Genomic DNA, 143,455 nt, shown 5'->3' with positions numbered 1-143,455 from the left:
AGTAGGCTGTCCTTACATTTACATTTAAGTCATTTATCAGACGCTCTTATCCACAAGAATTTGTTGTTAACTGATTCCATGTGTGTTATTTCATAGTTGTGATGTCTTCACTATTATTCTGCAATGTAGAAAATAGAAAAAATAAAGAAAAACCCTGGAATGAGTAGGTGTGTCCAAATTTTTGACTGGTTCTTGCTTAAAACCTCTTAGTGCGGAAATCCCGTTAACGGGATCAAATTCGACAACATCCGGTGAAATCGGAGTGGGCCAAATTCAAAATACAAAATCGTAATATTAAATATTTATGAAAATATAATTGTCTTACATCGTTTAAAATCTTAACGTCTTGTCAATCCAGCCGCTTTGTCAGATTTCAAAAAGACTTTACGGCGAAAGCATACCATGCAATTATCTGAGGACAGCGCCCCGCGTACAAAAGCATTACAAACATTTAGCAAACAAGTAGAGGCGTCACGAATGTCAGAAATAGCGCTAAAATAAATCACTTACCATTGAAGATCTCCCTCTGTTTGAAATCCCAAGGGTCCCAGCTACACATCAAATGGTCGTTTTGTTCGATAAAGTCCTTTATATCCCAAAAAGTCAGTTTAGGTGGCGCGCTTGATTCAGAAATCCACCTGTTTTCCTCGTTCAAAATGCATACAAAGGAATCCCAAAGGTTACCAATAAACTTTGCTAAACAAGTCAAACAACGTTTCTAATCAATCCTCAGGTACCCTAATATGTAAATAATGTTCAAATTTAAGACGGAGAATAGTATGTTCATTACCGGAGATAAATAACGACGTGTGCACCCTCATCTTAGCGCGCCACAATACTACAGTCAAAATGGGAGCCACCGAGAAAAACTACAAATTCTAGCTCATTTTTCAAAAAACAAGCCTGAAACTCTTTCTAAAGACTTTTGACATCTAGTGGAAGCCCTAGGAACTGCAATCGGGGAGGTATTCCTTTGATTTTCCCAAAAAGGATTTGAATGTGCAGACACCTCAAAAAAAATTATCCTCTGGTTTTCGCCTGCCATATCAGTTATGTTATACTCACATACATTATTTTAACAGTTTTATAAACTTCAGAGTGTTTTCAATCCAATACTACCAGTTGTATGCATATCCTAGCTTCTGGGCCTGAGTAACAGGAAGTCTACTTTGGGCACGTCAGTCATCCAAATTTCCAAATACTGCCCTCAAGAAGTTGCTTAATTTGTATATGGTGTTTCTATTCCAAGAAAAATGAAAACCCCTCTGGGTTTCACGCTGTACAACATGACAGTCGGGAGTACAGTACTGGCCTATTTAGCTAAAGAATCCCTATTTCATGTGCGCACACAGGAGGGGGAGGAAGGAGTAGGCTGTCCTTGTAAATAAGAATTTGTTCTTAACTGACTTGCCTAGTTAAATGGAGGAAAACTCGCCTCCCTGCGGACCTGGCATCCTTTCACTCCCTCCTCTCTACATTTTCCTCCTCTGTCTCTGCTGCTAAAGCCACTTTCTACCACTCTAAATTCCAAGCATCTGCCTCTAACCCTAGGAAGCTCTTTGCCACCTTCTCCTCCCTCCTGAATCCTCCCCCCCCCCCCCCCTCCTCCCTCTCTGCAAATGACTTCGTCAACCATTTTGAAAAGAAGGTCGACGACATCCGATCCTCGTTTGCTAAGTCAAACGACACCGCTGGTTCTGCTCACACTGCCCTACCCTGTGCTCTGACCTCTTTCTCCCCTCTCTCTCCAGATGAAATCTCGCTTCTTGTGACGGCCGGCCGCCCAACAACCTGCCCGCTTGACCCTATCCCCTCCTCTCTTCTCCAGACCATTTCCGGAGACCTTCTCCCTTACCTCACCTCGCTCATCAACTCATCCCTGACCGCTGGCTACGTCCCTTCCGTCTTCAAGAGAGCGAGAGTTGCACCCCTTCTGAAAAAACCTACACTCGATCCCTCCGATGTCAACAACTACAGACCAGTATCCCTTCTTTCTTTTCTCTCCAAATCTCTTGAACGTGCCGTCCTTGGCCAGCTCTCCCGCTATCTCTCTCAGAATGACCTTCTTGATCCAAATCAGTCAGGTTTCAAGACTAGTCATTCAACTGAGACTGCTCTTCTCTGTATCACGGAGGCGCTCCGCACTGCTAAAGCTAACTCTCTCTCCTCTGCTCTCATCCTTCTAGACCTATCGGCTGCCTTCGATACTGTGAACCATCAGATCCTCCTCTCCACCCTCTCCGAGTTGGGCATCTCCGGCGCGGTCCACGCTTGGATTGCGTCCTACCTGACAGGTCGCTCCTACCAGGTGGCGTGGCGAGAATCTGTCTCCTCGCCACGCGCTCTCACCACTGGTGTCCCCCAGGGCTCTGTTCTAGGCCCTCTCCTATTCTCGCTATACACCAAGTCACTTGGCTCTGTCATAACCTCACATGGTCTCTCCTATCATTGCTATGCAGACGACACACAATTAATCTTCTCCTTTCCCCCTTCTGATGACCAGGTGGCGAATCGCATCTCTGCATGTCTGGCAGACATATCAGTGTGGATGACGGATCACCACCTCAAGCTGAACCTCGGCAAGACGGAGCTGCTCTTCCTCCCGGGGAAGGACTGCCCGTTCCATGATCTCGCCATCACGGTTGACAACTCCATTGTGTCCTCCTCCCAGAGCGCTAAGAACCTTGGCGTGATCCTGGACAACACCCTGTCGTTCTCAACCAACATCATGGCGGTGGCCCGTTCCTGTAGGTTCATGCTCTACAACATCCGCAGAGTACGACCCTGCCTCACACAGGAAGCGGCGCAGGTCCTAATCCAGGCACTTGTCATCTCCCGTCTGGATTACTGCAACTCGCTGTTGGCTGGGCTCCCTGCCTGTGCCATTAAACCCCTACAACTCATCCAGAACGCCGCAGCCCGTCTGGTGTTCAACCTTCCCAAGTTCTCTCACGTCACCCCGCTCCTCCGCTCTCTCCACTGGCTTCCAGTTGAAGCTCGCATCCGCTACAAGACCATGGTGCTTGCCTACGGAGCTGTGAGGGGAACGGCACCGCAGTACCTCCAGGCTCTGATCAGGCCCTACACCCAAGCAAGGGCACTGCGTTCATCCACCTCTGGCCTGCTCGCCTCCCTACCATTGAGGAAGTACAGTTCCCGCTCAGCCCAGTCAAAACTGTTCACTGCTCTGGCCCCCCAATGGTGGAACAAACTCCCTCACGACGCCAGGACAGCGGAGTCAATCACCACCTTCCGGAGACACCTGAAACCCCACCTCTTCAAGGAATACCTAGGATAGGATAAGTAATCCTTCTCACCACCCCCCTTAATGATTTAGATGCACTATTGTAAAGTGGCTGTTCCACTGGATGTCAGAAGGTGAATTCACCAATTTGTAAGTCGCTCTGGATAAGAGCGTCTGCTAAATGACTTAAATGTAAATGTAATGTAAATGTAAATAAATAAGACCTACACCATTTTTAACAGCATATTACTCAACACTAGTGAGAGTCATGTCTCCTACAGTAGGCCTAGAGTATATAGAAAAATATGACATGACTCTCCACCAATAATTATATATAGAGGAGTAGAAGATGTTTCTGAAATTCAGTGATATTTATTCCCATGGTAATTCGTTATGGATCCATAACTAAATAAACATCGGCATTTTGAAAGAGTATTTTTAATCATTATTTTATTAATGCAAGCATAAAGATGCCATTATTAGTTACATTGTTTTAGTCTGAACGTGCAGACTGGCACTAAGAATAGAACAGTGGGAACGTTTCCCTAGTCAGCGCCATTATTAGTGCAATGCCCCTTAAAGTGTTGCCAGTGTGGCAGCGTGGGGATACACCCCCTTCCTCCTTCACCATTCCCCCTCCTCCCTTCCCCATGAACTAGGTCAGTTTTCTGTGCACGGCTCTGCGACTCACATTCTGCCCCCTGCCCTCCCTTAAACCTCGTACGCTTTCAGTGGATACAGCTGGAGAACTGCAAGGCAATCCCATTGTGCGCCACTTGCGAGCCATGAACAATATGACCAATATATATTGTCCTGCTAATAACAGGGTTAATAATATCTGTGAAAATATCGAATGGGCTTTTATATAATTCTACATTAATCATAATAATAATTGCTTTGTTTAAAAATATATATATTTTGGAGATTTCGTTTTCAAATTAAGTAAAATTTGTGAGAAAAAGGCCATTCTTGAACATGCGGTGAGACATTGTTACTAACTTGTAAATAAAGCCAGTTTGTTATTTAGAATGATTTATTTATGTTTTTAGAGGGAGAGAAACCAAAAACCTACAATCATCTCATGGGTCTCCCAGTGGCACGGGTATTAAACCAGCATCTGTAGCAATACAGCTTGCACTGTACAACGTGACCGGTCGGGAGTGGCCTACAGTACTACAGTAAAACCAAAATAATACTAACAAAATCAAATAATAAAAACCTTAATGTAACAACAGTTTTAGTAAGTAATACTGAAGTCGTGCACAATTTTCTACTTAGGTTTATGTTGCCCATTCATTGTCAGTTAGAGACACAGTAGGACCCAAAAGCATAATCAGTGCTCTCACTCCCCCTTGCGCTGGTCTGAAGCAATGAAGTGGTGACGCAGGGTATCGTATCAAACCCCCAATTACCTCTATGTCCCGCAGCATAATCGCAAAACTTTTAGTGGAGCAACCACTGTATTGTAGTATTAGATGGAATATAGATTTACCACATAGAGCCTATGGATTTAAACATGGGAAAGCAAGAGCAAACATTTCAAAAAGAGAAAAAAAAGCTATCTCCAATCCACCTATGGTGCGTATTTGCCACAGTAATAATTCATTTTAAACAAATTCCAAATGCAAGTTTCATACAGGGGTTCTTCCTTTAAAAGTTGCAGCATATTACAGCACAGCTTGTGGGGTGCAGCAGAATTCTATGGCACTTCATTAAAGTGTCAGCCATTGTTGCCAGAATGACGCTATTTCCCACAATCTGCCACCATCCACCACAAACGGTCGAGGCATAAGCTCAAAACATTTAAAGGAAGAACCACTGTAAGTAAATAATACAAGCTATTGTTACAAACCAAAATACCAATAGGCCTATGCTAGAGGTAGATTTAGGCTGTTTATTATCATATCTAATCATATGTCATGCATTTCACACAGGATGGTCCTCCCTGTCAGTTCATCTTGTATTGTAGCAGTTTTATCTAGTGACAGGTCTTTTATATCATATGATATTGTATTGTATTCTATAGCAATCACTTCATTCTAGTCATCATGTATTACTACTGGTATTAATGAATTTCCCATTTATTTTGTTATTTTACATACTGTTATTTTACATACTAGCTATATTATGTGTTGACTCACAGCCGTGCGAGTGGTTAATACCATCAAAGTTAATAACAATTGTTTCATGGCCAAGGTGAGAGAAAGAAATGGAGGGAAAAGTAGTGAAAAAATATCAAAGGTTAGGGCAACAGTAGGGTAGTACTGGAGCCTACAGCACCTGCTGCATTTGGAGGGAATGCTGTGATGCAAGCGTTTGCATTTTTGACAAAAGAACAGCAGAAAATACTCTTGTAAGCAGCAGGGTAGGAAACTTTCACTTAAGCGTTGTATGGCCTCGTTTCGATCAATAGTGGTTCACAGAGATGACAGTTTCCATGTGGAGGGAGACGTAGGAGTAAGGTGACCAGATTTCTGAAATAAAAATTGGGGACATTTCCAGTTTGGAGGACAAAATATAATTAAAATATCCAATGTTATTGTTTATGAAATAAGAAAGGGGGACAATTCCGGTTTCATGTATTTCGTCAGGCACAGGCACACTGTGACAGACACAAAACAACTATATTACATAAACACTACAGACGAGAGAACTGTCCAATCTGAACAGCCACTCGGTGATCCTGGTAGTCTGGGTAGATTACGAGCTGAAGAGAATATGAGCAAAATTGAAAAAACAGAGACCATAGTATATGTAAAATACTTAACAACATAATAAAGAAATAAGATGATGAGATTGGTAACTACATAATATACATATACCAACATATTCTGTATATTTCTCAGAAGAATGTAATTTTCTCCTGGCAGGGGAGGTTGAAGTTTGTCTTCACAATAAGCATGGCCTTGATGGTAGGAACAGTCAACCTATTTCTTGCTGCTGTCCATAAGTCATTCATTTGGGAGAACACTCTCTGACGGTGAAAATATCCAAATATCTTTGTGAGCAGGTACTCAACATCAAGGGGAATCATATCCAAAGCCGTTCTGGCCATGTTATGAATGATGTGGGCAGGACAACCTAAGCCAATCGCCTCCCGCTGCAGAGCATTTTTGACTTTGGTATGAACATTGACCCTCCCCAGCCTATTCAGTTCTCCGAAGTTGGTATTTGTGTTGTCGGCAGAGAATTCCACGGCTGTTTTCCAGGTAAGATTTTGGGATGACAACCAGGACCTCCGCTGCAATTTCTCTGCTGTTTCTCCGTTCAATTAAACAAAATCAAGCAGTTTTGTTTCCACAGATGTGCTACCATCATATATCTTACAATATCTGACTACTATTGGCAGCAGCTTTACATGTCCATGATTGGACGCATCAATGGACAGGGACACAAATTCAACCTGGTCTAGGTCCTATGTTACCAACGTAGTAGCCCATGGTGCTAACACGTTACTCACTATGGCGTCACATTTTGTCCTAGCACATGTAAACTTTGGCTCATAAGCTTCCGTGTCAGTTGTGCTACCACTGTTGTGTCATCAGAAACCTTAATGATGGTGTTGGAGTCGTGCCTGGCCGTGCAGTCACGAGTGAACAGGGAGTACAGGAGGGGACTGAGCACGCAACCCTGAGGGGCCCCTGTGTTTAGGGTCAGCGTGGCGGATGTGTTGTTACCTACCCTTACCACCTGGGGTCATCCCGTCAGGAAGTACAGGATCCAGTTGCAGAGGGAGGTGTTTAGTCCCAGGGTCCTTAGCTTATTGATGAGCTTTAGTGTTGAATGCTGAGCTGTAGTCAATGATGAGCATTCTCACATAGGTGTTACTTTTGTCCAGGTGTGAAAGGGTTAGTGTGGAGTGCAATAGAGATTGCATCATCTGTGGATCTGTTGGGGTGGTATGCAAATTGGATTGGGTCCAGGGTTTCTAGGATAATGGTGTTGATGTGAACCATGACCAGCCTTTCAAAGCACTTTATGGCTGCAGATGTGAGTGCTACGGGTCGGTAGTCATTTATGCAGGTTACCTTAGTGTTCTTGGGCACAGGCACTATGGTGGTCTGCTTAAAACATGTTGGTATTACAGACTCGGACAGGGAGAGGATGAAAATGTCAGTAAGACACTTGCCAATTGGTCAGTGCATGCTCGCAGTACACATCCTGGTAATCCATCTGGCCCTGCAGGCTTGTGAATATTGACCTGTTTAAAGGTCTTACTCACATCGGCTGCAGAGAGAGTGATCACACAGTCTTCCGGAACAGCTGGTGCTCTCATGCATGTTTCAGTGTTATTTGCCTCGAAGCGAGCATAGAAGTAGTTTAGCTTGTCTGGTAGGCTCGTGTCACTGGGCAGCTCTTGACTGTGCTTCCCTTTGTAGTCTGTAATGGTTTGCAAGCCCTGCCACATACGACGAGCATCAGAGCCGGTGTAGTACGATTCGATCTTAGTCCTGTATTTATGCTTTGCCTGTTTGATGGTTCGTCGGAGGTCATAGCCGGATTTCTTATAAGCTTCCGGGTTAGAGTCCCGCTTCTTGAAAGCGGCAGCTCTAGCCTTTAGCTCAGTGCGGATGTTGCCTGTAATCTATGGCTTCTGTTTGGCGTATGTACGTACGGACACTGTGAGGACGACTTCATCAATGCACTTATTTATGAAGCCAATGACTAATGTGGTGTAATCCTCTTGCCATCGGAGGAATCCCAGAACATATTCCAGTCTGTGATAGCAAAACAGTCCTGTAGCTTAGCATCTGCGTCATCTGACCACTTTTTTTATAGATCTAGTCACTGATGCTTCCTGCTTTAATTTTTGCCTGTAAGCAGGAATCAGGAGGATAGAATTATGGTCAGATTTACCAAATGGAGGGCGAGGGAGAGCTTTGTATGCGTCTCTGTGTGTGGAGTTTTTTTCCTCTGCTTGCACGTTTAACATGCTGATAGAAATTTGGTAAAACGGATGCACTATTGTAAAGTGGCTGTTCCACTGGATGTCAGAAGGTGAATTCACCAATTTGTAAGTCGCTCTGGATAAGAGCGTCTGCTAAATGACTTAAATGTAAATGTAAATTTAAGTTTCCCTGCATTGAAGTCCCCGGCTACTAGGAGCGCCACCTCTGGGTGAGTGTTTTCTTGTTAAATTATGGAGGAATGCAGCTCATTCAATGCTCTCTTAGTGCCAGCCTCTGACTGTGGTGGTATGTAAACAACTACGAAAAATACAAATGACAACTCTCTAGGTAGATAGTGATGTCTACAGCTTATCATGAGATACTCTACCTCAGGCAAGCAATAGCTCAAGACTTCCTTAGATATCGTGCACCAGCTGTTATAATACAAATGCTTTTAATTTTACACACGGCGAACATAAGCAACCCCACGAAACACAGGGCGCTCACACAACAAATGCCCGAAACACGGGGACTCAAACAGTCCGGAGAAAAACCCACGAACGAAAACACGTCAACCTCAAACGTGCACAGTAGCAACACAAAACAATCCCACACAAAGAGCAGGCGAGCCTACTGGCTAACATAGCCTGACTAATCAGCCTACACACAAAACAGGTGAAACCAATAAACAGAAAGGGGAAAAGGGATCAGTGGCAGCTAGTAGGCCGGTGACGCCGAGCGCCACCCGAACAGGAAGGGGAGCCACCTTCGGTAGGAGTCAAGACATAGAAAGAATGGAATGAAGTCTGTGTTTATTCGATCGGCTACGAATTCTCAGAAGGCAGCCCGCCCTCTGGACCCTTTGTCTCCGCCTCCTCTTCACACAAATCACAGGGATCTGGCCTGTTCCCAAGAAAGATGTATAGCATTCGCATGAGGCTCGTCAGTCTAATTAAAGGAAAAAGGGATTCTGCTAGTCCTTGGTGAATAATGGGAGTCCTGGTGTCCAGAAGTTATTAACGGTTATCGGAGATGGTAGCGGCAACAATATATACAAAATATGTTTAAAAAAGAATTTACAAACAACGCAAATAAACAAACAAAGAAACATAATCGGTTTGGGGCACGTAAAACGTCAGCCTTCTTCTCCGGCTGCATTTTACAATTTTAATTGTTAATAGAAGTATTTGTCAGTTAGTAGTAGAATTCTTAGTAGAGTTTTGAAAAAGCTATTCTGTCGAGCGACAGAATTGGGGTAACCGAACTAAAAATTACCTTTTAACATTTTTGTTCATGAACAGGAAGGGCATGGTAGGACAGTGGTCTTATCATTATCATGTTTTGTTTGTAATTAAAACATTTGTGTTGCTGATTAAGATTAGAATAGTGAATACTAACGAAATGTATACTTTCTCGTCCAGGAAAGGATGCGGTGTCATTATCTATCTCTTTGAAATGTTTACAGAGACTGTTGTCTTGGGAGAGAAGTTAGTGAAATTCTGCAGTTTTATAAAGGGATCCGGATCCGGACGTGAAGGGAGCTCCCAGATAAGTAAGGGCTGGCCACTTGTGTGTTTTTGCAGCACGTTTTTTCACACATACCAGCGCTCACACACACACACACACACACACAACCCAAAGGTTGAATACTTGTTAGTGGTGTTAATACCGTGTTTGATTTATTATGTGGGGTCATTTGAATTTCGTTGTAAACCGGGTAAGCAGAATGATGGAAATGTTTGAAATGCTTTGAAATGGTTTCTGAAGTACAGGTAAAGAAAAGAAAATACTTATTGGGTTGAATGACCTTTGTCCTGACTTTCTGGTGAGGCCTGGTCAACCTCACTAGAAAGGATAGAGACATTGGGTGAGATTTAAGTATAATATGAAGAAGTGTATAGCTGTTATTGTTTTGGTTCTTGTTTTTGTCTTTGTTCCAATAAAAATCTTGCCAGATTGGGTCTGCTGTATATTCGGGATTTCTCCCAAAGGGTTAGTTCTCGATCTCCCTTACCCGGTAACTCTGCGATGAGGTCGGCAGTATGATAAGGGAATTTTAACCAATTTGGAAAATGGTTTCAACAGTGTGTTGGTATGCTCTTTGACATTTGTCTTAGGAATTGTGTATTAAGAAAATTGGGAAGGTAATACTATGTCATACGGTAAATAGTTTGGATTTTCTGAATTAGACATTCCTTTAACTGTTGTTTTGGTCTGTCCTCTCTCAAAGTTATGGCGATAGTGACTTCAGATGGTATTTTGATACATGGAAGGAATAAATCATTGTTAACAGTGTGAGCTTCACCCACTAACTGGCTGAAGAAATGGCGAAAATGGTGTTCATTACGGCCCTCTCCTGCACCACTTCAACTGAGACCTGAGTCCGAGCCAGCAACCTGTACACAGCATCCAGTCTAAGCTACCAACTGCCTCTTCTCTCATGCCTTTTTGTCTCAGAGGTGCGACATGAGTCCACGTGGAGTGAGCATGGAGAGAGATCCCAAACTTCTTTCATGCAGCTGGTGTACTGGTAGGAAAATGGCCAAGACATAATGGACTGTGAAGGACGGTGGCGGCTCAGGTGAGAGACATTATCAAGGGCCAGCCACTTTCAACGTGCCATTGGGAGGACAAACTGAAACACTATCAAAAGCAGAACATGAAGAAACGCCAGAAGAAGAGCGCCGGGAAGGAGGTAGTCAACTGTGCAGGTAAATTGATGTAGGTTTGCCCTAAACTGTTCATTTGGGGTATCATGTTGATTTTGGAGGTCTACACACTGGGAAGCTTATTGTAATTTAGATTAAAATGCTTTGAGATACCGATATGTCATCAACATGCCACTTGCGACAGTAAAGCAGGAACAAACAGGGGCTGTAATGAGAAAAGATAATACTTTTTTTTTTACAATCTGCAGTATTAAAGCTGATCTACCCCCTAAAAAATGTTTTTTTAAATTGTCTGTGGACTCTCTTCTGAAACACATGAAAGTGTTGGCAACTGATGAATGGATTAAAACCGGGGAAAGGCTGGCCGTGTTCTCAAATGGGAGAGGAGAGGTCGCTTTGATTAAGGATTAAACATCAGCAGCAGGCTAACTGCATCCCCTTACCTTCTATAATCCTTTCGAATGGGCAATCCTTGAGGAATAAAACAGACCAGTTGTAGACAAAGTTTAATCATCTCCATGAGTACAGAGGTACCTGTTTTATGGCTTTTACTGAGACTTTGCAGACTGACTCAGACATGGACTCGTCTTTGGAGATAAACGGATTTGGGTGTCCATTCTGACTGTACCAGGGACAGTGATTCAGGGGGGTGGGGTCTACTTGCAGGGGGTCGGAGTCTACTTGCACATCAATCGCCAATGGTGCAACAATGTCTGTGAGGATAACACAGTACCACGGACACAGCCCACTCCCAAGGACTGTGGGCTCTCTTTCTTTGTGGCTGACATGCGTAAGACATTTAAGTGCGTAAACCCTCACAAGGCTGCCGGCCCACACTGTATTTTTGCTTACCGCCCCAATAGATCCACAGATGATGCCATCACACAGCCCTATCCCATCAGGATAAAAGGAATACATATGTAAGAATGCTGTTCATTGACTATAGCTCAGCCTTCAACACCATAGTACCCTCCAAGCTCATCATGAAGCCTGGGGCCCTGGGTCTGAACCCCGCCCTGTGCAACTGGGTCCTGGACTTCCTATGGGCCGCCCCCAAGTGGTGAAGGTAGGATACAACACCTCCATTTCACTGATCCTCAACACAGTGGCCCCACAAGGGTGCGTGCTCAGCCCACTCCTGTACTTCTTGTTCATTCATGACTGCATGGTCAAGCACGCCTCCAACTCAATGATCAAATTTGCAGACAACACAACAGTAATAGGCCTGATTACCAACAATTACAAGACAGCCTAGAGGGAGGAGGTGAGGAACCTGGCGGAGTGGTGCCAGGAAAATAACCTCTCCCTCAACGTCATCAAAACTAAGGAGCTGATTGTGAACTTCAGGAAACAGCATAGGGAGCATCCCCCCTATCCACATTGATGGGACCGCAGCGGAGAAGCTGAAAAGCTTCACTGACAATCTGAAATAGTCAGACAGTGTGGTGAAGAAGGTGCAACAGCGTCTCTTCAACCTCAGGAGTCTGAAGAAATTGGTCTTGGCCCCTAAGACCCTCACAAACCTTTACAGATGCACAACTGAGAGCATCCTATCAGGCTGTATCACCGCCTGGTACAGCAACTGCATCACCTGCAACCGCAGGGCTCTCCAGAGTGTAGTGCGGTCAGCCCAACGCATCACCTGGGGCACACTGCCTGCCCTCCAGGACATGTACAGCACCCAATGTCACAGGAAGGCCAAAAATAATCAAGGACATCAACCACCCGAGCCACGGTCTGTTCACCCCGCTATCATCGAGAAGGTGAGGTCAGTACAGGTGCATCAATGCTGGGACAGAGAGACTGAAAAACAGCTTCCATCTCAAGGCCATCGGACTGTTAAATAGTCATCACTAGCAGGCTAACACCCGGTTACTCACCTTAGAGGCTGCTGCTCTATACACATAGACATGGAATCACTGGCCACTTTAATAAAGGAACACTAGTCACTTTAATCATGTTTACATACTGCTTTACTCATCTCACATGTATATACTGTATTCTATATTCACTGTATTCACTCCAACATTGCTCGTCCTAATATTTATATATTTCTTTATTCCTGTCAGGACCCGGTTACGAACCTGGGTCTCCGGAGTGAGAAACAGTCACTTAACTAACTGAGCCACGAATAGTCAGCAGAACCCAGAAGATGAGGCAGACACAGCAGTACTTAAGACGGTGTATTTAATAAAGTAAAAAGGAGAAGTCCTTCAATACAAAAATGGCAAATCCAAAAGGTGGTAGGAATAGCACAAAAAAGCCTCAAGAGATACTCAAAAACAAAAACAGAATTCCACAAGAGCATCCACCGGAATCGACAAGAATACACAGAACACTAGGGCTGGGTGCTAACATACAAACACAGAGCACAGAACTGAGGGAAACTAAGAGTTTAAATACAATCAGGGAAACGAGGCCCAGGTGCAAATAATAATGGGGAACAAGGGAAAAAACATAAGGTCAAAAAGCACAATGGGGGCATCTAGTGACCAAAACCCGGAACAACCCTGGCCAAATCCTGACAGAATCCCCCCCCCTAGGAACGGCTCCTGACGTTCCTACCAGCTCTCTCAGGGTGGAGGGCCCTGAACTGACGAATGAGGTCAGGGTCCAGGATGTCTTTGGCAGGAACCCAGGAGCGCTCCTCGGGACCGTAGCCTTCCCAGTCCACCAGATACTGCCAGGACCGCTGCACCCGGCGGGAATCCAGTATCCGATGGACGGTATAAGCCGGCTGACCTCCAATGACACGAGGCGGAGGGGGAGGTCTGTCTGCCGGGACAAGGGGAGAAAAAACAACAGGTTTTAACAATGAAATGTGAAATGTGGGATTAATCTTAAGGGATCTGGGTAAGTGTAGGCGATAAGAAACTGGGTTAACTCTCCTGGCAACCTTGAAGGGACCGATGTATTTTTGGGAAAGCTTGCGAGACTCCACCCGTAGAGGTAAGTCTCTAGTGGTGAGCCAGACTCTCTGGCCGGGGCGCAGGGTAGGCCCGGGACGGCGACGTCTGTTGGCTTGTTGTTGGTACCTCTGTGAGGAACGCGTAAGATTAAGACTGGTCTTCCTCCACATAAGCCGACAGCGTCTGACGAACTTCAAGGCTGAAGGCACTCTGACTTCTGCCTCCTGGTCCGGGAACAATGGAGGAGCATAGCCAAACTGACACTCGTGCGGGGACATACCAGTGGAGGAGGAGCGCAAGGTGTTGTGCGCGTATTCGGCCCAAACAATAAAGGATGACCATGTGGACGGGTTGTCACGAGTCATACATCGGAGGGTGGTTTCCAGCTCTTGATTCATCCTCTCTGTTTGGCCGTTGGACTCCGGATGGTACCCTGAAGATAGACTGGCAGAAGCCCCCATGAGTTGGCAGAAGGCCTTCCAAAACCTTGAGGCGAACTGGGGACCTCTGTCAAAAACCACATCTTGAGGAATGCCGAAGACTCGGAACACATGATTAATTACCAACTCAGCCGTTTCCTTGGCAGAAGGTAACTTAGTCAGAGGGACGAACCTGGCCGCCTTTGAAAACCTGTCGATTATGACTAGGATAGTAGTATTGCCATGGGATGGAGGAATTCCAGTAATAAAGTCCAATGAGATATGGGACCAGGGTCTGTGGGGAACAGGTAAAGGGTGAAGGAGTCCATGAGGGCGGAGGTGAGAAGATTTGCCCTGGCAGCACACGGGACAGGCATTGACGAAAGTGGCAACGTCTTCTCTTATGGTAGGCCACCAGAACTTACGCTGGATGAACTCCAAGGTGCAACCTACGCCCGGATGACAGGTGAGGCGAGAGGAATGCCCCCACAGAAGGACCTGAGTCCTCACTGCCTTGGGGACAAACAACCGATTGGCAGGACCTCCTTTCGGGTCCGGTTCGCTAGCTTGAGCACGTCTCATGGTATCCTCAACTTGCCACGAGATAGGAGCCACAATCTTAGCAGCAGGAAGGACAGGCATGTCCGTGTCATCTCGAATGGCAGGAGCGTAGACTCGGGACAGGGCATCCGGTTTGAGATTCTTCGACCCGGGCCGATAGGTGAGGATAAACTGGAATCGATTGAAGAAAAGAGACCATCTAGCTTGTCTAGAGTTCAACCGCTTCGCCTGCTGGATATACTCCAGATTTTTGTGGTCCGTAAGCACTTGAAACGGGTGAGAAGCCCCCTCGAGCCAGTGTCTCCATTCCTTCAATGCCATCTTAACCGCTAGGAGTTCACGATCCCCCACATCGTAGTTCCTCTCAGTCAGGGTAAGCCGGTGTGAGAAGAAAGCGCACGGATGAAGCTTCTTGTCTTCACCCCTCTGAGACAGGACAGCTCCAACACCAACCTCTGATGCGTCTACCTCCACCACAAATGGTTCATCCGTAGTCGGTAGTATCAGGATGGGAGCAGAGAGAACGCGCTGCTTGAGTCCTTGGAAGGCCATCTCAGCTTGTCTTCCCCACAAAAACCTTGCATTGCCACCCTTGGTTAAAGCTGAGATAGGGGCTGCCACCAAGCTGAAGTTCTTGATGAACTTGCGGTAAAAGTTTGTGAAGCCCAGGAAACGCTGAACTTCCTTAACGGATTTGGGGGTGGGCCAATCCGCTACCGCCCCTACCTTCCTGGGGTCCATTCGGACTCGACCGGGTTCCACTACAAATCCCAGGAATTGTACTCGGGATGAATGGAATTCACATTTTTCCGGCTTAACGTACAGATGGCTGTCCAGGAGGCGTTTGAGTACTTGTCTGACATGCTTAGTGTGTTCTTGAAGGGAGCTCGAAAAGATGAGGATGTCATCCAAGTAAACGAACACAAATATGTTAAGCATATCCCTAAGCACATCGTTTATGAGCGTTTGGAACACCGCTGGGGCGTTGGTCAGGCCGAAGGGCATCACCAAGTATTCATAGTGACCAGTAGGCGTGTTGAAAGCGGTCTTCCACTCGTCACCAGGTCTGATCCGCACAAGATGGTATGCGTTCCGCAGGTCAAGCTTAGTGAAAACAACTGCTTCCTGGAGCAGCTCGAAGGCTGTGGCCATAAGGGGTAGCGGGTAACGGTTACGGACGGTTATGGCATTGAGTCCCCGGTAGTCGATGCAAGGACGTAATCCACCGTCTTTCTTGGCCACAAAGAAAAACCCTGCTCCCGCCGTGGAGGTGGATGGACGCATGAGGCCTGCTTCCAGAGCGTCCTTGATGTAGGTATCCATAGCAGCTCGTTCGGGTGGAGATAGGGAAAAGATCCGACCCCTGGGGGGGCAAGTGCCCGGAAACAGGTCGTTGGGGCAATCGTAAGGTCTATGGGGTGGTAGCATGGTGGCCCTCTGTTTGCTAAACACCAGTTTGAGGTCATGGTAACACTCGGGAACTCGGGTCAGGTCGATGGATTCTAAAGACTCGGGAGTAGAACTCGGGGAATTCTGGAAAATACAAGTAGCTTGGCACGTAGGACCCCACTGCTTGATAGTGCCCACAGACCAGTCGATGTGAGGGTTATGGCTGTGAAGCCAGGGGTATCCAAAGACGAGAGGGAACTCGGAACAGGAGATCAAATGAAAGTTCATCAATTCCTGGTGTTGTGAAACTGAAAGTCGCAAGGAGGTAGTGACATGAGTGACAAGTCCAGATCCCAAAGGGCTTCCATCCAATGTAGTGACCCTCATGGGTTCACTTAGAGGTTCAGAGGGAACGCCATTCTCCTTCGCCCAGACACCATCCATGAAGTTACCTGCGGCTCCAGAGTCTACCAAGGCTTGAAGGTGAAGCTTGTGGTTGTCCCAGGAGAGGGTGACTGGAATGAGCAGACGGGAGTTGGACGGATGGGAGGAGGTTATGTTTCCCGTTACAGTTCCCCCCGGTCTGTACGGGACAGAGTGTTTCCCTGGAGCCCGGGACACGTGGAACGGAAATGGCCCGGTTTGCCGCAATATAGACAGCGTCGCTCCCTCATCCGGCGATCTCTCTCAGCCTGGGAGATGCGTCCAATCTGCATGGGTTCCGATGGAGCCAGCGAGGATAAAGGTGGGGACTCGGAGCTGGGACTGATAGGGGCTAGAGGTCTACGGTTGAGTTCTCTCTCTCTCAGACGCTGGTCAATGCGTGAGGCCAACTTGATCAGGGACTCGAGATTGTCCGGTGGTTCCCGAGTGGCCAGTTCATCTTGGATAGTGTCGGAAAGGCCTTTCAGAAAGCACACAGTGAGCGCCTCGTTGTTCCAGCCACTTGCTGCTGCCACCGTGCGGAACTGGATGGCATAGTCCGTCACGCTGCGCCAACCTTGGTGGAGAGTCAGGAGCTGTTTGGCTGAGTCAGAACCACTGCTTGGGCCTTGAAACACTCGTTTGAATTCCTCAGCAAAGGCAGAGTAGCTGGCACAGCAGGAACTATGGGCATCCCACACAGCAGTAGCCCAGGCCAGGGCTTTTTCCGACAGCAGGGTGATGATATAAGCGATCTTAGACCGGTCGGTGGGAAACGACGAGGGTTGTAGCTCAAAGGCGAGAGAACATTGGGTGAGAAACCCTTTACAAGCACTTGGATCACCTGAGAACCGTTGGGGAGGTGGAAGACGAGGTTCAGCCAGGGGGTTAACTGCCATGGGTACGTGAATCTGAGGTACTGGGACGGGAACTGTTGCCGGGGTAAGACGATCAGATATTTGCTTAATGGAAGTCAGCATCTCCGACAGAAGATGAGAATGTCTAGCCATTAAGGCCTCTTGCTGAACCAGGGCGGCTTCGTGGCGTTGGACAGTCTCCTGGTGGTGGGACAGCATGGCAAAAAGGTCCTGGGAACTGGCTGCCTCTGGGTTCATTTTTGGCTCTGTGTTTCTGTCAGGACCCGGTTACGAACCTGGGTCTCCGGAGTGAGAAACAGTCATTTAACCATCTGAGCCACGAATAGTCAGCAGAACCCAGAAGATGAGGCAGACACAGCAGTACTTAAGACGGTGTATTTAATAAAGTAAAAAGGAGAAGTCCTTCAATACAAAAATGGCAAATCCAAAAGGTGGTAGGAATAGCACAAAAAAGCCTCAAGAGATACTCAAAAACAAAAACAGAATTCCACAAGAGCATCCACCGGAATCGACAAGAATACACAGAACACTAGGGCTGGGTGCTAACATACAAACACAGAGCACAGAACTGAGGGAAACTAAGGGTTTAAATACAATCAGGGGAAACGAGGCACAGGTGCAAATAATAATGGGGAACAAGGGAAAAAACATAAGGTCAAAAAGCACAATGGGGGCATCTAGTGACCAAAACCCGGAACAACCCTGGCCAAATCCTGACAATTCCATTATTTTACTTTTAGATGTGTGTGTATTGTTGTGACTTGTTAGATACTACTGCACTGTTGTAGCTGGGGACACAAGCATTTCTCTATACCCGCAATAACATCTGCTAAATGTGTATCTGTGACCAATACAATTTGAGAGACTATGTCTACCTGATATTGAACTTCTGTCAGTGTCGGTAAGACCTATTTCCCAAGAGAGTCCCCCCAAATATTTATCCTGGTAGTTTACATTCAGGCCAATGCGAAGAAGGCTGCTGATCTTATTTATTCTTTGACACAGAAACTGCAATCTGTGTCTCCTGATACCCCCAATATTATTTTAGGAGATTTTAATCACTGTAACACAAAGAAAACTCTGAATAACATATTTCAGTATGTCACCTGCCCAACACGCTTCAACAAGGCCCTGGACTATGTTATGGCTCCATCAAAGGGGGCTACAAGTCTATAGCGAGAGTCCTGCTCGGCTTATCTGACCCCAACACAGAACATCTTCTACCTCCCTACAGGACTGTGATGAAGAGTGAGAAAGCGCAAAAGCGGGAAGTGAAGGTTTGGACCAGTTAAAGCAATCCGGTGTTACAGGGCTGTTTTGACTGCACAGATTGGGCTGTGTTTCAAGACTCTCCCGACAACATCGATCAACTCACTGATGTGGTGTGCAGTTATATCTCCTTCTGTGAAAGTACAGTGATCCCTAGCAAAAATGTAACTATTTATCACAACAAGCCTTGGGTTACCAAGTCATTGAAGGGCTTATTGTATAACAAAAGAATACTGCTTTCTATGAGGACAATGTGACTGCTTAAAGGGAATCTAGAATTAAGGTGAGATCAGAAATCAAGAAGGCCAAACTGAAATATAAGGAGAAGATTTAGGGTGAATTCAGTAGCAATAATCTTAGGTCTGCCTGGAATGGAATGAGAACTATGGTTGGGCTACAAGACAAGGGATACAAGATAATACACGATGGTTTTAACTCAAGGAAAGGACTGGCTGATGAGCTAAATGGTTTTTATCTCTAATTTGACAATCAGAACAGTCAGAAATTACTGAGATGCGTATAAGGACAATTGCTACTCCCAAGATGGAATTTAGCACCCAATGTCACCAGCCTATTCAGACACACCAAAGTTAAAAAGCCCAGGACCAGACAACATTGGAGGACAGGTACTTAAGTAATGTGCAGAAAAACTCATTGGCATTTTTCATCACATTTTCATGCTGTCATTACTTTAGGCTAGTGGCACTGACATCCTTGGTGATGAAATCATGAGAAACTAATCAAGAAGGATGTACTGATGCTGAGAATTCCATGGACCCCTGCCGTTTGCTTACAGGGCCGAGCGGTGGGTGGAGCACGCCACTCTAACCCTTCTCAACTTCCTCCTTAAGCACCTGGACAGCCCAAAATCCCATGCGAGGCTTCTGTTCATCATCTGCCTTTAATACTATCCAGCCTCACATACTAGCAGAGAAGCTCCTCTCCCACTTCAAGTTGAATATGAGTGTTGTGGGCTGGATAGTGACTTCCTTACCGACCGGTCCCAGCCAGTTCAAGTAAATGGTGTCATGTCAAAGCAGCTATGCTCCTCCACCAGATCCCCACAAGGGTGTGTGCTCTCTCCTGTTCATACTATACATTAATGACTGGCGTAGCGAATATGAAAACATGCACATCATCACGTTTTCTGATGACTCTGTCATCGTCAGTCTACTACAACTACAGGATGGAGAGTCTGAGCATGGGCCTCTGGTAGATGACTTTGTGTCATGGTGTGAGAACTGCTTCCTCCACTGAATGTCTCCAAAACTAAAGATCTGTCCGTTGACTTCAGAAGGCAGCCACTGAACCCCACACCCACTGTGGTCATGGGAAATGACATTGAGCTGGTCAGTACCTACAAGTACCTGGGAAGAGTGACGGACAACAAGTTGACATTTGAGCAGAACACAGTTAAAAGGGACAGCAGCTGCTTTTAATTTCAGCAAGACAATGATGACACTGTTTTATGGGAGTTTTATTGAATACGTATTGATGTTCTCAATGGTGGCGTGGTTTGGCAATCTTAATGTTTGCAACAAAAATCGTTCGGACAGGTTGGTTAAGGTGGCCAGCAAGGTCATCGGAGTGCAACAGGCACAGCTCTCAGTAACATTCCGAAAGCAAGTGGTGAGGAGAGCTAACACTATCCTAGACTCTGGATCACCCCCTCTTCAACGATTTTGCTCTTCTCCCCTCAGGTTGTCATAGACTTCCCAAACTCAATGGCAACAGATACAAGAACTCTTTTATACAAATGAAATGTCTATTTATTGCTGCACTTTCGCACAATAATTACTCCCTTTTATCGATCTCATTGTTTCATGTTATGTGTATATCGGTTGTATGGTTGTCACTGTTTTTAATGTTGTTATTTTATATTGTTGAACCCTGACTGCACAACAAATTTCCCAATTGGGACAATAAAGATAACTTGAACTAATGGCTTCCCACAACAAGTCAAAAACTTCTGGTGAAGAAAATGGGATTAATAGATAAAACAGCTAGAACTTTACAGACGTTTAGTAAAGGCTGGTCAGGTGCAGCCAACAAACATCTCCAAGTGTCCCCTCAACCTCTTCAAATTGTCCTGAGTATGTAGATGAGGTAATTCCACTGCTATTACACATTGAATAAACCTAAAGTTATGGGTCATGATAACACAATTTCTACAATATCAACCACTCTCAAACATTGTGGTGGTGTCAGGGGACATCCAGGGGACATCCAAGTGTCCCTTCAACCTCTCCAAAGTGTCCGAATTTGGCAATTCCACTGCTATTACACATTGGATAAGCCTAAAAGTTATTGGTCCCATATTAATAAGAACTATTTGCAAGACATTTACAAACAGATATATATTAGCAATGTAACCCAGACTCTTGCGAGACGTGGAAGCCATCGTACCCTGCAGTCTCTTTCTTGTCATTCTCCTCATCCTTTTGTGGGTCATGTCGCAACCCCCCCCCCCTGCTTTTTCTAAGCCCGAGTCATCTTGGCTCAGGTCGCTCCCAGCATCTGTGTCTGACTCACTAAGAATTTCCTCCAAAGCCTCTTTCTCAGTATATCTGGATTTTGTCATCTTTTTACCCCCCTGTTGGTTAGTTTGCTTGGTTTTTCGATATCTTTCAACATCCCTGTTAAGCCATTTTTATCCCAAAGCGATGAAAGAATGGTAAAAATACTATGATGCGTTCTGTGTGTCCTTTCACAATGCAGGTAGCAATGGACCGCATTATGCAAAAGAGCTACTCAAGTCCTAGTTAGTCCCACTTGGGTCATTTGAGGTGACTGTACATCTTATCTTATTGACACTTAAGTAAATGTAATATTTGAAGGGTAAACATACATTATTTTCTAAGGGCGAACATTACATTTTTTCCAAGTCAGAATCCCAGTTACACATTCCAGTCACAAATATCTCCTCTTATCATTACCATTTCATAATAGATTTCAAAGCCAATTAGAAGCCAATGCACAGAATCCCCACAAATAGTTTGCCAATGTTTAACAAAATGCAGTAACAAAATACTGTCAGAAAAGAGAAAGGAAGAAAGAAAAGCATTTATCCATCCTATTTGCATGAAGCCTAATTGATGTAATAAGCGTTTATGAATGGAATTCATGCCCAACAAAACACACAAAATGTCCTGTTTATTTGATTTCATGAGTGTTGGAGGAAAACAAACATGGTTAAATAGATTCCTAATATCTTTCCCCAGAGCCTTTGTTTGCCTGTTTACTGCTATTTGTTTGTGTGTACAAACAAACACGCACGCGCAACACAGAGACACGTGCGCACACGCGTGCACACACAGAGACACGTGCACACACGCGTGCTCACATGCAGACACACACTTTTCAAAACAGTAGTGTAAGCTGGGTTCGCTCCTGGAAGCGTACCATGGTTTAGACAGCCTTGGGAGGATAAAGGAGGAAATTATTTTGCCAAATGCGAGTGTTTAGAGAATGTATGAACATAAGTCTGTTTAGCGAATGAATGCCTGTATCTATATAGATAGATCAATTCATGAACCAACCAATGGACAGAAAAAGTGAAAAATAAAAAGGTCAGTTACACCTCACATGATTAGGGCACCCAACAATGAACCAATCACCATCCAGCATAGCAGGATGTGTCTCAGTGTGTGAGCCCAATGAACATCTAAATAACCTCTTTCTTATCCCTTCATTCCAGCTAATTTAGCTTATCACCCTCTGACCTTGTCCCTTTATTATATATAGTGCACACTCCCCCCTCCATAGGGTCATGTTTATCCCTGCACCCTAAATAATGATTAAATGACCTCAGACCACATATCTCTGTTTTGATCATGTTTAACCACCCGTATTCCCCTCTTACACAGCTATAATGCAATCTCTTTTAAAAAGACAGCACTTAACCCCACCTTGTAACTATCCTATCATGACTGTCATACCGTCAGTACAACTGTACTCTGTGTCCCATGCATAGGATGGGACTGGAAATATTCTTGCATCACTAATACTAATTATGGAATAAATAAAGGAAATGAGAATATTTCTGCACCACTAATGCTAATTATGGAATAAATAAAGGGAATGGGAATATTTCTGCATCACTAATGCTAATTATGGAATAAATAAATGGAATGGGAATATTTCTGCATCCCTGATGCTAATGCCAATCTTCGGGCATTTTGTTTGCATAGTTCTGTAAGAAATGGCACTGTATTTTTCTCAGTACATCTGTAAGGGCGGCAGGGTAGCCTAGTGGTTAGAGCGTTGGACTAGTAACCGAAAGGTTGCAAGTTCGAATCCCTGAGCTGACAAGGTACAAATCTGTCGTGAACAGGCAGTTAACCCACTGTTCCTAGGCCGTCATTGAAAATAAGAATTTGTTCTTAACTGACTTGCCTAGTAAAATTAAAAAAAAGAAGTTGCATCATCTTTCGGTAATGATACACTAAGGTCATGAAAGGTGTGTGGTCTGACGGGAATGGGGTAAAAAAAGGAAAGTACATGCCTTACAAGATCTTTTAATGAAAGCCGGTGTCACAGCAACATGGTTTTGACCATGACAACTGACCATCATTTTAATCATCTTTAAATCATTTCATTTCAGTCTTAATGACCCATGTTCACCTCTTCATTGGTCACCAGCCCACCAGATCAAGAAGGGGTGTCGTAGCTCTGCCTGTGTAATCTGTTACTGCTTCTTTATCATGGGGGTGGGTGGGATGAAGAGATGGGAATTATTTTGTACCTCACTCCAGTCTCATTGTTATTATCACAGTGTAGGAACCACTGCTTTCTGATTAAACTGTAATTAATGGAGATGACATCAAAAAATATATATTGTGTATCATACTTTTAGAGGCAGAATTACTGTACAAGTAAATGCTTAGCAGGGGCTGGTTTTTGGCTCGACTTGCAGAGATGCCCTTACTTGCCAGCGGCTTGAACTTTGCAACACGCACCACATTAAATGTTCTATTTCTAGGCTAACGTGTGAATAAGTGGAGATTGCGAATGCACGACATGAAGCATGTTTGCAAACTACTGTGAACAAAATCTGATCTACTAGTCAATTATAATTGACAACCAGAAGAGAAAGCCAGAGTGAGCTGTCACTGTTTACTACCATAGCTTCTCACATTGTCAGTTTCCCCCAGCAGTCAAACAAACAATGTATAGATACAGATGTCTGAGGTAACAGTATACCACCAGTACACCAGGATTAGGGTTACAAAGCTACCAGTAATTTAACAAAGTTACCAGAATCTTTGGTCATTTTCGTAGTTAACAGTTAATCAATGTTATCTTGGGTAATAAATATTTCAATAACTTTTTGAAATACATTGCATTCGAATGGTATTCAGACCCCTTGACTTTTTCCACATTTTGTTATTTTACAGACCTATTCTAAAATGGATTACAATGTTTTTTTCCTCATCATTCTACACACAATGCCCCATAATGACAAAGCAAAAAACTGTTTTTTAGATATTTTTGCAAATTTATAAAAAAAAAAAAAAAAACATTTACATAAGTATTCAGACCCTTTACTCAGTAATTTGTTGAAGCACCTTTGGCAGTGACTACAGCCTCTAGTCTTCTTGGGTATGACGCTATAAGCTTGGCACACCTGTATTTGGGGAGTTTCTCCAATTCTTCTCTGCAGATCATCTCTGCACAGCTATTTAAAGATCTTTCCGGAGATGTTAGATCGGGTTTAAATCAAATTGTATTTGTCACATGCGCCGAATACAACAGGTGTAGACCTTACAGTGAAATGCTTACTTACAAGCCCTTAAAGCCTCTTCAGGATTTGACCCTTTTTTTCCATTTTCGCCTAAAATTACATACCCAAATCTAACTGCCTGTAGCTCAGGCCCTGAAGCAAGGATATGCATATTCTTGATATCATTTGAAAGGAAGCACTTTGAAGTTTGTGGAAATGTTAAATTAATGTAGGAGGATATGTCAATAGATCTGGTAAAAGATAATACAAAGAAAAAACTTGTGGGTTTTTTTTGTACCATCATCTTTGAAATGCAAGAGAAAGGCCATAATGTGTAATGCCAGCCCACGCGTAATTTAGACTTTGGCCACTAGATGGCAACGTTTTAGACTGATCCAATGAACCATTGCACGTCTGTTCAAAATGTTCTATCAAGACTGCCCAAATGTGCCTAATTAGTTTATTAATACATTTTCAAGTTCATAACTGTGCACTCTCCTCAAACAATAGCATGGTATTATTTCACTGTAATAGCTACTGTAAATTGGACAGTGCCGTTAGATTAACAAGAATTTAAGCTTTCTGCCAATATCGGATATGTCTATGTCCTGGGAAATGTTAGCTCCTGTAGAGGTTTTAAAATCTGTCACTGTTTTAAAGTCACCATTGTCCTTGTGAAATCCCTGAGCGGTTTCCTTCCTCTTTGGCAACTGAGTTGCCTGTATCTTTGTAGTGAATGGGTGTATTGATACACCATCCAAAGTGTAATTAATAATGTCGCCATACTCAAAGAGAAATTCAATGTCTGCTTTCACATTTTTACCCATCTACCAATAGGTGCCCTTCGTTGCAAGACATTGAAAAACCTTGCTGATCTTTGTGGTTGAATCTATGTTTACAATTCACTGCATGACTGATAGACCTTACAGATAATTGTATTTGTGGGCTACAGAGATGAGGTAGTCATTCAAACATCATGTTACTGTAGCATAAAGTAATGAAAATACTATTGTGTTATTTGAAAGAATACATTTTAGGGATTCTAATTATACCCTAGACCTTCATAAACATAAAGGATCATTTTTTCAATAGCATATATTATATATTATATATTTATTAGACTGTTAAAATGTTGGAGTCCAATGTTTGGGTCCAATGCGGCCAGGCCATCCTAGTGTTAAGGGGGAAATGCAAAACTAACCTTAGATCAGTCCATTAGGAGCAGCTCCATCCTAGAGTATGATGCAAATAGCTGTACAAACTGCCTCCCGCCTCCCTGTGAGGGGAATAGAATTAGCAGTGGTGTTAATGTGATTGATGTATCCCTGCGAACAGACTGTTCCCCCAGGGTGGACTGTTAAAGTGATTACCTAATACACCTGCTGACCAGGAAGAACATCACCAAGGAGACAGAACCCCGCATGACTCGGGATATAGGGATGGAGAGAGGGAGGGAGCGATGAGAAGAGAGAGGAGAGAGAGATAGTTGACAAGGAGGAATATGAGGTAGATGGTAAGAGAAAGAAAACTAAAGTAAATGAAGTGATAGTGGAAAACAGATTAAGAGGAACATGTTATTTGTATGATGAACTTCACAAAGTACAGAAGGAATATTTCCAACCCACTGCAGAGCAAATTCATACACACAGAGTACAGTAGAGAAGGATGAAGGCATTTAAACCAACAGCTCACCCACTGTTCAGCAGCCACTGCTCGCCGCTATTGAAAGAATCGCCTTCATTCCATCTCCAATTGCATTCATTCCATCTCCATATGTAAGCATTTGAAAAATATAAAATATACATGCTGTACTTGTATTGCTTCACAATGTGGAGCACTTTGAAGCCGGACCTTGTTTGAAGCCTGACCTTGCTCAGTCCTTATCCTCCTCTCCTCCTTCCCAAGCTAAAAGTTCAGTCATTAAATGTCAGTTGGTTATTTCAACGCATGGCAGAAACTACTCATTACCCATTGTGGAGTGATTATGCAAAAATAATCTCACAACTTCTGTTTGTAGAGCTCCCATTATAGGCCCCGACTTGTTTTCGGACTCACAATAGTTTTAAAGTGTTTAAACTTTTCAAAGCCAGCAGCAGCAAATAATAAATAAAAAAAGTCACTATCTCCCATTGATTTGCTGCCCGAAGCAAAGTGTTCACACGATGTGAGAGGTTGAGTCCTTGTTCAGAAATCCATAGTCTAATCGTCCACTGGAAAGAGATGAATGGTCACCTTAATCATCCAGGCAAATATAACACTTTATGTGACAGTGATTGAAAGTTGCCATTGAAAGTTGACAGGCATAATGATTAGATCTAGTCAACTTCACATTAGTTCCACATACTGTGCATCCAGGCTCAGACCAACAGACTCCTAAACAGCTTCTATCCGCTGGCCATAAGACTGTTAAATGGCTAACAACTACAGCTCTCCCTCTCCCACAGTCTATTCACACTGACATACCCATCCACAGGTCTCTACCCACTCTGACACACACACACACACACACAAACCTCCACTGTCACTCTTACTCACAGACACACACATACTCACATACACACTCATTACTGATGCCACACACTTACACCCACAAACACACACCCTAATGATTATTGATTAGATGTATTACTACCATTATGCTGCTGTTCACTGACTATTGATTGCCATCACCATTACTGTCTATTACTGCTACTGGTCACCATTACTCCTGTTTACATGTATATATTACATTAGTATATTACCATAAGTATTTATATATTCCTGCTACCAGTCATGATCAGCCCTGTTTACATGCATATCCTACTACCTGCACATTGAATAAGGTAATGGCTCTGACCTGTATTGTAGCGTATACGCTTGGAGTCAGAAAGCAGGTGCAGAAGGTACGTTTAATGATAAGAAAAGGCAGATAAACAAAACAGGAGAAGTGTACTGAACGTGAACAAAATCAATGCTGCCTGATGACTGACACCACTGAGGGCTAAATAAAGGGAGAGTAATCAAGGTGATAATGAGGTCCAATGATTCGGGAGGGCGGAATAATGGCGCACTCAGGACAGGATCCTCTCCCGAATTGTGAAGACGGGACAGGGCATCGGCTGTGATATCCTTTGAACCTGGGCGATTTGATTCGGTGAAGTTGAATCTGGTAAAGGAATGGGCCCTGTCCGTATGTACTCCAGTTTCCGATGGTCAGTGAAGATGAGAAATGGATCCTTGGCACCCTCCAGCCAGTGTCTCCACTCCTCTAATGCCAAATTCACCGCCAGGAGCTCCCAGTCACCAACGTCATAGTTCCTCTCTGCAGGATACAGTTTCTTAGAGTAGTATGCACATGGATATCATTTATGTGGGTTACCTTGGTGTTGGGACAGGACTGCCCCCATGCCCACTTCTGAGGCGTCCACCTCCACCATGAAGTGCAGCGTAGGATCTTGGTGTTTCAGCATCAAGGCGGAGGTGAAATGTCCCTTCAGTAGGCGGAAGGAGCAAAGTACAGAGAAATCCTTGATGAAAACCTGCTCCAGAGCACTCGGGACCTCAGACTGGGACGAAAGTTAATCTTCCAACAGGACAACAACCCTGAGCACACCGCCAAGACAACACAGGAGCCAAAACCCAGACTTGAACCCGATCTAACATCTCTGGAGAGACCTGAAAATAGCTGTGCAGCGACGCTCCCCATCCAACCTGACAGAGCTTCAGAGGATCGGCAGAGAAGAATGGGAGAAACTCTCCCAAATAAAGATGTGCCAAGCTTGTAGCGTCATACCCAAGACGACTCAATGCTGTAATCGTCGCAAAAGGTGCTTCAACAAAGTACTGAGTAAAGGGTCTGAATAATCTCAGCAAAAAAGAAACATTCTCTCACTGTCAACTTCATTTACTTTCAGAAAATGTAACGTGTGAATATTTCTATGAACAACACAAGACTCAACCACTGAGATGTAAACTGAACAAGTTCCACAGACATGTGACTAACAGAAATGGAATAATGTGTACCTGAACAAAGAGGAGGTGTCAAAATCAAAAGTAACCGTGTGGCCACCAGCTGCATTAAGTACTGCAGTGCATCTCCTCCTTATGGACTGCACCAGATTTGCCAGTTCTTGCTGTAAGATGTTACCTCACTCACCCACCAAGGTACCTGTAAGTTCCTGGACTTTTCTGGGGGGAATGGCCCTAGCCCTCACCCTCCAATCCAACAGGTTCCAGACGTGCTCAATGGGATTGAGATCCGGGCTCTTCGCTGGCAATGGCAGAACACTGACATTCCTGTCTTGCAGGAAATCACCCACAGAACAAGCAGTATGGCTGGTGGCATGGTCATGCTGGAGGGTCATGTCAGGATGAGTCTGCAGGAAGGGTACCACATGAGGGAGGGGGATGTCTTCCCTATAACACACAGCGTTGAGGTTGCCTGTAATGACAAAAAGCTCAGTCTGATGATGCTGTGATACACTGCCCCAGAACATGACGGACCCTCCACCTCCAAATTGATCCCGCTCTAGAGTACAGGCCTCGGTGTGATGCTCATTACTTCGACGAGAAACGCGAATCCGACCATCCCCCCTGGTGAGACAGATCTGCAACTCGTCAGTGAAGAGCACTTTTTGCCAGTCCTGTCTGGTCCAGCGAGGATTGGTTTGTGCACATAGGTGACGTTGTTACCAGTGATGTCTGGTGAGGACCTACCTTACAACAGGCCTACAAGCCCTCAGTCCAGCCTCTCTCAGCCTATTGCGGACAGTCTGAGCACTGATGGAGGGAATGTGCGATCCTGGTGTAACTCGGGCAGCTGTTGTTGCTATCCTGTACCTGTCCCGCAGGTGTTATGTTCAGATGTACCGATCCTGTGCAGGTGTTGTTAGACGTGTTCTGCCACTGCGAGGATGATCAGCTGTCCGTTCTGTCTCCCTGTAGTGCTGTCTTAGGCGTCTCACAGTACGGACATTGCAATTTATTTCCCTGGCCACATCTGCAGTCCTCATGCCTCCTTGCAGCATGCCTAAGGCATGTTCACGCAGATGAGCAGGGACCCTGGGCATCTTTGTTTTGGTGTTTTTCAGAGTCAGTAGAAAGGCCTCTTTAGTGTCCTACATTTTCATAACTGTGACCTTAATTGCCTACTGTCTGTAAGCTGTTAGTGTCTTAACGACCGTTTCACAGGTGCATGTTCATTAATTGTTTATGGTTCATTGAACAAGCATGGGAAACAGTGTTTCAACCCTTTACAATGAAGATCTGTGAAGTTTTTGGGATTTTTACGAATTATCTTTGAAAGACAGGGTCCTGAAAAAGGAACATTTATTTTTTTGCTGAGTTTACTTATGTAAATGTAATATTGTAATAGATTTGCAAAATTTTCGAAAAATCAGTTTTTGCTTTGTCATTATGCGGTATTGTGTGCAGATTGATGAAGGAAAAAACGATTGAACCAATTTTAGAATAAGGTTGTAATGTAACAAAATGTGGGAAAAGTGAAGGGGTCTGAATACTTTCTGAATGCTCTGATTAGTTGATAGGACAGCGATCAATGTCACAGACATCTATTACGCTCTACCGAATCTGCACAAAACAGAAGAGAAAAAAAGAAAGGGGTTAAAAGGTGAGTTAGCGTGTGAACGTGGGTCAAAGAGATGGAGAGAATGGAACGGAACAAGACTCTAGAGAGAGGGAGTGTGGGTGTGGATTAGAGAGAGGGAGAAAAAGTGTGTGATCAATCTGGTCCACAAGACTGTAAAACAACAGTTTCAAATACCACCTCATGGTCCGATCTCATATACCTTATCAAAGTGTATCAAATTAGACATCTCAGTCTTAATTCTTAATCCCCCCCCCCCCAACTTCCTTATTATGTAAACATTTACTTACTACGACTGTGATATGTGGTTGTCTCACCTAGCTACTGTATCTTAAGATGGATTAACTGACTGTAAGTCGCTCTTGGATAAGAGTGTCTGCTAAATGACACATTTGTAAATGTATAGCTGATTGATGTCCAATTTCAAATAATCCGCTCCTTTCCCAACTTGGCTCGGAAAAATTAACCATGGCAAATCAATACGCTCAATATTGGATTGGAGAGAAACCCATTTCTTTGAGATATACTGTATGGAATATTAATGACACATGCATAACCTTCACAATTTTCACTACCTTCACTATTTTCCTGTTTGGATAAGGGGTCTCCCAAGGCTGGGTTCCCAGTGTAGCTGTTCTCCATGGTACAAGAACGGAGAAGGAAACCCAGAAATAAATATTAGTGGAGGTATGAGAAAGAGGAAGATGGAGAGAGAGAAAGAGTTTTGTCTTGTCTTCCATCACACCTGGTTCCAATTCCATCAATGACATGTTGTGTATTTAACCCTGTGTTCCCCCCATGTCCTTGTCTGTAATTGTTTCTTGTAGTGCTTGTGCAATGGTATGCTGGTATTACCGGGTTTTGTTTGACCCATTTATTTGTATTGTTCTGTTTACGGTGGTTTATGGATATTAAACAACACCGTTGTAAATCAGATTTCGCTCTCCAGCGCCTGACTGCTCTGCCACCAGTACACACCACACTACAAAGACATTACAAATGTCTTATTATGTATATATACAGTGTTGTAATGATGTACAAATGGTTAAAGTACAAAAGAGAAAATAAATCAACATAAATATGGGTTGTATTTACAATGGTGTTTGTTCTTCACTGGTTGCCCTTTTCTTGAGGCAAGAGGTCACGAATCTTGCTGCTGTGATGGCACCAGTGGTATCTCTCTCTCTCGAACGCCAAAATGTAATTCCTTCATGCGGACAGGATAGAAGAGAGAAGGTCTTCAGGTCCTCTTCAGCTAAGCCCACTGGGCTACACTATATTGTATGAATCAGAAGGGAGAAGAACGCACTTCATGCACTTGCATTTTTTTCTCTCGAAATGTCGCCTTGAAGAATAATGAAATAAATCTATAAACTGTCAGGAACAGGAGATCTTGCATGTGTATGCGTGTACAAAAACAGTGTGTGTGAAAACTATGTGGAGTATGATAAAACGTACAGCAAGCACATCTACTCTCCTCCTTACTTTCCTTCTCGCCTGAGTTCCCAAAACAGCCCTAAGCTATGTCATTGTGCTGTCCTTACATCACCCCTACTATCGGCCTTTCATGTATATCAGGGCTACTCAATTGCAGTACTGCGGTTGTCAGTCTCTGGGTTTGTACAACTCTGATTTTTCTACACCCCTAAGTAGTGGTTCCCAAACTCTTTATAGTCCCGTACCCCTTCAATCAACCTCCAGCTGCGTACCCCTTCTAGCACCAGGGTCAGCTCACTCTCAAATGTTTGTTTTTTTGCCATTGTAAGCCTGCCACACACACACTATACGATACATTTATTAAACATAAGAATGAGTGTGAGATTTTGTCACATCCCGGCTCATGAGAAGTGACAAAGAGCTCTAATAGGACCAGGGCACAAATAATAATATAATAATAATCTATCATTTTGCTCTTTATTTAACCATCTTACATATGAGACCTTGTTTGTTCATCGAAAATGGTGAATAACTCACCATAGTTTAATGAGAAAGGTGTGCTTGAAAGGATGCACATAACTCTGCAACACATCTTGACCACCAAAGGCTATTTGATGTCACAAAGCTGTCCAGCACTTTAAAAATATCCTCTCCTATTGTCCTGGTTTCCAGTGGTTTGCAGAAGAGGATGTCTTCCTTAATTGACCCCCATAAATGTAACGTACATATACCAGGAACTGTGCCAGGCCCGCCACGTCTGTTGACTCATCCAGCTGTAAAGGATAGAATTCACTGGCCTGTAGGCGAAGCAGTAATTGTTTCAAAACATATCCTGCCATATCACTGATGCGTCATGAAACAGTGTTGTTTAATGAAGGAATTGTATGTAGAGTTTTTTGGCCTTTTCCCCCAACATTGTGCCAGCCATATCCACGGCAGCAGGAAGTTCTCCACAATAGTATGAGGCTTGCCTGTCCCAGCCACTCGGTAGCTCACCATATAAGACGCTTCTAGCCCCTTCTTAGTAATGGTATCTGTTGCTTTTATACATGTCTTACTACTCAAAAGTCGTCTTAATTCTCGCTCAAAAAACTCCCGTGGCCTATTTCTCAAATTGGCATGTTTTGTTTTCTAAATGTCTCCACAAGGTTTCATTCAGTTATGAGACAGTACTTTTTCACATGCATGTATAACACACTGTGGCTGAGGAAAGGCACTACTCACAATATAGGTGAACCCCAAATGTACTTCACTGAACCCAAAAGTATAGCCCTGTAGGAAAATATAAATGGACTGTTTGAAAATGTGAAGATTTTTTATTATTATTTTTAAACATGACTCACATTTTCTTCTACCTGCTTTAGAATAAAACCATTCTGAATGTTCTTTTCAATCTCTGCAAAAAGCTCCCTAGGTTGAAGAGCTGTTATTTCAAAGGTCATGATTTTCAGTAAGAAGTTTAGATTTTTAAAGGCAGGTGAGAAACTTCCTGGAAAGCCTCAGGTGAGAGACCATGACATGTCCTCCAGCACAGTACAACTAACAGAGTTAAGAATGTACCATAAGCTCTCTCCACCGCTAGTTTGTAATATCGCAGTTGGAGCTTTCAAACTGGTACATTTTTTGTATAGCTCAATCGGTTTGCACGTTGTCAAAGAGGGCAGTCACGTGTGTTGTGAAGCAGAGGATCACTAGTTTGAGCCAGGTATGGGGACAGGGACAGTGGAGGAGGTTAAACTGTTAGCAGCACACTAACATCGGTTGCACAAGCACCTGACATTCAGATTGTAAAAGGCAGGAAGGCAGCCATGCCAGGCCTCTGCCTGTCTGCGTGTTGTGCTCCTGTAACTGGCTAAGCCTGCCTGCTCTCTGGTTACTGCTAATGATCTACACAAAGGGTTTCCAACAGGTCGATGGAGATGCTCTCAGCCCACCTAAGAGTAGCTTGCCAAACAGTCCTGAAAGTGCATGTATTTTTCACGTGTTCCTCCACAAACTGACATAAACCAATCTCGCAGGTATCAGACAACTCAAGGTCCCGTCTACTATCCATTCAAATCCACATTGACATTATCCCACCACTAGTTGGGCACAATTGGCTTCAAACGGCAAACGTACCACAATATCTGCCATTTCATTTCCAGCAAAATGGGCACTGTATCTCTGTGTGGTACCGGCGTTTGTCTATCATTCACTTTGTGTAGCCAGTTAGCTACACACATTTATGTATTTGCATTTCAAAATGTTAACTTCAAAGTAGGCTTTGCTGGCAGAATTCTATCATGATTATTTATCAATTAAGGTAGGCTTTGTTTAGCAAACTCTGTCATGATTATTTATCAATTAAGGTAGGCTTTGTTTAGCAAACTCTATCATGATTATTTATCAATTAAGGTAGGCTTTGTTTAGCAAACTCTATCATGATTATTTATCAATTAAGGTAGGCTTTGTTTAGCAAACTCTATCATGATTATTTATCAATTAAGGTAGGCTTTGTTTAGCAAACTCTATCATGATTATTTATCAATTAAGGTAGGCTTTGTTTAGCAAACTCTATCATGATTATTTATCAATTAAGGTAGGCTTTGTTTAGCAAACTCTATCATGATTATTTATCAATTAAGGTAGGCTTTGTTTAGCAAACTCTATCATGATTATTTATCAATTAAGGTAGGCTTTGTTTAGCAAACTCTATCATGATTATTTATCAATTAAGGTAGGCTTTGTTTAGCAAACTCTATCATGATTATTTATCAATTAAGGTAGGCTTTGTTTAGCAAACTCTATCATGATTATTTATCAATTAAGGTAGGCTTTGTTTAGCAAACTCTATCATGATTATTTATCAATTAAGGTAGGCTTTGTTTAGCAAACTCTATCATGATTATTTATCAATTAAGGTAGGCTTTGTTTAGCAAACTCTATCATGATTATTTATCAATTAAGGTAGGCTTTGTTTAGCAAACTCTATCATGATTATTTATCAATTAAGGTAGGCTTTGTTTAGCAAACTCTGTCATGACGGCAGCAAAAACATTGCTCGCACAAAAGAGATATTACACAAAAAAAGATAAATGTTATAGATATTTTTCTTCCAGCCCTCAAAAATTGTCTTCTGATGTCATTTAAGCATTGACACGGATTCAGAACATCCAAATTCATTGTTTCTCTATGAATAATTGTAATTTAGTAAATACATTCCATAAATAAATCTGGGAAAATAAAACTGAGAACCAGATTTCGGGAAAATACAAAGAGTGCCTATTTGAAAGCTAGGGGAGGGGGGGAGTATGAGAATTTAAAAGTAGCTCTCATGCTAGAAAAGGTTGGAGACCTCTGATCTACACCATGGCTACCTGGTGATTCTGAAAAGGCATTTGTACTTAATAAAAGCTAGAAGGTTAGATATGAGACATTTCAGTGAATTTTAAAACTCACGCACAGGTACGCGTTCCCACACATGCACACGCACACACTCACACATTCTAGGGCTCCCGAGTGGCGCAGCGGTCTAAGGCACTGCATCTCAGTGCTATAGGCATCCCTACTACTACCCTGGTTTGATCCTGGGCTGTATCCCAACCGGCCGTGATTGGGAGTCACAGGGCGGTGCACAATTGGCCCAGCATCGTTAGGATTTGGCAGGTAGGCCGTCATAAATAAGATTTTGTTCTTAACTGACTTGCCTAGTTAAATAAAGGTAAAATAAAAAACACAGAACATTTATTCTGAGACTGTTATCATTAAGCTGATTTCATCTTCATCTCCCCTCTCTCCCTCCCTATCCTTTTTTCTTACCACTTTAGTAGCGAGAAACCGTGAGGACTGTGCAAATTTAAATGTAATTATCTCTAATTATGAAGATCAGTAAGGTCGCTTAGTCATTTTCCATATTGCATATTAATGGAGGCAGATGTAACAGTGCATTTTGGAAAAAAAATGGCATACAACCATCGGAAAAGCATAGCGTTAAAATGTAAAAACAAATCAATTAGGTAAATGTTCATTCCAGTCTGACCGCTGCATGTGGTTGATATCAGATCTCCATAACATCCCCAGGCTTCATATATTGTAGGTATCACGTACCTGATATACAAAAGTATGTGGACACCCCTTCAAATTAGTGGAGGCTGTTATAGCAGCAAAGGGAGACCAACTCCAAAATAATGCCCATGACTTTGGAATGAGATGTTTGATGAGTAGGTATTCACTTCATATAGTAAGCCTTTTAGCTAAAGTCAAAAACAACACTCAGGTAACCTTGACTCTCTGTCTGACTCATCTCATTTCAACATCGAGATGAATAAATACAAAACAATGCCCACAAACCATGTGTAAGCCAAATACATCTGACAACTCTAGGGGCATAGGAAGATGAAAAGAAAATGCTCGATATGCACCAATAACAACACGTGCGGACACGTGCGTAAACTAGATGAGAACACAGAGGGGGAGTGCAAAGCATGCTCTGTACAAGTCACTGCTCCTCAATATTCCTGAACAGCCAGCTACATGCAGAACTGATAGAGAATCAGAAAATGACAGATCATATACACTGAGTGTAAAAAAAAAAACATTAGGAGCTCCTTCCTAATATTGAGTTGCACCCTCTTTTGCCCTCAGTACCGCCTCAACTTGTCGGGGCACGGGAAACTGTTGAGCGTGAAAAACCTAGCAACGTTGGAGTTCTTGACACACTCAAACCTTACCCAATTGAAGGGCACTAAAATATTTTGTCTTGCCCATTCACTCTCTGAAAGGCACACATACACAATCCATGTCTCTCTCAATTGTCTCAAGGCTTACACATTGTTCGTTAACTGGTCTCTTCCCCTTCATCTACACTGATTGAAGTGGATTTAACAAATGACATCAAGAAAGGATCATAGACTTACCAGGTGAAAGCTATGTCATGGAAGGTTTTGTACACTCAGTGTATAATAGGTATATCACGACTGAGGATATGACCCAGTCAGACACAAGAGGCAGATAGTATGATTCTCCGAATATTTATTATAACAAAGGGGCCGGCAAAGGGCAGGTCGAGGGCAGGCAGAGGTTCGTAATCCAAGGGAGAGTCAATCAGGGACAGAACGGAAGGCGAGCTCAGGGTCAGGACAGGCAGAAAGAGCAAAACCGGGAAGACTAGAAAATAAAACTTGAGAACATGGAAACACACTGGTAAGACCTGACATAACTAGACGAACTGTCAACAGACAAACAGAAAACACAGGTATAAATACACAGGGGATAATGGGGACAAATAGGAGACACCTGGTGGGGGGTGGAGACAAGCACAAGACAGGTGAAACAGATCAGGGTGAGACACATAGACCTTTAATGTCATTTAACTGTTTTACAGAACATTTAATTGCTTTTTGCTTTTAACCTGATGTGTTAGTATTATGTTCTGTTTCTATTCATTTAAACTCAATAATTGATCTTGGGGGGGATTTGTTTTCATGAATATGGGTTTCATATGTTCAAGGCAAACTTGCTCCCAGAGGGGAGAGGCTTTTTCAATTCAACTTTCTGTCTTTCTCAAAGAGTGTAACTTTAATGATGCATTTCATGGCCTTTTATTCCATTTCGTATCCATCGGATTCATACTTGGTAAACGTTGAGGATACCATTGATCAGACCAGCCAATCTGACTAACAAAAGTCAAACAGTGACTAGTAACTCTTGACTATAATAATGTTTCATCAAGTGTTGAGAACTGATCTTCCTGCCGTTAACAAATAATAATGTTTTGTTGAGCTTGGTTGAAGGAATGTGTACCTAACGACATTTGCATGTCAAAAGCACATTGTCAACGTTCCCCGGAAGACACTCCTGATGTCATGGGACTGAGAACTAGAAGTTGGGTTCCATTAGTTGGACTGAAGAATCAAGAAGGAACTCTCTTATGCTACGGGATGTTTCTTCCTATATTGGACACAGGCTGTCCATGTACAGCTTCTGTCCAGGGGGGATTTGTAGGCTCAGCCCTAATTTATGTGCTCTCTGACACCTGGAGCTGCATGGCAAATGGTCCAGGAACAAAGGACAATGCCCATTGATTAGTCAGCCCTTCCTCCTCTGAGGGGCCGAAATGTATCTCTGTTACAGTATGCAGACGACTGACTATTGTGGAATAATGCCTTGTGAACTGGCATTGTAGTGTCATGACAACAATCGCTCCCTCAACATGAGCAAAACAAAGGGGTTGATTGTTGACTTCAGGACTCCACATCAACGGGACTGTAGTAGAGAATGTCACACATCTCTGAGGACTTGTCATGGACCAACAACACCACCACTCTTGTCAAGAGGGCACAATAGTGTCTCTACTTCCTAAGGCAGCTGATGAAATGTGCCATACCGCCCTGAGTCCTCTCCAAATACTACTGCTGCATCATCAAGAACATCCTGACCGTTTGATTCACAGCCTGGCACGGGAATTGCTCCATAAACAAACGCAAGGCCCTCCAGCGGATGGTGAAAATGTACTGGGACCATGCACCCACCCATCTGGGACATCGCCTCGAAACGGTGCCTGAGGAAGGCACACAGCATCATCAAGGACCCCACACACCCCAGCCTCTGGCTGTTCTCTCCCTTACTGTCGGGCAGACGGTATCGGAGCATGAGGTCTGATACCAACAGGGTCAGAGAATGTTTCTATCTACAAGCTATCAGACTGCTGAACACTTGAACTGGACTGACCACCTGCTCTGATTCTCCACAACTTAGCACACATGCACTCACTCATGCACACCCCCACAGAGACACACACACATACATACAGTGCCTTGCGAAAGTATTCGGCCCCCTTGAACTTTGCAACCTTTTGCCACATTTCAGGCTTCAAACATAAAGATACAAAACTGTATTTTTTTGTGAAGAATCAACAACAAGTGGGATGCAATCATGAAGTGGAACAACATTTATTGGATATTTCAAACTTTTTTAACAAATCCAAAACTGAAAAATTGGGCGTGCAAAATTATTTATATCTTTATGTTTGAAGCCTGAAATGTGGCAAAAGGTCGCAAATTTCTAGGGGGCCGAATACTTTCGCAAGGCACTGCATACACTCATGCTACACGCACATCACTGCTGCTACCAAACTCTTATTATACTGCTCAGTTTATACACTGTCCCCACCCCCCCACCCCCTTCCCCAATACATGTGTAAATATTGGCCTATAAATTGTGCTTTCCTGTATTATACATACAGTACATTCGGAAAGTATTCAGACCCTTTGGTTTTTTCCACATTTTGTTACGTTACAGCCTTATTCTAAAATGGATTGAATAGTTTTTTTCCCTCATCAAACTACACACAATTCCCATAATGACAAAGCAAAAACAAGTTTTAGACATTTTTGCAAATGTATTTAAATAATATGGAAATATTATATTTACAAATGTATTCAGACTCTTTACTCAGTACTTTGTTGAAGTACCTTTGGCAGCAATCACAGCCTCAAGTCTTCTTGGGTATGACGCTACCAGCTAGACACACTTGTATTTGGGGAGTTTCTCCTATTCTTCTCTGCAGATCCTCTTAAGCTCTGTCAGGTTGGATGAGGAGCGTTGCAGCACAGCTATTTTCAGGTCCTCTTCAGAGATGTTAGATCGAGTTCAAGTCCAGGCTCTGGCTGGGCCACTCAAGGACATTTAGAGACTTCCGAAGTCACTCCTGCGTTGTCTTGTCTGTGTGCTTAGGGTCGTTGTCCTGTTGGAAGGTAAACCTTCGCCCCAGTCTGAGGTCCTGAGCACTCTGGATCAGGTATTCATCAAGGATCTCTCTGTACTTTGCTTCGTTCATCTTTGCCTTGATCCTGACTAGTCTCCCAATCCTTGCCACTGAAAAACATCCCCACAATATGATACTGCCCCTTCCATGCTTCACCGTAATGATGGTGCCAGGTTTCCTCCAGACATGAAGCTTGGCATTCAGGCCAAAGAGTTCAAACTTGGTTTCATCAGACCACAGAATCCTGTTTCTCATGGTCTGAGAGTCCTTTAGGTTTCTTTTGGCAAACTCCAAGCGGGCTGTCATGTGCCTTTTACTGAGAAGTGGCTTCCGTCTGGCCACTACCATAAAGGCCTGATTAGTGGAGTGCATCAGAGATGTGGGGCGGCAGTGTAACCTGGTGGTTAGAGCATTGGACTAGTAACCAAAAGGTTGCAAGTTGAAATCCCCGAGCTGACAAGGTACAAAATCTGTCGTTCTGCCCCTGAACAGGCAGTTAACCCACTGTTCCTAGGCCGTCATTGAAAATAAGAATTTGTTCTTAACTGACTTGCCTAGTAAAATAAAGGTAAAAAAAAAAGTTTGTCCTTCTGGAAGGTTCACGAATCTCCACAGAACTCTAGAGCTCTGTCAGACTGTCATTCAGGTTCTTGGTCACCTCCCTGACCAAGGTCCTAATCCCTCGATTGTTCAAGACTAGGAAGAGTCTTGGTGGTTCCAAACTTATTTTGGTACCCTTTCCCAGATCTGTGCCTTGACACAGCTCGACAGACAATTCCTATGAACTCATGGCTTGGTATATGATCCGACATACACTGTCATGTCAGAGAATTGGATGTGGAACTGGAGACAAGTGGGAGTGGAGTTGCTAGGCGGGGGATAAATGACGGTCAAAGATAAAAGTACAAAATAAATTCAAAATAAACACAAAATAAGTTAGTTTGAATGACACTGTTGTTTCAGCTAATGCCTGCTTGCCTGAGGCTGATGCCGTCGAGGTGTTTGTGCCCGTGTACACATGCATATACACACACTCTCATTCAAATGCAGACACGTGCTCATACACGGACACACACACAGAGAGAGAGACGGAGAGAGAGAGAGAGAGAGAGAGAGAGAGAGAGAGAGAGACGGAAAACTTGAGTGTGCATAACTATTCACTTCCCTGGGCTTTGACTAGGCCATTCCAAGACATGTAAATGTTTCCCTTTAAACCAGGTGAACCTCCGTCATAGGGGGTGAATACATATGCACTCACTACCTTAAAAAATTTCAGTAATTTTCTTTCATTTCACTTCACCAATTTTGTGTATGTGCATTACATGAAATCCAATTAAAAATCTATTTAAATTACAGGTTGTAATGCAACACAATAGGAAAAACGCAAAGGGAATGAATACTTTTGCAAGGCACTGTATGCTTCCTCTATTCTGTTCCCCTCCCATCTTGCAGACATATTTTATCTCACATAACACAGTCTCTCTTGTGTGTTTTCTCTTAACACACACATACATACACACACACCTCCTGTGCACTTGTTATTGCACTGTCTATCCCGGAAAACAGCATGGCCCCCTCTCATCAGAAGAATTACCCATACAGACACCTGGCCTGTCTGCCCTTTCCTGAAGGAGCTTTTAAAAGAGGGCACTACTTGGAAATGTAATAATAACAATTTATCAATTTATCATATCTATACTTTGGGACTGGAATAAAGACGTTACACCTGTGTTTCTCCAATGGGGCTGTATCTGCACACACTTTTTCCGTAAATTGCTCACTTCATCTATTTCTCAAACCTCAACAACTTATTTGTGCACAAAATCGAGAGAGTGGTATATTATTATATGCCCTGTGTAGCGTCATTAGTCTAAACGTTTTTGAGGAAATGGAAAATATATTTTCACCTCTTAGATTATACAAGGGAATTAAATCGAACGTTTATTTTGTGCCAGAAGCAGGGACGTTTGATTTTTCCTAATACCTACGCTTGTGTAGGTCCAGGTGAGAAAGATGAATATCACAATACCCTTTTTATGCGTAAAAGTGTCCCGCTCTCTTTCCTTGAAATAACGGGAATACTACCATTTTTAAATTAACATATTAATCTGAAGGAAATCCATACTCAATCTTTGTTCATTTTTTTGCAGGCAAAGTAAATTATTTATGTAAGAAACGCACCTTCTTATTTCTCTCAGTCCCTCTTGTTTGGCATGTGACTTATTTTGTCACAGCTCAAAATGAATGAGTTCATGAATAAATTCAAAATTAATTAAATATAGTGTACTATATATAGTGTTATGTTTGTATATGTTATGCAAGATCCATGAGAGTGTGACTGGGGAATAGTTCAGTGACTGACGTCAGGAGAAGCGGAGAGGAGCAGCGGCAGCGCGCGCAGACAGATATCGCTAAAGTCAACACACAACCTGCACTGGTGCGCTTCACTGACCAGTGACCAACTAAACCTAGCTGCATCTTTTAGAACTTCTTCACCATAAACAATACATCGGAACAAAAACGGAACGACACCAGAGAGGCTCCACACAGACAGTGCGATGAACCACAACAAGACTGTTAACCATAATGTCAGTCCGCCAGCTCCAAACAGCGGCTCCGGGAGCAGCGTGGACGAGCTGGTTATCACCTCCACTTTTGGGACCTTGTTGTCGGTCGTCTACATAGTCGGCGTGTCGGGGAATGTGTACACTCTAGTAGTGATGTGTCATTCTATCCGCTTCGCCACCTCCATGTACATCTCCATCATTAACCTAGCGCTAGCGGACCTCTTGTACCTCTCCACAATCCCGTTCGTGGTGTGCACCTACTTCCTCAAGGACTGGTACTTCGGAGATGTGGGTTGCCGCATCCTCCTCAGCCTGGACCTGCTCACCATGCACGCCAGCATATTTACCCTCACTGTGATGTGCACGGAGCGCTACCTGGCCGTCACCAAGCCCCTTGACACGGTACGGCGCTCCAAGAGCTACCGAAAAGCCCTGGCCTGGGGGGTATGGCTGCTTTCTCTGGTCCTCACCTTACCCATGATGGTCATGGTCACAGAGACCACTAAGAGCGCGCCCAACGGGGGGGTGAAGAGGATGTGCGCGCCCACCTGGGCGCCCCGGGCGTATAAGATCTACCTGACCGTTTTGTTTGGCACGAGCATCATGGCACCTGGGTTGATAATCGGTTATTTGTATACGAAGTTAGCCCGGACTTATTTAGAGTCCCAGAAGAACTCGGTCATCAACAAAAGGAACAAGCGCTCCCCGAAGCAGAAAGTCTTGGTAATGATTTTCACTATAGTTCTGGTGTTCTGGGCGTGTTTCCTTCCGTTCTGGATATGGCAACTGTTCCCGTTGTACCAGCACAAACCGTTAGGCCTGGCATCTCACACACACACCTGTATTAACTACCTGGTGGCCTGTCTCACCTACAGCAACAGCTGCATTAACCCCTTCCTCTACACCCTCCTCACCAAGAACTACAGGGAATACCTGAAGAACAGACACAAGAGCTTCTACCGCTACACCTCGTCTTTTAAGCAGCGCGCTCCCAGCTTGTATTCCTGCGGGAAGTCGGCCTCCTCCTCGAATCAGTTTGAGTTGAACTCGGAGACGCTGGTGATGGGGACTCTGCAGGGACAGTGAGCCCGTGCAAAGAGAGAGTGATTTTGGAACTGCAACAGGTAATGATTATCCCTTTTACGCATCTGTCAAATGCACAGAAGTAGTTTGCTAAGATATGCATTTGTCACATGGCTGGGTATATTATTCTTGTATTATCCTTCCTTCCTTCTTGCTATCCCTCAAATTAGATATGACTTGACAGTGTACAGGTCAATCAGGGCTAGTTTCAATTCATGGCAGAGCAATAAAGTGTGTGGAGGAGAAACTGGTTTTACTTCTGTTTGACTCCGAGTCTCCTGTGCTATATTCTACTACACTTGTATAATCTATCTGACTCCCACCTGCTGTCTTTCAGTGTTTAGCATCCGTGGCTACAGTGAATGGCAGGTAGACTCTAATAACGACGTCCACTGAATACCACAGCAGGTGGGAGGAAGATTCGCCATGGAGGTGGAAAATATAGCAGACAGGTGTGAAAGTTACACAGTAAAAGCATCTCTTCCCTCTGCCCTGGTTTGTCACCGTCTGGATGAGAAGAATGGGTTATCTCAATAGTCCAAAATATACTTTCCTCTCTTTCCTCTCCTTCATTTGCACTGCGGTGAGGAAACGTGGTCGGCCTTCCTTTCTTTATCCTCCGAGTGCAGAGTTACCTCATTCAGTATAAACACCTGAGTGATGGTCGCTATCTACTGTCATGTGGTGCTGACGGTCGGAACTTTGGAACACTCGTATGCCCGCTGGCCATGGTGCTGAAATCTCTGCTATAAGCTTGGCTTGTTTACATCGGGCCTTCTACAAGTGACAAAGTCACCACAATTCTCATCAATCCTATATCAGTGTTTCATTGATCATTAATGGGACGGCAGGGTAGCCTAGTGGTTAGAGCGGTGGACTAGTAACCCCCGAGCTGACAAGGTACAAATCTGCCGTTCTGCCCCTGAACAGGCAGTTAACCCACTGTTCCTAGGCCGTCATTGTAAATAAGAATTTGTTCTTAACTGACTTGCCTAGTTAAATAAAGGTCAAAAATGGAAACCTATAATGATCGCTAAATCAGCCCTCATGTTTTATGTAGAGTCTATAACGGTGATTAAGATGGCCTCCTGTGCCGGGCAGAAGCTTGTTTAGTCTAATCTGCTCCAACGGGAACCGTATCAGTGTCACGTCAGACCACCATCTGCCTTCACATCTCCACCTCCTCAAACTCACCTCTCACCCACGCAGATAAAACACAGCCAAATGGCAGGAAATTGGTTTTATACACTTCCTTTCACACACACCAAGTCCCAGGTGGCCTGCGCATATCCGTAACATTGCCATTTGCCGGTGAAAAAGCTTAGACTGTGTACCTCGCTCTCTCTCCTAATTAGTCCCAGATAATAATAAATGACTCCAGCAGATAACACCGGAGCCTAGTTAAATATTTCACATTCTCTCTGATGTTCATCATACTCTCAGATTGCATTCTGGGTCTAAAATGGCACACTTCTCCCGATATAGTGTACTACTTTTGACCAGGGCCTATAGGATGCCATTTGGAATGCACAGCTTGTGTGGAGCTGAGCAGAGCCGAGCGGATTCCTATCCCCATCTGTTTTATTCAAGGCGGAGGATGGTAAATAGGCAAGTTTAAGGAAATTATAACGCTACGCAGCCTCTTCAAGTGTAAGCACTGGGCTGCGGCTTATCAGCCAATGAAGGCCTGTATTACTCAGAGCGCTCCAACCGTCGCTGGGCTATGCCCGTTACGTACTTGGAGCAGGAATGAGAGACAATTGGAGGTTTAACCGTTTGAAGTTTGTTTTAACGAGGGAGGACTTGTTAGGAAAATTAAGTAAATGGCACTGGACCTTGGCTTTCCATTTGCATCAAGTAACCGCAAGAAAGTCTTCATGTGCCGTTTTTAACTACGGAACATCTTTAATAGTGAGGAAGCAGAAGACAGTGTTCAGCTAAATCTACCAATTCATTTGATATTTTACAATGGAAAAATGATGTGATCAGAAGAGATCAGCAATGTGGACAACTGATATAGAAGGGTGATCGTGCTAGTAGGTGAGTGTCGCTTTGGAGTTGAGACTTGGTCCTACAAGGTCCTCTTTGAATGGTCAGAACTTGTTCAAGGCACTCTTATCTAAAGGAGGTGAAAAAAAAAGTTAGTTTATCAAGCCTGTATTTTCTTGGTATTGATCGGAGTCCCTGTGACGCATTGAACTATTTCTGAAGAAATCTCAAATTATTTTCAATACACACAAACAAGAGTGCCTCGAATCCCACAGGTTTCCTGCGTTTCAACGGTTTTTGTTACCCAAAAGATCGGTCCAACAGCTTTGAATTAAACACTTCCCCTAGTGTGAACCAGAACTCTTATGCACAGCACTCCACCAACACGTGTAACAGACTTTCCACCGTTTCTTGCACGGTTTATTTTACATGTGTGCTCCATCGTGTGTGTTCCATTCTGTTGTTTCTACCTCCCCTCTCCTAATTTCACACTCTTCCATCCTCCCACCCACTCCTCATCTCATCCCTTTCTTCTCCTCCTCCTCCTCCTCATCCTTCTCTCCTCAAAGATGAAAGCTGTCTAACAGGCCCCATATGAAGTGCCTGAGGAGGAGATCTAGGCAACACACTTGTACTCACATGCACTTCTGAAAAGTTCATTTCTATCCTCACTAAAGATAAGCTATTGGGCTCACTCACAACTAATATTCCCCCTCCAGACCGAACTGAAGGGGGGGGGGGGATTTAGTTCTGTGTGTAACAGATACTGAAGCTAAAACAAATGAACGGAACATACACAGACTCTAACAAGACTTGTCATGTATTACAATAGCTCAAGGCATGCTGTTCTTGTCAATCATCACTTTATTGATGTTTTCAACATGGCTTCCTGACAACAGACTCGGTTATTAATATGCATCCGATGTCCAAAAAAAGACTGATCTGATTGAGGGTGAAATAAACTGACCGACATGGAGCTGACTGAGGCTTTAAAGATCAGGTAAAGACATAATAGGATTTCAACTCTGCCAACTCACTGGCATGGATTACAGGGCACACTGGTCCTGTGTGCCAGCCGTCTGATACAGATAACAGTCCCTAGGGCTACCTCTCCTCATGTCCTTTCCTTCGCCAGCACTGGAAAAAATAGCACAGGTGAAAGCAATATGGCGATGCCTTATTTTGAATTGGTGTGTACAAAGGAGAAGCCACTTTTGACTATTGTGATGCAACCCCTGCTCCAATATGTAATGTGGTTCCCTCCCACAACCACAGAATCTAACCAACTCAATTGTCATTCTGTGACAAAAGTCAGTTGATAATCAATGCATTGGCAATTGAAATATACACGGAGTGTACAAAACATTATGAACACCTCTTTCCATGAGACTGACCAGGTGAAAGCTATGATCCCTTAGTGATTTCACCTGTTAAATCCACCATCAGTGTAGATGAAGGGGAGGAGACAGCTAAAAGAAGGATTCTGAAGCCTTGAGACAATTGAGACATAGATTGTGTATGTGTGACATTCAGAGGGTGAATGGGCAAGACAAAATATTGCAGTGCCTTTGAACAGGATATGGTAGTAGGTGACAGGTGCACTGGTTTGTGTCAAGATGTGCAACGCTGCTGGGTGTTTCACACACAACAGTTTCCTGTGTGTCAAGTTGGCTGGATGTCCTTTGGGTGGTGGACCATTCTCGATACACATGGGGAAACTGTTGAACGTGAAAAACCCAGGAGCGCTGCAGTTCTTGACACACTCAAACCGGTGAGCCTGGCTCATACTACCATACCCCGGTCAAAGGTACTTACTGTCAATCTTGTCTTGCCCCTTCACCCTCTAAATGGCACACATACACAATCCATGTCTCAATTGTCTCGGGGTTTAAAAATCCTTCTTTAACCCGTCTCCTCCCCTTCATCTAAACTTTCGTTTCGCCCATTCACCCTTTAAATGTGGTAAGCATTGGAGTCAACATGGGCCAGCATCCCTGTGAAACACTTTCAACACCTTGTAGAGTCCATGCCCCGACAAATTGAGGCTGCGCTGAGGGCAACAGGGTGCAATTCAATATTAGGAAGGTGTTCTTAATGTTTTGTACAAAATAAACACTGTACTTGCTGCATGGGGGAACACGCTCATTCATTTTCTACCAATAACATTTTATTTAAAATGGTTTGGGAGTAAGTGGGTAGAGAGGTTAAGAATAAAAATGCATTTGTCATAGTATGGATGCCATGAGCATCCTCCCGATTTGTTTAGGGAAGCAGGCTTCATAAGCAGACGCATGGACCATGTCCTTAGCTAGAAATTGCAAACACCTTGCCTTATCCTGAGTATCAGGGCGTAAAATGGCTGAAGGCTCGTACAATGACTTCCTGAGGGGCTTAGTGTGTTTCAGACAGCCAGAGGTGGTGAGGTGATGCTACAACTTTCTAAGTCGTAAGCCCAATTCTGCACTCGCCCCCCCCTCAATGATTTTGTTGTCCAAAGCTAGGTTACTTCGGGTTCTTTTATTTCTTCCAAATCCCACAGACAATCTTCAAATAATATCCCATTTGATCAAATGATAAAGCTTGACACATAAAAATACTAATTACTTTTCAACTGTGGGGTTTCTTCTCAGAAGAAAACACATTGTCACATTCCCTATGTAAGTGAGAGTGAATGGCATGGAAGTGCCCTTTGGTGCTTCGACAGGTTGATACTTTCACATGAGGGAATAGGAAAGTTGTCAAGAGGTGTACAAATACCACTCTACTCCACCTCTCCAAAACCCATTTCTCTGAGACTCGTCTGTGCTTTGAGCCATTCAGTTTCTAGTGGGGCAGAAACCATTGGCGCACAAATATTGAAAGAGAAACAAACAGAGGAATAAACCAGGCAAAGTTAAAATGAGATAGAAATAGAGGGCACAGGCATTTGACCTAGCCTAAGTACCGGTCTCTTTCGCTAACATTCCACACCTTGACACTCTTTGTCATTGCCAAGGAGGAGTGGCGAGGAGTGGAATGGTAGCTGAAGAGACTGGTACGCGGACTACATTTGACCCCTTTTGCAACACAATCAGTATAGAGAAAACCATGGAATGGAAATGTGACAAAGAAAAGAAAAAAGGCAAAACATTGTATCAAAACAAATTACTTTTAAATCACTTAATTTATATTGTGAAGAACACACTGTGTAGTAAGTGGAATCCTATTGTCAGAAAGCAGTACACCCTGTTTACTTTGGCACTGATAAAACTGATCTTAGACCAGTGTGTATTATCCTTTGTCCTTCTCCTTGCCTCTACCATCAGTGATGTGATCAGCACCACATAGAAAAGTAAAAAGCACTCATTTCTGTTTAAGTATAAGATGCTGATATAGAAAATATTATTTCAGGTGTTGCTGAATTATCAGGGAAAATCACGTATCTGCCTCCTCTTTTCTCTCCTTCCCTTTCCTCTCCCGTCTCTGGGTTGCAGGAGTCCTCCGGGCGACACTGTCACACAGAGGTAATGGGCATGGCGGGGTCTGAAATGGCGTGGGCGGGGTCACAGGTGAAGGAGACTGTGATGGCATAGCGCGTTCCCCACGAGACCTGCTCTACGCGGTGAAGGTTTTCCGACCCTGAGGAAAAGAACGACACTCGCCCTGGAAGAGAAGAGAAAGAGGGGTCAGAAGATGGGTTGACGTCTCTCTGACCCTGGAGGGGAAGAGAGGTTAGGAATGAGGGGATCGATATAGGGTGGTGATCAGACTTTGGAGGGACCTTGGAGGAAGAGAAGATTGGGGATTAAAAAGAAAGAGGGAGAGCACAGAGAATGTACAAGTGTTCAAATCTCAGTGTTGAGGTAAAAAGTGTTGAGTGTTATATCTGAGTGTTGATTCTAGTGGGGTTAACACCAGTGGGATTGAAATGGAAGCTATCTGCAGTGTTATTTGAATCACAGTGGAATCAACACGGCATGGTGTTGTTATTCAACTGTGTGGAGTTAATTTCCGTTAACTCTGAGTGCTTTGTTTGTTGCTGGTGGATTTTCAGAATAGATTGTTTTAACATCTATGTTTCTGCATGAACATTGATTGATGAATTGATCTTATGCTATACAAAGATAAATTACTGAAATTGTTCTAAACTTATCCAATATGTAAGTCTATTCTCAGTCTATTACTGAGATGGTTTAGGTAGTCTTATTTATCAAGTTCTTTACCATAGCAGTCATTTTGAACGCAGGTTGTAGGTGATAAAATTGTTGAATATCCTCCCTTTGGCTGGATTCCAATAGGAATCACAAATCACTTTGGGGCGGCATGTAGCCTAGTGGTTGGAGCGTTGGGCCAGTAACCAGAAAGGTTGCTAGATCGAATCCCTGAGCCGACAAGGCAAAAAAATATATATATATATATATTTATTTTTTAAAATTGGTCGTTCTGCCCCTGAACAAGGCAGTTAACCCACTGTTCCTAGGCAGTCATTGTAAATAAGAATTTGTTCTTAACTGACTTGCCTAGTTAAATAAAATAAAATAAAACATTTGAAAGCCAGCATATTGTGACTTGCAGGTCTGATGTGGCCCATGAGCCTGGACTTTAAGACCTTATCATTAAGGAATACTAGGCCATAACTATTAATTCAAACACATTCACTTAGGCAGTCACTTGGTGAAGGTGTCAGCACTAAAAGTTAATTAATGCACAACCATGTCACTGTCACTAACAAACACAGTCATGGGTGGATAACTAACATCCAGTCAAAAGGCACTCTGTGAAATATGCAAATATGGCTTTACACCCTATAGTGTTAAAACACCCAAACAAATTACTGTGACACTACATGGTTATTCACTGAGAAAGTGTAACAAAGTCTAATAAAATGTTACTTTAAGTCAGAATTTGAAACAACCACTGTTTTAGGGACCCAACACTCTGGGGGTGTTAGTTTAACACTTTTTTCAGTGGGTCACATATACACACTAAGAAAGTGTTACATTTAACACTGTGGTTGTTAAAAATCTGATTTCAAAATTTCTGTGAGGAAAGAAGAATGGAAGAAGTAGTGAGTTATAAGGGAAGGGAGAGAAATCGAGATAAGGGTTGAGAGGACAAGGAGACATGGGCTAGGTAAAAGATGGTATAAGGAAAAAAAGAGTTAGAGAAAGACGCAGCGGAGCCAGATATATACAAAAGAACCGACAAGGTGAGAGCAAGAGAGAGAATGAGAGAGAGAGACGTGAGGGGAAGATGTCAGAAGGTGAATTCACCAATTTGTAAGTCGCTCTGGATAAGAGCGTCTGCTAAATGACTTAAATGTAATGTAAATGTGGGAAGAGACGAGGTGACACGGAGTAACAGAGAGGAGAGAAAACAATCAAGGGACAGTAACACAGTGGCAGTATGGAGACAGAAGAGCTGGTGCAGAAGTGAGCTCTAAAGCCAACAGACAGATGTTATTGAGATATTGGAACAAAACAAATATTAATAGGCAGTCACACAAACTGGTTTAAACCAATGGAGTATACAAACCCTGGATTTTTGATGCTATGCATTGGCCAATAAGAGGCTTTGAAGCCACCGGGCAGCCATGTTGGCACTCCCCAGAAGGAGCAGTCCTCCATAGGAATGAATGGAGTGCAGTGGGGACAGTAACAATAGAACTTTAAATGTTGACATTAATAAATGCATTTCTATAGCTACCAAAATATTTGTTACAACAGTGGGGGTGCCAATATGGAGGTGCGGTGGCTTCAAAGCACCGCCACAAAGTGTATATATGAATCATTGGTTGTAACCCCAAGTTCTTTGCCTGACGACTCACCCTGAATTAAATTCCGTTGCTGCTATCGATCGCTACATCCATTCGGTCTGAAACTGCCATCCTAGAAGTCGTTTGTGTGACTTCAAAATGAGGGGCGTTGTGCAAATCAAAACTCTTCAGCGATTCGATCGATAAGGATGGGTAGGCAACCAGGTTCTAGCGTCTCAGGCCAACTTTTTTACTTCGACATGACTGTTGAGATTGGCTAGGTCAGCTAAGAAAAAGTCGCTGCAGGATAAAGTAAAAGGATTCAAAAGCTCCTTAAAAAAAGTATATCCACTTCTACACCATTTCTGCTACACACTGCTGTTCCAATAAGCCTTCAGTATTACGCTGAACTGCAATAGCAACGTGTCTTTCTAGGGCAGATCCCCCCCCCCCCTTTTTTTTTGTGAGTGTTTTTGTCATACCATTTAAATATAAAGCCGGAGTTGTTGTCTGTTTTTTTATAGAGCATTATCTGGGAGGAAAAGTTGTGTGATTTATATAAGTCCCCCTAGCTGTCTGCTAGCAGAGGATGGCAGGGGAAATCAGCGTGAGGCGGTAATAGAATTTACACTTTGAAAAACTAGACAATGGGGGGGGGGAGGAGAAACAGTAGGGTGACAGCTAAACAAAAGACAGAGAGCGCGCTAGTGGAAATGACGAGAGCTATAATAGACAAACGGTTGCTTTTCCCTTCACTGAAAAGGAGGGTATTTCAGGTATTAATAAATTAATGGTATTAGTCATAGGTAACGGTAAAGAACACTTCATTGGAGAATAATCCTTCGAGCCTGGGAAATGTTAAATATTTGAAACGTTTGTGAAAAGGCACTATTGTTGACAATGTGAATGTCAGCTACTACAGTCAAGTTCAAATTTATTGACACCCTTGATAAAGATGAGCAAAAAAGACACACAAAAAATAATACAAATACTGAGCTATATTGTATGCAACAAAAAAAGCAAATTATATTATTTTATACTAATAGAATTGCCCAGAGAAAGAGATTTAATATTTTCTACTCAAAAAGATAGGGGTCAAAATTATTGCCCGTGTTTTCAATACCTCACAAGTATAAGGACACAGCCTTTTTCTCAAATGTTTTATGAGACTGAAGAACACTTTGGGAGGGATTTTAGGCCATTCCTCCAAAATTAATCTTTCCAGATTCTTTGTTTCCTTTGTCTGACCTTAAGGACTTCCCTCTTCAATTTAAACCATGTATTCAATGGGGTTCAAGTTCAGAGACAGGTGGCCATTGCAAAATAATGATTTTGTGTTTAACTAACCATTTTTTTGTGGATTTTGGGCCTCAGGACCAGCGTGAGCAAAATAACCACATAAAGATCCACCACCATATTTTACAGTGGATATGGGGTTCTCTATCTTTCTCATCTTTCTTCTACGACCGTTCAGTAACTAGGCTTCTCCAAGCTCTAATGCTGTTGATGGTAATTAGTAGCCTACCAAACTTGCTAACTGCCTGGTACTCCGCTCTCTCTTGTCCCTCTAATCACTCAGACATTAATGCAAATATAATCGAAAATCAAATCAAACACTGAGTGCCCATGAGCTCATGTTGCGCAACATTTCAATAGGCTATGCAATTGCGTGAGAAAGTTGAGATTGCCTGTATTACAAAGGGGATCCCATCCACTTTCTATAGGCTCGGTCTACAATATTTATTTCTCACCTTTTCTAATAGACCATTCGTTCGCTTCACACAATGCTTTACACATTGCTTCGCTTTACAACAGGAGTTTTGCCTACCTGGCTAGAATGAAAATGAACCTTGGCAAAAGCATCCTCCATTCGCTATTTAACATGAACTCACCCCATTCCGTACAAATGTGCGCAACCGCAACATTCAAACGAGGCTGTAAAGAAAACTAATGGGACTGTAGCGACTGTGTTGACTTTAAAATCTGGGGTGTGAACTACGTTTCTATTCAAGCGCTGATCGACATGGTAATGGCTCTATAGTATAGGAGAAAAAAAAACAGACCCTCCGTTACATTGTGACGTGTCATTCCGTAATGTACAGCACGCATAAAGCAACCATTTCTGTCTTACAATCTCTCTCCACCAGGTGTAGCACTTCTATCAACGTTTAAAAACAAGAAATGGACAGTGCCGGGGGTAAGGGGGGGTGGGTGCCTAGTCATTTTTTGCATCATCACTTCAAGCGATGATCATTCTCAAAGCCGCTGTTTACTTCTGAAGATCACTTCAGCACCGCTCTAAAAACCCGATTCAAATTCGACACAAACCTTCAAATAGGTATGTAATGACACATTATATAAACTCTTTATAGTGTTTTATTTACATTTTAGAGGCGATAAGGTGATAAATTGGACAGATCGAGTGGGAAAAAAAGCCGTTTTCCCAAACATCATCTCTCCTTCTCACTATCACGCATTAGTTTCACTTCCCCACCCGCCATTTATAAAAAGACCCGACGGAGCTCAATGCCTTGTTGAATTATGCAGAAACGGGCAGCGTGGAGATCTCGGCATGGTATTCGGTGGAAAGCGGAGAAAATGTGCTTTACATTGGTAATGACATTACAGTTGATCTGGAAGTATTACGTTTTTTGGGCGCTAAAATAAGGTCAATTGTACAGACCAAGGTGATGTGCAAAAGTGAGTGAGTTTACGTTAAGTGCATAGATGACATGTATTTTTTCCCCTGCCCCGGTTCTGAGACAGATGCATGATAATGGTCCATTCTAAATCAAACCAATTTCACACATTTAATATATGTAAAGACAACATTAAATTAAGAATAGTCTGATTGGTGGCAATATTAGCTTATCACTTGTGAATGATGCCCGATGTGTGCAGTAAGGCAAGAAACAGCACATGCCTTTTCTTTGCGCCTTTTTTAAATGATAGTGGCACACCTCACATAGCCTAGCCCATAGGCCTATATATTTTGATAAGGCTTGTATCACAACTAAATTGGCCAAATCTACTCCTGTTGACCAGAAGGGGGGTTTGAGGAGGCCCAAGCGAACAGGGGTGCAAGTCCACCATTTTGAGCACAGTTACTCCGGCCCGCCATTGCTGACATTCAATAAAAGTGTATTGTTGCTTGCAAAGGACTCCTTGTCCTCCAAGTATCCGATGCTACGAAATCTCTACTGAGCCAACAACAGCTCTCCCTGACCCAGCACAATCTCAAACACTGCAGGATCTGATCACCGCCACCAACCAGACATCAGATGGGGTGGCTTCCATACCCACCTCCCTCACTGCAGAGACACCCCTCCTGTAGTATGCCCAAGCAGTCAGCTTCCCTGAGGAGCTAAAACCTCTGAAAGCCGGTAAGGAAGTGGCTAAGGATAGCTGTCTTCTCTCTCTTGCCCTAGAGTACGACCAAATACCCGGAATGATCAGAGTTGGAGGGAGGCTGCGCCAAGCATAAGTCTTGATGCTATCCATCCAATTATCCGAGACTCCAGACACCCTCTCACCAGCCTCCTCATAAAGAGTTACGAGAAGCTTCTCCACCGGGCCAGAGAGAGTATATGGGGAGATGAGGTGGAAGTACAAGATTCTTGGAGGATGAGGAGTCCTCGCAAGCACCAATACGGCTGCACGTAATGTCCGAAATGGTGGCCGGAGCAACTGTGCCCAAAATTGGGGACTTGGCCCATGCTCGCTTGGCCTCTTAGCTGACCATTTCTAGGCCCAATTCATTTGGGATTACTTACCAATCCTACAGCACAGAGGGAAATGGCCAGCCTGGACACTGGCTAAGTAGTAATGATAATGGACCCTCTACTCCCTTGAGCCTCCTGGGTGGTGGGCCATATCACCAAGACCATGCCTGAGACCGATGGGCGTGTTCGATCAGGGGAGATCCAGGTAAAGAACCTGACGTATATCTGGCCATTTGCCCAGATAATTCCTCTCCCTGAGATGACAGAGGACGTGGAGGGGTGAGCTTTATGAGGAGTGTGGAATTCAACAAGATCCCGAGGTGGCTGTGGAAAAGGCCAATGGAGTTGGTGGAATCGCCCTTTAATTCATGGCCGCTTGCGCAGCTGGGCAAGAGTTCTTTAATTCGGTCGGGTGGAAATGTCAGACAGATCTCAACTCATTAAAAGGAGGAAACGGCCACTGCCCCGACCTCGCTGCTTTCTCTCCCCCAACTCCTTCTAATCCAGACATCATGTGTGTTGACAAATCAACATAACAGATTTGGTGGATTTATCTTTCATCTGAACTATCTGTTGCGCTCGGGAGAGAGGGCTAGCAGATATTTTTTATAGTTATTGCGGAGCGCCGATTGCCGAGCACTCTTCAAACCTACTGTGTTATACCAATGGACAATGATCATGGCCGTACAGATCATCACGGCACAATTAAACCATTGATATATGATCAAATGTAACAAAGTGATATGTACATAAGACACATCTGGAAGTATGAAATGTAATTATTATTTGCAAAATTGATCATCCTGAGATCAAATTGATTAAGATTATAGATTGAGTAATTGATCGATTTGCATTATGATTATGATGAACGGTTACGATCCTAAATGACTCAATCATGCTTCATATTGAACTGATTTGCTGAACTAATTCATTGTTAATAATGAGAATGATTGTTATTATGATTTGACTTTGATACATGTTGTTCCGTTTCCTTTGTTATGCAGCAAACAAAAAAACTAACCATTAAATATACCACTTTGTGGTGAAAGTAATTTCTGCTTCAGTCTCCTCAATTCCTCTCAGTCATCTGACCCGTGACCACCTGTTCACCTTCACTATTGGCAGCCATCCTACCTGTCGGCTACACACAGATTCCAATCATCTTTCAAACTTCTTCAATTTAAGCACATTAATCCACTTTACAACCGGTGTATAGCCTAACTGGCATACATACAGTGCTGTGAAAAACTTCCTCATTTCTTATTTTTTTGCACATTTGTCACACTTAAATGTTTCAGATCATTAAACAAATTTAAATATTACACAAAGATAACCCAAGTAAACAAAAAAATGCAGTTTTTAAGTGATGATTTTATTTATTAAAGGAAAAAAAAAAAAGCTATCCGAACCTTCATGGCCCTAAAAAATAAGAAATCAGGAAGGGGGCAAATACTTTTTCACAGCACTGTAGGTGGCGCGTGAGCTTCCAGTTTGGCAAAGATCATTTGCACCATAAAAGCACCTTTATAATAAAAGCATTATATGCATAACATTCGTGTGAAGAAATATCCTAATAGTTTATCAACATTTTAAGATAAACATTCTGATCGGTTGCATCAGCCTAATTGCTTTTAAATGTTGTTTTTATGCGAGTGGTTGTATTAATTTGGGATCTATCGCATCCCACAACTGTCCCAGAGTATGTTTGGAATATTTATTTATTGCACAGAAGGACAAGTTGACCAATAAAATGTCAACTTTTGTACTATGGGGGATAGTAGATTGACAGAGGCTAGTGCTTTTGCTGTTCGTTAGTCCTATTCATCTTGTTGGCTGACAAAAAGTAGGCTAAATGTGGAGAGTTCTTCTAACAGCTTTAATATGAAACTCGGAATTCGATGAGGGACGCACGCAGCTGCTTCCCGGATGCATTTGTCTTCACTTGTAGCCTACTTCGGAACTGAGATTCCTGTGCGAGAGACCCAATCACCTGACAGGCATTTGCTAATAACAATTGAGATATCTGAGAGAGCCATGTGAGTGAGAGGCGCTTCGGAACACAGCAGCCGGGAGAAGTGAATTCTAATTATTATATTCAGCCCAAGGGCCCAGCGGCCACTTTGGTCACAAAAGGCTCCGAATTCTAAGCAAATCTTGTCTGCTAAATTAACTAGTGTAGCCCACAGCCATATGGCATAGCCATATCAGGGCCTAACATAAGATAATGCTATTCTGTCCTTCTGAAAAATACTACATTTTCTTCATATCATGTTTATTTAGACCAGTCTTAAATAATGGGTTTATTGTGATAGTGTAGGCTATAGTAAATGGATTTATTACACTTTTTAAATCGAATTTCGAAAGGTCTGCATCAATGGCTTGTGGAAGCCAAGAGATACCAAATGTGTTTATATTAAATAGCAGTTATTTGCTTGACAATCACTGGCTGACAAAAAAAAAAAGACATGAAAATCGTTATTTGGCCAAGCACACCAGTGGTGGGTTTGGCTTAGAAATCAAGGATCTGGAAATATTCTGTATGAAGGAATGGTCAAAGGTCTCTCCCAGTGTGTTCTCCAATCTCATTAAATATTTTAGAAAAGGCTCAGTGGTATTGGTATTGAAAACAGGGGAGACAATAATTTTGTCCCCTATCTTTCTGAGAGAAAATAATTGTATAAGTACACATTTTTATTAAAATCTTACTCTGAGCAATTGTATTAGTATAAAATACAATATAGCTCAGTATTCGTATTATCGATTGTGTAGTTTTCTTTGCTCATCTTTATCAAATGGTGCCAATAATTTTGGACCTGACTATATATCAAGCCAATGGATTAGTGATACAATAAGAGACGGTAGAAAAATTATCTAATCTGAGAAAGCTTTAATCAAATCAATTATAGCATGGATAGTTCCAGTCTTGCCTCACAATTGGTCAATGAGTATTCCAACCATTCATATTCTTCAAGACACAGTCACAGTTGAATGAACAGAATTCACATGCCCCTGCTCTTCCTCCAGCTTAGCGGTTTACAGATTGTTGGAGCAGTGCCAACATTCAGGAGGATATACAGCAAGTTATCTTTGCATGCATAATCACGTCAGTGAAGCTCAAGCGTGGCCATGCACATTTCTCCATGAGACCAGATACAAAGCTAAGACGCTGCTACTGAGCAAATCCAATCAGGCTCCTATCAGCCAGACTCCAAACCAACCAACTGATATTGCTGTGCCCATGGCCCCACAGGCTATTGTATTTTATGAGGCTATTTAAACCTCGGCTGAGTTTCAGTTGATAGAGGGGAAGGGAGGGAGAGAGTTAGGGTTAGTAGCTTTTGCTAGTCTGCCCTGGCTACAAAGGCAGGCCAATTGTGATCTTTTGCCAAATATTTGTCAAAGATCTGATCTGATTTGTCAAAAGACCAATAACTGGGCAAAATATCAGAATTGGGCTGCCTGTGAATATTTAGCTATTGAACATAGAGATAAGTGTTCTGTCTCCACGTTAAAGTACATCTCAATAATGTTTGCAGCTCAATAGTGGCTGTAGTGGCATCCACTCCTTCGTTTCCTCTCCTTTATCTACACTCATATGAAAAAACAGGATAGGAGAAAGCAGTGTGGTAGAAAAATAATGGATGAAGCTTAATCAATTCTTTGAAACAGACGTGCAGGGCTAGAACAAAAGCCTGCACACACAGTAGCTCTCCAGGATGTGAGTTGGAGACCATTGATGTAGAGAGACGAGGCAAGAAGGGAAGGAGGAAAGGAGGCTACCTCAGACTATTAATAGATGCAGGTGTATGACTCATCCAACCCTGTAGACAGTAGAAGCTGCTTAGCCTACAAACTTTACACCACCCACACTCTCATCAGCAGAAAAGCATCCCTATCCTCCAGACAATTAATCTACTCCTCCCACACCACCAACACCACCATACTTAATAATCCACACTGTCACTTTCTTTCTCCCCGAACTGCCAGGTGTGTTATGCATGAATTAGTAATCTGATTTTAAACTGTATATCTCGGAGTCTCATAAATATATTAAAGTGCCTGGGTTGATTTATGTGCAAACCCCTAGTGTTAAAGTAACGAACTCCTGCGTTGTGGATGTAAAGAACCCCTTGTGTCTGTAAATATTCCGTTTGTACATATTGATATATCCTTGTATGATCTGCTAATAGGAGAACAATGGGGATCGTCTACAGTAGGGGTAGGCTGAATCACATCCGATAGGGCGGCACATAATTGGCCCAGCATCGTCCGGGTTTGGCCGGGGTAGGCCGCCATTGTAAATAATAATTTGTTCTCAACTAACTTGCCAAGTTAAAAAAAGGTTTAAAAAAAATGTTTTTAAGATATTCACCTGGTGACCTGGGGGTCGCAGCCCGCTTAGGGGTCCACATAGGTACATTTACATTTAAGTCATTTAGCAGACGCTCTTATCCAGAGCGACTTAGGTACTGCAGTCATGTTTTTAGGAATATCGCTAGAAACAACATAAAATATTTTTTTATTTCATAAACTACCTACTGTAGAAAATATGAGAATATCTTGCAGCAAGTGCTGCTTGTAACCTTTCTTGACTTTGACATAGATTTTTGCCAACACATGGCTAACCTTTGTTAAGCCAGCTTAACAGCTGCTCTGAGCAAAAATGTGTTTGGAGTTACCTTCTAGCTAACAGTCTTTTAAAAATTACACTTCCTCTTCCTACTATAATGTAGGGAGGTCAAAATAATGAAAAAATATCTACCAAATCTATTAATTAATAAAAGTACAAAAAAGATTACTTCTCCTTGCCATTATCATTCACACGAGGTTGGCTAATATATGATGGTCACGGTTTGCCTGGGAGGGGGTCCCTGGGCAAGAAACAGTTGAAGACCCCCAGACATGCAACCACAGAGCGACGACTGGGATTCGTGGTCTTAAAAGCACCAATCAGATGAGTCACCTGTATAGAATCCCTCTGGTCCTACAGGCCCATTCATTCCTGTGACTTTACAGACATGCCCTTTTCGCCACTTCCTCCGATCCCTAGATCTGCATCTCTCCTCCTATGCCTCTGCCTCAATCTCTCCTTTCCTTCCTGATCGGTTTCTCCCCTTTCAACCTCCCTCCCTCCCTCCCTCCCTCCCTCCTCCTTCAAAATATTTGTCTCTCTCACTCTCCCCACTGCTATCTCAAACAGCCCTAATTATCTCAGTGTGGGGTTCACTGCATCATTAGACCACAGGAGGGGGGTGATCTTCATTCAATGATACAGTGCACACGTCTCTCCCACGTCTCCCACTTGGCTGCAACCTGGAAATAACTTCTCCTGAATAATATCATGAATTATGCCGGAGTTTCTTTCACTCAATCTTCATAAGCAACGGCACACTGATACTCCAAACCCCAGCGGATCAGTTTTAAGCTCTGCTCCGGCTTCTCTCTCATATAATAATGTAATGTGGCTCTGCGGAGGACTCCGAGGGCTCTGAAAATGGACACATGTTATTCCCCGTTTTAAACCATTCAGGCTCACCCTATCCTTTCTTTTTTCACCTGCCTCCCTGTCATATATACAGTACCAGTCAAATGTTAGGACACACCTACTCATTCAAGGGTCATTCTTTACTATTTTCTACATAGAAGAAATAACACATATGGAATCATGCAGTAACCAAAAAAATGCGCTAAACAAATCAAAATATATTTTATATTTTAAATTCTTCAAAGTAGCTACCCTTTGCCTCGATGACAGCTTTGCACACTCTTGACATTCTCTCAACCAGCTTCATGAGGTAGTCACCTGGAATGCATTACAATTAACTGGTGTGCCATGTTAATTTGTGGAATTTCTTTCCTCCTCCCAGTTGCCCACTGCACTGAGGATAGAAAACACTCACCACCGATAAATCTACAATTATCGAGAATTTCAATAAGCATTTTTTCTACGGATGGCCTTGCTTTCCACCTGGCTACCCCTACCCCGGTCAACAGCTCTGCACCCCCCACAGCAGCTTGCTCAAGCCTCTCCATTTCTCCTTCACCCAAATCCAGATGGCTGATGCTCTTAAAGAGCTGCAAAATCTGGACCCCTACAAATCAGCTACCCTGTCCACCCTACCCTGCCTTTCTAAGGTCTTAGAAAGCCAATTTAACAAACATTTCGAATCCCACCGTACCTTCTCCGCTATGCAATCTGGTTTCCGAGCTGGTCATGGGTGCACCTCAGCCATGCTCAATGCCCTAAACGATATCATAATCGCAATCGACCTGGCCAAGGCTTTCGACTCAGTCAATCACTGCATTCTTATCGGCAGACTCAACATCCTTGATGTCTCAAATGACTGCCTCGCCTGGTTCACCAACTACTTTTCAGATAGAGTTTAGTGTGTCAAATCGAAGGGCCTGTTGTCCGGACCTCTGGCAGTCTTTATGGGGGTGCCACAGTATTCAATTCTCGGGATGACTCTTTTCTCTGTAGACATCAATGATGTCGCTCTTGCGGCTGGTGATTCTCTGATCCACCTCTACGCAGACGACACCATTCTGTATACTTCTGGCCCTTCTTTGAACATTGTGTTAACTAACCTCCAGATGTGCTTCAATGCCATACAATTCTTCCTTGGCCTCCAACTGCTCTTAAATCCAAGTAAAACTAAATGCATGCTCTTCAACCGATCGCTGCCGGCACTTGCCCGCCTGCCTGCCTAGCAACACTACTCTGGACAGTTCTGACTTAGAATATGTGGACAACTACAAATGCCTAGGTGTCTGGTTAGACTGTAAACTCTCCTGGGTGATCAAGCTGCTGTGTCATCGGCAAACTTAATGATGGTGTCGTGCCTGGCCGTGCAGTCATGAGTGAACAGGGAGTACAGGAGGGGGCTGAGCACGCACCCCTGAGGGGCCCATGTGTTGAGGATCAGCGTGGCAGATGTGTTGTTACCTATCCTTTCCACCTGGGGGCAGCGCGTCAGGAAGTCCAGGATCCAGTCTGGTTAGACTGTAAACTCTCCTTCCAGACTCACATTAAGCATCTCCAATCCAAATTTTGTATCTAGAATCGGCTTCCTATTTCACAACAAAGCATCCTTCACTCACTCATGCTGCCAAACAGACCCTTGTAAAACTGACTATCCTACCGATCCTTGACTTCAGCGATGTCATTTACAAAATAGCATCCAAAACTCTACTCAGCAAATTGGATGCAGTCTATCACAGTGCCATCCATTTTGTCACCAAAGCCCCATACACTACCCACCACTGCGACCTGTATGCTCTCGTTGGCTGGCCCTCGCTTCATATTCGTCGCCAAACCCACTGGCTCCAGGTCATCTATAAGTCCTTGCTAGGTAAAGCCCCGCCTTAGCTCACTGGTCTCCATAGCAGCAGCCACCCGTAGCACGCGCTCCAGAAGGTACAGTATATTTCACTGGTCATCCCCAAAGCCAATTTCCCCTTTGGCCGCCTTTCCTTACAGTTCTCTGCTGCCAATGACTGGAATGAATTGAAAAAAAAAAAAAAAAAAAAAAAAATCACTGAAGCTGGAGACTAATATCTCCCCCTTAAGCATCAGCTATAAGAGCCACTTATAAATCATTGTATCTGTAAATAGCCCATCCAACTACCGCATCCCCATATTGCTATTTATTTATATATATATTTTTTTTATATACAAACACATAATTTATTTGTATTTGTTTTGCTCCTTTGCCCCCCAGTATCTCTACTTGCACATCATCTTCTGCACATCTATCACTCGTGTTAATTTGCGAAATTGTAATTATTTTGCCACTACGGCCCAATTATTGCCTTACCTCCCTAATCTTACCTCATTTGCACACACTGTATATAGTCTTTTCTATTGTGTTATTGACTATGTTTGTTTATTTCTTGTGATTGTTTATTCCATGTGTAGCTGTGTTGTTGTTTGTGTCACACTGCTTTGCTTTATCTTGGCCTGGTGGCAGTTGTAAATGAGAACTTGTTCTCAACTGGCTTACATGGTTAAATAAAGGTGAAATAAAATAAAAATGTATTAATTAATGCATTTGAGACAATCAGTTGTGTGACAAGGTAGGGGTGGTATACAGAAGATGGTCTTTTACCAAATAGGGCTGTGTCCATATTATGGCAAGAACAGCTCAAATAGGCAAAGAGAAATTACAGTCCATCATTACTTTGAGACATGAAGGTCAGTCAATCCGGAACATTTCAAGAACTTTGAAAGTTTCAAGTGCAGTCGCAAAAAACATCAAGCACTATGATGAAACTGGCTCTCAGGAGGACCGTCACAGGAAAGGAAGACCCAGACTTACCTCTGCTGCAGAGGATAAGTTCATTAGAGTTCCAGTCCTCAGAAATTGCAGCCTAAATAAAAGTAACATACACATCAACTGCTCAGAGGTGACTGTGTGAAATCAGACCTTCATGGTTGAATTGCTTCCAATGAACCACTACTAAAGGACACCAACAATATAGACTTTCTTGGGTCAAGACACATGAGCAATGGACATTAGACCATTGGAAATCTGTCCTTTGGTCTGATAAGTCCATGTCTTCGAGAGACGCAGAGTAGGTGAAAGGATGATCTACGCATGTGTGGTTCCCACCGTGAAGCATGGAGGAGGAGGTGTGATGGTGTGGGGGTGCTTTGCTGGTGACACCGTCAGTGATGTATTTAGAATTCAAGGTACACTTAACCAGCATGGCTACCACAGCATTCCGCAATGATACGCCATCCCATCTGGTTTGCACTTAGTGGGACTATCATTTTTCAACAGGACAATGACCCAACACACCTCCCGGCTGTGTAAGGGCTATTTGACCAAAAGGAGAGTGATGGAGTGCTACATCAGATGACCTGGCCTCCACAATCACCCAACATCAACTCAATTGAGATGGTTTGGGAAGAGTTGGACTGCAGAATGAAGGAAAAGCAGCCAACAAGTGCTCAGCATGTGGGAACTCCTTCAAGAGTGTTGGAGAAGCTGGTTGAGAGAATGCCAACAGTGTGCAAAGCGGTCGTCAAGGCTACTTTGAAGAATCTAAAATATATTTAAATTTGTTTAACACTTTTTTGGTTACTACGTGATTCCATATGTGTTATTTCATAGTTTTGATGTCTTCACTATTATTCTATAATGTAGAAATTGTAAAAAGAAAGAAAAACCATTGAATGAGTAGGCATGTCCAAACATTTGACAGGTACTGTATATTCCCTATTTTAAAAATAAAGCGCTTCGGTCGTGTGCCGAGAAGATTCACAGCAGTCCCTCTTCAAAAGCCTTCACGGTCTTTCCTTCTTTTTTTCTTCCCCATTCTTTCTCTCAGCAGTCACATACAGTCATACGTGTCATTTGCATATCTTTGGTCATGTGTATTCTGAAGGTCTGTCAGATGAAACACTGAACTCACTGTCATGAGACCACAGAACTCAATTCCATGAGACGAGAAAGAAAAATACAAAGAGAGAAGGCCACAAAATAGATAGTTTCTGAAACTACAAGAGGCGGATAAATCCATAGCCAGAGAGCCAGAACAGAGTAAAAGTGAGAAAGGGTGAGAGCCCAGAGTCTCATGTGGAGAGGACTGAATATGGACGTCATACACTTCCACTCAACCAGTGGTGTCAAACACAAGGCAGAGAGAGATAATATGTAATCCCATCAGTTTCTCTTGAAACTAAACAGTTTACACATAATCACCATACTTTACAATCATCTATAAATAAATGCAGACTATTAATTACCAAGAGGATAAGAGTGAGAGTTAACATGATCAACAGTGTTACCTAATACAGCGACTGACAACAGCATTAGCCGAGGCCCCCCAAGGACGATCACGGCTAATCCTGCAGCATTTACCGCCTTACTTACACACAGTCACCCATTTACAGGGGATTAGGGCTCATTTAGACTACACATAAACACTACTTTAACCAGAAAGAGAGTGGACACTTAAAAAGCACTGCTAACACTGCTAAACGCTGATTACAATGTACAGCCAAAAGCGATAGTAATAATGTTATAAATAATAATAATAATAAAGGGATAGTTAAAATGAATAGCATTTACAAAGAGTTTTCCACTAGATTTTGAACTGTTTTACATTGTATGGAGACATACCTGCTCGCGGTTCCACAGTGCGGTTGCCATTGGAGTCCATGAAGATGAACCGGCCTCCGGTGAAGTCTGTTCCGTAGTCAGAAAGGTAGAGCAGAGAGGTGTAGTCAAAGGATCCGTAGGTTACCTGTGATGTTGGTAAACACACAACAGGTTTTTAAATCTCTGCTAGGTAAGTCAGTTAAGAACAAATTCTTACTTACAATGACGGCCTACCAGGGAACAGTGGGTTAACTGCCTTGTTCAGGGGCAGAATGACTGATTTTTACCTTGCCAGCTCGGGGATTCGATCCAGCAACCTTTTGGTTACTGTCCCAACGCTCTAACCACTAGGCTAACTGCCGCCCTGTTAAGGGAATTTTTTATCTATAATGACTAATTATAGATACATTTCAAATCAGGATGTACTAATCAGAATACTATTATGTTACTGTGTATGTATGAATTTTCTTTCTTGATCCCAGTACTGAATATAATGTGTGTGAATGTGGTCAAGAGTTAGAACAATGACTGTCTGTTCCTTGGTACAAATGAATGAACAATATATTCAGACAGGCTAGAATGATTATCTACACAAGAAAACCTTGACTCGTAAATTATATTACATTGGTAGGGAGACGGATGTGGGAAGGCTTGAGATTGGGGTTGGAACTAATGACGTCATTTTCAGTTTATAACCTGTGGTAAACTGTATCGTATTCAGTACTCTCGTGAATAAACTCTGCTGTTTGACTTTAAGACTGGGCTCTGTCTATTATTATAGAATAAGCGTCTTACAGGGTCTTACAAATCCTTATGAATTGACAGAGTTTAATTTTAATTGGGTATTAAAACATAGAGCAAATTAAATTCCTTTAACACGCACCGAAACACAAATAAAACATCTAAAAACCATCTAAATCAAACCAAATTACATCAGGGACATAACAAAAATGTTCTTCTTCAATTTGGGAACATACTCCCATAATAGTGTTTCAGTCCTCACTGGGTGAGCATGGCCATGGCAAGGTTATTTTGCACTGTTTTACATGGCAGTTTTTTCCCTTATATGCATTTAACAGTGGCACACTAGCGCTGCAAAATAATATATAAAAAATATAAAACGTTATTTGGATAGTTCATCTGTAGATGGTCATACTATCAACAAACCAGCTGTTGATAAGCAACTGCTTGCTAAGGTTAAGGTTAGGTTTAGAACATGGGTTAGGGTTAAGTTTAGGGTTAGGCTAAGGGTTAGGGTTAAGTTAAGGGTTAGGATAAGGCTAGCAGAAATGTTACTGGTAGTCTGTAGAGCATCTACAGATGGACTACCCAAATAAAGTTACCAAAGAATCCTAGGGGAAACTGCATACCGCCCTAGTTTCCCACGTCTTCATGCCAGACATTATGCCGATTCGTCCTGGGCGGTACAGAGAACAGACACGTTGCAGCAGAGACCAATTGTGTATGAAACCATCTCAGCAGTATGATTGATGGGGTGGAAACCAACCCCAGACACTTAAAACAATTTACATTTAAATGAGGGCCTGGTTGGGCCAATTAATCCTGGTGTAGGGGGAAGGGGCAGGGTGGAGAGGACAGATGGGGGAGAGAGCTGGTGTTTTTGGATTTCATTTTCCCAGCTGTCGAGGAACCGAGAGACAGAGGATAAGGTGACATTAATTTATATTGCGGAAGACTCAGAGGAGATATGATGAGCTTTTGGGGCACTGTAAAATAAATCATGATCAGAGATACCCAGAATATCTAATACGCGCACAGGCACAGGCAGAAGGCGAACACACACACACACACACACACACACACACACACACACACGATGGAGCATCAGCAAATGAACAATGCTCAAAGATACAAGAACACACACACCTTAGCAAACAGATAAGATTCCGACATATCCTTTGGGACCTTTGTCTGTAGCGTTCAATGTGTACAAACATCTCTTACAGTCCTATCAATTGAAGAACCCAATGAATTCCAAAAAGTTTGCTTTGCCGAGGTCCACAGTTGAGACATCACAGGAAGATGGAATGGGAGGAATCATAGTCTGGTATGAAATAATCACTTCATTCTATTGCCCTGCTGGCTAAACAATAATGAGATATATTCATGTGTGATCAAAGCTGCATTCAATCTCACAGAAAATACGCAACTTTCAATTAACCATGAACTTACCCTCAAGACTATTTCAAATCACTTTTTGGAGAGAAAAAAATAAAGTTTTACTTGCCCCAAAATACATTCAATAGGTTTTCCTGTTCCATACTGTACTTTTTATGGAGTCATTGATGTATAACTACTGTACAAAAGTTTCATACTTGAATATGAAATCTGTTTCATAAATATTAAAGGGGATATTTAAACACAGATGGGAGGAAGTGTATGCTTTACACGAGTCTGACTACAGTCAGAGGGTCTGCTGTACTCTGAAACAGGAGAAGGGGATATTCATTGCATTTGGTAAGCTAGGAGGCTTCAAAACATCTTGACAACACAACTAAAGTGAGGTGAGTAAGACCTTTAAAAACAGGTAAACATTCACAAGGCCACATGGCCAGACGGATTAGCAGGACGTGTACTCCGAGCATGACCAACTGGCAAGTGTCTTCACTGACATGTTCTACCTCTCCCTGTCTGAGTCTTACCAACATGTTTCATGCAGACCACCATAGTCCCTGTGCCCAAGATCACTAAGGTAACCTGTCTAAATGACTACCATGAAATGCTTTGAAAGGATGGTCATGGCTCACATCAACGTCATTATCCCAGAAACCCTAGACCCACTCCAACTTGCATACCGCCCTAACAGATCCACAAATGATGCACTCTATTGCACTCCACACTGCCCTTTCCCACCCGGACAAAAGGAACACCTATGTGAGAATGCTATTCTTTGACTACAGCTCAGCATTCAACACCATAGTACCCTCAAAGCTCATCACTAAGCTAAGGACCCTGGGACTAAACACCTCCCTCTTCAACGCTGATCCTCAACACAGGGGCCCCTCGGGGGTGCGTGCTCAGCCCCCTCCTGTACTCCCTGTTCACTCATGACTGCACGGCCAGGCACGACACCATCATTAAGTTTGCCGATGACAACAGTGGTAGGCCTGATCACCGACAATGACAAGATAGCCGATAGGGAGGAGGTCAGAAACCTGGCCGTGTGGTGCAAGGACAAGGGTAGTGGGAGGGTAGTGCGTATAGCCCAGTAAATCACTGGGGCTAAGCTTCCTTCCATCCAGGACCTCTATACCAGGCGGTGTAAGAGGAAGGCCCTAAAAATTGTCAAAGACTCCAGCCACCCTAGTCATAGACTTTTCTCTCTGCTACCCCATGGCAAGCGATACCGGAGTCAGTCTAGGTCCAAGAGGTTTCTAAACAGCTTCTAACCCCAAGCCATAAGACTCCTGAAGATCTAATCAAATGGCTACCCAGACTATTTGCATTGCCACCCCCCTCCTAACCGGTGCCCCAGCACATTGATTATGTCCCTGTACCCCCTGTATATGGTCTCGCTATTGTCATTTTACTGTTACTCTTTAATTACTTGTTACTTATTTCTTGTTTTTAAATGCATTATTGGTAAAGGGCTTGTAAAGTAAGCATTTCACTGGAAGGTGTACCTGTTGTATTTGGCGCATGTGACATAACATTTGATTTAATTTAAAGGTAATCTCGGTGCCCCTGTCAAATGTATCACAGGATAATGCAGAAAGAGGCCAAGTTTAAACGTTTGTGTGTGTATACTCTGTGTATATGTGTATATGTAAGGGATAATCAACGAGAGGCTATGCATTCTATAGAAAAAAGTTAAAGGTGGAAGGTATGTTCCGCGACGCGCTAGTGCAGTGGAACTGACCTTCCACCTAGTTGCATTATTTTCCAGAGAACGAATAGAGCCCCGAGTTGATTATCCCTTTTATGCTATGGCTATAATTTAACAGATTTGCCACTAGAAATGTGTTAATTGGGTGGTTTGAGCCCTGAATGCTGACTGGCCGAAAGCCGTGGTATATCAGACCATATACCACGGGCATGACAAAACATGTATTTTTATTTTTACTGCTCTAATTACATTGGTAACCAGTTTATAATTGCAATAAGGCAGCTTGGGGTGAGGGGGGGTTGTGGTATATTGCTAATATACCACGGGTAAGGACTGTTTCCAGGCACTCCACGTTGTGTCGTGCATGAGGGGCCTTTTTGCTTAATTATATTATGGCACCTTATCTTTTATAAAAGAATCTTACCTTGTCTATGTGAGGGTGCCAGTACTCATCATGCTGTGTCTTGGCCAGTGTGCTGTTGATGCGTGAGAAGAAGGTGGGCTTGGTGAGGTACAGAAGAGATGGGTCCAGGTCAAATGTCTCCGCGATCACTGCCTGAATACGACCACGCACGTCCCTGGAGGGTGGAAGTAATCAATCAACCAATTCATCAATCACTCCATTATTAATGAATGAAAATTGAGTCATACAGGGCGGAGAATCTTACAATTGTGCTTAACAGTAACTTGGGCCTGTAAATATAATTCACACAGAGAGAGGCATACACACACACGATTAATACAAAATATTAAATAGCAATTTTTTTGGGGGGGGGCCAGATATTGCGATTACGAAGTGAAAACTTGGTAATTCCATCAGGCATGGTTAAAAATTCTGTCAGGGTAGAGAACATCACTTCTAACATGAGTTTGTATGAATTAATACTTGCTGTGCCTACTGAATACAAAACCAAGTGAAAATATTTTCAACATTTTATATATATATATATATATATATGATAAGAATATTACACCTACATATTAACAAGATCTTCAAATTATAGTGTGGTATAAACGCAACACCAATTAATTAACATTATTAGATCCTATTTCCTATGTTACCATTATGAGTTGTTAAATAACCTAAGTTAATTATGTATTCAGGCAGCCATGGACTGCAAATGGAATCGGAAGCTTATGATTGTGCAATTATGTATCGGTAGGTTCAACCCTTATTATAATTGAAATTAAAGTCTCCTGATAACAGAGGCAGGCTCAGTCTGTGGCCTTGTACGTGGAACAAAGCTCATCCCTGCTGCCTGCTCCAAAGGGGGCTGGTAGTGGGTCGGAGCCCTTTTTGTCTTCTCTGATGAGCACTGGACACGTGAGCCAGAGATATGAGAGTCTGACATTACGCGCCTGAAAAGGGCCGATACACCTCTGGACAGAGAGCAACCTGAGAGATCATATGTTTGTCATGGAAAAGGGTCTCCTTTGTGGAATAGGGCCTCCTCCAACAGGAGCGTGGGGAATCGAGGTAAAACTGCACAGAGTCTGTTCCCCTATCTGCTCCCCCGCGTTGTGTCAAACACGGCGTCGCATCTGGGTCAGCTGGCGGCGCAGGGGTAGCTGGGACAGCAGGAGTGTTGGTTGGAGCCTGGTGCCGGGCTCGGTAATGGACTGTAGACCCTGGTCTCAGATGAGGATGACAAGATGGCCGTCAATGCTGTAAGGCCACAGGTGCCGCTGAGCCACAGGTGCCGCTGAGCCACAGGTGCCGCTGAGCCACAGGTGCCGCTGAGCCACAGGTGCCGCTGAGCCACAGGTGCCGCCCAGCACATATTGCAGAGACTTGAGTCAAATGAAGGACAGCGCCAGAAATCCAAGCCACTTAATCCACCTTCCCCGTGAGAGCATCCTTCCCCGTGAGAGCATCCTTCCCCGTGAGAGCATCCTTCCCCGTGAGAGCATCCTTCCCCGTGAGAGCATCCTTCCCCGTGAGAGCATCCTTCCCCGTGAGAGCATCCTTCCCCGTGAGAGCATCCTTCCCCGTCAATGACTTGGACAGCAACGCTGCAAGGAGTGCCACATTGCCGGCCCTTTGGACTCAGTAGTGTGGGTTTTTATTATAGGGTCAGGAGCCCAGAACAAGATGAACATGGTGTCATTGAGCTTAGGAATCTCCATTGAGAGTGTCTGTTGGAGAGCGGACACTCTTGTGAATGGCAGGAACAATTACACTGGCGCCATCAGCGGGCTTTCCCAGGCGCCCTCCATGTACTTGAGAGCTGGCATGGATGGAGCCATTGGTTCATCTGCATTCTTCAGGCATTTGTAGGGTCCGCCTACCCACAGAGCTGCTTCCGTCACAGAAGGAAGAGGGGAATCCCGAGTTGGATTGCAGGCTCCTCAAAGAGTCAAAAACAACAGTCTTACATGCTGACCACACTGCCGGTTTTGCATGCGTGAGCATTGCAAAATAAAAATGTTATTCAATCCAAACTGCTCGAAAGCGTAGCCAGGCGCTAAAATAGGAATTATATTTTAGACACTTGATGCTCTGCAGGTCCCACCTCTCCCATCTCATTGTTTTCATGAGCATATGCGCACGTGGGTGATTGAAAGATGAATGGGGGCCACACTCCAACCCCATTTGGTGGTGGTAATGCACCTTAAAGGTGGTTGCTAACTACCATATAACATCCACAGAAGAAGAAGAATGAACAAAGTGAAAAACAAACTAGGTTTCCTTTTTTTCCCCGTGGATTAATTGCCGGAGTAGAGAACATACCATTTTGTATGACTCAACATGGGTAAAAATTCTACAAATATCCAAACAAACAAAAAAGGACCATATGCATTTCAGGAAAAACAACAAACCAATGTGTATTTTCCAGGACAAATGAGCTAGCACCAACAAGCTAGCTAAATGTTTCATATGTGTTTCAACCAGTCCCTAAAATAATAGTTGATTCGCAGTTGGTTTTGGTGTTTTAACATGGGTGTCATGAATGTGTCTGGTGGGGATAGACAAAATCAACATGAACACGATGGTGCACGCACGGACTCGGTATGGTCAACATGTTAGAGAGGGAGACAGTGGCCTCCTCCAAGTAGTCTTCATCGCAAGGACCATCCAAATAAAATATTGAAATATTGATCCGAGTGAGCGCCTCTGTGTCTCAGTATGTGAAGACCATGTCTCTGATCCTGTCTGGACCAAAAGAGTATGACATGTCATACTATTTCTGGCCAGACCACATCAGATACATGGGCTATATATAGTAAGACAGAGGGGCGCTGTTTCGCTCACTTGGATTCTTTATCCGGTGAGAGAGTTTCTCCCAAGCAAGTGGGCTCACTCTCCCCCAAATCTGTCCAGAAAAAGCCCAATACGTATCTATGGGCATAATATGCAGACCTAAGGTTGTCGTCTGCCTTCCCACCTTGGTCACAACGACTCCCATTGTTAGGGTGGAGACATGAGCGTCTCGTCATTATATACAGCTCTCTGGTTTCAGCCTCTTGCGAATTGGAAAGGAAAGTTTGCGGTTGCACAGTGAGGATGCAGGCTTCCCTTGAAGTAAGTTGATATTTTGCCAAAATGTATTAAATGACCCCTGTGTAAATAAAATATTTCACCAAAGAGCAAGACTTAGCCAGAGAGGATCATTAGCTTATTTCATTTTTTTTCTTCTGTGGATTGTTTCAAATCACAAGTGTGTAGGCCTTTGCCTATTTGGGAATCCAGCAATTTGGGAAGCCTGCGTGGCAATATGTTGAGCTGATTGAGTTGTGGCTGTCAGACAAAAGCATCTAAAATAAGTGTGAAGATAACGTGTCTTGAGTTTAATTTAAACTGTTGCAACAAGACAAAAGGGCGTGTGGCGAAGCTATGAAGTGTCCCTCTCCATAAAACATACCTCAGCTCTTCAGAATGCACTCAGCCGTCTCCCGGCAATTCTTGCCCATTCCTTTTTACATTGTGTGAATTGTTTGCCCTTTGATGGTTTCTTTTGTATAAATTCCACATGACATAGATCCCCAGTAGGCCTAGTAAATATACCGTTAATCCCTCGTCATTTGGTTACATAGCTTTCTGTTAATACATTATTAATTACAGTCATTTTACCATTCTCGGAGTGGAAGAGTTGTTTGCCGAGTTCACTACCAGCTACAATTGTGAGAAACAAGTTCTGGTTTGTTTCGTAACCATTACGAGTTGTCAATTCTTTTCATTGTATTTTCTTTGGAGTGCTCCGCGAGCAATGAGCATGTGTCTGGTTTCTCGGTCTTGAAAACGTTGAGGGAGGGCGTAGGCCTGAGCATGCATGGAAGTAGGCCTACCTACTGTGGCCCAAGTCCACAACTAATACGCTGAGCTTCTGAGTCATTATTTCTTCCACTCACACATTGTAAACGAAGTCTGTTTTTTTAACATCCATCGCAAACGATAGTTCCTCAGTATTTGAAAAATCTTTCCAACACTCCCAGCCTCGATAATCACCAAGCCTCTGTGTGAAATAACAAAATATCATGATCCCATATATCCGGTGGAACGGTCATAAAAAAAGCTGTCTGACACGGAACCCTGACACGGAACCCTGACACGGAACCCTGACACGGAACCCTGAGGGCCCGAACTCCCATCGTACTCATGACGACGTAGGGGGACTTGATGTCCTACGACAGTTTCATCAACTTCTTTTCTTCTATGGCTCTACAGCATCAAGTCGCGCTAAAAATAACTGGGAGGCTGACTGAAGGGAAGTAGCCTCAATATACACAGAGTATATAAAACATTAAGAACACCTGCTCTTTCATGACAGACTGTCCAGGTGAATCCAGGGGAAAGCTATGGTCCTTTATTGGCGTCACTTGTTAAATTCACTTCAAATCAGTGTAGATGAGAGGTTAAAGAAGGATTTTTAAGCCTTGAGGCAATTGAGGCATGGATTGTGTACATTTGCCATTCAGAGGGTGAATGGTCAAGACAAAATATTTGATTGTCTTTGAATGGGGTATGGTAGTAGGTGACAGGCTCACTGGTTTGTGTCATGAACTGCAACGCTGCTGGGCTATTCACACAACAATTTCCTGTGTGTATAAAGAATGATCTACCACCCAAAGGACATCCAACTCGCTTGAAAACTGTGGGAAGAATTGGAGTCAACGTGGGCCAGCATCCCTGTGGAGCGCTTTCGACACCTTTCAGAATCGATTGGGAATGCAACTCAGTATTAGGAAGGTGTTCCTAATGTTTGCTATACTCAGTGTATATGGGCACATGTACTCTCATAGTCTGAAGGTGTGTGCATAATTACATTTTCTCAGGCGATGCTGCCTTGGCAGCACGGTAAACCAATAGGGGCGGAGCTCTACAATATAGAACTGCGCGCTCTGAGCAGGGACAGTTGTGATTGGCCAAGCTGCCAGTATGTGCATGCCATGCAGAGTGTGGTTGGTCAGCTTCCTCTGTGCATGTAGAGAATGACTGAACGGCGTCTAGCACATCTCATTGGAAGAGGTACCATAGTGTAGTTTTTGTTGTATTAATGGGGTGTTAATGAAAGGAGAATATGGATATTGCACATGTCAATTCAGATCTGAAATTGACGAATCATGCAGCCCTAAAAACACGCACACAAGCACACACCTACCTGTAGAGCCGGAAGTCCTCTTCAGAGAATACATCTGTTATCTGCTCCCCAAAGTACCTGTCATCAGCCGCGCAGGCATAGAGAGCAGAACAGAACCGGGCCATTAGCATACATTACGGTCCAGCAACACACAGACAGCACAGTACACTGCACAATTACCCAAGAGGCCATGACAGAGCAGCTTTCCAAAGAGGGCAGGATAAAGAAGCAGGCGGATTGCATGAGATGCCACAGTTTCAGAAGACTGATGGAGCGAGTGAGTGAGATTAATGGTTCAGTTAGTAGTGAATGGGCTTTCTCTGTTCGGTTGGTTTTACACTCAACCAAACTAGGACAAAACTGACAGTGAAGTAATTACATTTGTAGAACTTCACATTTATTTAGCATTGTATAAAAATACCTTTATAGACAGAACATGGATCTGGTAAAGAGCTCAATGGAACTCAACCCAAAAATATAAATGCCATGAAAACAGGTGGGAGAATGATACTGAATCTCCTCATTGCCCCCCAGCAAAACTGTGCCTATACATTTGAGCTACTGTTTGTGTATTTCACACTATGTTGAGGTAAAACGGATGTCAACCCCAACACATGTTCATGTCATCGTCACCAATCAGCTGCATTGCAGTTAAAAAACGACTTTGACTACCTCCACCGATTTCTGTACTCTAGCTATGCTACCAGCTTATACGAAACGGGAGTTAGCATTTATCAGTCACTTCTTCTAAACCTGAAATGTAACCACTTCTAAATGTTACGGAGCGAAAACAGCCAAATACTGTATATCCAAATTGGACTTTAGTGACCACATTGTGGGCCTGTTATAATATATCAATCACTACGGATTTTTACAAATATCCACTTTGTTCAATTAGATGTGTTGAATGTACGCCAATCCGGCGTCCTCCTATTCCATTGACCTCTTTGCCGCATATATACCAGTATGTGGATCCATACCGGTATACCCAGGTGTTCTGTGGTTGCCATGGCGCCATGAGGTCGCCTGGGCAGAGAGCTCTGTAAATATTTCTGGAAAGATATGGACTGTGGTTTGAAGGAATGGCAGAGGCTCGCCACATACGGGACTGTTGCAGACTACTGTCGAGGTGTGGTGGTCTTTTCTGGCACTTTTACAGCCACCAAAGTATCAGCCAGGTGGGTGATGCACTTTGATAGTGGATAATCCAGCGTGTCTACGGAGGAGGAGACGGCATGCCTGATGAAGAGCTCTGGGCTTGTCTACTATCTGACTGACATTTCTCCCTGCCTGTCTGTATCATCAATAATCCCTCCGCTCAAGCTGCTGACTGCCTTTCCGAACTGCCTCAAGACATCTGAAGCTGTGGAAGACGACCAACCATGAACTGCCAGATCTATACATTTGTTTCTGTTTTCAAAGTGACTTTGAAATTCTTGTTTGTAATGAAAAGTGCTATTTAATTAGGATCATTATTATGAATTTAAAAGGGAAAAAGACACTGGATCAGAGAGAGAGCGAGATAGCGAGAGGAGAGAGAGAACTGTTCACTCCTCCTCACCTGTAGATGTTGACAAACTGCTTCCCCATCGACAGAGCCCCAGAGTGCAGGTCCAGGATGGAAGCCTGGAGATGCCAAAAAAAATGAGAATAAGCGAATTATTAGAACTTATTTCAGTCTACTTCTCTGCCCTTCATTTGTTATTGTTGTTTATTGGTTTATTCGGATCCCCGTTAGCTTTTGCAGAAGCAGCAGCTATTCTTCCTGAGGACCCCAACCAGCCCGCGCACTTCCCCCAGTTCTCTTACTCCGTCAGCATAAGAGAGTGAGTCTCCACCATACACACACTGGAGAGACACATACCGCATCAGCTCACACACTCGCGTATAAAAAAAACACAAAACATGACAAGCAACACACTGATAGACAAGGACAGTCAGACAAGGACAGTCACACTACATTAAAATACAATGATATATATATATATATAAAACAACAAACAACATTTCATGGACCTGGCAGGAACTGTGAGGGGCCTCTGTATAATACTGTGAGTTGCAGTAAATTCGTTTTTGGACTTGGGGAGTGTGAAGAGACCCCTGGTGGCATGTCATGAGGGGTATGTCTGGGTGTCTGAGCTGAATGTTATTTGATTATGCACACAATCTGGAACTTTCATTACAGTAAAATTCATCATAAAAACTAGGAGAAGAAGTTCATTTCTCATCAACCTTCAACCAGGAAAGACTGGCATGCATGTTGCTGATGTTAGTTCTGCATGTGCAGTTAAAGGCAAGGTGTGCTACTCTGTTTTGAGCCAGCTGCAGCTTTGCTAGGTCTTTCTTTGCTGCACTTGACCATGTTACTGGACAGTAATAAAGATGGAACAAGACCAGATCCTGAACAACTAGTACAGTAGATGTGTCAAAAAAAAGCAGAACATATTTTTATAATATACATACCGCTCCCCATCCTTAAAACAGCTTTGTCAATATGACTTTGCCCGTGATAATTGACCGTCCACTGTTATACCTAGGAGTTCAGCTTCCTCAACTTGCTCAATGCTCACACCCTTTATGTACAACTCCAGTTGACATTTAGGTATTTAGAGAAAGTTTGAACCAAATACAATGCTATTAGTAGATGTGTTTAAGACCAGTTTATTATTAATCACCCATTCTGATTGAACTGTAACTCCCCATTTAGAATTTCATTGAGCTCACTGACTTTGGGTGGTGACAGGTAGTGTGGAATTATCTGCATACGTAGTCGCTCTAATTTTGTGTAAGACCAATGGCAAAGCATTTGTAAAAATAGAGAAGAGTAACGGCCCAAGGAAACTGCCCTGGAGGACACCGCACTGTACACATCGGATGTTAAAGAAGCTTCCACTGAATAACACTCTCTGGGTTCTATTGGATAAATAACTCTCCAACCATGTGATGGCAGATGATGTAAAGCCATAGCAAGGGAGTTTCTTCAATAACAATTTATGATTAATAACATCAAAGGCTGTACTGAAATCTAACAATACAACTCCAACTGTCATCTTATTATCCATTTATTTTAACCAATCATCTGTCTTCGGAATCAGTGCAGTACAAGTTGAGTGCCCTTCACTATATGCATGCTGAAAGTCAGTAGTTTTTTTATACTGTTATTTTACCAGGTAAGTTGACTAAGAACACATTCTCATTTACAGCAACGACCTGGGGAATAGTTAGCGGAAGAGGAGGGGGATGAATGAGCCAATTGTAAGCTGGGGATGATTAGGTGGCCATGATAGTTTGAGGGCCAGATTGGGAATTTAGCCAGGACACCGGGGTTAACAACCCTACTCTTACGATAAGTGCCATGGGATCTTTAATGACCTCAGAGAGTCAGGACACCCGTTTAATGTCCCATCCGAAAGACGGCACCCTACACAGAGTAGTGTCCCCAATCACTGCCCTGGGGAATTGGAAAAAAAATTTAGACCAGAGGAAAGAGTGCCTCCTACTGGCCCTCCAACACCACTTCAAACAGCATCTGGTCTCGCATCCAGGGACCAACCCTGCATAGCTTCAGCAGCAAGCCAGCCGTGGGATACAGCAGCATACCATCCTGGCATTGTATTTGGTCAAACACAATTCTCCCAGCAAACTGATTGGGTGGCTGTTAGAGACAGCTACGGGTGCTTTACTATTTTTAGGCAGTGGAATTACCTTAGCTTCCTTCCACGCCTGTGGACACCCACATTCCTTTAGGCGTTGGTTAAAGATTTAGCAAATAGGGGTGGCAACAGTCTGCTACCATTCTTAATACTTTCCCAATCAAGGCTGTCTATACCTGCTGGCCTATCATTATTGATGGATTACAATAGTTATTCTACCTCTCCCGCACAAACTTGACCAGATTGAAAACAGCAAATCCTTTTCTTTCATATTAGATCTTACATACAAAAATATGATGTTTCACCGTTGTCATTCCACTTCTGAGTTTGCTTGGAAATATCAAAAGTTGTTGTTAGGCTAGACTTTTAGGGTATGGCAGTATCCCAGGACAGAGACAGATAGTAGCAGTCCCAGCAACTGAGGCTAACCACGTCGCGGGATACAAATTAAACAGTTGTCAGCTACCCAGGGATACTCTGCTCTCTCTTAGCCAGTAAATAAATAATGTTAATTTTTTCAGATGTCCCCTGTTTCTTCCACTACAGTATCTCAACAGGCCATAAACAATCATTTATTATGGCTGTGGACCCGATCTACAGGAGGTGGAGGGAAGACTCAATGGTGAGGGGTCAACTAAACAGCAATGTACGATAGTATTACACACTAATAACTGTATCAGCCTGTCTGAACATAACTTTGGATGTTGTACCCATAGAATTAGGAATTAGAATTTAATAAGACATCTATGATTGTACCACCCTGACCTCTAGGGGAGACCGAGGGAAACTACAACTGAAATCTGAGCAACAGTCTTCATGCTAGCTTTAGGTCCTGTTTAAGTTCAAATATGCATTACTAAAAGTAGATACTCACCCCTCCATCTGAACCAGCTAGGGCCAGACCCCTCTCTGCCAACCTGCAGGAGTAGAGAAATAAGTTACAGAGAAATGGAAAGGGGGGGGGGTGTAGGAGCTAGAGGCAGAGACGAAAGATAGTATAGAATCCCTCACCGCCTGAGGGCCATGGCCTCCTCCCTGGTCACCGAGTTGTCTGTGACGGCTCGGCCACATGTTTTGGGTGTGCATCCTGGGAAAAAGAGTCTCTCACATCATCTGCAACATCACAGTAGAAACTTCAGCCTACCTCCTGCCTACTTCCTGGATCATGTCCTATACTGTTTTTAATGGGATTCAAGATTAAAATTTACTTCGACCCAATGGCTTTTATAAAGGTTTCCAATTACAAAAAAGCAATCTAAAACATTCATGAAAGGCATCAGGTAAAAGTAAACTAATCCACGAATACAAATATAATATTAAAATGACCATGTTCTCATGAATTTCATTATATAATCTTAAAAACTCATTCAAAAACAGTATGGGACATGATCCAGGAAGTAGGCGGGAGTTTCATAGGGTATTCCCCAACTAGGGAAAGGAAGTGTGCAGGCTTTTATTCTAACCGTGCACTAACGCATCTAATTCAACTAAACTCTTCATATGGCATGCATCATTTTTAGATTGTGGCTTTAATACAAATATGTGTTGTTTTAAACCCACCTGGGTAGCGTTTGTAGTTCTCATAGTCCTCAGAACAATCCACTGTGTAGACCCTGGTCTGAGCAACCACCTCAGTCTGTCTGACCAGGGTCTCTGTGGTGTAAGGGTCCCCTGAGGCCAGGTAGAGCCAGGTGAGGGTTCCTACCACAGCCAGGGCCACCACCACTATGAGCAGAGAGCCACGGGACACCCGCCATGCAGACGCCTGCCTCAGAGCATTACCCCTGGGAGAGGACAGGAGAGAGGAAGTTTGGTTTGATTGTCCTGCAGTGAAAGGAGAACAGAAAAAAATACTTCCCTCTTCCACCCATCTTATTATCACACACTAATATATATATATATATATATAAAACTAATTTTACCTCGGTGCCGAACGGAACCAAAACCTACTGGGTCTCTAGGAAGTTGGGTAAACATTATAGTACTTTCCTGGGGATATTTTGTCTCAAATTTAGAACAAACCGCACAGACAACCGGTAGAGTAAATTCAAATGTAATTTTATTCAATATTCTGGTGTGTAAGGAACATTTACACGATTTTGCACTCCAATGTTTCAAGATGTGTATGTATACCAATTAATTGTGTATTACACAGCCTGTTTAATCAGACTAGCACTGGCCATGCATGTCGTTGACGTTACCTTTTGATCTTTTTCTCAATCCCGTTGGCGTCTGGGACTTTTGGATTTCCTCGCCGTTGTATCGTCATTGTATAATGCAAAGCCTTTTTCAGAGGACATTCATAAAGCTATAAAGCTAGCTATTTCTTTTCATGCAGAAATAGTAGAGGATTTCAGATTACCACTACTCGGCATTGCTTCCTGGTCAATGCGTAACAGTCCATCTGGTTGGCTCCTGAAGAATGAAACCTGCGTTTTAATTGGACCACATCACGAAAGTCTATTGCTCTGCAGGCCAAGTCAAAGTCAATCAACTGACTATCAGCACCTCAATCTGTTTACATTGATGGGTGTGTAGTCGCTGGTGCGATGTAGCCTGGGTGCGTTCATCGTTTGCTATGTTGCGCGACGGTTTGTACTGAACAACACGTTTCCCCAAAACTGTGCACACTCTTCAACAACTTTTGAGGTACGTTTGCTCCCGTTTCGTGGGTGTGGTCAAATACGAACTATTATATTGACAAGATAGTCGAGTGACCGCTCGAACAATGCAAATACATGTCCTCAAAAATGGAAGGCAGGCGGGAGGAGAAAAGATCAGGTGGGACCATTCTAGCCAATGAGAGGGCAGATACCACGGACGCAAGACTGCCCTCTCGCATTCAGGATTTTAATTTGATGGCAGATCAAGGTACTGTAAGCATTACTTCAAGAACACGATCCCTCATGATAGAGCATCGAACCCAGTCATGGTACCAGTAGTTGCATATTTTCCACCAGATGTATATCATTGAACTGATTACTTTAAAATAACACACAGATGAAGTTAAAAGCATAATTAAGTTGCTAATGGAAGCCTGCAGTACCTTGGTCGGCCTTCAATTTGAGATACTCAATGAGAGGGAGTGGCACCGCTATGTTCTGACTGGGTCAGAGATGGTGATGGAGAAGAAATTGAAGGAAATAAAGCGGGGAGTAGGAAAAAGAAAGGGAGTAGGGGTTTGAAGGGGACTGAGAAGCATATGGAGGCAGAGATGGGGGGGAAAGGGACGTTTGATGAGAGCAATATAGTTGAAGTAGAGAGTGCCAAAGAGGGAAAAGACAAATCGCGAGAGGAGCATGGGCTGAGGAAGATCCTAAAGTGATTCTGAAGTTTAGGGAGAACGGGAGAGTTTTGGTGATGAGGCTGATAAGGTTAACGGCTGTGATAAAATAGTTGATTGGGGTAGTTGTCAATGCTGAAGTGTTATGAGATGGGAGCTTGTTGGTGTTCTGTAAGCAGGGTTGGGTAGGTTAATTTCTAAATGTTATTTACCTGTCAAATTGTAGTCAGTAATGTAACTTTTACCCAAACTCAGTAATGTAATCGGATTACATTCCGTTACTTTTAGATGACTTTCCCCTTAAGATGCATTAGAAGAAGACACAAATGTATGTTCCCAATTGAATGACATCTATTGCAGGATAAATCAATGTTAAAGTTTACATAGCTGGCCATATATGGATGTTTGCGCTTAGTGGGACTATCATTTGTTTTTCAACAGGACAATGTCCCAACACAACTCCAGGCTGTGTAACTATTCTGTTACATTTCAAGGACAGGGTACTGCCAAATATGTAGCCATAGGATATATAAGTTATGTGAGGATTTACGTACCAAAGCCTTTAAGATGATATAACTGCCAGATGTTAGGGCATGTTGCAACAGCCTGTAAAGAGAAAGTGTGGAGGGGAGCATGAGAATGGGCAGTGTGGGGATGGTGTACAACTAACGTGCTACAGCTGAGTTTATCATACAGGAATATTTAGTGGTTTGTAGGGACATATATGGGGGGGGGGGGCTCATAAAGCAAGGACTTCCTTACAGGATGCTAGGCAAAGGTATTGAACAGGAATATGTGGTGTTGAGGAGGGGTGCTAGTGGTAGTGAACTACTATAATCCAGGTCAGATATTGGACCTGGAAGTGCTGGAGAGGGTGGAGGGCCAGGATAGAAGTAGGGTAATGTGGTGTGGGGAGTAGGCAGGTAGGTGTTTGGAAGGGCAAAGTGGGATCCGTTTCAGGTGCGGAGTGAGCAGGTGATGGCTCGGGTGAATATGAAAGGGGATGTGGATAGTATGAATAACTGGGTGAGTTGGAGGGGGCAGCTACTGAGGCTATACCTAAGAGTTCAGGGAGGAGAAGGAGGAAAGCAGTCCCATGGTGGACGGAGGAGTGTGGGGCAATGGTGAGGAGTAGTAACAGGGCATTTAGAGTACTGCAAAGGATGCACAACTTCCAACACCTGATTCAGTATAAGCAGGCCCTGGTGAGGAGAACTATCCGTCAGGCAAAGAGGCCGTGTTGGCGTCGGTTCTGTGACGCCATTGGGAGGGCGTCAATTGTGGGAGAAGTGTGGGGGATGAGTGGGGTCAGAAGGGAGTGGGATTATCCAGTGTTGACGAGTGGGACGGAGGTGTCAGTAACAGATAAGGCAGAGATGATGGCCAAGTCATTTGTCCAAGTGCATACTGTAGCGCTGCAAATGTGTCAGAGGAGGGGCAGAGAGAAAACGAGAGAGGAACACCATGGAGTGCTGGATAGGAGGGAGGATGTAAATTATGTGTTGAATGCACCATTGGTGTATTGGTGTTGTACAACAGAGTGTGGGAGGAGAGGAAACCCACAGGCAGCTGGATGGAGGCAGTAGTGGTACCAATCTGGAAGCCAGGGAAGGACCCAACGAGGCCAATAAGCTAACGGCCAATAGATTTAACATCACATGTACAGTACATTTGGAAAGTATTCAGAGACCTTACATTTTTTTTACGTTACAGCCTTATTCTAAAATTTATTTAATTGTTTTTTGTCCCTTATCTACCCACAATACTCCATAATGACAAAGCAAAAACAGGTTTTTAGAAATAAAAAATGGAAATATCTAATTTCCATAAGTATTCAGACACTTTATTCAGTACTTTGTTGAAGCACTTTTGGCAGCAATCACATCTTCAAGTCTTCTTGAGTATGACTCTATCAGCTTGGCACACCTGTATTTGGGGGAGTTTCTCCCATTCTTCTCTGCAGATCCTCTCAAGCTCTGTCAGGTAGGATGGGGAGCGTTATGCACTTCTATTTTTAGGTCTCTCCAGAGATGTTTAATCGGGTTCAAGTCCTGGCTCTGGCTGGGCCACTCAAGGACATTCAGAGACTTGTCCTGAAGCCACTCCTGCATTGTCTTGGCTGTGTGCTTAAGGTTGTTGTCCTGTTGGAAGGTGAACCTTCGCCCCAGTCAGAGGACCTGAGTGCTCTGGAGCAGGTTTTCATCAGGTTTTCATCTGTACTTTGCTCCATTCATTATTCCCTCGATCCTGACTAGTCTCCCAGTCTCTGCAGCTAAAAAACATCCTTACAGCATGATGCTGCCACCACCATGCTTCACAGTAGGGATGCTGCCAGGTTTCCTCCAGACGTAATGCTTGGCATTCAGGCCAAAGACTTCAATCTTGGTTTCATTAGACCAGAGAATCTTGTTTCTCATGGTCTGAGAGTCTTTAGGTGCCTTTTGGCAAACTCCAAGCGGGCTGTAATGTGTATTTTACTGAGGAGTGGCTTCCGTCTGGCCACTCTACCATAAAGGCCTGATTGGTGGAATGCTGCAGAAATAGTTGTCCTTCTGGTATGTTCTCCCATCTCCACAGTGAAACTCTAGAGCTCTGTCAGATATTGAGCTGCAGATACCCAGACTTGGAAGATGGTAGCATGCTGAAATGGCACTTCCTGATCTTCAAGTGTGCTACTAAGTATTCTGATAGAGACGCAATCGTATGGGGTGACGTCATCGTTCATATTTTCTACAGTCTATGGCAGATAAGCTTGTGAACAACAGGTGCCTGATTTGTACTTGCAAAACAGGTCTACCAGTAAATAAAACTGTACAGGCAACCGACAAAAATTAGAAAGTCTGGAAAGAATCTGTATTATTTTAGACCAAGTCCACCTCTTCGGCACCTCCATCAATAAAATCAGTCGTTACTGCCGCGCACAGAGTAGTTTACGGAATTTCCTTTTTTACCAGGGTAGAGTTGGTGGCGGTAATGCACGATAAATATTGGATGCCAACCGCCGTTAAACTTAATCGAAGAAGAAAACTTCCTTACGATGGATTTGGCGCATGAGCACTTGGTCAAAAACAATAACGATTCTTTCCTGAGAAGGCATATTTTCGGTTGCTTGTACATTTGTATTTAGATACAGGGCGGGACTGCAGTAAATAAAGGTAGTTGCTCAGCGAAACGCCATATTTTGTGAGTAACAAACGTATTTTGACATTATAATGCTTTCAGAGCTGTCTAATGGAAACAAACATGGTAGCTTTCTGGGCTAGAAAGGCGACTCTTCAAATTCATCGTCTTCTCTGACCAGACCTGACCTGGTTCAGCCTAAATGCAAATTGTATGAATGTAAAGGCAACGTTTGTATAGTATGCTACTCCTTTCATTATCAAAAGTCGAGCATTGTATTGTAATGGTAATTTAGGCATGATCATTGTTCACATAGTAATTTACTTGCTGCTCTACAGATTTCAGCTACAATGGATGCTTTACCAGCATGGCCCAAAGGGAAGAAGCTGGTTCACCTGGATCTGAAAGGAGCACCTCCTAGAATTGATTACCTGCACAAGGTAATAGCACTGCTCACCTATCTCTTCCTTATTTGTGTGTTGAATGCAAGAGGTCTGTCTGACATGACCGTTCCCTCTCTCCAGCTGATTGGTCTTTTTTCTGGTCTGGGTGCTGACGGTATATTGGTGGAGTATGAAGACATGTTCCCCTATGAAGGCGAGCTGAAGGTGCTGCAATCCACTCAGCATTCACCATACAGGTTGGGCTATACACATCCACCATACAGGTTGGCCTAAAGCCAATCACTGATATCAACTCTTATCCTCGAACATCACTATCTTGGCCTCGCTAGAAAGTGAGAAAAAATGGTTCTTCCTGACAGGTAATGATTCTCCTCTCTCTGCTGCAGTCGTGAGGAGGTCCTGTCCATTCAGGAAGTGGCCAAGTCCCAAGGGTTAGAGGTCATTCCTCTGGTGCAGACGTTTGGACACATGGAGGTGAGAGAGGGGGAACACATATCTGCCTCCCACCTGTTCATATCATACCCCACTTAATAATCAGAGAGAGTGAGGCCAATGTACGTTGTTGCATGTGGTTGTATTGTCTTAGTATCTTTGATATTCTTTTCTTTCTTTGCCTCCTTTATCACTCACTCTCTCACAGAACTTCTCACCCCCCCCTCTCTCAGTTTGTGTTGAAGCACAAGTCGTTGTGGGGGCTGAGGGAGGTGGGCCACTGCCTGGGCACTCTGAACCCCCACAGAGAGGAGGGTGTGAGGCTGGTAGAGGAGATGCTTCGCCAGGTGGTGGAGCTCCACCCAGGCAGCACCAGCCTGCACATTGGAGCTGACGAGGTGAGGCCTGGTACTTTGATCCTTTTGGAATTCAAAAAAAAGTGCAGACGAAGGGGAGGAGATGAGGAAAGGAAGCCATATTGAGATGCATACAAGATTGAAATAACTTTCTAATGATGAACAATGCATGACACCACTTTAATTGAAAGCCCCCCCCCCCCAACCCCCACCATATGTCATGCGTCCTCAGGTGTACCTGCTAGGTGAGGGAGAGGAGTCTAGACGCTGGCTGAGCACACCTGGCCGTACAGTACAGCAGCTGTTCCTCAGTCATGTGACCAGGGTAGCAAAGGGTGTCAGGGAGGCGTGGCCAAACCTCAACATGATCATGTGGGACGACATGTTGAGAGGGATGGACCACGACACACTGAAAGGTCAGGGTACAGGCTCTTAAAGTGATAGTTCTGCAAATTTACACAATCATTTCAATGTTTTAGCCTGAAAGTAGTCTATGGCCCAGAAAAGTTTGCAATCCACTAACATTTGCTTTTTTTTACCTGTTTGCCAGGCAGTGGTTTAGTAGGATTGGTCCAGTTGATGCTGTGGGACTACAACCCCACCCTAGATGTGAAAAACACGGGTAAGAACTAGTGGTTTTACTAGAACAGTTTCACTATGCACATAGACAAACACTATTTGTGCTTAATGTCAATGTTTCCCATCTCCTTTCTCCTCTCCAGTATATCTATTGGAGAGGTACAGTGGTGCAGGGCTGTCAGAACTGTGGGCAGCCAGTGCCTTCAAAGGCTCTACTAATGTCCACACCTGTGTGACCAGCACACAGAGACATGTGGACAACCATCTACAGTGGCTACAGGTGGCAGCAGCCCTGCCTGAAGGCATACACATGCTGGGCATCGCCCTCACTGGCTGGCAGAGGTGAAACGGAGATAATTCACTTGTTTTCATCTAAATTATTGTGTTATAGAGCAAAATCAGACTTGTCTAAATCATACAATGCGTCAGACTTTTGCGTAAATCATGGGATGTTTGTGCCGAAAGGTATGATGTTATGATTTAGCCATAATCTATTTAATAATCTTATTTCAACAATAGATATGACCACCTGTCTGTGCTGTGTGAGTTGCTGCCCCTAGCGCTGCCCTCCCTGGCCTCCAGTCTACAGACACTCACACATGGTCAATACTTTTCTCCATATACACTTTGATGTGATCCTTGAGGTATTGTAATGGCACCTGACCCGTGTTGATGGTGGTTCTGTGTGTGCAACAGGCCAGTTCAGCCCGGAGGCTCAGAGCAGGGTGACAAAGACTTTGGGCATCTCTTCTGTAGAGGTAGAAACCATGGCAAGGTGAGACCCTTCATAACAGAAAATGCTCCTCTGTTATAAGGGGATTGTGTTTTTAATCCTAAAAGTGTCTGTCTCTCTGTGCCCTGCCCTAGCTCCACTACAGGTGACTCTGTGCTGTTTCCAGGGAGGAGGTTGGCAGAGCTGGTTGTGGAACTAACAGCAATACTGCAGTCAGAAGAACTCCGCCATTTTGAAGATAACATGTGAGTGAAGCCAGCAGCCACATGGGCTGGAACTAAAGCCTGCACACCCTGTAGCACTCTAGGAAGAGGCTTGGTGACCACTGCAATAAAGGCACACTTAATGATTTCTTGATTACTCCTATAAAATCCTTGAATTAAAGAGCTCTCTCACCTTGACACATATTGCTCTGTGGTTCTCAGGTTTGTGAGAGGCTGGTTCACTCCTTACCACAGACAGAGAAAGATAGTCAGCCCACTTATTGCTCAGCAGTTACAGAGTCAAGCCATGACGTAAGCATCTGAATGTTTGTTTTCCACCACCGTTTACATGCTAAGAAAGGTTTTACACTCCCTCATATAGTTGTTTTTTTAAATGAACCCGAACAACCCTCCCCCTAAACAAAAATAAATGTGCTCACCCGTGTTTCTTTCAACCACCCTCCTTTCCCCCAGATTGTTGGCTCTTGTGGAGCAGAGAGTGGCGATGGTGAAGAAGGAGATGGTGCGTCTGTACCCAGCCTCCACAGCTCAGGAGTGGGTAGAGCAGCATGTCAGCCCCGTGGTGGCTCCTCTCCAGAGGGTCCTGGAGGACACCAGAGCCAGCCTACTAGAGATGGTACCCCAGAACGTCTCAGCTTCTATGGTTGGGCAGTAAGGTTTAGCCTGGGTCCGGAAAGCGATCTATCCGTGCAGACTTCATACAGTGAGGTCCAAGAGGTAGTGAGAGAATTATTCCATGATTTTCAAAAAGCAACTTTTATTTAATTCTGTTTGTTAACAAAAAAAGCAAAAATAAATGTATAAAAGTTTAAGTAAAAAAAAAAAAAGACTAGGCAAACCAGTACCTGAAGTCATCCAGCAACACACACTAACTGGACACAAAATATCTCTTCTCTTTCTTTCTTTCAAGAAACAGAAGGCATAACACTCACCTTCCTCTTGCCAACAGATGCAGTAACTTAGTTAATACAGTCCAGATACAATGTAATACAGTTTATTTGTCAAACATACATATTGTTATTAACACATTTGTCTATGGACAGGAATGTTACCTGAGACTGGTCTTTTGTTGTGTGTGTATAAGTCCAGACAAAATCTGTAGTTTACCCTATGAATAATAAATCAATCAAATATATTTATTACACCCTTTTTTACATCAGCAGATGTCAAAGTTTTATACAGAAACCCAGCCCAAAACCCCAAACAGCAGGCAATGCAGATGTAGAAGCTGTTAGATTAAGTTCATTCTAGAGGTTTTGCCTCCCCAGATTCTGTCTGACCCTAGTGATAGGACCCATCAATGCTGAAAGACATGCAAGTATTTACTTTCACATAAAAACAGGCAAACATTCTTAACTGATCCCTGGAAATCCATGCTTGATTATAGTTTACAGTCACATGGATTCAGATGGATGGATGGTTGCAGTGAGCAGAGACAATCCTACTAGACCAAGATTTTCACTTGGGAGGTCTCAAACACACTGTGTTCCCTAAACTGTGGGAATGTTTTCAATGAGTATTTCACACATACTGATTACATTTAAATAGAAAGGCACTAATTATAGGGTTGAGTCTAATACAGTAATGATTGTTTTTGAAGAACAGGCAACACAAAATATGAATTTGTTTAAATATTCTGTGGAAAACTCTACCATTGAAGCGTATTTAAGGCAATTTATATCAGGGATACTACAATCAGGGATACTGTATCAGGGATACTACAAAATGCTGTAAAATATATTTGGGTGCATTTCAAGTCTGCTGTGGCTTCCCCTCATCTCTTCTCATTCTACTGCACTGAGTCCCTCTCTTCTCCGGAGTCAGTGCTGGGGTTCAGTTCATCTTCCTCCCTGACTGCCTCTTCCTCCTGCTCCCAGCGACACTGGAGCTCCTCCAGACCCAGGAAACGCTTGAGCAACAAAGCCACTGCCTCCACATCACTGACGGAGAGGGGGAAAGAACAGGATCAAACAACTAGTTGTGATCAAAAATAGACAGCAGGAATATTTTGACAATCAAAACACTAAATGCATTTGTTTAATTTTACTTCTGTTCCATGCCATTCTTGAACTGTTATACTAAATATTCTACAATGTTTTCAGATCCAGGGAAACCTGTGTTCTGATCCTTTAACACACATCTTCCATGTTAGGGTCTTATAATAGACCTATCTCACCTGCGTCCCACCCCATGGTGGCGCTCTGTGTGAGGGGGTAGGAGAAACCTGTGGCCAGTCGCAGCACCAGCAGGTAGCCTTTCCCTAGGTAGCGCACCTTCTCCTCCTGAACACATACGTCACGCATGTGCCTCATGTCCATCACCACTGAAAGACCGAGACCGGAGGAGAGGAAGGGTATGGGGCAGGTGACGGAAGGGCGACAACAGGAGAGGGAGGGTATGTGAGGGAGATGGAAGGGAGCAATAGAAGGATGGAGACAGGGAGAGACCCCGTTGGAAGACCCCTGCGCTAACTGGATTCCAATCGTGAAACTCATCCCATCTAATCTACCCTTATTGGTAAAGGAGGTTCCATGTGAAAGTACTGTACAGGACACATTAGGTGATGTTTCTCACCCTTCTCCTGGCCTCTCCTACACATGGCGAGAATCAGGGCATACAGACTGAAGGTCTTCAGCTCTATCACTTTCTTGGTTTTATCAAACACTGCCTCCTCCCACTCCTCCGTGTTCTGCATGGCCACGAACAGACAGCACGTCACGAAGAAAAGCTTCCACAGAATACTGTCTGGAAAGACCAGAAAATGGGGATGAGAGACAGGCAGACATTTTTGATCCCCATTCTGTCTTAATTATGTAATTGATGACGGATTCAAGACGGGACAGGCTGGCACTGGTGATGCCTGTAAATCAGGTTGTACCGGAGCTGTAGTATGCAGCAGCCAGGCCAATGGACACAATACCTGAAAACAGAAAAGGGACCAAATGTAGGGTCAATTTATTTTCTGACATTGCATTCAAAGAAATAAACTCAGTAAATATAGTAAATATACACACTCAGTAAATATACACACACACCATGATCCTACCTATGAGCAGCGACCAGGAGCGGATGCCAGGCGACCTCTTCAGGTGTAACATTACAGACCGACAGGCAGACATGAAAAAATTGTATACAATATGGATAGGCAAAAGCTATATAATATAAAGAACCATTGCTTACTCTTGTAATTCTGTGCTTACTTCAAGGAAAGAGGGAGGATGTATGTCAGAAGTAGAACATGGCCATGTTGGTTCAATATTGAGGTTATGAATAATGATCACAGATTAATGGAAACCAGGATGTTTAAACAGGGAAATGGGGAAGCAGATCTGAAATACAAAATGCTATGTTTTACTTCTGACAGATATCCCCCTTCTCTCTAAGAGCAGGGTTGCCAGGTCAAGCAACATTTTCCAGACCAATGACAACTCAAAAAGTTTCCAAAAGGCCTGAAAACAAACTTTTTTTTCACAGCAAGAGGAGTTGCCATTTATATTGTAAACCCCTTTTCCATAATGTTACCGAGACAATTAAGGATTATCGTAGTAACTTGTAACGACGTTGGAAGCTAAATTCAGTTTTCCTCATAATAATTATTGCAAGCTGTGCCTTAGACCGCTGCGCCACTCGGGAGGCCAACAGTTCATCTACTCCAGACAACGTCTACATTAGAGGAAAACTGTAACATTGAAGGGAATGGAATAAGTTATTCTGCAATGTATGTCACGACGTGCGCGCGTGCCAATAGTTGTAGTGCTCTCTCAACTCACACACCCACACACACACACCTCTCCGGTCCCCCCAACCACTCACTCACAGTAACACCCTGCCTCACAGTCAGCAGCAGGTCACTATGAAATATATATTTTAAGATATATTTATAATTCTATTCGTTATGAAGGTATTCAATTACAAAAAAAATAAAACAATGAAAACGTTCATGAAAGGCATCAGATAGAAGTAAATTAATCCACGAATATAATTTTACATACATCTTCAATGACCGCGTTTTCATGAATTTGATTATATAACTTTGAATGCCATTCAAAAACTGTGGGCACGATCCAGGAAGTAGGCGGGACATTCATAGTGTTGCCGATCACTCATTCATCATCTCGCCTATAAATGAAATAATTTATCCCCATATGCCTATTCATTTCTCTCTTACCTTACACTTTCAACTGGAATCCTAAAATGATACACCCTGAATAATGTGTCAAATCGGCTTGATGATAGTGACAGTTACATGTATAACATTTTAGAGAAGTCCCAATTAATTTCATTTTACAGTAACAACGCATAGTGGGAATGTGTTGATTTCTTCCGGGTTACGTCTATGCTGATTAGATGATGACATGAGCTAGTTTATCCACCCCTTCATGATAAAAAATGTAGAGGAAACAATATTTCTAACAACTTGTCTCGGATATTTTAATAACACAAACCCATAGAAGAAGAAAAAACGCATCTCAATCATAATTGGTTTGAAGTGTCTTACAGTACTAGAATATAGTCATTGATTTACACCAAAAGTGTGGCGCGTGACGCACCCAAAGGGAACCGGGTTTTACGCATGCGCCCTTGATTGACCCGGGCTCAATGGATTCACTCATGTTGTTTTATAGTTCAATGTTCACGAATTCTGATGTCAAGCCGTCTGGAAAACCGGTCTGGAACCCCCGACTCATTTCTACATCAGACGGTCTTGTGACAGGAACCGTCGCGAAGACACATATTGTCCATTATAGCCTTTCAGTGGTATCGTAATCGCTTCAGATATTGCTGAGTAAACATCGCTACATATTACCCTGGCTCAAACTCCCCCTTTCTCCTTTACGAAACAGCTTGAAAGGTGTCTGAAGTCATTTGTATAAAGTCAGACTAGTAGAAAACGTCCAACCGGTGAGTGAGTGAGTGAGTGAGTGAGTGCGTGCAGTGATGTAATAAATACGGGAAAATCGGATGTCATTGAGCTCAAGAATTGCCAAGAACATGAAAGACACACAAAACATAACAAGATATTTCGTTATAATAATGGACTTTAGATAATATTTTCTTAATATTTAGTATTTTATGACTCAATTAAAACAAATTATATCAAAAAACACGTTAAAGCGGGGGGTTGATTAAAAAAAATATATATATGTTTTATTTTATATGGTTTTGTGGATATAACGTTGACCAAAATCATGACGTTAGTTCTACATTTCAAAGAGTTCAAAGTATCAATAAAGTGACCAGTTTTACTCGGTATGTACTCCTCCATATCTCTCCGAAATCTAATAGTGTACGTACATCTGTAAAACAAATGTGTCAGTGTTTCCGGTTCATCATTGGAGAATGCACACTTCTCATCATTTTCTGTTAACATTGACACCATTGTTTTGGAGGGGTACACATTGTGCAAAAAGATTTAGGTGCACCTCTCATCTTATTAGAAATACCACATTTTGAAGGGACAAAGCCAAGACTTTCGACATTGAATGTGTGTTTTTCCACACAGTTATTAAATTAATTGTTCATCTCCTTACATGTGGATTAATGTACAAGAAGAGAGCGAGCTGGATAAACAAACCGAGATGCACCCTCAGCCTTTGTTAATAGAACCATTCTTAACTAATACCTTTCATGGCTGATGATGGAGCCTGGTATAGGCGTCATAGGTTATCTGAGCCATGCCAGACACTGCACATTTGTTGCCAAGGAATGTTTTTCTCCCTCCAATTACTGTTTAGAGATTTAAAGCATAATCATAGATAATTAACCCTTACCAGGATATAAATAGCTAAATAAATTGCTGTTTATATTGGGTCCTGATAATAGGCCTATATGTTCTAACAGAGGCTTCAGCCTTTATTTAGCATTTATTATATCAATTATGATGATGAATGATGTATAATAATAATTTATGATTCTTTTTGTCTTTATTTACTGTATACTATGTAAGCCCATTTTGAATACAGTAGTCTTCTCGGAGGACACGCACAGATGCTTTGGGTCCATTCTTTGGCTCTCCGTCAACATAATAGTTATCATGGCATAGCCTATACAAATAAATCTTTATTGCCTGCCTATTGAAACACTTGGTGCAATTATGTGTGCTTTGTTGTGATATGGAAGCTGTTTTGTTGGCAGTTTACCATCTTTATTATATGCTGCTGTTGAGATAAGAAGAATGATCCTGGTTGGTTAGGACAGGGCTAATGATGTAGAAGTTGGGTGGAGTTGAGTCACACACCCACACACAAATACTAGCATTTTAGTTTGGATCGTGGAGTAGTTGGCACCACAGTTGTCCAAGGAAAATGTGTCGAAGTGTTGTGAAGATTCCAGGTCTATTCCAGAGTTGGATGGCTGACTGATCCTGTGTTTGTGTGAAATCCAACCCACAGCCATTTCACAGAAAAATGTCAGAAGAGAACATCAGAAGACGCAAGGAGAAGTGTGAGAATTGCACTAAACAGGTAAGCCCATGGAATGTTTGTGGTTTCACTGTGCAGTGTGCAAGTGTCTCTGCAACTGAAATTGTCCATCCAGTCGTATCTGACCGAGTTGTTTGAGGTCATTACTTTTTGCCCGTTATAGTCAAACATCATATATTGTGTCCAATTCTAACATTGATTCATTTATAGATTTTTTTGGGGTTGATTGGTAATTTCCAGTGCAACAAGAAGCCGAGTGATGAAGACCGTAGCTCCCTTCCAGAGGAAGATGTAGCCAACGGAGAGGTCCCTGCCTCCTCCCATCTCCTCAAGCAGCAGGTGTTGCTGAGTGCCTGTCTGTCCTGTGAGGGCTGTGTGTCCGAGGAGGAGAGCCTAAAGATCTCCCAACAGAACCTGGAGGAGGTGGCCCGCGTCCTGGGTCTCAACAAGGTACTACTGGACCACTGACCAGGCTACCTTGGTCGTATTCAATAGGCACCAAATGGAAGAAAAAGGACTGAAACGGGGAGGGACTATATGAACTTATCTAATAAGAACTGATGTTTTCCCTTTTTCCTTTCAAAAGGTTTTTGCTGAGGTGGTCACTAATGAGTACAAACCTGGACACCTCACATAATTAGCCTCCCTAAGCACTTGTGGAGATCTGAGAGGCTTTATGATGTCAAGGCTTCAATAGTAGCTAAAGAGACAAGGGTGTATATACTGTCTGAGAGGAAAGGGGAACAATTGTGTTATCTTTGCTGTACTTAGTTTCCAGATGACCTCATGCCAGATTTGTTTTAATGTGGGTTGTTATTGCTGGTCTCTTTGCCTGGCATGCAGACTGATTGTTTTATTTCACTTTACTGAAATGTATGGGGCATTCAGTGTTGATGCCAGGTAAATGTTGTCTCTCTTCTCGGCCAAAGTTTGACAAGTCCCTCTCTCCCTCTTTTTGTCATTGCAGAAGTGTGATGTGTCCAAACACCAGGTCCTGGTGGTGTCAGTGTGTCCCCAGTCTCTGCCTTTCTTCGCTGTCAAGTACGGTCTGGACATTCCTGAGGCCACACGCAAGCTCTGTGGCTTCCTCAAGAGCCTGGGTAAGTGAGCATGTACAGTATCTATGTCTCTGTGTTGACTGGGAATTCCAGACAAGCCCTGTAGTTTCCTCAAAGATATGAGAGAAAGAGAGAGGTACATTCATTGGCATCTACCATAACAGATGAATCATTCTCTTCCCTTCTTCTCTCTCTCTGTCTGTAGGAGTGCAGTATGTCTTTGATACCACTCTAGCAGCAGGCTTCAGTATTCTGGAGAGCCAGAGAGACTTTGTCCAGAGGTACAGCAGGAGGCACCATGATAGCCAGGCCCTACCCATGTTCACCTCCTCCTGTCCAGGTAATATTTACACAATCTCCTTGTTCCTCCCCCTCTTTCCCTCTGCGCACACACACACACACACACCACAACCTGAGTATAAAATATTAAGCAGCTTTGTTGTGTTTCAGTTTAACATTTGTGTGTGCTATTAGAGGGATATGTGGCATTATTAAGGTACGGGTATTAAGGGTTGGACCTAGCTCCTATTTGAAAGTAGAGATAGCGGAGCCGGGCTGGGAGGGAGAGATACAGACACAGCCTCACACCACTCCCTTCCCTGGAGATAGGCCTTTCAGGAGGGAGTCGCCCTCCCTCTCCTGCTCTCTCATTCAAATCAAATTGTTTTTGTCACATGCACCGAATACAACGGGTGTAGACCTTACCGTGAAATGCTTACTTACGCTCTCTCGTGTACTCGTTTCAGTTTGTCTTGCTCGCTCTACACCTTTCTCTGACCCCATCCCTTTAGATAATAAAACCATAAGCTTAGGACTCAAGTCAATTTCATTATTCTATTTCTGTTCAGGGTGGATCCGGTACGCTGAGCGTGTTCTGGGCAGTCTGGTCACTCCTCACATCTGTACGGCCAGGTCTCCTCAACAGATCATGGGCTGTCTGGTCAAAGACTATTTCACCAAACAACAGGTCAGTGCTATTTGTGTGTCGTAACAACCCATCCCATACAATTACATGAAACTCATGAGAACATGTGAATAGTGATTGATGCCACACTATTCATGTGTTTTAACCATGTTACTCATCTCACACAGCAGGTGAATAGTGGTGTCTTCTTTGTGTTTGTAGAAGCTGAGCCCAGACAAGATTTACCATATTATGGTGGCTCCATGCTTTGATAAGAAACTGGAGGCAGTGCGAGAGGAGTTCTACAACAGTCTCCTGGAGAGCAGAGACGTGGACTGTGTCCTCACATCCGGTACTATGCTCTCATTACCTCTACCTCTACACCCCTTGACTTTTTCCACATTTTCTAGGATTAAAATGGATTTGTCTTTTTTGTCAACAGTCTACACAAAATACTCTGTCAAAGTGGAAGAATAATTCAAACTTTTTTTGTAAAAATAATTATGACAAATAAAACACTAATGTGCATTCGGAAAGTATTCAGACCCCTTGACTTTTTCCACATTTTATTACGTTACAGCCTTATTCCAAAATTGATAAAATAACACACAATACACCAAAATGACAATATGAAAACAGTTTTTTTTTTTTTAATATATTTGCAAATGTAGCAAAAACATAAATACATTATTTACATAAGTGTTCAGACCCTTTGCTATGAGACTCGAAAATGAGCTGAGGTAATCCTCTTTCCATTTATCATCCTTGATTTGTTTCTAAAACTTGATTGGAGTCCACCTGTGATGAATTCAATTGATGGACATGATTTGGAAAGGCACACACCTGTCTAATAAGGTCCCACAGTTGACAGTGCTGCAAGCCATGAGATCAAAGGAATTACCTGTAGAGCTCAGAGACAGGATTGTGTCGAGGCTCATATCTAGGGAGGGGTACCAAAACATTTCTGCAGCATTGAAGGTCCCCAAGAACACAATAGCCTCCATCATTCTTAAATGGAAAAAGTTTGGAACCACCAAGACTCTTCCTAGAGCTGGCCACCTGGCCAAACTGAGCAATCGGGGAGAAGGGCCTTGGTCAAGGAGGTGACCAAAAACCCAATGGTCACTCTGACAGTGCTCCAGAGTTCCTCTGTGGAGATGGTTGTCTTTCTGGAAGGTTCTCCCATCTCTGCAGCACTATACCAATCAGGCCTTTATGGTAGAGTGGCCAGAAGCCACTTCTCAGTAAAAGGCACATGACAGCCCGCTTGGAGTTTGCCAAAAGGCACCTAAAGACTCTGACCATGAGAAATGAGATTCTCTGGTCTGATGAAACCAAGATTGAACTCTTTGTCTTGAATGCCAAGCGGAAACCTGGAGGAAACCTGGCACCATCCCTATGGGGAAGCATGGTGGTGGCAGCATCATGCTGTGGGGATATTTTTCAGCGACAGGGACTGGGAGACTAGTCCGGATCGAGGGAAAGATGAATGGAGCAAAGTACAGAGAGATCCTTGATGAAAACCTGCTGCTGAGTGCTCAGGACCTCAGACCGGGGTGAATGTTCACCTTCCAACAGGACAACGGAGTGGCTTCGGGACAAGTCTCTGTATGTCTTTGAGTGGCCCAGCCAGAGCCCGAACTTGAACCCGATCGAACATCTCTGGAGAGACCTGAAAATGGATGTGCAGGGATGCTCCCCATCCAAACTGACAGAGCTTGAGAGGATCAGTGGAGAAGAATGGGAGAAACTCTCCAAATACAGATGTACTGAGTAAAGGGTCTGAATCATATTTTTGTTGACAAGCAGACCCATAACATGATGCAGCCACAACCATGCTTAAAAATATGAGGAGTGCTACTCAGTGACGTGTTGTGTGGATTTGCCCCAGACACAAAGTTTTGTATTCAGGACATAAAGTTAATAAATTCTTTGCCACATTTTTTTGAAGTTTTACTTTAGTGCCTTATTGCAAACAGGATGCATGTTTTGGAATATATTTCATTCTGTACAGGCTTTCTTCTTTTCATCCTGTTTTTCTCCCCATCACAGCCATTAAACTGGCCTCGTGGCCCCATTGGCCTCACGGTGAAGTCCCTGAGCAGTTTCCTTGCTCTCCGGCAACCGAGTTAGGAAATACACAGTCACATTGTAGTATCTTTGTAGTGACTGTTTATTAATACACCATCCAAAGTGTAATTAATAACTTCACCATGATCATAGGGATATTCAATGTCTGCTTCTTTGTATTTTTACCCATCTACCAATAGGTGCCTGTCTTTGCGACCCATTGGAAAACCTCCCTGTTCTTTGTGGTTGAATGTTTCAAATTCAATGCTCGACTGAGTGACCTAACAAATTAATGTGGGGTACAGAGATGAGGTCGTCATTCAACAATGATGTTCACCACTATTATTGCACACGGAGACCATGCAACATATTATGTGACTTTTTAAGTCCGCTTTTACTCCTGAACTTATTTAGGCTTGCCATAACAAAGGGCTTACTCATTGACTCGAGACATTGACTCAAGACGTTTTAAATTCAGGTTGTAACACAACAAAATGTGGAAAAAGTCAAATGTTTTGAATACTTTCTGAAGGCACTGTATAAATAAAATGTTATTTGTCACGTGCCGAATACAACAGGTGTAGACCTTACCGGGAAATGCTTACTTACAAGCCCTTAACCAAAAATGCAGTTTTAAGAAAATTCCTACAACTTGTTGAAGAGATAAGAATAACAAATTATTAAAGAGCGGCAGTAAACAACAATAGCGGCGTTATATACAGGGGGTACCGGTACAGAGTCAATGTGGGGGGCACCGGTGTCGAGGTAATATGTACATGTAGGTAGAGTTATTAAAGTGACTATGCATAGATAATAACAGAGAGTAGCAGCAGCAGTGTAGAAGAGTGGGTGGGGGCAATGCAAATAGTCTGGGTTGCTATTTGATGTTCAGGAGTCTTTTGGCTTGGGGGTAGAAGCTGTTTAGAAGCCTCTTGGACCTTGACTTGACACTCCGGTTCCGCATGCCGTGCGGCAGCAGAGAGAACAGTCTATGACTAGGGTGGCTGGAGACTTTGCCAATTTTTAGGGCCTTCCTCTGACACTGCCTGGTATAGAGGTCCTGGATGGCAGGAAGTTTGGCCCCGGTGATGTACTGGGCATACACGCCCTGTGGTCAGAGGCCAAGCAATTTCCATACCAGGCAGTGATGCAACCCGTCAAGATGCTCACGATGGTGCAGCTGTAAAACCTTTTGAGGATCTGAGAACCCATGCCAAATCTTTTCAGTCTTCTAAGGGGATATATGTTTTGTCGTACCCTCTTCACGACTGTCTTGGTGTGCTTGGACTATGTTAGTTTGTTGGTGATGTGAACGCCAAGGATCTTGAAGCTCTCAACTTGCTCCACAGCAGCCCTGTCAATGAGAATGGGGGCATGCTTGGTACTCCTTTTCCTGTAGTCCACAATCATCTCCTTTGTCTTGATCAGGTTGAGGGAGAGGTTGTTGTCCTTGCACCACACGGTCAGGTCTTTGACCTCCTCCCTATAGGCTCTCTTATCGTTGTCGGTGATCAGGCCTACCACTGTTGTCATCAGCAAACTTAATGGTGGTGTTTGAGATATGCCTGGCCGTGCAGTCATGAGTGAACATGGGGTACAGGAGGGGACTGAGCACGCACCCCTGAGGGGCCCCCGTGTTGAGGATTAGCATGGAGGATGTGTTGCTACCTACCCTTATCACCTGGGGGGCGGGCCATCAAGAAGTCCAGGATCCAGTTACAGAGGGAGGTGTTTAGTCCCAGGTTCCTTAGCTTAGTGATGAGCTTTGAGAGCACTATGGTGTTGAACGCTGAGCTGTAGTCGATGAATAGCTTTCTCACATAGGTGTTCCTTTTTTCCAGGTGTGAAAGGGCAGTGTGGAGTACAATAGAGATTGCATCATATGTTGGTGCGGTATGCAAATTGGAGTGGGTATAGGGTTTCTGGGATAATGGTGTTGATGTGAGCCATGACCAGCCTTTCAATGCATTTCATGGCTACAGTGGTGAGTGCTACGGGTCGGTAGTCATTTAGGCAGGTTACCTTAGTCCCTGTGCCCAAGAACACTGGTGGTCTGCTTGAAACATGGTACTATTACAGACTCAGACAGGGAGAGGTATGTCTATCTGCTTTACCTCTTTCTCTCTCTCTCTTTTCATCAACTATTTTCTTCCTTTCAGCATTTCCAGCCTCCTCATCTCACACAAGATGCCTCTGCCAGCTATTCTTTCAATTCCCTGTCTCCGATACCTAGACCCACTTCATTACCCCTTCTCTATCGCCAGAAATTGAGAAACATCAGACAGTGAGGGATGTCATTTGTGTTTATACTGTAAACCTGTAGGTTTTATCATTTGTAATGTAAGACTGTAAATCCGTGTGTGTGTTCCAGGGGAGGTGTTCCACATGATGGAACAGATGAAGGTGTCACTAGCAGACCTAGACTCCGTCCCTCTCGACCATGTGTGAGTGTTTCACTTTTCACTGGCCTCTTATCAGGAGGTGTGTGTCGTTGCTCAATGTGGGACTCATTGCTCAGTGAAGCAGTGGTGTGTGTGTGTGTGTGTGTGTGTGTGTGCGTGTGTGTGTCCTTCCTCCTAATCAATTAAATCAAATCAAGCTTTATTTATACAGCACATTTCAGACATGGAATGCAACGCAATGTGCTTTATAAGAATCAACAAATAAAATAATAAATTAATAAAAGCTGAAATGTTTTACTACACAACAAACATTAAACAAAAGAAAGACACAAACTGAACAACTAAAAAGCACCCTAAGGAAAAGCAAAGCTAAAAAGATGTTTTAAAATCTCTTTTATATATGTCCACAGTTTCAGCCCCCCTCAGGCTATTCCAGAGGCTGGGGACATAATAACTAAAGGCTGCCTCCACGCCTCTTGTTCCCAGGCGTTGTGATAGTTAAAAGGCCAGTGCCAGAGGAACTGAGGGACCTACTGGGTACATAATTTAAAAGCATGTCTGACATGTATTGAGGTGCACAATCGTGGATTGATTTGAAAACCAATAGAAGAATCTTAAAAGGAATTCTAAAACTCAAGGCAGCCAGTGCAGAGACCTTAAAACCGGTGTAATGTGTGCTCTCCGTTTGGTCAGTACCCGTGCTGCAGAATTCTGTATGTTTTCAGAGGACCAATGGCTTTCTTGGGTAGACCAGACAGGAGAGCATTACAGTAGTCATGCCTGCTTGTAATAAAAGCATTGATGAGTCTTTCTGTATCAGCCTGAGAGAGAAATGGCTGCACCATGGCACTGTGGTAAAAGCTCTTTTGGCCACATTCCTAATGTGGGATTCCAAATTGAGTTCTGAATCTAAAATAACACCTAGGTTTTTTACCTGGTGTTCTATCTTTATTGCCCATTAATTAAAATATGCGTTTAGAGTGCGGGCTCCCGAGTGGTGCAGAGGTCTAAGGCACGGCATCACGGTGCAAGAGGCGTCACTACAGTCCCTGATTCGATTCCAGGCTGTACGTCCAGCCGTGATTGGGAGTCCCATAGGCCTGCGCACAATTGGCCCAGCATCATCTGGGTTTGGCCAGGGTAGGCCGTCGTTGTAAATAAGAATTTGTTCTTAACTGACTTGCTTAGTGAATTAAAAAATAATTATCTCTGTGCTTTGGCTCCAACAATAATTACCTCTGTCTTGATTTAGCTGGAGGAAGTATTTAAATCACTAATACAGTCTAATCGTTTATCCACGGAGCTAAATTCCTCTGGTGACACAGAAATGTAAAGCTGTGTATTGTGTGCGAAGCAGTGATAATCAATGCTTTCTGATAATGCTGCCAAGGGGTAACATATATAAACTGAACAGTACCGGACTCAAAATCTAACCTTGGTACGCCACATGTGATATGTATTCTCTCTGACTTATGTTCACCAAGGGTGACAAACTCTCAACCGGTTAAATAGGTCCTACACCAATTTAGAAGTGGACCGGAGAGGCCAACTCACCTCTCCAGTCTGTCCAGAAGGACATCATGGTCACCAGTGTCTAATGCAGTACTTAAATCTAAGAGTACAAGGACCAAGAGAAAAATACTGTTGGCACTTAAATCTTTTAGCTATTTGAAAACCAATTTCTCCAGAATTTTGCTCAAGAATGGAAGTTTGGAGATTGGCTGAAAATTGCTAACAACTGAATAATCTATATTTTGTTTCTTTGTTAGCACTTCTGTTTTGTTATTTTATGATATGAAGTACGTATTTAATTGTATTGAAAGTCCTAAACAAATAGTTTATTATTATTATGTGTGTGTCTGTGAGTGTATTTCTGTGTGTTCGGTTCAGTGACTCGGTTCAGTGTGTCACGTTCTTCTTCGTCTCCATGTTAGCCTGGGTGAGGCGGGGGATCCAGCCTTGGTGAGACACCGGGGCAGAGGATCGGAGGGCTTCCTGGAACACATCTTCAAATATGCTGCTTCTGAACTGTTTAATCTGGATGTAGAGGAGATCACATACAAGACTCTCAGGTAAGTTGCGAGAGGGATGACTGGGACAGAGAGAGAAGTTGAAGACCTTGAACTGAGAAAGCTGGAGAGGGAAGGATGAGAGCAGAGAGGGGTAGGAAAGGGGGTAGAGGAAGCAAGCTGTAAAAGAGGACGTGAGTTTAAATATCCCTCTCATTCGGTCTCCCCCCTTCCTCCCTCTAGGAACCGTGACTTTCAGGAGGTGTGTCTGGAGCGGGATGGGGAGGTGCTGCTGCAGTTTGCATCCGTCTACGGCTTCAGGAACATCCAGACCCTGGTCCACCGCATGAGGAAAGGACACGTCCCCTACCAATTGGTGGAAGTGCTCTCCTGCCCCGGAGGTAACCCATTGGACCAGCCACCTGTCAGTCACATCTGCTTCCTAGTTCTAATTTGGTTTTGGGTAAATGCGACGAGGCAATTGTGAAAACCTGTGTTAGAAGTTCTTGCACAAATATTTTTTTTTACAATTGAGTAACCCCAGACTAGGCTGCCATTGAACTTAAATCCACCGTTGCAAGTGTACAAAATGTAACTGAGGAAGCTGAATTCATGTAGAAACTTCAGTAGTAATTTAGTGTGATCTTTATTGTCCCAATGAATGTTGACCCTTCATTCTCCCATCTTCCCTCTCTCTCCTCTCTGCCTCCCCCTCTTTTCTTTTCTCTTCCTTCTCTCTCCCCAGGTTGTGTGAGTGGTCGTGGGCAGGCGCAGGGAGAGACAGGAAGCCGGGTGGACAAAGCCTTGGTTCAGCAGATGGAGGAGGCCTACAGCAGTCTACCAGTCAGGCTGCCTGACACCAACCCTGGCCTACACTTTCTCTACCAGGACTGGCTGGAGGGACAGGACTCAACGCACGCCAACGCACTCCTACACACACAGTACACACAGCAGAGCCCCAGCCAGACACTGACACACACAAAGCCCCCGCACATACAGTGGTGAGAGACACACACACACCTCTCGTGCACACACGTGCACACACACAGAAAACTCCAACACACCTCAACATCCAAAAGCCCAATATGAGGGGTAATCAGGACACTGACCCTTTCTTTTCTAAGGACCATTACAATGCTTCACATAGGTACCATTGTATAGGTGGGGACGGCCAGAGGACCAGGATGTTGCTTTTGTGGTCTTTTGCACCCTGCCTAAAGAATAATCTATGGAAAAGACTGGACCAGTATATCCCAGAAAGACTTAATTCTGGACTTCAATATGCCACAAGGTGGTGCTGTTGTTCCATCTGTTTCACTGCTCTAGACTGCTGTGGAGGCTGGTCCACTGTTCTCTCACACCATGGAGGGGGAAAAGGACGCCAGTGCCAAATATGTGGGCGAGATTCCAGAGCGAATCAATTATGTGACGGACCACAACATTTAATCCAGAGGGACACATTTGCAGGATGGACAACATTTCATCTGCCAGCCAAAGGAGCAGTAACCCTGGGAGGAATAATATTTGATCCAAGGGGATGAAGCTGAAAAACTCACACAAATGTGTCCTGTTAACATGTACTGAATGTTAAGCCTGTAAGAAGATCTAGATGCCTTAGTAGTATTGCATTTCAGAGGGGTAAAAATACCCTAAATGTTCAACATAAAACCAGGTGTACTTGTTTCAACTGTGAAATGTACATGTTGTTTTGTCTCCTGTGATTCCAAAATGATCAATCAATTGATTGAAAATGCTATATCTTCTCACTAAGAATGCTGATAGTGCTGTTGTGACTGCCATTTGCATTGTGTGTGTTCATCCATGTAATAATCACTGCAATCAATTTGGTAAATGGCTGTGGGATAGGGATGGAGAAATATAACCACTCTCAAATTCATAGACAAAGCTATTGAGAATTTTTCATTTATTTGTATTTTGTTTAGCCTTTATTAATACAGGTTTTTTTCTCATTGAGATAACATCTCTTTTTCAAGAGGGACCTGGAGAGAGACTGACCATTTATGATTTAAACATTATAGTTTTAACCATAACAAATCACATGTTATTAGCCAAATGCTACGTAAACAACAGGTGTAGACAAAGTGAAATGCTTACTTACGTTTCCTTTTCCAACAATGCAGAGTTAAAAATGTAGAACATAGAATTAGTGACACGAGGAATGAATACACAGTGAATAACAATTATTTAATTTTTTTCATATTCACATTGTTTACAAACAAATGAATAAAACAAGCTCATATTTGGGGTTCTGATGGGGTACAACAGTTGATCTAAGCATGAGGCATTTCTAAGTTATATTTTTCAATAGTTATTGGGTACACAACAATCCATTTACAAGTCCAAAAGTGAATGTACCAATCACAGATTGGCCCTTTTAAGGTTGTTTTATTTGACCATATAGTGTCTGTGTCATATTGATTGATGAGCATTAAAACAATTCTAACCTGGAAATCAGTCTGATTTGAATAAATTCTGAAATGGGACTGAGAATATATCCCTTAGCCCCTCTCTCTCTCTCTCTCTCTCTAGAATGCTATAGACTCTAGATCCAAGAATTTTGAAAATGTGTGGAAAACCCAACAAATCATCCACCTCTGTTCTGACAGAAATAAAGTGATGCAAAGGTTGCATTTTAGGAGTGCAGGCTAGGGCTCTTTCACCTCTGTAAACTATAGTTGCACGTTTTAATGTCACAAGTACAGTTGAATGCCTTTCAAACATGAGAAATAAGAAATATGAAACACTAAGTAAGCATATAATATACAGGAAATATTTTTTGAAATCAGATCCAATACCATATTCAGTGTGATCTTTATTGTCCCAATAAATGTTGACCCTTCATTCTCCCATCTTCTCTCCTCTCTGCCTCCCCCGGAGATTTGTCTTCCAACAAGACAATGATCCAAAACATAAAGCAGAATCTACAATGGAATGGTTCAAAAATAAACATATCCAGGTGTTAGAATGGCCAAGTCAAAGTCCAGACCTGAATCCAATCGAGAATCTGTGGAAAGAACTGAAAACTGCTGTTCACAAATGCTCTCCATCCAACCTCACTGAGCTCGAGCTGTTTTGCAAGGAGGAATGGGAAAAAATGTCAGTCTCTCGATGTGCAAAACTGATAGAGACATACCCCAAGCGACTTACAGCTGTAATCGCAGCAAAAGGTGGCGCTACAAAGTATTAACTGAAGGGGGCTGAATAATTTTGCACGCCCAATTTTTCAGTTTTTGATTTGTTAAAAAGGTTTGAAATATCCAATAAATGTCGTTCCACTTCATGATTGTGTCCCACTTGTTGTTGATTCTTCACAAAAAAATACAATTTTATATCTTTATGTTTGAAGCCTGAAATGTGGCAAAAGGTCGCAAAGTTCAAGGGGGCCGAATACTTTCGCAAGGCACTGTAAGTCCATGTTTGCTTTTACTGTTTGTTGCTTTGTCTCAGCAGTGCATACTACTAATTGTTTCCGATGAGTTTGTCATGAGCTTTTCTTTTCATTGACTACACTAAAGCTGGTTGTGTTTTCTTTTTTATTGATGCAGTAGTAGTTCAGATGGGGAGAAGTCTGTCCCTAGTAAAGTGGTGCTCTGCCTTCTTAACAACACTATCAACAGGGCAGGTCCTACAGGCCCTAGTTTTGTCGACCTTGACTCATCATGGATTTAGTACTGTAGGTATGTGGTAGTGTTGGAGTAGGGGCCTGAGGGCACACCGTGTGTTGTGAAATCTGTGAGTATTGTAATGTTTTTAAAATGGTATAAACTGCCTTAATTTTGCTGGACCCCAGGCAGAGTAGCTGCTGCTTTGGCAGGATTCAATACAAATACAGCCCCTACATACATGTGATTGGGAATATTGATTGAGCCCAACAAAAAGTCTAGTCAAAACAGGAAAAAAAACTATTCAGGCTTTGTCCTCCCTCAGTGCCCATGTTAAAACCTGTCGAGACCTGTCAGAGAGAGACATCGTGACAGTGTAATACTGCATCCTGTTTCCATTTGATTTGTTTAAGGTACCTCCTCCAATGAGATCCATATCATTTGCAGATTGCCTCAGTAAAGAGATAGGGAAAGTTAAAAGTGGAATATCCACTCTCTCCACCCACTCACTTCTCCCACAGTTATAACCTGGGACACTGCATTGTATGGATTTATTGGACAGAAGAACCTCCAGAGGCTGTGAGCTTGTAAGTGCATTATATGTACTATTTAGATCACTGTGTGTGTGTGTGTGTGTGTGTGTGTGTGTGTGTGTGTGTGTGTGTGTGTGTGTGTGTGTGTGTGTGTGTGTGTGTGTGTGTGTGTGTGTGTGTGTGTGTGTGTGTGTGTGTCAGGATTTATTAGTCACCTGACTTCGAGGTGACATCTCATGGTTACGCTCAGGGTCTCTTTCTCAGAATGACCTTTAGAGTCTGTGTTTGATGGTGAATTCAGCTGAACTGTGGGTGTTTTTTGGCACTGAGGCTGTGGAGAGAGGAAACTGCAGAAACTAGAAAATATTTTGGTGTACTTTGGGACTAGGGCTGACACAATTACAAATCCCTGATCACACTTGTAGGTGATGTCATGGCAACGTTGGCTAGCTAAACTCATGCGCAGAAACACATCATCGGGTCTAACGTCATCACCTGCCAAACTGAGGGAACCATGAAAATGTGTCAGTTTGTCACTTTCATGACCTGGCCTCCACAATCACCCGACCTCAACTCAATTGAGATGGTTTGGGATGAGTTGGACCGTAGAGTGAAGTAAAAGCAGACAACAAGTGCTCAAAATATGTGGGAACTCCTTCAAAACTTTTGGAAAAGCATTCCAGGTGAAGCTGGTTGAGAGAATGCCCATTGTGCAAAGCTGTCATCAAGGCAAAGGGTGGCTCCTTTGACAAATCTAAAATCTATAATATATTTTGATTTGTTTAACACCTTTTTGGTTACTACATGATTCCATGTGTTATTTCATAGTTTTGATGTCTTTACTAGTATTCTACAATGTAGAAAATAGTACAAATAAATAAAAACCCTTGAATGAGCAGGTATGTCCAAACTTTTGACTGGTACTGTATATATATATTCCACTTTGACATGACAGAGTATTTAGTTGTACAATTAAATCAATTTTAATCCCATTTTGTAACACAATAAAATGTGAAGAAATCCAAGGGGTATGAATACTTTTGCAAGGCACTGTACATATACTCTTTAAGTTAGTCATGTGCTGTGGTCTTTTTCTTTGTGCTTTAAGACAGATAACTCACTGGCAAAATGCTTCTGTTGTTTCTGTCTCTGGTTTTGGGAACTCCAACACAAGGACAAGGTAAATTTCAAACTGCAAACTTAGGTGAAATTATGTTTGTTTTGGTACAATATAATACAGCATTGTAATATATGATAATGAACATGTGAATGTCCACTTTTATCATTTAAAAGTGCATATTTATCATACTGATGTCATCCATTGATATCCTTTTATTCATTGATATCCTTTTTGTTTTCCAGGGGTTGCAGTAACGTGTGACAATATATCGGTTTCAAAAGACCAGCAACTGACACTGTGCTGTACAGTGGATTACACTGCCACACAAGCTATCAAACATGGGACGAAGGGGACCACAAAGGACACAACATGTGTTACTGAGTGGTTTGCATGGAAGTATTCAGATAATGTACTACGGAATTGTAATAAAGACTGTGACAAGAAAGAAACGGAAGCACGACACTACTGTTATAAGAAAGAAAATGTTACAAAAGCTGATGAGGGAAATTACACTTTTTTCATTGGCACAAACTGTGGGATTGGTTCAGGGACAACAAGCTTTTTCACTGTTGCAGATACTGGTGAGTACAATGCTAAAGCGCAAAGCACTACATCAACTACTCCTGTGTCAATTCACTGTCCGGTAAGATATGCTCTGCTTCACCGGACAGTGACCAGTCTATATTGCCTAGGGTTAAATGGGCCCTGAGTTTTTCCCGATCATGTGATATGACCAGGAAAAGCTTTAGTAATTATTAAATGTGATAATACAATATTCCTATATAAATTCAATATAGGGCTTTGTACTGTGACGTTTGTGAGTATTCAGTGTGTTCACAGCAAACTTATCTTTATTTTCTCAGCGAAAAGTGTTGACAACTGGAGAGAGCAACCAGTATGGCTAGCTCTGGTTGTTATCATCAGCATCGTCACTGTTCTGGGCTTTCTATTATTTCTAAAAACTTCTCGTTCTGGCAGAAGATTGATGGAACGACTCAAGAGTTCTATGACCCAGAGCAACAACAACACTGATGAGAGCCCTGAAGGTTCAAGAGAGACTGTTACCCTGGTGCCTGCATAACATTCAGCGTGAGCCAGTTGTCTTGTTGGTTCTTTCGAAATGAACTCCACGTTGACCTCTGCGATGTTGCTGTATGTCAGATGCATTCTATACCGATAAAACACTACTCACTTTTGCACCTAAATTAGTTTTGCACCAACATTTGTGGAATCAGTTAGTGAAATCACTAATAATCGTCTTTCACAGAAAAAAAGGGTGCTAAAAAGGGTGCTATCTAGAACCATCCCCATAGGAGAACCATTTGAATAACTCTGGTTCCAGGTAGAACCCTTTTCATAACCCTTAAGCTTGTTTACAAAGGGAGTTGGTTTTGGTCTATATACAGTATACATTGATGTTGTAATATTCTGTAATATTCTCACAAGCATTGTTTTCATAACTACTAAGCTAAACTTGTTTTTAGTTTCAGCCTAAACTCTGACGTAATTTTCTGGGACTCATGTTTTTTTTTATTAATATAAAATATTATTGATTTGTGTACAAATAAACGTTTGGAAATAACCAGTCTTCATAATGTTATTTCTCTCATATAGAGCGTGTTGTCTTGTGCTGAATTATTATCTCCAACAATAATGTACATTTCAGTTATCACAGCACACAGAGTAACCGTCAGCAGAAAATAACCACAACACTTCCTGTGAACAAGTCAACAGAGGAAACTCTTCTCTATCCATTTATTCAGTTGTTCACCATTTTACCCTGCCAACACAGTTCACCAGTCAGTTGTGAGTGTTTTGCACGTGTGGAAGAGTGTGTGGAGCTCTGTGATAAATGCAGCTGGTATCTAGTCAGCAGGATGGATATTCTGTTGTGGAGATGTGTGCTGGGACTCCTCTGCAGCCCTGCAGTGCTCACCTGGACAGGTAAGTGAGTTTTTAGTTGACCCTAAATGGACAATTAACCGTCAGACAAGAAAAGGAGGACCTTCTTCATAATAACAATATGTCTAAATCCTGGGCCCCTGTCTCTCTATCTCTCTCCCTGCAAGTTTCCCAGAGCCCCAGTGCCATAGCTCTGATGAAGGTCAACTCCTCGGCCGAGATCCTCTGCTCCACATCGCTACCGGACCCCACAGGCCTCTACCTCAGGGGTCGATTCCACAACAACAGAGATGTGCTGTACTTGTCGATAGCTGACAGAGCAGTCGGTAGGACCACAATACACAATGGGTTCAGAGGTCGGGTCACAGTGGTGTCAGACCAGGATCAGGAGGTCAAGCGGTGCTGTGAGTTCACACTGAGGCTGTCCCAGCTTGGGGTGGAGGACACAGACAGTTACTACTGCAGCTGGAGGTACTACGATACCAAAGGGAAAGTGCTGGTACAGCGGCACAGTAATGGCACCATCATCATTGTCAGAGGTATAAATATTATTATTTTTATTAAAGAAGAAGAAGAAGAAATGTTATTCATCGGGGTTAGGGTGAATTCCATTTTTCATTCAGATTGTCTTTCTCTTCCTGGATTAACAAAGACTTGGTATCCAATCATTATTCTAGAACTGTCTGTTCCACACTTTTTTATGATGCGGTGTGAAAATATCAATCTCTACTATTTCAACGACATACCACAACTGATGTAAGTGATTTTAATGTGCTAGTACAAGCTATGATCATGATTAGTGCACAATATGTCAGGTATTGTGTTCCAATATGTGCAATATGGACTCACCAAATTCCTTTGAATTTCTTTTGAATGAGTTTTCCCTGAGCAGTTGACCAGGCCAGGAAAAACTCTGGGTCAGAGTCAAAGGGCTATAATGAGGGCCCAGAGTTTTTCAAGAAGACATGAAGCTGAACCACTTCTTCTAATTCCCTCTCCCCTCCATACAGAGAGAGATCCAGAGAAGGGCTGTGGCGGCGGTCAGACCATCATGGAACTCATCTTGATTGTGCTGAGTTGGACGGCCTTCATCGTCGTCTTCTTCCTCTTCATTGGAGCTCTGATGTGGCGATGCACACGGGTAAGCCAATGTTTCCCTTATATTTGCCACTGCAAAAACATTCAAGTAGTAATTATAATAATTTTCAGGATGGTAAAACGTTTTCAGTGTAACATTAAACATATTGGAGCAATATATTTTTCAATAAATAAGATTATCTTTGAGAACTAACAATCACCATTCTCAGGGAGAATCTGAAATTCCAAAAATGTCATGGGCTGGGTCCCCCGAATGATTTCTTTGTCATGTTTGAGTCATTCCAGATAGCATAAGAACAAGGCATAGGTCAAGGCTAAATGTATATAATTGCAGGAAATTATCTTTAAAACTGAAAATTCTCTCAGTCCCATGACAAAATGTGTAGAATTGCAGGAAATTAGCTTTAAAACAGCAACATTTTGTCTCTGCGGCCAAGAGGAGGGCCTATGACACCGTGCCTTTCCCCATGCGCACGCCCACTAACCCCACCATTTTGTCTCTGCGGCCAAGAGGAGGGCCTATAACACCGTGCCTTTCCCCATGCGCACGCCCACTAACCCCACCATTTTGTCTCTGCGGCCAAGAGGAGGGCCTATAACACCGTGCCTTTCCCCATGCGCACGCCCACTAACCCCACCATTTTGTCTCTGCGGCCAAGAGGAGGGCCTATAACACCGTGCCTTTCCCCATGCGCACGCCCACTAACCCCACCATTTTGTCTCTGCGGCCAAGAGGAGGGCCTATAACACCGTGCCTTTCCCCATGCGCACGCCCACTAACCCCACCATTTTGTCTCTGCGGCCAAGAGGAGGGCCTATGACCCCGTGCCTTTCCCCATGCCCACGCCCACTAACCCCACCATTTTGTCTCTGCGGCCAAGAGGAGGGCCTATGACCCCGTGCCTTTCCCCATGCCCACGCCCACTAACCCCACCATTTTGGATGAAGTCTAAGATGAGTGTGAATAGGAATTTAAACATCTCTATGTTTTCCTACAGACCAAAAAGCACTACACACCAGCCAGGGACAATAGAAGACACCACCAGCATGTGTGTCCACAGCACAGGCCTACTGCTGACCCACAGTTCATCTACTCGAGCAGCTCTCCAGGCCATGTCGACTTTAAAGGGATACTGTAACATTGAAGGGAATGGAAGACGTTATTCTGCAATTGCGGTAATGATTTACCTTTAGAGTGTCTACGCAGTTAGGCCTACTGTCTGTTCTCACTAATGGAATGTTCTTTACTTACTGTTTTTGATTTCAGATATATTTTCAGACGTCTGTCTGAGCAATCCATTATTTGCGTTTATTTGCCAAGTTGGTAGTTGTGCATTTCTGTTCATTGCATCTGACAGAAACATCAGTGCAATTAAATAGTGTGCAATTATGTGCATTTTGTAGGCTACTGTTCTCATGAGCTCTTTCTCACCAAATGTCTGTTTTTCTCTTCTTTTGTGTCTCCACTTCCGATTGTTATGGGAATTGTCTATGTTAACAGAAAGACTCTTTCTATGTGACTCAGTGATACTAACAGCAACGTACCATACCACATCCTGCAGTTTGATGTCTGACTTGCTTTCAGATCATATATCGGCTGCCTAATGTGTGAACAGGTCAATTGTTTTGTTTTTTGCACATCCTGTAGATTTAAGTGTTTCGACAATGTTGCGCTAATCTGTTTGATTATCCTGCTCTTCATCTGACATGTCCTAATGTGACCAAGCTGAATATACATTCCACGCAAGTGAGAGATATAAAATAGGCATGTGTCAGTCAAGTCAACACATACCCATTTAAAGAGATATTGCTGCATTACTTTGTATTTATGGATTCCCTGGTCTCACTGACAGACAGCAGCGAGCCCCAGTTGTTTAGTTGATTTATATATATATTTTGGGGGGGTTGCGTGTTATTTTGGCATTAATACGTGTCACAACTCAGTTTGCAAACAATGTAAAAAAAATAAAGCTGCATACAGACATGGTCTCTTTTTGCTTTTTTGAGGCAGCTTCAAAATGCGGGTGTTTCAGCCTAGCTCTGTGATTTCTGTGGTGGTGGAGCAGCCAGTGGAAAATACGGAGCGTCGAGGTTGGTAATGTTCTTTAGTTGCACCGTGATTGGCTCAGTGTTCTGTCACTCATGGGGACACTACATCACTGCAAAATCTACGGGGAGAGCTCAAAAATTCAAGCCCTTGGGTGCTGCCATAGATTTACATTAGAAGTGCGCAACCAAGCAGGCTCAAGGTCATTGGCACAGATAGAATTATGTCAAATCACATTATATCTACCATAGCTTTGATTTGGCGTCAATCTACTGGCAAATCCTTTTCAATCCTTGTCATATGAAGAGAAATTAAAGATAAAACGTACCGGTGCTCATCGGCCATAAACATTACACAACAAGTTGGAAATCGCAAATTCAACAATGAGTGGTTGAGAAAGAATCAGTGGCTAAGTGAAAGCTTCGCAAAGCAATCACTAGCCTGCTATTTAGTGGAGAGGGTGTGTGGTCCAGGTCTGGGTTTAAGGGTCTCTTTCAAAGCTTAAAAGCATAAACATTCACTCGTAACACACCATGGGCCAGAAAAGGTTGATTACATTGACCCTGTCAATCCAGCATGACTTCTGACATGTTCAAAACAACTGGGAACTCTGGAAAGAAATCTGACTGGGAAAATACTTTTTGAACGGTCATCCAACACGTCGGAAACCCAGGCCTCTTTCTAGACCTCTGACCTGAAGATTACTAACGTCGTGAATGAACATTGTTTTCTTGGAGTTCCCAGTTGTCTTGAAAGCACCATAAATCCTGAGAATTCCAGACTTTGATGACAAAATATTCCCACAAGAAGGACCCCCATGCCACCTTCCTGTTCAGATGAGCACAGCACAACAAGGTGAGTCCAAAAATGTGTTGTATGCTGCTGCATAAATTATGTAATATGTCAGGGAGATATGTATACTGTAGCTAAGAAAGTAATACTAAGTGTATGTTGGTAATAAGCTCTTAGTAGCCCATGTGTGTCACCCTAATAATCTGGTCCCTTTCCCCCTCATAATTTAGCCTACTTTTCTGACTTGGTGGTGCACATGTAGCCTATAGCCTGTTTTAGAGAAATGTCACCATTGAATATTGTAAGAGCCTTCCTTGTCTGCTTATTTGCCCCCTTATTTATCCTACGGTTCTGACTTGGTGTACAGGGACAATACTGTAAGAATGGACCATGTTCTGAATTCTGTTGCTGAACAAATTCATATTGACTTTGTCCATCTTAGCTCGCTCACTAATATCTTAATCAGAATTACGGATCGCCTTTTATCTACTCATTGTTCCCTTATGCCATAGTTTGTACATTTCAATTGTCAGTAGAAACCACATTTGTTTAAGCAAGTCAGCCATATCAGCTATGTTTTCTTTTAGAAAGGCAGTAAATTATGCTGAATGAACTGTTTCGCTGTCAGACAGGGCTCCGCTGATAGCCAGGTGGAACGGTGGTAAGGATTCACTCCATGGTGCTGAAAAGAAAGCTCTGATATTGGGACATCTTTATGTTGGCCCTAACAGTTTGCGGGCACCGTTTGTCACCCTTATAGTGCAGTTGATGTATTGTTTAGTGTTGGGTTGTGTACTGGCTTTGCTGGCATGCATCTAAAAAATATATGTTTTGTTTGCCCCACCAAGATTTATATGCTAACATTGCCACTGCTAACAGATATTGTAGAGTTTATGAGAATTTGGCACTCTACAGGGGAATTTCATGAGGCAATATCTTGGGCTCGTCAATGTCTAATCTTAGAATACATTATGGTGTCTGAAAGAGAGGACATAGTAATTCATTTAAACTGTGTTTTACACAGAGTCTTCAAAATAAAACATTGTGCAGAAGCTATTGAATTGATTTGATGTAGAAACCCAACAGAAAACACAGTGATGTTCATTCAAGGGCGCCAGCAATTCAAAAGCAAGGTCAGTTATGTAACTGTGCGTGTGTGTACCCTGGGGTCCTGATAAATCCAAGACATTGACCCACTATTACCTTGGGTTTAGAGATTATTATCTCTATAATGCCATTTGTCAAGGTGCAGATAGCTTTAACCCGGAACTATGTATGCAGCTGTATTTTCAGGACGAGACACTTTGGACGGAACACATGATAAACGGTTAGTTTTTGACATATGATTTACATTTGTTTCAAGTCTTCCTCTATTGTTTTAAAATGTAGTCTGCCTTCATGCATGGCAAGTGCCACATTTTTTAGAATAGCTAGCTAACTTAGTTGGTCTAATAATTATCTCTAAATCGCATAAACCTAACCAGTTGAACGAGGTAGCTAGCTAATCCTGTTGAATTCATTTGTCAACAAACGCACCCACGGTCATCTGCAGCACTGTGGCTAGCACACTCACGTAGCTACTACACTGTGGATGGTTAACTATCTAGTAGGCGAACAATTGTACTTTTAATGAATGACTGTGCGTTTATTTAGTTACTAACGCTAGCTAGCTACCTATTTGCAATGTACCAGCTAGCTGATTAATTGTGTTTTCATTATTGTGTGAGAACTGGAGAGCACACGCCGCCGGAAGAGATGAAGTGATTGATAATCCCGCCTGTAATCCATTCCTGTCCTAGTGCCTTGTCTCTTCTGCATTTAACGTTATGACCAAAGATCAGTCTGGACCAAACTACAAGCCAGTCTCGCTAGCCGCCTACCGAAGAGACATTTCCTGGACGATTGATGATTTGTGATGATGACCACTCATAAAGCTGCGTTGTGCAAGGTCCAGATTTTAAAGTTATTTCTGACTTCGGCAAGGTGCGGGAGGATCACACGATTCCATGGTAAGAAGGGGGGCAAACAATGGACATTGCTCTCCAAGTGCATGCAGTAATTCACCCTGCTTAGAGTAAAACGACACGTCTACAGGTCTGGACAGAATAGTGATTTAGTAACAGATATTTATATGACAGGTAAAATGACCATGTAGTGACAGAATGAGTTAGCTACATACATGGGTCGTCATTGCTCATTCTGGCTTGTGTCTATACAGGTGTGTGTGGACTTTCCACCTCCACACCTGCCTCCAGTGCCAAGGTGTGCATAGTTGGAGGTGGCCCAGCTGGCTTCTACACTGCACAACACCTAGTCAAGGTGAGTGATGTCTCAGTGCTACCGTCCCCAATATTTGATTAGATGCTTCCCTTAGGCACAAATCTTGGATCAGAGCTTTCTTTCCCAAAATCCTGTTCCAATTTATTTCCCTTTTCCCCGAAGTGTAAACACCCATTCCATGAGTGGAAGTTAACAAGTGCAGACTTCAGGGGACAGCAGCCAATGTGTACTTTACACCCAGAGTTGACCTAATTCCCCACCTACAGTAATCCACCAGACCCATGTCTTTGTTGTGCTACAGCTCTGTATTGTTTACATAGCTAAAAAACACATTTATAAGTCAACAGTCTCTGACACAGTATGTGGACCTCCAACCATCTTCTTTGCGGTACCATTAGAAAGTTGACATTTATATTTTATTCCCATTTTAATACAAAAACAGATGACGTAAAATGGGGTCTACATTTGCAAATACGAAAAAACATCTTGAGTTGAGGCGTTTTTAGATAATTGACGTTTAAGGTAAAAAAAAATAATAATAATAATACAATTTGACTAAATGTTTTTTTCACGAAAGTATACAAATAGTTTGACAGCCCTGTTTGTAAGCTTTTAAATGATAAACAGTTGAGATTGCTATCTTTTCCAGTGATGAAGACATGGATGTCTCATGGTATGGTAGGGTAAGCAAAATAGGTAAACATTGAGCACCTTCTATCTCTTGAATGTTCTGGCATTCAAGTTTTAAAAGTAGCTTTCTGACAAAAAAGTAACTTCTACAATGGGAAAATATTTATGAAAGGTTTTGTTCATATCAAAGTGATGCTGTCAAAAAGTGATTGAATTCAAATGGATTTACCCATACTTGGTGATATTAAGAGATCATCTGAGAAATTGTATGTGCACAATTGCCTAATTTGCTTGGAACATATTTTTACAGGCAGCTAAATTACGTCATCAATTGCTGATTACTCTATCAATAGCTCTCATTTGTATTGTGGTACATACAGTATATAGCGACTGGCTGCTACTTGTATATTTCCCATGTGTAAAGATAGCATTATTTGTGGTCCACGGTTGTTAAATGGCATGAATACATTTCCTGCACTTGCACACAAAGCCCTTATTTTAAAATAAAAGCCTACCAAGTCTGACAGTACCCGACAGTGTTGCTCTAGCAATACTGTCGGGTCAAATATAGCAATGCATACGTCAATAGAGTCAAACTTAAGTAGTACGCAGGCCTGGGCAACGCCAATCCTCAGGGGCCTGATTGGTGTCATACTTTTGCCCTAGACAACACACTTGACTCCAATAATCAACTAATCATGATCTTCAGTTAAAAATGCAATTAGTTTAAATCAGGTGTTTGCTGGGGATGGGGGAAAAGTGAGACACCTATCAGGCCCCTGAGGACTGGAGTTGCCCAGGCCTGAGTCAGTGTCAACATATGTTTGGTTCATACTGGCATGTTTTTAAGTGTAAGCAAGGCTTTTTTTGTGTGTGTGTGTGTGTGTGTGTGTGTGTGTGTGTGTGTGTGTATGTAAAAGACTCGGACAGATGTTCAGGTGGACATCTACGAGCGTTTACCGGTCCCCTTCGGGCTGGTCAGATTTGGGGTGGCCCCCGACCATCCAGAGGTCAAGGTCAGTATTGATTGATTAAATGATAGCCAGACAGAAGCAGACAAAATGTATATAATTTATTGAATCATGGCATCTCTCCTTCTCTCTCCTCCTTCTTCTCCTCTCTCTCTCTTTTTTTCTTGTTGTCTCATCAGAACGTCATCAACACCTTCACCCAAACGGCCCAGCATGCCAGGTGTAGTTTCCATGGCAATGTGAGAGTGGGGAAGGACGTCACTGTGGAGGAACTTCAAGAAGCCTACCACGCTGTGGTGCTGGTGAGACTACACCCCAGAGAGATCTACACCCCTAAATCACTGTGTGTGTGTGTGTGTTGGTTTTGTGTCTTTTAAGTGTGAGTATTTATGTGTGTGTGTGTTTATCCGTAGAGCTATGGAGCGGAGGGGAACAGGACAATGGGTGTACCAGGGGAGGACTTGGCTGGGGTGTACTCTGCCAAAGACTTTGTCGGCTGGTACAATGGGCTGCCTAGAAACAGTGAGGTAATGTTGTCCTAACTATTTACAGAGGTGTTAGGAGAAAGTACTGAGCTTTTAAATCACAGGTTTCGACACACATTTCAGTGATATACAGTGCCTTCAGAAAGTATTTAGACCCCTTGACCCTTTCCAAATTTTTCCACATTCCACATCCTTATTCTAAAATGTGTTAAATATCCCCCCCCCCCTTGTCAATCTACACACAACAACCCATAATGACAAAGCAAAAACGGGTTTAGACATTTTTGCTCATTTATAAAAAAAATGTAAATATCACATTTACATAAGTATTCAGACCCTTTACTAGGCAAGTCAGTTAAGAACAAATTCTTATTTTCAATGACGGCCTAGGAACAGTGGGTTAACCGCCTGTTCAGGGGCAGAACGACAGATTTGTACCTTGTCAGCTCGGGAATTGAACTTGCAACCTTTCGGTTACTAGTCCAACGCTCTAACCACTAGTCTACCCTGCCGCCCCAGTAACTTATTGAAGCACCTTTGGCAGTGATTACAGCATAGAGTCTTCTTGGGTAGAAGCTACAAGCTTGGCCACCTGTATTTGTGGAGTTTCTCCCAATCTTCTCTGCAGATACTCTCAAGCTTTGTCAGGTTGGATGGGGAGCTTTGCTGTACAGCTATTTTCAGGTCTCTCCAGAGATGTTAGATCGGGTTCGGGCTCTGGCTGTGCCACTCAAGGACATTCAGAGACTTGTCCCGAAGCCATTCCTGCATTGTATTGGCTGTGTGCTTAGGGTCGTTGTCCTGTTGGAAGGTGAACCTGAGTGCTGAGGTCCTGAGTGCTGTGGAGCAGGTTTTCATCAAGGATCTCTCTGTACTTTGCTCCATTCATCATTCCCTCGATCCTGACTAGTCTCCCAGTCCCTGCCGCTGAAAAACATCCTTACAGCATGATGCTGCCACCACCATGCTTCACCGTAGGGATGGTGCCAGGTTTCCTCCAGACGTGACGCTTGGAATTCAGGCCAAAGAGTTCAATCTTGGTTTCATCAGACCAGAAAATCTTGTTTCTCATGGTCTGAGAGGTTTTAGGTGCCTTTTGGCAAACTCCAAGTGGGCTGTCATGTGCCTTTTACTGAGGAGTGGCTTCCGTCTGGCCACTCTACCATAAAGGCCTGATTGGTGGCGTGCTGTAGAGATGGTTGTGGAACCTTCTGGAAGGTTCTCCCATCTCCACAGAGGAACTCGGAAGAGGAAGTCTCTGTGTTTTCAAACGTTTTCCATTTAAGAATGATGGAGGCCTCTGTTCTTGGGGACCTTCAATGCTGCAGAATTTTTTTGGATACCCTTCCCCAGATCTGTGCCTCGCCACAATCCTGTCTTGGAGTTCTACGGACAATTCCTTTGACCTCATGGTTTAGTTTTTGCTCTGACATGCACTGTGAACTATGGAACCTTTATATAGACAGGTGTGTGCCTTTCCAAATCATGTCCAATCAATTGAATTTACCACAGGTGTACTCCAATCAAGTTGTAGAAACATCTCAAGGATGATCAATGGAAACAGGATGCACCTGAGCTCAATTTCGAGTCTCATAGCAAAGGGTTTGAATAGTTATGTAAGTAAGGTATTTCTGTTTCTAAAAACCTGTTTTTGCTTTGTCATTATGGGGTACTGTGTGTGGATTGCTGAGAATTTTTATTTCCTCAATTTAAGAGTAAGGCTATAATGTAACAAAATGTGGAAAAGGTCAAGGGGTCTGAATACTTTCTGAATGCGCTGTACATAAATCTGTTTATCTCGGTCCCTCTCCATTTCTCTTTCTCCATCCTACTAGCTTAGGCCGGATCTGAGCTGTGAGACGGCTGTCATTCTGGGGCAGGGTAACGTGGCACTAGATGTTGCGAGGATACTGCTATCTCCTGTAGATATTCTGAAGGTAAGATATGCTTGCCTGACGACTCATCCAAAATTTAATTCCGCTGCTCCATACATTGTCTGAAACTGCCATCCTAGAAGTTTTTTGTGTTGACCTCAAAATGAGGTCCCTTGTACAAAACTAATTAGACAGCAAATGGGTCATCTCTAACAAATCTAATGAATCACAATATCAAAGTTGATAACATCATCATGTAGGCCAGCTCTGGGCCATCCCATTGGTTTCTGGGACCAATCGGAACTCTCAGAATGTGTTTGCACTCTAGAGAACGTAATGGAGGAAAGCAAATCCGTACTCATTGTGGAGAAGAAACACTAGTTTGAACAGAGCGATGTGGATGGGTAGTCAAGCTAGAGATATGCTGCCACGCATCTACCCAAATATATTCAATATCTGATCTCTCTCTGTCAAAGCCTGAATCCTATCATTGTGTATAAAATGTTAAAGCACACAAAGAAAACAATCCATATCCGCATATCTCTGGATTAGAGGTCGACCGATTGTGATTTCTTAACGGCGATGTCGATTTGTGGAGGACCAAAAAAAGCCGATACCTGTTAATCGGACAATTGTTTTTTTTTTTTTTACTATATATGTATGTATGTATGTATGTATGTATGTATGTATGTATGTATGTATGTATGTACAGTGCCTTGCGAAAGTATTCGGCCCCCTTGAACTTTGCGACCTTTTGCCACATTTCAGGCTTCAAACATGAAGATATAAAACTGTATTTTTTTGTGACGAATCAACAACAAGTGGGACACAATCATGAAGTGGAACGACATTTATTGGATATTTCAAACTTTTTTTAACAAATCAAAAACGGAATTTTTTTATAGTTTTTTTTTTTAAATCTAAAACAAAAATCCAGAAAATCACATTGTATGATTTTTAAGTAAATAATTTGCATTTTATTGCATGACATAAGTATTTGATACATCAGAAAAGCAGAACTTAATATCTGGTACAGAAACCTTGGTTTGCAATTAGGGATCATACGTTTCCTGTAGTTCTTGACCAGGTTTGCACACACTGCAGCATGGATTTTGGCCCACTCCTCCATACAGACCTTCTCCAGATCCTTCAGGTTTCGGGGCTGTCGCTTGGCAATACGGACTTTCAGCTCCCTCCAAAGATTTTCTATTGGGTTCAGGTCTGGAGACTGGCTAGGCCATTCCAGGACCTTGAGATGCTTCTTACGGAGCCACTCCTTAGTTGCTCTGGCTGTGAGTTTCGGGTCGTTGTCATGCTGGAAGACCCAGCCACAACCCATCTTCAATGCTCTTACTGAGGGAAGGAGGTTGTTGGCCAAGATCTCGCGATACATGGCCCCATCCATCCTCCCCTCAATACGGTGCAGTCGTCCTGTCCCCTTTGCAGAAAAACATCCCCAAAGAATGATGTTTCCACCTCCATGCTTCACGGTTGGGATGATGTTCTTGGGGTTGTACTCATCCTTCTTCTTCCTCCAAACACGGCGAGTGGAGTTTAGACCAAAAAGCTCTATTTTTGTCTCATCAGACCACATGACCTTCTCCCATTCCTCCACTGGATCATCCAGATGGTCATTGGCAAACTTCAGACGGGCCTGGACATGCTCTGGCTTGAGCAGGGGGACCTTGCGTGCGCTGCAGGATTTTAATCCATGACGGCGTAGTGTGTTACTAATGGTTTTCTTTGAGACTATGGTCCTTCAGCTCTCTTCAGGTCATTGACCAGGTCCTGCCGTGTAGTTCTGGGCTGATCCCTCATCTTCCTCATGATCATTGATGCCCCACGGGGTGAGATCTTGCATGGAGCCCCAGACCGAGGGTGATTGACCGTCATCTTGAACTTCTTCCATTTTCTAATAATTGCGCCAACAGTTGTTGCCTGTATCTGTGTGTGTGTGTGTGTGTGTGTGTGTGTATATATACATGTGTATATACACTGCTCAAAAAAATAAAGGGAACACTAAAATAACACATCCTAGATCTGAATGAATGAAATATTCTTATTAAATCATTTTTTCTTTACATAGTTGAATGTGCTGACAACAAAATCACACAAAAATTATCAATGGAAGTCAAATTTATCAACCCATGGCGGTCTGTATTTGGAGTGACACTCAAAATTAAAGTGGAAAACCACACTACAGGCTGATCCAACTTTGATGTAATGTCCTTAAAACAAGTCAAAATGAGGCTCAGTAGTGTGTGTGGCCTCCACGTGCCTGTATGACCTCCCTACAACGCCTGGGCATGCTCCTGATGAGGTGGCGGATGGTCTCCTGAGGGATCTCCTCCCAGACCTGGACTAAAGCATCCGCCAACTCCTGGACAGTCTGTGGTGCAACGTGGCGTTGGAGCGAGACGTGATGTCCCAGATGTGCTCAATTGGATTCAGGTCTGGGGAACAGGCGGGCCAGTCCATAGCATCAATGCCTTCCTCTTTCAGGAACTGCTGACACACTCCAGCCACATGAGGTCTAGCATTGTCTTGCATTAGGAGGAACCCAGGGCCAACTGCACCAGCATATGGTCTCACAAGGGGTCTGAGGAGCTCATCTCGGTACCTAATGGCAGTCAGCCTACCTCTGGCGAGCACATGGAGGGCTGTGCGGCCCCCCAAAGAAATGCCACCCCACACCATGACTGACCCACCGCCAAACTGGTTATGCTGGAGGATGTTGCAGGCAGCAGAACGTTCTCCACGGCGTCTCCAGACTGTCACGTACTCAGTGTGAACCTGCTTTCATCTGTGAAGAGCACAGGGCGCCAGTGGCGAATTTGCCAATCTTGGTGTTCTCTGGCAAATGCCAAACGTCCTGCACGGTGTTGGGCTGTAAGCACAACCCCCACCTGTGGACGTCGGGCCCTCATACCACCCTCATGGAGTCTGTTTCTGACCATTTGAGCAGACACATGCACATTTGTGGCCTGCTGGAGGTCATTTTGCAGGGCTCTGGCTGTGCTCCTCCTGCTCCTCCTTGCACAAAGGCGGAGGTAGCGGTCCTGCTGCTGGGTTGTTGCCCTCCTACGGCCTCCTCCACGTCTCCTGATGTACTGGCCTGTCTCCTGGTAGTGCCTCCATGCTCTGGACACTACGCTGACAGACACAGCAAACCTTCTTGCCACAGCTCGCATTGATGTGCCATCCTGGATGAACTGCACTACCTGAGCCACTTGTGTGGGTTGTAGACTCGGTCTCATGCTACCACTAGAGTGAAAGCACCGCCAGCATTCAAAAGTGACCAAAACATCAGCCAGGAAGCATAGGAACTGAGAAGTGGTCTGTGGTTACCACCTGCAGAACCATTCCTTTATTGGGGGTGTCTTGCTAATTGCCTATAATTTCCACCTGTTGTTTATTCCATTTGCACAACAGCATGTGAAATGTATTGTTGCTTCCTAAGTGGACAGTTTGATTTCACAGAAGTGTGATTGACTTGGAGTTACATTGTGTTGTTTAAGTGTTTCCTTTATTTTGTTGAGCAGTGTGTATGTATGTATGTATGTGTGTGTGTGTGTGTGTGTGTGTGTGTATATATTTATGTGTGTGTGTGTACACACACACACACAAAAATACATGCATATACATACATATAAATATGTGTGTATGTATATATTTGTAATAATGACAATTACAACAATACTGAATGAACACTTATTTTAACTTAATATAATACATCAAAATCTATTTAGTCTCAAATAAATAATCGAACATGTTCAATTTGGTTTAAATAATGCAAAAACAGTGTTGGAGAAGAAAGTAAAAGTGCAAAATGTGCCATGTAAATCAGCTACTGTTTAAGTTCCTTGCTGAGAACATATGAAAGCTGGTTTCTTTTAACATGAGTCTTCAATATTCCCAGGTAAGAAGTTTTAGGTGGTAGTTATTATAAGACTATTTCTCTCTATACCATGTGCATTTCATATACCTTTGACTATTGGATGTTCTTATAGGCACTATAGTATTGCCAGCCTAATCTCAGGAGTTGATAGGCTTGAAGTCATAAACAGCGCAATGCTTGAAGCACAGCGATGAGCTGCAGGCAAATGCAGGAAAGTGATGTTTGAATAAATGCTTATGAGCCCGCCGCTACCTACCACCTCTGTCAGACTGCTCTATCAAATCATAGACTTAATTATAATATAATAACACACAGACATACGAGCCTTAGGTCATTTAATATGGTAAAATCTGGAAACTATCATTTCAAAAACAAAACGTTTATTCTTTCAGTGAAATACGGAACCGTTCCGTATTTTATCTAACGAGTGGCATCCCTAAGTCTAAATATTGCTGTTACATTGCACAACCTTCAATGTATGTCATAATTATGCACAATTCTGGCAAGTTAATTATGGTCTTTGTTAGGAAGAAATGGTCTTCGCGCAGCTCACAACGAGCCAGGCGGCCCAAACTGCTGCATATACCCTGACTCAGCTCGCAAATGAACGCAAGAGAAGTGACACAATTTCCCTAGTTAAAAGAAATTCATGTTAGCAGGCAATATTAACTAAATATGCAGGTTTAAAAAGTATATACTTGTGTATTGATTTTAAAGAAAGGCATTGATGTTTATGGTTAGGTACACATTGGTGCAACGACAGTGCTTTTTTTTGCGCTTGTTAAATCATCACCCGTTTGGCGAAGTAGGCTGTGATTCGATGAGAAATTAACAGGCACCGCATCGATTATATGCAATGCAGGACAAGCTAGATAAACTAGTAACATCATCAACCATGTGTAGTTAACTAGTGATTGTCAAGATTGATTGTTTTTTATAAGATAAGTTTAATGCTAGTTAGCAACTTACCGTGGCTCCTTGCTGCATTCGCGTAACAAGTAGTCAGCCTGCCCCGCAGTCTCCTCGTGGAGTGTAATGTCATCGGCCATAATCGGTGTCCAAAAATGCAGATTACCGATTGTTATGAAAACTTGAAATCGGCCCTAATTAATCTGCCATTCCGATTACTCGGTCAACCTCTACTCTGGATATATAAGTATTGCTAAGTGTCAGGTGTCTCCATGTAACCCCTTCTCTGTTTCATTCCCGTGTAGAAGACTGATATCACCCAGCATGCACTAGATGCCCTGGCAGAGAGCGGTGTCCGCAGGGTGCTCATTGTGGGGCGCAGGGGACCCCTACAGGTGGCCTGCACTATTAAGGTGAGGCTCTGACCCCTAACTCTTAACCCCTGACCACTACAGGTGGGCTGCAGAACACAGGGAGCACACAGGTTGATGCAAGTTCATCTCACATTTGATGATTAACATTGTATGTATTTTTGTTGTCCAAACACTAAATTATGAAGTCATATTTATGAGGGTTTAAAGTTCCAAGTGCAATTGTTTTGTTCTGTAAATCAGGGAGTACTTATTACTGCATAGTACTTGTGTTGGTTTTGCATAATGTGATTCTAGATTGTGGGACAGTTCCCATTCACAACATACAATTGACTGTGACGGTTTGCCATGTGACTATACGTGCCAAAGGTTTAGCCTTTTTATCTGCCTAAACATCCCCACATCTTTATAAATGAACTTTCCCTCAGATCAGGTCAGGGGTAATGATTTATTGATACACTAGGTGACTGATGGGGGGGGGGGGGCTGTGTTGAATCCACCGTGCCCCCAACTTGGCAATCCCCTATCGTTGTAACAAATATTTTGGAAGTTATAGAAATTCATTTATTAATGTCTTTCATTTTGTTTTTTTCCCACATTTATTCGATTAATGAAAAATGTATGCATACTGTTAAAATGATATGTGAGCTAAACATTTATAAACATGAAACACTACTCCTGTCTAACTTTTTCTACTTATAATTTGTTCTACTTCTTTGGCGAACACTTAAGACAACAAAGAGTTAAGAGTTGCGTTCATAACCATCACCTGTGCTTGTATGTAGTTAAATCAACATTATTTTTGCAAACACTCGTGGGTGTTTATTTGTTGTTGTGTCTAGGAGCTGAGAGAGATGGTGAACCTGCCTGGCACCAGACCAGAGATGGAGGCGTCTGAGTTTGAGGGCATAGCAGAAACTCTTAAATGTGAGACACGGCTGTTTAGTTCCTCTTAAGGTTTCTCTCATTAAAATCTTCTGCTATTGACTTTTATCCTTGTCCTGATTAATGTGATGTCACACACTGCCCTTCACAGGCCTCAACAGCATCTGTATACCCTTCCCCCTCCCTAAGGTATCCATTGCGACCATCTATCTGACAAGGAACATGCTCCAAACTTCCCCCTCTCAAACATGTCGGAACTCTGCAGACCAGCAGCAGTATATGTTTGCTCTACCATAACCCAGATCGTCAATGGTTACAGAATCAGATTAACATCCATTTGTAAATTCTCCCTTGTCTTCAAACCAGCATCTCTCTCTCTCTCTGCCTTCCCATCAACCTGTTCCCCATGATAAACCGTCTCTAATCTAGACTGTCCGCTCTGCTATCACAGTCTTGCGAGGGCGTTTCAGAAGTCTGAATTATTTACTCGATTGTCAGTCACATATTCACAGTATTTTTCCATATTGAGTATAGGACTATGGATTTACATCTTACATTTACATTTTGAGTCATTTAGCAGACTTACAGGAGAGCAACATACAGAGCAACTTACAGGAGCAATTAGGGTTGGGTGCCTTGCACATCGCAGATTTTTCGCCGACCCAGCAACCTTTCGGCTAAGTGGATGACATAATGGAGATTATCAGACAGCCTGAGGGATTCTTTTTGCACTGAAACAGGAGGGAATAAAGTAATTGAAACAAGTTTGACGTGTAGGAGCTAGTTTGGCAACGTGGTGTCTCGGAAAAGTACCTGAAAGTTTCAACCAAGGGTTAGTGTAGATTCCTATGTGTGTGGGCTGTCGTATTTGGGTTTATGCCTGAACTGTAGGTATGTGTGGATACTTGCCCCCAAGCTTTTGTTCAACTTGTTTATTTTTGTCAGTATAATTCTTATCTGTGCTCATGTTTCTGTTGAACTGAATATTTGACTGTAATTGTGTGTGTCCTCCCAGCGCTGGCCAGGCCCAGGAAGCGTCTGACCGAGCTGCTGCTGAAGGCTGCAATAGAGACTCCAGGGGAGGAGGAGTTGGAGAGACGGAACAGGGCAGAGCGGGCCTGGGGATTCCGCTTCCTCCGGAAGCCCCTGGAGGTCCTCCCCTCCACCGACCTCATCAGGGCCGCAGGGATACGATTGGCTGTCAACCGGCTGGAGGTGAGCCGGGTGCTTTAGGAATAGATATACTGTAGGATCATCTTTTGAGCTTACCCTCTTGCCTCTGTCGTAATTGATTGTCCCTACATTCCCAGATAAACCGAATAAAACCTTTTTCATTAAACACAAGACAAAGCTGGAGCTGGAAGCTGGAACAGAGAAGCGCCTAGGTTAAGCTGGCCCCGGACTCTCTCTGTCTCTCCCCAGGGCGACGGTGAGGGGGTGAGGGCAGTGGCCACCGGTGAGGTGGAAGATGTGGAGTGCGGCCTAGTCATCAGCAGCATCGGCTACAAGAGCCTTCTCATCGACCCCGCCGTCCCATTCGACGCCCGAAAAGCCATCATCCCCAACACTATGGGCCGCGTGCAGCAGACTGCAGGTGTGTATGGTTGCGTTCGTCTGCCTGCCTTAAACACAAGCTAATTGGAAAGATGGGCCCCATTTCCCCCCAAAAGGTGTATTTCCATTTGTTTTTAATTCAGATAGGGCAAACATGAAATGAGAGTGGTGACCCAGAGAGAGAGGGAGATACAGAATAGCAGTGGGGTCGGGATTTTTGCCCACGCTACCCACGGCGGTGGGGTTTCGATGATAGACTTCAGACCACTATTGAGGTCTGAGAAGAACGTCTATCCCTTTTGGATTGAACTGTCCCCTTTAACGTGTGTGTGTCGGCAGGTCTGTACTGCAGTGGCTGGGTGAAGAGGGGTCCCACGGGGGTGATAGCCACCACCATGAACGACAGCTTTGACACAGCCAGGACTCTGCTACAGGACATTGGCAATGGAACACTGGATGTATCCACCGTCAAGCCTGGCTCACAGGGAGTCTACGCCCTCCTGGAGAAAAGAGGTACTGCAACTCTTTAGCACTGTGTTGATTATTAAAATGATTCAATTCACTTCAAATAACAACATTTTTCCCGTGAAGAAACTTATTGTGTGCAATAGTACGTACAGTAAATGCAATACAGCAGTGTACCGGTGTTACGCCTGCAGTGCTGTATTTGTGTTTTAACTTATTGCATGTACTATTTACATCAGGGATAGGCAACTTTGATGGGAGTGGGGGCCACAAAAAAATCTGAATTCATCATGAGGGACCACAGATCCTCTCGGGTCGGCATACCCACATGTGCATTTCTGTTTTACAGCTAATTACCTGCAATTATACACATAGATGATGTGAGCAAGACCTCTAAACAGGTCAACGTTCACAAGGCCGCGGGGCCAGACGGATTACCAAGATGTGTACTCCAAGCATACGTGGACCAACTGGCAAGTGTCTTCACTGACATGTTCAAACTCTCCCTACATACATGTTTCAAGCAGACCACCATAGTCCCTGTGAAGAAAGCGAAGGTAACCTGCCTAAATGATTACCGTTGGTAGCCATGAAGTGCTTTGAAAGGCTGGTCATGGCTCACATCAACAACAACATCCCAGATACCCTAGACACACTCCAATTAGCATAATGCCCCAACATATCCACAGATGAAGCTCAATCACACGCCACTCTGCTCTTTCCCACCTGGACAAAAGGAACACCTCTGTGAGAATGCTGTTCATTAACCTCTTGAAACTAGAGGGCACTATTTTCATTTTTGGAAAAATAACGTTCCCAAAGTAAACAGGCTATTTTTCAGGACCAGATAATAGAAAATGCATATAATTGACAGCTTAGGATAGAAAACACTAAAGTTTCCAAAACTGTAAAAATATTGTCTGTGAGTATAACAGAACTGATTATGCAGGCGAAAGCCTGAGTAAAATCCAATCAGGAAGTGACTCTTATTTAGAAACCTCTGCGTTCCTATGTGTCCCTATTGAGCAGTGAAAGGGATATCAACCAGATTTCTTTTTCTATGGCTTCCCTACTGTGTCTAGTGTCATAAGACATCGTTTCAGGCTTTTATTTTGAAAAATGAGCGTGAGCAACAACATTGCGTCAGTGGTCAGCTGGTGGCTCAGTGATGTGTGCGTAATAGACAAATGTTTCTCTCGCTCCTACTAAGAAGCCAACTGACCCGGTTGATATATTATCGAATAGATATTTGAAAAACACATTGAGGATTGATTATAAAAAAACGTTTGCCATGTTTCTGTCGATATTATGAATCTAATCTGGAATATTTTTCGGTGTTGTCGTGTCCGCAATTTCCGGTCGATTTCTCAGCCAAACGTGAAGAACAAACGGAGCTATTTCGCCTACAAAAATAATCTTTATGGAAAAAAGGAACATTTGCTATCTAACTGGGAGTCTCGTGAGTGAAAACATCCGAAGCTCAAAGGTAAACAATTTAATTTGATTGCTTTTCTGATTTTCGTGACCAAGCTGCCTGCTGCTAGCTAGGCATAATGCTATGCTAGGCTATCGATAAACTTACACAAATGCTTGTCTTGCTTTGGCTGTAAAGCATAATTCTCCCGGAGCACAATTCTCCCGGATCCGGGAGCGGTAGTTCCAAGAGGTTTCAACTATACCTCAGCGTTCAGCACAATAGTGCCCACAAAGCTAAGGACCCTGGGACTAAACACCTCCCTATGCAATTGGATCCTAAACTTCCTGACAGGTTGTCCCCAGGTGGTAAGGGTAGGCAACCACACATCTGCCACTGTGATCCTCAACACTGGGGCCCCTCAGGGGTGCGTGCTCAGTCCCCTTCTGTGTACTCCCTGTTCACCCACGACTGCGTGGCCAAGCACGACTCCAACACCATCATTAAGTTTGCTGACAACAACGGTGCAAGGCCTGATCACCGACAATGATGAGACAGCCTGTACGGAGGAGGTCAGAGACCTGGCAGTGTGGTGCCAGGAAAACACCCTCTCCCTCAACGTGAGTAAGACAAAGGAGATGATCATGGACTACAGGAAAAGAAGGACTGAACACGCCCCCATTCACATCGACGCAGGTGTAGTGGAGCAGGTCGAGAGTTTCAAGTTCCTTGGTGTCCACATCACCGACGAACTATCATGGTCCATACACTTCAAGAAATTCATGAACAGGGCACGACAATGCCTTTTCCCCCTCAGGAGACTGAAAAGATTTGGCATGGGTCCCCAGATCCTCAAAGTTCCACAGCTGCACCATCGAGAGCATCCTGACCGTTTGCATCACCACCTGGTATGGCAACTGCTCTGCATCTGACCATAAAGTGCTACAGAGGGTAGTGTGTACGGCCCAGTACATCACTGGGTCCAAGCTTCCTGCCATCCAGGACCTAAAGTTGAAGTTGGAAGTTTACATACCCCTTAGCCAAATACATTTAAACTTAGTTTTTCACAATTCTTGACATTTAATCCTAGTAAAAATTCCCTGTCTTAGGTTAGTTAGGATGACCACTTTATTTTAAGAATGTGAAATGTCAGAATAATTGTAGAGAGAATGATTTCTTTCAGCTTTTATTTCTTTCATCACATTCCCAGTGGGTCAGAAGTTTACATACACTCAATTAGTATTTGGTAGCATTGCCTTTAAATTGTTTAACTTGGGTCAAATGTTTTGGGTAGCCGTCTTCAAGCTTCCCACAATAAGTTGGGTGAATTTTTGGCCCATTCCTCCTGACAGAGCTGGTGTAACTGAGTCAGGTTTGTAGGCCTCCTTGCTCACACACGCTTTTTCAGTTCTGCCCTCAAATTGTCTATATGATTGAGGTCAGGGCTTTGTGATAGCCACTCCAATAACTTGACTTTGTTGTCCTTAAGCCATCTTGCCACAACTTTGGAAGTATGCTTGGGATCATTGTCCATTTGGAAGACCCATTTGCGACCAAGCTTTAACTTCCTGACTGATGTCTTGAGATGTTGCTTCAATATATCCACATAATTTTCCTCCCTCTAGATGTAATCTATTTTGTGAAGTGCACCAGGCCCTCCTGCAGCAAAGCACCCCCACAACATGATGCTGCCACCCCCGTGCTTCACGGTGGGGATGGTGTTCTTCGGCTTGCAAGCCTCCCCCTTTTTCCTTCAAACATAATGATGGTCATTATGGCCAAACAGTTCTATTTTTGTTTCATCAGAGCAGAGGACATTTCTCCAAGAAATACGATCTTTGTCCCCATGTGCAGTTGCAAACCGTAATCTGGCTTTTTTATGGCGGTTTTGGAGCAGTGGCTTCCTTGTCCGAGCAGCCTTTCAGATTATGTGGATATAGATACTTTTGTACCTGTTTCCTTCAGCATCTTCACAAGGTCCTTTGCTGCTGTTCTGGGATTGATTTGCACTTTTCACACCAAAGTACGTTCATCTATAGGAGACACAACGCGTCTCCTTCCTTGAGCGGTATGACGGTTGCGTTTTTTTTCTGATGTCTTGGCTGATTTCTTTTGATTTTCCCATGATGTCAAGCAAAGAGGCACTGAGTTTGAAGGTAGGTCTTGAAATACACAGGTACATTTCCAATTGACTCAAATGATGTCAACTAGCCTATCAGAAGCTTCTAAAGCCATGACATCCTTTTCTGGAATTTTCCAAGCTATTTTAAAGGCACAGTCAACTTAGTGTATGTTAACTTCTGACCCACTGGAATTGTGATACAGTGAATTATAAATTAAATCATCTGTCTGCAAACAATTGTTGGAAAAAATGATTTATGTCATGCACAAAGTAGATGTCCTAACCGACTTGCCAAAACTATAGTTTGTTTACAAGACATTTGTGGTTGAAAAACTAGTTTTAATGGCTCCACCCTAAGTGTATGTTAACTTCCGACTTCAACTGTATAAACTAGGCAGTGTCAGAGGAAGGTCCTAAAAATTGTCAGACTCCAGCCACCCTAGACAGACTGTTCTCTCTTTTACCGCATGGCAAGTGGTACCGGAGCGCCAAGTCCAGGTCCAAAATGCTTCTTAACAGCTTCTACCCCCAAGCCATAGGACTCCTGAATAATTAATCAAATGGGCACTCAGACTATTTGCATTGTCCCCCACCACAACACACACAGTCACTTTAGCCCTACTTACATGTACAAATTACCATGACTAACCTGTACCTCCACACATTTACACAATACCGGTACCCCCTGTATATGGCCTTATTGTTATTTTATTGTGTAAAAAAAAAATCATTAACTTTTTTATTTAGTTAGTTTCATAACTCTATTTTCTAAACTGCATTGTTGGTTAAGGGCTTGTAAGTAAGCATTTAAGGTAAGGTCTACCTACACCTGTTGTATTTGGCATATGTGACAAATACAATTTTATTTTATTTTACCATAGGGTGGAGAGAAATGTTTGCCGTTTTTAATGATATCTGGGTGAGACTGAATAACAAAATCAATGGAGCCCCCCCCCCCCAGACCGTAATTCGACCATGATAACAAGTTTAAATGGCTGGCCGCTAAACTAATTTAGCAATCTAAAAATCTTAGCTGACATTGGTTAATTGAGTGACTATCAAATTGTATTAGTCACATGCGTTGAATACAACAGTGAAATGCTTACTTACGAGACCCTAACCGACAGTGCAGTTAAAAAACATACGGATGAGAATAAGAGATAAAAGTAACAAGTAATTAAAGACTGACAAAAGGGAAACAGGCCATTTTCGAAATTGCAACTATTCTATCTTACAAGAATATATTTGTATTTATTTTGTATGTAAAAAAGCGGGCCGCCAGTTGCCCATCCCTGATTTGCATGATAACAAATCATGACGGCTGGAAATCCCTTAAGGCAAATGGTAATCTTGCTGACTCCATACAGACCTTTCTCTGTCACTAAGATGTCATAAACAGAGCCTGACTAAAGAGAAAGGGATGATAATAATAATGTATCTCCACCGTAATGTAAACTCAGCAACAACAAAAAAGAAACATTCCTTTTTCAGGACCCTGTCTTTCAAAGATAATTTGTAAAATTCCAAATAACTTCACAGATCTTCATTGTAAAGGGTTTAAGCACTGTTTCCCATGCATGTTCAATGAACCATGAACAATGAACATGTACCTGTGGAACAGTCGTTTTCTTTTTTTGCTGAGTTTAGGTATGTTGAGGACTAAGTATCCGCTTCCACAAGTGTTAGCGTCCACCTTGATATTTTACCAAAAACGACCTACCTCCCTGTGCATGACTGTAGGTATCAAGCCAGTTTCGTTCTCTGACTGGGAGAAGATCGACAGTGAGGAGACGAGGAGGGGAGAGACCAAGGGAAAGCCCAGGGAAAAGATGCTGGACGTGGGAGAGATGCTGCAGGTAGCCCGGGCATAGGGACAAGGGACCACACACACAGATCATACGGATCAGAGGACTCGACAACCAAGAAGTGAATAAGAACCACTGACCACACACACAACTCTGGTCCAACCCCACCTTTTATGCCACCTACAGGCCACGAACTTGTCTGTCTATGGTACACGCACATGATCAATTTAGTCCCTGACCATCATGCAATGCCAGTCATACAATACCCAAGTTTCAAGTTGACTTGCCATATGTAATAAATACACTTTACATCTTACTCACCAGAGCTGTCATTGAAACAATGGTGGTGTTTCACTGCAGTACTAGTGATTTTAATGGTTGTGGCTTGGCGCTAATAAAAACAGTCAGGGCCTGGTTTCCCGATAGCGATGGAATTTAGGCATACAAGTGTTTTAATGATGCATCCATATTTCTGAAGATGTAGTATGTGTTTCTCAATACACCACAGAGAGAACGTTCGCTAAGTGCGTTGTTGAGGCATGCGTCGATACAGATAGGATCGAGACAAAAAAAGGCAGTGCTGCTCTTGGATCAGCGTTCTCCGTTCAAATAACACATTAAACATTATAATTATTCCACAATACTGTCGATGGATCAGCTCATGGAGAATCTGCAAATCTTAAAACACTAGATTTGGCACATTAGGCTACACATCATGAAATATATTGAGTAAAAATAGACAGTAGCCTAATAGCAAACTAAAACTAAATTGAATGAACATTGAAGTTCTGTATGTAGGCCTATGTAGCTGTAGGTCGACTATTTATCTTTTAATGCACTAGTCTGGGTTTTCATTTGAAGCATATTTATATCCTTTGCTTATTTGTAAGAATTTTAAAGACATTGGCAACTTTGTTTGTAGTCAACTTCATTGTGAAGTTATCGACCGTCACAGAGAGACAAATATCTTGTTTCTATGTTTAGCGGTGATCTTCTGTGTATAAAGTGACGCGGTAGGGGAAAACGCATCTAATTATGCACTTAGCTGTTCTACGAGTGGTCTGAGGGAGACGGTAAATAACAAGCGTTTTCAAGTGCAACTTTAGTAACGATGGATTTGGGAAACAACTCTGAGATTTAACGATGCCATGTGAAGGTTCTAACAATGAATTTAGCTTTAAGATGCCTTATGGAAACTCAGAGTGCCGTGGTTCTGGGGCCTGGGCCTTCAGTGAAGTCCTACACAGTCCCACCCGAATTAATCCAACTCTTATTACCGTCATTATGATGCCATGGCTCTAGACACTATACATTTAGACAGAAACGCAGTATAACCAGGCGTTGCGTCACCTTGAAATTGACATATTTTTATTCAGAGAATTGCAGGGGAAGAGTACAATACCTTTTCATTGTGCAGCTTCGTTGCCCTGTGCACTTGTTCGTTGAGCTGTAGATCCACTCGGGTGTCCCCAAAAGTTTTCAAAAGCACCATTGTTTGTAAGTGCCCAGCCGTACTTTGGTGTCTCGTTGCTGCCTTGGTTAGACAACTCAGGTTTGCAAAGCCAGTGTGGCTCCAAACACCAAATTGATCACTTGCAAATAATAGGCATTCCCAGCAGTACAGTTTGCAGTGCTTCTCGGAGCCTGGCTTTGTAGCGACGGCGTTGTAGCGTCGGCGTCTACCTCTCCTGACAATGCAGGCCCATGTTGACTCCAATGCAATGTTGTCAAGTTGGCTCGATGTCCTTTCGGTGGTGGACCATTCTTGATACACAAGGGAAACTTTTGAGTGTGAAAAACCCAGAAGTGTTGCAGTCACCTTTGTATTTGAGTTTTGTTTTAATACATATCTGTTTTACCATTTTGAAATTAATGCACTTTATGTACAGTGCCTAAAGAAAGTATTTAAACCCCTTGAATTTTTCCACATTTTGTTGTATTACAAGGTGGGATTAAAATCTTTTTGTCAAAGATTTACACAAAATGCTTGAATGTCAAAGTGGAAGAAAAATGTTAACATTTGTAAAAATGCATCTTTATTTGTACTATTTTCTACATTGTAGAATAATAGTGGAGACATCTAAACTATGATATAACACATGGAATCATGTAGTAACCAAAAAGTGTTCTTTTGATTTGTTTATTTTATGTTTGAGATTCTTCAAAGTAGCTACTCTTTGCCTTGACAGCTTTGCACACTCTCGGCATTCTCTCAACCAGCTTCACATGGAAGGCTTTTTCAACATATACTGAGCACTTGTTGGCTGCTTTTCCTTCACTCTGCGGTCCAACTCATCCCAAACCATCTCATTTAGGTTGGGGTTGGGTGATTGTGGACGTTCAAATCAAGGCCGGTCTGGCTAGTCCAGACAGGACCAAAAAAAGACGTTGGCGTCGGTCCGTGCTTACGAGGGTGTTACAATTCAATTTTATGAATGCCCATCCATGTGTTAGGCCCACATTTGTAAAACAGACCGTTGCATTGGCTTTATTAGTCCTGATTCCTGTGACTAATCTATTTGGCTCTGAATATCAGCTACCCAACTTTATCAGGAGTTATCCTGATCCTATTTGGAATGTGTTTACACAGCGGGAAATGCATGCATTTAACACAAAATCCGGGGAGTGGCCAGCTGAGTACAAGTCTATCATCTTCATATAAATGGATGAGAGAGTGTCCTACTGCCTGACCTATGTTGTTGCTGTAAATTTAGAAGAGTGTGGGGTACCCCCTTATTGACAGACAGTGGCTGAGACAGCAGATGTTCTGACTTTATACATTGCACTCTTGGGGTGGCAGGTAGCCTAGTGGTTAGAGCATTGGAATAGTAACCGAATGATTGCAAGATCGACTCCCCAAGCTGACATGTTAAAAATGTTGTTCTGCCCCTGAACAAGGCAGTTAACCTGCTGTTCTTAACCGACTTGCCTAGTTAAATAAAGCTAAAATAAATCAACTCTGTTAGCAAACCAGGTCAAAGATCCCTCAGACACCAATTCTCCTTAGCTAACCCACAAGAATGGAATGGTCTACCATATCAAAAGCTTTGACCAAGTCAATAAAATATCAGCAGGTAGCCTAGAGGTTAGAGCATTGTGCCAGTATCCGAAAAGTTGATTGGATCGAATCCCTCCGAGCTGACAAGGTAAAAATCTGTCGTTCTGCCCCTGAACAGGGCAATTAACCCACTGTTCCTCGGTAGGCGGTCATGTTCTTAACTGACTTGCCTAGTTAAATAATGGTTTAAAAAAGCCAGTCAGTTGATTGTTGACAAGTTTTTCCAACTCTTTTGATAAACAGAGCAAGATGTATATTCAAATCAATGTATTAGTCACAACTAACTTTAGCCTTCTGGATAGCGGAGTGCACTTATTTTTCAATTTCCTGAACGAGAGCCAGTAAAGCTGAGTATGCATGTATTAGTCACATGCACCGAATACAACACCTTACAGTGAAATGCTTAGTTACGAGCCCCTTACCAACAATGCAGTTTAATTTTCTTTTAAAATGTATAGAAATAAAAGTAACAAGTAATTAAAGCGCAGCAGTAAAGTAACACTAGCGAGACTATATACAGGGGCACAAGTTAGTCAAGGTAATATGTAGGTAGTTATTAAAGTGACTATGTATAGATAAGAGAGTAGCAGCAGTGTATATTGGCCTATAACAGTTAGGATCAGTTTGATCTCCCCCTTTAAATAAAGGACACACCGTGGCTGCCATCTAAGCAATGGGAACCTTCCCAGAGAGGAGAGACAGGCTCGGCAATGATAGGAGCTGCAATCTTAAAGAAGAAAGGATCTAAACAATTTGACCCAGATGGTTTTTGGGGGTCAAGTTTAAGGAGCTAATTAAGCACCTAAGACTCCCTGCAGGGAGAAACTTTATAGCGGGGCAGGGGGAAAAGAGGGAGGAGCATCAGGGCTAGACACATCAGAAGGGCTGGGGGAACTGCGCCTTAAAATAACTAACTTTAGCCTTCTGGATAGCTGAGTGCACTTATTTTTCAATTTCCTGAACGAGAGCCAGTCAAGCTGAGTGTGCTGAGCCTTTCACCAAATATAACTCGAGGTGCTGAACCTGTTTTTCATTTTTATTTTCTTTATGGGGTGTGTTGGTTAACAATGCCACTGAAATCATGTTATAGGTATGCTTGTTATCATTAAGGATTGGAAGGTTTTTCAGGATACACAAGAAATGCAGGCACACCTGTTTTCCACTGCTTTCCACTATACACTGGGAGATACATTTCTCAACAGCACAATAATCTAAAGCGAAGCCAAATCTACACTGGAGTTGTTTACCCTGACGTTGAATGTGGCTGAGTTAGTTTTGACTTAAATCTACTTAAAATATGGCAAAACCTGAAAATGGTTGTCGAGCAATGATCTACAACAAATTTGACAGTGCTTGAATTGTTTTAATAAATGGGCAAATATTACACAATCCAGGTGTGTAAAGACTCCCTGCTGTAATCGCAGCCAATGGTGCTTCTACAAAGCATTGACTCTGGGGTGTGAATACTTTCATAAATGAGATCTGTATTTGCTAAAATGTTTTCAGGTGTGTAGATCAATTTAATCCATATTAAATTCAGGCTGTAACAAGCCAAGGTGTATAAAGGCTTTCTTTAATTGATCCTTATATTCTGAACCAGTTCTCGATGTATTCTAGTGAGTCGGTCAACAATTCTAATAAAGGTACACCATATTTAAAGGGATGGCTTAAGAGTGTTATGTTGTAATTCTCAGAGTAAAAAAACTCAACGGACACTATGAAAGCTTAACCAAGTTTATTCTGCCTAGAGGGTCGATACAGCTGCATTCAGACAAAATGTTTCCACCACCACAAGTGTATATATACTCCAATGTGGGAACTTCTCCAGTCCTTACATATTTTATGGTTCAACAGGAAGACGACGTGATAGTGTAAAACCATTGTTTCTCCCTTGACCTCAACCCCCTTGATGCTTAATCCAAAGATCTCCACCCCTACAGCAATCCTGTGACTTCCTACCATCCTGTACAGCATGACTCTCCAACCCTGGAAGAGAGAGAGGCCTGCTGGAGTCATGCGGTCCTGGTGCTTCCTGTAGAAATCTACAGTCTTAAATATCCGCTGTGACAGAGATGCACTCGAAGAGCAGAGAGGGGGGGGAAGCGTGTTAGTGTGAAATGAACAGATGGATGGTGGTCATGGAGCACAAATGATACTTGTATGTCTTGTTAGTCACCATGGTGATGGTCAGATGTCTTCATGGAAGTTGATGGTTCCTTCCGGTCTGAACATGATGTAGACAAAGCGGTTAAAGCCAGTAGCCTTGGCAGGGATCGGGGCCAGATATTGACAGGTCCTCTCCTGCCGTCACAGCCCCACCTGGGATGTTCCCACTGGAAACAAGGAGAGGATGTCAATTGCTCGCTTTTTTTTGTCGTCATTTTCTGATGGTAATTAAACTAATCTATATAAATGAAAAACAGATTATCTTCATCATATTGGTGGTGGAAGGATTTCGTTACGGGCAATTCCACAGTAACAGTGATGTTGAGACACTGCAAAGTTAAACAAACCATACAACTATGCACAAGGACTACTTTTAACAATTTTCACCAACATTTTTACAAACACACATGAGGGACAGTGCAGATGCAAAGTTTGATACCAGAATGACAGTTTGTGCTGTTGGTACCGCCATACTGTTACCAAACTTTGCATCTGCACTGTTCAAGTAAATGTTTTTGTAACATTTTTTGTGGAAATTAAGTCATACTTGTGCATAGAATTGTATGGTTTGTTTAACTTGCAATCATGGGTTTTTGTTTGGCATACATTTTTTTTGAAAGTGTAAAATCAGTCTCCGCATTATTCTGTTACTGTGGAATTGCCCTTACCCCCAGAAAATTTAAATCCCTTACAAGTTTGACAAAAGCACAATACAATAATCATTATTGCAATACTCACACCAGCCAGTGCACACACTCCCCTTCACTATCCAGCAGATGCTCATCTGAAATGAAGGAATCATTCAGTAAATATTTCTTTAGTCATACATTCGTATGGGGACACAGTGTCACCATGTGGACATGTTAAGAACTGGATTACAAAACTCCGTATTCTCAAATGGTGTATGAGTGTCTTGCCTGGGCTGGTGCGCAGCAGTGTCCATAGGGAGCCCTACTCTGCCACAAAACTGATCTGAGGTGCTACAGAAGCCTGTCACACACAGAGGAGGGCAGGTGAAATAGAAGAGCCATGCAGGATTCAGAGAGCTAAAAAATGATCTGAACAAAGATACGGCAACAGTTATTGTATCTTTCATAAAAACTACTATATGCCCTATGATCCATTTATCTTACCTCTTTGGGCATCAAGTGATTCCCATAATGTACTTGTGCTGAGCTGTCTTGGTCATAGCTGACGCGCAGTGTGACCCGGGGGACGAAGTAGGCCATGGGGAACAGATCCTTGAAGATCCCATAGTGATCCGCAAGCCTCGACGTGGTACGGGCCACTTGTCTCCTCCCAGCCTGCTTGCACCCGATCCAGGTGAACGTTGACTGGAAAAACAACAAAGACCACTCATAAGGTCAATTGCTGACACCTACTGTACAGGGTAGTAAAAGAATCCCCCAAAACAAAATATTTTGGATTAACAAATTCATACTAATTATCAAAAATCAAAATCACTAAGCAAATTCACACTACTACCCTGAATTTCAAACAAAAACACACAAAAAAACCTTCAGTCAGATTTAAATGTCTATTCAGATCCCAACACAGGCTCAGGAAACTGGGAGAGGGGAACCTCTTCAGTACTCCCTATAACATTTCAGCTGTAAAGTCCTGGAGATCCAGAAATCTATTTGTCGCATTCACAATGTCTAGTTAATTAGATTGCACTAGTCAAACTAATAGAAACAATGTATCACTTGCGCTATAAACGCAAAAGTCCGTCTTCACTGTTAGTGTGTCGGGATCCTACTCCTGCATGGCATTCACTGCAAATTGTGGGGACATCCAATAGCATCTAATCTCTACTCACTCCTTCAGCTATTTTCACTGTCTTCACATAAGAGACCTGCTGGATCGCCCTGATCCTAGCTACTGCAACCTCCATCCTTACAGGGCACTCCGGGAACGTGATTCCAATCACAATTACAGCAGCATGTTTCATCTGACCCTTCAACTACTGCATATTTATTCCTTAGACAAAACACTTGCCAAGTGTCCAGACGTTTTACAATTATAACAATGCAGCGGCTTCTGCGCATATGGTGTCACCGCATATTCCTCATACATAATATAAAACTTAAGTCGGGAGAACCACTTCCTCAAATGACAGCAAAACTGATAAGACAGAAAAAAGCCTATCGTTCGATTAAAGCGACGTGCGTCTTCCAACTCCTCTAACATTATTCTTAAACCACACATCCTCTATGTCAAACGAGAACCAATTGAAAGACAGTTTCAAGTTGGATATTCGTGCTTTCAAACCACTTGAGCCACAGACTCCAAATAAATGTCATGAGGTTAGAAAAATTGCGCAAAAAAATAGCACACGATTTGGACATTAATTCACTTTCCAAAGCTAATAAAAATGTGGAAATGTGAACAGCATGTTGTATTCCTAATTGAATTAGTTAGAAAGTGTAAACAAAGTACAAACTTTTTACATTTGAATTTCAATAGCTCCTTGGTCATGTGACCTAACTTCAAACAAGATTCAGAATATACCCTCAGTGGGCCTACACATTGCACACCCTTTTGTTTGTCCATTTTCATAACTCGCGTTTTTACATTTTCTAAATTCAACATTTCAATAACTCCTTGGTCATGTGACCTACTGACTTCAAACAGTTCAGAATGTACACTGAGTGGGCCTACACATTGCACACCCTTTTGTTTGTCCATTGTCATCTCACGTTTTTACAAGCTTTCAATGTTATTCAATGTTTCTAATTTCAATAGTTCCTTGGTCATGTGACCTACTGACCTCAAACTACTTGCAGAATGTCTGACTACCCTTCTTTATTGCACACACTTTAGTTTGTCAATTTTCATCTCACACTATTTTACATGAATATTTCAAACTTTCAAATTTAAATATCTCCTTGGTAATGTGACCCAATGACCTCAAACTACTTTCAGAATGTCCACAGTATAAGGGCACAAGGTGAGACCCAAATGCAGACATAGGAGGCAGGTGGTTGAGCGCCGATAATTATTATGGCAAAGGCAGGTCGGGGACAGGCGAGAGTTCATAAACCAGGTCAGAATCCAAACAGTTCCAGGCAATAGGCAGTCTCGAGGTCAAGCCAGGCAGGGGTCAGAAACAGGCAGAGTGGTCAGGCAGGCGGGTTCGGAGTCAGGACAGGCAAGGGTCGAAACCAGGAGGACTAGAAACAAACAGAGACTGGGAAAAGTAGGAGCAAGGAAAAACGCTGGTTGACTTGGCAAACAAGACGAACTGGCACAGAGAGATAGGAAACATAGGGATGTATACATTGGGGATAATAAGCGACACCTGGAGGGGGTGGAGACAATCACAAGGATAGGTGAACCAGATCAGGGTGAGACACACGGACTGGCGCCGTGAGGCATCCAGTGTGGTAACGCGACCGATCCCAGAGAATCTGGCGGGAGCCCCGGGGAGAGTTCTCTTTTCTTCGTGAAGGGCAGGGCGTCCTGGAATGGGTTTTCCCCGAGAGAGTGGCCCAAGCCCTAGAAAGCATTGTGGTTTCGGCGGCATCTGGTGAGCTCTCCCTGGCCCTTGAAAATCCGGGAGATAGGGTGTAAATCTCATGCCGGGTAGTACCCAAATCCGCAGCAGGTCTCCAAGGTGAACAGCCTCTGGCATGTAGCTCTAACTCCAAAACGTTTTGGGACACTGTAAAGTCCTTGGAGAACAAGAGCACCTCCTCCCAGCTGCCTACTGCACTGAGGCTAGGCGACACGGTCACCACAAGATAAATCCATGATAATCGAAAATGTCAGTAAGTATTTCTCTACGGCTGGCCATGCTTTCCTCCTGGCTACCCTAACCCCGGCCAACAGCTCCGCACCCCTCAAAGCTACTTGCTTGAGCCTCCACAGCTTCTCCTTCACCCAAATCCAGATCGCAGATGTTCTGAAAGAGCTGCGAAAAGTGGACCCGTACAAATCAGCTGGGCTAGACAATCTGGACCCTCTCTTTCTAAAATTATCCGCCGCCATTGTTGCAACCCCTATTACCACTCTGTTCAACCTCTCATTTTGTCCGAGATCCCTAAAGATTGGAAAGCTGCCGCGGTCATCCCGCTCTTCAAATGGGGTGACACTCTAGACCCAAACTGTTACAGACCTATATCCACCCTGCACGGCCTTTCTAAAGTATTCGAAAGCCAAGTTAATAAACAGATCACTGACCATTTCGAATCCCAATGTACGTTCTCCACTGTGCACTGGACACGGGTGCACCTCAGCCACGCTCAAGGTACTAAACGATATCATAACCGCCATCGATAAAAGACAGTACTGTGCAGCCATCGTCAAACGCTCCCTAAAACACTTCTGTGAGCAGGCCTTCCTAATCGACCTGGCCCGGGTATCCTGGAAGGACATTGACCTCATCCCGTCAGTTGAGGATGCCTGGTCATTCTTTAAAAGTAACTTCCTCACCATTTTAGATAAGCATGCTCCATTCAAAAAATGCAGAACCAAGAACAGATACAGCCCTTGGTTTACTCCAGACCTGACTGCCCTCGACCAGCACAAAAACATCCTGTGGCGGACTGCAATAGCATCGAATAGTCCCCGCGATATGCAACTGTTCAGGGAAGTCAGGAACCAATACACGCAGTCAGTCAGGAAAGCTAAGGCCAGCTTCTTCAGGCAGAAGTTTGCATCCTGTAGCTCCAACTCCAAAAAGTTCTGGGACACTGTGAAGTCCATGGAGAACAAGAGCACCTCCTCCCAGCATTTCTCAACGGCTGGCCATGCCTTCCGCCTGGCTACTCCAACCTCGGCCAACAGCTCCGCCCCCACCGCAGCTTCTCGCCCAAGCCCTTCCAGGTTCTCCTTTACCCAAATCCAGATAGCAGATGTTCTGAAAGAGCTGCAAAACCTGGACCCGTACAAATCAGCTGGGCTTGACAATCTGGACCCTCTATTTCTGAAACTATCCGCCGCCATTGTCGCAACCCCTATTGCCAGCCTGTTCAACCTCTCTTTCATATCGTCTGAGATCCCCAAGGATTGGAAAGCTGCCGCAGTCATCCCCCTCTTCAAAGGGGGAGACACCCTGGACCCAAACTGTTACAGACCTATATCCATCCTGCCCTGCCTATCTAAGGTCTTCGAAAGCCAAGTCAACAAACAGGTCACTGACCATCTCGAATCCCACCGTACCTTCTCCGCTGTGCAATCTGGTTTCCGAGCCGGTCACGGGTGCACCTCAGCCACACTCAAGATACTCAACGATATCATAACCGCCATCGATAAAAGACAGTACTGTGCAGCCGTCTTCATCGACCTTGCCAAGGCTTTCGACTCTGTCAATCACCATATTCTTATCGGCAGACTCAGTAGCCTCGGTTTTTCGGATGACTGCCTTGCAGTGTGTCAAATCGGAGGGCATGCTGTCTGGTCCTCTGGCAGTCTCTATGGGGGTGCCACAGGGTTCAATTCTCGGGCCGACTCTTTTCTCTGTATATATCAATGATGTTGCTCTTGCTGCGGGCGATTCCCTGATCCACCTCTACGCAGACGACACCATTCTATATACTTCCGGCCCGTCCTTGGACACTGTGCTATCTAACCTCCAAACGAGCTTCAATGCCATACAACACTCCTTCCGTGGCCTCCAACTGCTCTTAAACGCTAGTAAAACCAAATGCATGCTTTTCAACCGATCACTGCCTGCACCCGCATGCCCGACGAGCATCACCACCCTGGACGGTTCCGACCTTGAATATGTGGACACCTATAAGTACCTAGGTGTCTGGCTAGACTGTAAACTCTCCTTCCAGACTCATATCAAACATCTCCAATCGAAAATCAAATCAAGAGTCGGCTTTCTATTCCGCAACAAAGCCTCCTTCACTCACGCCGCCAAACTTACCCTAGTAAAACTGACTATCCTACCGATCCTCGACTTCGGCGATGTCATCTACAAAATTGCCTCCAACACTCTACTCAGCAAACTGGATGCAGTTTATCACAGTGCCATCCATTTTGTCACTAAAGCACCTTATACCACCCACCACTGCAACTTGTATGCTCTAGT

General features: G+C 43.2%; 7 protein-coding genes and 1 long non-coding RNA gene across 16 annotated transcripts; 6 read left to right on the top strand and 2 right to left on the bottom strand.

Annotated features, from left to right (window-relative positions):
- The first annotated feature begins 41,558 nt into the window (after window positions 1-41,558).
- LOC135525153 (urotensin-2 receptor) lies at window positions 41,559-42,808 on the top strand. The gene has a single exon (XM_064952892.1). It carries the CDS (start codon window positions 41,696-41,698, stop codon window positions 42,788-42,790), a length of 1,095 nt encoding a protein of 364 aa, XP_064808964.1. The 5' UTR covers window positions 41,559-41,695; the 3' UTR covers window positions 42,791-42,808.
- A 4,469-nt stretch (window positions 42,809-47,277) lies between these two features.
- Window positions 47,278-79,891, bottom strand: uts2r2 (urotensin-2 receptor 2). Its single transcript, XM_064950676.1, has 9 exons — window positions 79,619-79,891; window positions 78,978-79,201; window positions 78,429-78,504; window positions 78,292-78,334; window positions 75,326-75,390; window positions 73,786-73,842; window positions 68,610-68,763; window positions 64,360-64,483; window positions 47,278-48,418 (listed from the first exon to the last, which is right to left on the bottom strand). Exons 1-9 carry the CDS (start codon window positions 79,684-79,686, stop codon window positions 48,270-48,272), a joined length of 960 nt encoding a protein of 319 aa, XP_064806748.1. The 5' UTR covers window positions 79,687-79,891; the 3' UTR covers window positions 47,278-48,269.
- A 91-nt stretch (window positions 79,892-79,982) lies between these two features.
- Window positions 79,983-87,683, top strand: hexd (hexosaminidase d). 3 transcript variants are annotated; one of them, XM_064950674.1, is made up of 13 exons: window positions 79,983-80,066; window positions 84,159-84,260; window positions 84,345-84,460; window positions 84,611-84,698; window positions 84,890-85,054; window positions 85,245-85,428; window positions 85,563-85,634; window positions 85,735-85,933; window positions 86,111-86,193; window positions 86,288-86,366; window positions 86,459-86,569; window positions 86,750-86,839; window positions 87,002-87,683. In XM_064950674.1, exons 2-13 carry the CDS (start codon window positions 84,171-84,173, stop codon window positions 87,201-87,203), a joined length of 1,479 nt encoding a protein of 492 aa, XP_064806746.1. In that variant the 5' UTR covers window positions 79,983-80,066; window positions 84,159-84,170; the 3' UTR covers window positions 87,204-87,683. The 3 variants fall into 3 exon arrangements, with proteins under 3 accessions (XP_064806746.1, XP_064806747.1, XP_064806745.1); XM_064950675.1 differs by lacking the exon at window positions 79,983-80,066 and adding an exon at window positions 83,672-83,855; XM_064950673.1 differs by lacking the exon at window positions 79,983-80,066 and adding an exon at window positions 83,673-83,883.
- Window positions 87,286-90,710, bottom strand: LOC135523778 (cytochrome b-245 chaperone 1 homolog). 3 transcript variants are annotated; one of them, XM_064950677.1, is made up of 6 exons: window positions 90,541-90,710; window positions 89,595-89,631; window positions 89,427-89,468; window positions 89,123-89,293; window positions 88,725-88,871; window positions 87,286-88,488 (listed from the first exon to the last, which is right to left on the bottom strand). In XM_064950677.1, the coding sequence occupies exons 1-6, from the start codon at window positions 90,634-90,636 to the stop codon at window positions 88,382-88,384; spliced, it is 600 nt and encodes a 199-aa protein (XP_064806749.1). In that variant the 5' UTR covers window positions 90,637-90,710; the 3' UTR covers window positions 87,286-88,381. The 3 variants fall into 3 exon arrangements, with proteins under 3 accessions (XP_064806749.1, XP_064806751.1, XP_064806750.1); XM_064950679.1 differs by lacking the exon at window positions 90,541-90,710 and having other exon boundaries at window positions 88,736-88,871; window positions 89,595-90,522; XM_064950678.1 differs by lacking the exon at window positions 90,541-90,710 and having other exon boundaries at window positions 89,595-90,519.
- A 258-nt stretch (window positions 90,711-90,968) lies between these two features.
- Window positions 90,969-104,714, top strand: LOC135523775 (nuclear prelamin A recognition factor-like). 3 transcript variants are annotated; one of them, XM_064950670.1, is made up of 11 exons: window positions 90,969-91,450; window positions 92,941-93,012; window positions 93,181-93,420; window positions 93,938-94,070; window positions 94,234-94,368; window positions 94,877-94,995; window positions 95,155-95,284; window positions 99,374-99,446; window positions 101,339-101,476; window positions 101,657-101,814; window positions 102,159-104,714. In XM_064950670.1, exons 2-11 carry the CDS (start codon window positions 92,956-92,958, stop codon window positions 102,416-102,418), a joined length of 1,443 nt encoding a protein of 480 aa, XP_064806742.1. In that variant the 5' UTR covers window positions 90,969-91,450; window positions 92,941-92,955; the 3' UTR covers window positions 102,419-104,714. The 3 variants fall into 3 exon arrangements, with proteins under 3 accessions (XP_064806742.1, XP_064806744.1, XP_064806743.1); XM_064950672.1 differs by having other exon boundaries at window positions 91,092-91,450; window positions 93,211-93,420; XM_064950671.1 differs by lacking the exon at window positions 90,969-91,450 and having other exon boundaries at window positions 91,475-93,012.
- A 745-nt stretch (window positions 104,715-105,459) lies between these two features.
- Window positions 105,460-108,271, top strand: LOC135523774 (uncharacterized). Its single transcript, XR_010452867.1, has 4 exons — window positions 105,460-105,623; window positions 106,678-106,749; window positions 106,932-107,270; window positions 107,553-108,271. It is a non-coding gene; the product is annotated as an uncharacterized LOC135523774 (long non-coding RNA).
- A 132-nt stretch (window positions 108,272-108,403) lies between these two features.
- Window positions 108,404-111,671, top strand: LOC135523772 (uncharacterized). The gene is made up of 4 exons (XM_064950669.1): window positions 108,404-108,633; window positions 108,759-109,130; window positions 109,602-109,732; window positions 110,688-111,671. The coding sequence occupies exons 1-4, from the start codon at window positions 108,567-108,569 to the stop codon at window positions 110,826-110,828; spliced, it is 711 nt and encodes a 236-aa protein (XP_064806741.1). The 5' UTR covers window positions 108,404-108,566; the 3' UTR covers window positions 110,829-111,671.
- Window positions 111,672-113,804: 2,133 nt separating this feature from the next.
- On the top strand, window positions 113,805-136,908 carry fdxr (ferredoxin reductase). Of its 3 annotated transcripts, none has more exons than XM_064950666.1 (13): window positions 113,805-113,855; window positions 114,328-114,537; window positions 114,747-114,847; window positions 116,359-116,454; window positions 116,589-116,711; window positions 116,823-116,936; window positions 118,730-118,831; window positions 123,881-123,988; window positions 124,789-124,873; window positions 125,847-126,046; window positions 126,254-126,425; window positions 126,725-126,898; window positions 132,127-136,908. In XM_064950666.1, exons 2-13 carry the CDS (start codon window positions 114,444-114,446, stop codon window positions 132,255-132,257), a joined length of 1,500 nt encoding a protein of 499 aa, XP_064806738.1. In that variant the 5' UTR covers window positions 113,805-113,855; window positions 114,328-114,443; the 3' UTR covers window positions 132,258-136,908. The 3 variants fall into 3 exon arrangements, with proteins under 3 accessions (XP_064806738.1, XP_064806739.1, XP_064806740.1); XM_064950667.1 differs by having other exon boundaries at window positions 113,809-113,855; window positions 114,365-114,537; XM_064950668.1 differs by lacking the exons at window positions 113,805-113,855; window positions 132,127-136,908 and adding an exon at window positions 127,200-132,120 and having other exon boundaries at window positions 113,862-114,537.
- Window positions 136,909-143,455: the final 6,547 nt, after the last annotated feature.

The sequence above is a fragment of the Oncorhynchus masou genome, chromosome 31 (genome assembly GCF_036934945.1).
Source record: "Oncorhynchus masou masou isolate Uvic2021 chromosome 31, UVic_Omas_1.1, whole genome shotgun sequence".
NCBI lineage: Eukaryota > Metazoa > Chordata > Actinopteri > Salmoniformes > Salmonidae > Oncorhynchus > Oncorhynchus masou.
Note: the sequence above shows the minus strand (reverse complement) of the source record. Positions and strands in the feature narration are given on the sequence as shown.

Bases quoted from the DNA above. Each gene is read 5' to 3' on its own strand.
- LOC135525153 (XM_064952892.1), top strand. From the start codon at position 41,696: ATGAACCACAACAAGACTGTTAACCATAATGTCAGTCCGCCAGCTCCA.
- uts2r2 (XM_064950676.1), bottom strand. From the start codon at position 79,686: ATGACGATACAACGGCGAGGAAATCCAAAAGTCCCAGACGCCAACGGG. The intron at 75,391-78,291 runs GTGAGTATCTAC...TGGCATCTCCAG, and splicing joins TAGCTGGTTCAGATGGAGGG to GCTTCCATCCTGGACCTGCA. The intron at 64,484-68,609 runs GTAAGATTCTTT...CCAACATCACAG, and splicing joins GGCACCCTCACATAGACAAG to GTAACCTACGGATCCTTTGA.
- hexd (XM_064950674.1), top strand. From the start codon at position 84,171: ATGGATGCTTTACCAGCATGGCCCAAAGGGAAGAAGCTGGTTCACCTG. The intron at 84,699-84,889 runs GTGAGAGAGGGG...CCCCTCTCTCAG, and splicing joins AGACGTTTGGACACATGGAG to TTTGTGTTGAAGCACAAGTC. The intron at 86,840-87,001 runs GTAAGCATCTGA...CCTTTCCCCCAG, and splicing joins TTACAGAGTCAAGCCATGAC to ATTGTTGGCTCTTGTGGAGC.
- LOC135523778 (XM_064950677.1), bottom strand. From the start codon at position 90,636: ATGAATGTCCCGCCTACTTCCTGGATCGTGCCCACAGTTTTTGAATGG. The intron at 89,469-89,594 runs GTAGGATCATGG...TTCTGTTTTCAG, and splicing joins CTCCTGGTCGCTGCTCATAG to GTATTGTGTCCATTGGCCTG. The intron at 89,294-89,426 runs GTACAACCTGAT...TGGTCTTTCCAG, and splicing joins TGCTGCATACTACAGCTCCG to ACAGTATTCTGTGGAAGCTT.
- LOC135523775 (XM_064950670.1), top strand. From the start codon at position 92,956: ATGTCAGAAGAGAACATCAGAAGACGCAAGGAGAAGTGTGAGAATTGC. The intron at 94,996-95,154 runs GTCAGTGCTATT...TTGTGTTTGTAG, and splicing joins ACTATTTCACCAAACAACAG to AAGCTGAGCCCAGACAAGAT. The intron at 101,477-101,656 runs GTAAGTTGCGAG...TCCTCCCTCTAG, and splicing joins ATCACATACAAGACTCTCAG to GAACCGTGACTTTCAGGAGG.
- LOC135523772 (XM_064950669.1), top strand. From the start codon at position 108,567: ATGGATATTCTGTTGTGGAGATGTGTGCTGGGACTCCTCTGCAGCCCT. The intron at 108,634-108,758 runs GTAAGTGAGTTT...TCTCCCTGCAAG, and splicing joins TGCAGTGCTCACCTGGACAG to TTTCCCAGAGCCCCAGTGCC. The intron at 109,733-110,687 runs GTAAGCCAATGT...GTTTTCCTACAG, and splicing joins TGATGTGGCGATGCACACGG to ACCAAAAAGCACTACACACC.
- fdxr (XM_064950666.1), top strand. From the start codon at position 114,444: ATGATGACCACTCATAAAGCTGCGTTGTGCAAGGTCCAGATTTTAAAG. The intron at 114,848-116,358 runs GTGAGTGATGTC...TGTATGTAAAAG, and splicing joins CTGCACAACACCTAGTCAAG to ACTCGGACAGATGTTCAGGT. The intron at 126,047-126,253 runs GTGAGCCGGGTG...GTCTCTCCCCAG, and splicing joins TGGCTGTCAACCGGCTGGAG to GGCGACGGTGAGGGGGTGAG.